The sequence below is a fragment of the Panthera pardus genome, unplaced genomic scaffold, assembly GCF_024362965.1.
Source record: "Panthera pardus isolate Hobbes unplaced genomic scaffold, ASM2436296v1 HiC_scaffold_3, whole genome shotgun sequence".
Lineage (NCBI taxonomy): Eukaryota > Metazoa > Chordata > Mammalia > Carnivora > Felidae > Panthera > Panthera pardus.
The window spans coordinates 56,580,466-56,681,735 of NW_026526876.1; the positions used below are offsets into that span (position 1 = coordinate 56,580,466).

The window sequence follows — 101,270 nt, forward strand, 5'->3', positions numbered from 1 at the left end:
CAGCCTTCTTCTTTTTCAGCTGCCAAATCTAGAAAGTGTATGCTGCTTTTATGTACCTTATCCTTCACCCTCAACCTGTCAAAATCAGCCTTCCAAAGCCACCCTTTCTAGATACGTAAATTATCACAGTCGACCTGTGTCCACATTTTACCAGTTCTAGTGAAATGTACAAGTTACCTCCAGTAAAGGTGTTTAAATGATACCTGTCTGTTTACCCATTCCCAGTTATGACTGTTTTTAAGACTTCCTCTACATTCATCGAGAACCACACCAGATGTTATCATTTTTGCTTTGACTGTCAAACATAATTTATAGAATACAAAAGGAGAAGGAAAGATGACTGTACTTACACTTACTTTACTCTTTCCATTTTTCTTTCTTCATTCCTGATGTTCCAAGTTTCCTTCTTTTATCATTTTTATCATTTCATTTCTGTTTCAAGAATTTCATTTAGTCGTTTTTTTGAGTAAGTGTGCTGTATGTATGTATGTATGTATTTTCTCAAGTTAGTTAACATACAGTGTAATCTTGGCTTCAGGAGTAGATTCCTGTGATTCATCACTTACATACAACACCCAGTGCTCATCCCAACAAGTGCCCTCCTCAAAGCCCATCACCCATTTCCCTCCACTCCCACCCCATCAACCCTCAGTTTGTTCTCTGTATTTAAGAGTCTCTTATGGTTTGCCTCCCTCTCTGTTTTTATCTTATTTTTCATTCCCTTCCCCTATGGTCATCTGTTAAGTTTCTCAAATTCCACATATGATTGAAATCATATATCTTTCTCTGACTGACTTATTTTGTTTAGCATAATGCCCTCTAGTTCCATCCACGTTGTTGCAAATGGCAAGATTTCATTCTTTTTCATTGCCGAGTAGTATTCCATTGTGTATATATATACCACATCTTCTTTATCCACTCATCAGTTAATAGACATTTAGGCTCTTTCCATAATTTGGCTATTGTTGATAGCACTGCTATAAACATCAGGGTGCCTGTGCCCCTTCTAATCAGCATTCCTGTATCCTTTGGATAAATTCCTAGTAGTGCAATTGCTGGGTTGTAGGGTAATTCCATTTTTAATTGTTTGAGGAACCTCCACACTGTTTTCCAGAGTGGCAGCATAAGTTTGCATTTCCACCAACAGTGCAGGAGGGTTCACCTTTCTCCACATCCTCACCAACATCTGTTGTTTCCTGAGTTGTTCATTTTAGCCACTCTGACTAGTGTGAGGTAGTATCTCAATGTGTTTTTGATTTGCATTTATTTCCCTGATGATGAGTGATGTTGAGCATCTTTTCATGTGTTGGTTGGCCATCTGGATGTCCTATTTGAAAAAGTGTCTATTCATGTCTTTTGCCCATTTCTTCATTGGATTATTTGTTTTTCAGGTGTTGAGTTTGGTAAGTTCTTTATAGATTTTGGATTAACCCTTTATCCAATATGTCATTTGCAAATATCTTCTCCCATTCTGTCAGTTGCCTTTTTTTTATTAAATTTTTTTTAATTTATTTTAAAAATAAAATTTATTGTCAAATTGGCTAACATAACAGTGTATAAAGTGTGTTCTTGGTTTTTGGGGTAGATCCCCATGGTTCATCGCTTACGTGTAACACCCAATGCTCATCCCAACAAGTGCCCTTCTCAATGACCAGCACCCATTTTCCCTCTCCCCCACCTCCCCATCTACCCTCAGTTTGTTCTCTGTATTTAAGAGTCTCTTATGGTTTGCCCTCCTCCCTTTCTGTTTGTAACTATTTTTTCCCTTCCATTCCCCCATGGTCTGCTGTTGAGTTTCTCAAGATCCACATAAAAATATGGAAGCTTCATGAATTTGTGTGTCATCCTTGCACAGGGGCTGTGCTAATCTTCTCTGTATCCTTCCAATTTTAGTATATGTGCTGCCAGAGCAAGCCCTGTCAGTTGCCTTTTAGTTTTGTTGATTGTTTCCTTTGCAGTGCAGAAACTTTTATCTTGATGAGGTCCCAATAGCTCATTTTTGCTTTTATTTCCCTTGCCTTTGGAGACATGTCAAGTAAGAAGTTGCTGTGGCTGAGATAAAAGAGGTTGCTGCCTGTTTCTCCTGTAGGATTTTGATGGTTTCCTGTCTCACATTTAGGTCTTTCAGCCATTTTGAATTTATTTTTGTGTATGGTGTAAGAAAGGGGTCCAGTTTCATTCTTCTGCGTGTTGCTGTTCAGTCTTCCCAGCACCATTTGCTAAAGAGACTGTCTTTTTTTCCAGTGGATATTCTTTCCTGCTTTGTCAAAGATTAGTTGGCCATATATTTGTGGGTCCATTTCTGGGTTCTCTATTGTATTCCATTGGTGTATGGTCTGTTTTTGTGTCAATATCATACTGTCTTGATGATTACGGCTTTGTAAAATGGCATTTAGCCATTTTTTTAAAGAGTAGGTCAGCTGGAGACAAATTCTACTTGTTTTTCTTCATCTGATAACATCTTGATTTCCCCTTCATTCCTGAAAGATATTGTTGCCAGATATAGAAGCTAAGGTTCATATTTTTTTTTTTCCTTTGGCACTTGAAAAATGTACCAATTTCTTCTGGCTTCCACGTTTCTGATGAGAAACTGGCTGTTCTTTGAATGGTTTTTCCTCTATAGCTAAGGTGTCTTTTCTCTATCACTGCTTTCAAAATTTTTCTTTTGGTTTCAGAAAGGTAATTACAATGCATCTTAAGGTGGTTTTCTTTGGTTTTATCCTCTTTAGCTTCTTGAATCCTAGGTTCATGCCAGTTGGCAAAGTTGGGAAATTTTCAGCCATTGTTTCTTCTACTACTTTTTCTTCCCCATACTGTTTCTCCTCTTCCTCTGGGACTCTGATGAGATGAATGCTAGATCTTTTGTTAGTGTCCTACATATACCTGAGGCTCTACTAATTTCTTTCTGTTTTCTGTTTTTTATATTGGGTAATTTCCATGTTCTATCTTCAAGTTCACTGACAAGCATATCTTTCCTCTCTTCCCTCCATTCTGATAGCGAGCCCATTCACTGAGTTTTTCATTTCATTTTTTGTATTTTTCAGAACTAAAATTTCCATTTGGTTCCTCATATATTCTATTTCCTTTTTTTCTTAAAAAAAAAAACTTTAGAGAGAACATGCAAGTTAGGTAGAAGAGCAGAAAGAGAGGGAGAGAGATAGAAGCTTAAGCAGGCTCCACGCTCAGCATGGAGCTTGACGTATGGGTCAATTTCATGACCCTGGGATCATGACCTGGGCTGAAATCAAGAGTCAGATGCTTAACCAACTGAGGCACCTAGACAAACCTTCTATTTCTTTGCTGAGACTCTTTTTATCATTTGTTCTAAGTTTATTTATAATTGCTCATTACAATATATTTATTATGTCCTTATCAGATAATTCCAACATCTGTGTCATCTTGATATTCACATCTGTTGATTATCTTTTTTTTCATTCAAGTTGAAATTCTTTGGGTTCTGGGTATAATTAATGATTTTTAAGTTGTAATCCTTGATATTTTAAGACCCTGAATCTTATTTAAAGCTTCTGTTTAAGCAGAACTCCTCTGACATTGTGCTGGTGGGGGTGGTGGGGAACTGCCTTGTTACTACCAGGTTGAAGTAAAGAAATTCAGACTCTCCCCTGGCCTCTGTTGATAGCCCAGGTGGTGGGTGGGGGTGCCTTGTTACTCTTCCACAGATGGCCCTCAGTGACACCATGACGGGGGCCTCATTACCACTGTGCTGTGTGGAGGTCCTGGCTCTCCCCCTGGGCCTTCTTTGACACTACCCACCCATCCTGGCTTTATTACAGCCAGGTGAGGGTGGAGTCTAGGCTTCCTGCTCAGCCATTGCTGTAAGGGGTAGAAATGGGCCTTGTTTTTTGTTTGTTTGTTTGTTTGTTTGTTTGTTTGTTTGTTTTTGGTAGCATTTGGCTGGAGCGGTGCAATTATTGTCTAAAATTATTGCACCTTCGTAGGCTGCCCCTTCCGGTGTCCTTTGGCTACAGAAGCATTTTCTTTTGGGGTTTTTCTGTCTGCACCCTTTGGCATCTCTGGATTGCCAGCTTCTCCATTATGGGATATATAATGCAACACCCACTATGGGATATATGAGGCAGAAAGAAAACCCAAGGAATTCACCACATGTCGTTTCTTGGGTACAGAGGTCCCTAACTGGTTTGCCTCCGTCTCTCCACCCTTTCTGTGCTTAGTGGGAGGAATTGAAGAGAAATACATCTACTCCATTTTGTCCAGAATCGAAAAACTTCCATTTAATTTTTAATACATATTAATTGTTTGCTAAAATTCATCTTTTCTTTCTGCATTTATTCATTACCATTATTTTTAAGTTTCTGATAAATGAAAAATCTGTAACTCCTATGGAACTGTTTCTATTTTTTTCTCTTGATCTTTCATCTTTTGATAGTGTCTTTTGACAATAAAAATAACTTTCAATTGGATGCTATATATTCTAAATTAAAATTTGTAGTAATCATTTGAGGCCCCAGATGATATCTTCTTCCAGAGACAGTTTACTGCACTTCACACAGGCAGTTCAGGTAGTGGCACACCAGCTTACTCAAGTATGGGCTGGGACTTTTACCAAGTAGGATTCTGGGTTTGTAAAAATTGGTCCGTTTCTAATTTGCCCTTACTTCTAATGTGCCACCCAAGTGTCCTAACTGAAAGCCTGTTGACCAGTGCCCCCTTTCTTGATAAGTGCTGAATTCATATTTTCCCCCGACCCAGTGATACTGGCTACAGCTTCTTTTTGGGTTCTCTGCCTCTTGCCTGCCCTCTCTGCTACTACGTACCTGTAACTCTCAGTTAGTTATGACTCTCAGATTCAGTTATGAATCAACAAATCCCTCAAGGTGAAACTTGACTGTCATGTTCACCTCTAAATTCCCTTTGCTCGGGGCGCCTGGGTGGCGCAGTCGGTTAAGCGTCCGACTTCAGCCAGGTCACGATCTCGCGGTCCGTGAGTTCGAGCCCCGCGTCAGGCTCTGGGCTGATGGCTCGGAGCCTGGAGCCTGTTTCCGATTCTGTGTCTCCCTCTCTCTCTGCCCCTCCCCCGTTCATGCTCTGTCTCTCTCTGTCCCAAAAATAAATAAAAAATGTTGAAAAAAAAAATTAAAAAAAAAAAATAAATTCCCTTTGCTCTAGGATCTTGACCCCATAAGTCCTTGTTACCTTAGTAGTTCTTCACTCTTTCAAACAAGTGTTTTGTTTTGTTTTTAAATCCAGATTTTCTAATTGTTCCTGAAGGGAGGGTCTTTTTGTTTCAAGCCAATTCATCTACAGCTGGAAGTAGAACTAAATTATCTTATTATTTCTAATTTACTTGTAGATTATTTTGTATTTTTCACATGCATAATCAAATCTGCGAGTGGTGACAAGTTTGTTTTTTCTTTGTCAATATCCAGATCTGTCATTCGTATTTTCATGCTTCATGGCTGAGGTCTCTTCCATCAATCTAGCAAAATCCAGGTACTTTAGATTTTTTTATGGATTTATTTTGGTGATAGGGAGAGGTTGTAAGTTGCAGGACTCTTAAACATTCCTCTTTGCTTCTTTTCTTTCTCATCACTTGTTAAATTTTCCTTCACCAGAAGCTCTGTGTTTCAAAGCTGTCCCTTTAAATCATGCCTGCCCCCTTTGAATTGTGCTCACTTTGAAGCCTCTTCTCTATAGTTTGTACTCTGATCTACTTGGACATGTTTTTAGACCATTCAGACTGAAGGTGGACTTGGTCTTTCTGGCAGTAGTTTGAGACTAACATTAGGCCCTTCTTTTCTTTCTTGCTGTTCATCTCCATCTGCTTTCTCTCCACAAAGCCTTGCACAGGTGTGGTGTTGGGGCAGGCATATGGAAGTACGTGCCGAGATTTGATGATTTTTCTCATTTTATTCAGGTAGTTTGGCATTTCGAAATTCTCTGACTTCAGGTTATGCTGAGAGTGTGGCTCTTGTGTAGGTTTAATTTTTCCTTCCTGTTTTTTTGCATTACTTTGCAATGAAATATTGGAAGACAGGTAGCTTGGGCTTCACCAATGTCTTCAGCTACCTGGTTGTTCACCTTTATTCTTGAATGACTTGCTCAATATAGAATTCTATGTTGGAAGCTATTTAGTGTTTTACCCAGCACCTTCAAAGTATAATTTTACTGTACTCTGGTTTCCACTGTTGGGAGTGAGTCTCTAATCTTTTAGTCTAACTGCTTATTTTTTGAAGTTAACTTTTCTCTCTGACCACTTCTCTTTGTCTTTGGTGCTTAGCGGCTTCACTGAGGTGCCTAGTTGTTGGCGCTTACCTTTTTTGCTTAGATTGAGTGCCTTAAATCTACAGATGTCATTTATCAATTTTGGAAAATTCTGCATCATTGTACCAAAATAGTTTATGTTCTATTCTTTCTCCCCTTTTCTTCTAGAACGCTGATGATCAAACATGTATTAGTCTTATGTTCAGTCCACACTTTGACCCTGTCTTTCATATTTTCTACCTTTTTGTCTCTGTGCTGCATAAAAGAGAGTTTCTATGGATCTATTTTCAAGTTCATTGCTTCTCTGTGTCCAATCTGCCATTATAACTGTGCATTTTAACTTCCGTACTTTCACTTCTGGAAGTTTTATTATTTTATAGTTTCCTGTTATAGTCTCAGGCTTATTTTTTATTCTTTGAAAATAGTAAGTATATTTGTTTTACAGTGTTTTCAGATGTCAGCATCTGAAACCAGCATAGAACTTTTTCTGCTTTCTTACTGGAGGTGTCTTATTTCCCTACGTGCTTGGTTATCTTTGCCCGTGTTTGGTCATTGCCCTTGAAAAATCAAGAGGTCTCCTCCAAATCTAGGATGGAAATGCCTTCCTCTAGAGAAGAACTGAGTTTAACTCAGTTACCTAGAGGTAGTACCACATGGCGTGACGCCAGGACCACACAGGCTGTGCCTGCCTGGCTAGATTCTAGACACCTTATTTGCTGTGATCAGTCCCTTTGTTCCATTCAAGTTCTGCTGAATACAAGACTATATATACAACCCTTCCCCTGTTGCCCTCTGGACATCCACATCTTCCAAGTAAAAACCCAGTAGTCAATTCTACATTATCTTTGCAACTCTTCTGTAAACCTAAAACTATTCTAAAATTATTTTCTAAAAAATCCACGACTTGTCCAATTCACCCATTACCATAATCAGCCCACTCTCCACCTATCCCATTCTCTATCTTTAGGATCAATTATTATGGGCACCTCACATCTTTCAAACTCTTGGAAAAAAAAGCCTGTTTGATCTTAAACAACCCTACTGGAATAATACCTAATAGACAATAATAATTATATACATTGGAATAACTTCAAAAACTCAAAAATAGTAGTGGTTCAGATCTAGCAATCTAGATCTTTCCCCATGACCCCTTTGCTTTTGGTCAATCTCGATGACAGTCACAGAATATAACCCATGTTATAACAATTTCTACTTCAGCTGCAATCTCTTTCTACATATTCCATCTTAAATTTCTCCATCGGCTACTATTTTCCACCTACATTTTGATTGCAACACAACCTTTTCCTATTGCTTCTAACTGAATCCATAAATTGTCTTTGCTGACATGGAGGTAATCATCTCGATATACTCCCAATTCCAATTACCACACTTTCAATCTTCTCACCCTTCTGTATTCAGTCTTGTCCAGCCTGGCCTCTAAACTTGAACAACTTTCTGCTCCTTGCTTGCCTTGTGTACATTTGTCTATGCAGTTAATAGGGAATAGGATTCCATCTGACTCCAGACAAAGTGCAAAAGAAATAACATGCTTGTTTTTAACATTCTACTGATGAATGTAGGTGGAAACTGTAATATTGAAGTTAAAATTGGGCTTTGTATGCTGATTTCATTGCTTTTAAGTGTGGGTAATAATTAATGATGCATGTATCTGAGGTTTGCAATAAACAGCATACAATCAGTTGGTGTTCTAGCTGCAAGTGAGAATTAGAGGTGAAGGCCTAACACAATGGCATTTATTCATAACTGAGTGCTCATTTAGCACTGAGCATCATGCTTAATTGCTGAGGACAATTAGCTTCTAGAAACCTGAAAAATGAAACATCACTGATAGATTACCATTTATGGTAGAAACCAAAAGGTTCTTGATCAGTTATGAGAAAACTCCTGACAAAAAATTCAGGAAAACATTTCAAACACTGAGGGGAAAAGAACCATTATCACTATTCGGATTTCCTGTAGCAGATTAAGTAAGGCTCTTTTCACTGAATAGGCATAAATACAATCTAATTTCATTTAAAAACAAATCTGAAGCATTTGGCATAATTTTCAAAACTTTACTGCCATGCTATAGACAATCTATGGAACTACATAATGGAAAATTTCATAGCTCTTTTTTTTTGTTTTGTTTTTTAGTATTCATGTGTAGGGATTTCTTCTAAGTTAAAATGACCACCTGTAAACAGATCTCTGTTCATATATTTGATAAAACACCTTTCTTTCAAAAGATCAGACAAATGAAGAAAAATGATGCTGGTTACCATGGGCATTCAGTTCTGAGTTAAATACTACGTCAATACAATCCTATCAGGTATTACTCCTTAACAGGCAGAGATATTAAGACTTAGAGAATGTGGAGAAACTTGTACAATGCAAGGTCACGTAGGGAGCAAGTGGTAGAGCAAAGAATCAATCACAGATCGGTCCGGTTCCAAAGTCCACGTTCGAATCTCCATGTTATACTTCCCCTGCCACAGAGATTTTCTTTTTTAGAGGAACCAATCACTGTGGAAGTAAAGCATATTTTCATTTCTATTTCTCTGGTCTGGACTAGGAGTTCCTTGTCAGTAGAACCCATATTTTTATATAACTTTGCTTTCCCTATTCCTATTAGACCAGCAGTATCAACGAATCATTGCTAAATTTAAAGGGGACAGTGAATTCATCACCACTGTGCCTAAGGTGGCAGGACACATTATAGAATGTGGCTTATTTGGAAAAAGGATAAACTTTTTAACAAACAAGTTTGAAATGCATACATAAACTTTTCAGTGGCCAGCTTTGTGGTGTTTGTTGTGAAATGATTGGACATATAGCAATCTAGCTGAGCCACAAACAGAAAGGAGAACTGTGGCTACTACTGTAAGATGGGATTATTTCGGAAACAGCTTTCTTTCAAGTCAATTTGTGAAGACAAAAACATTCTACAGGTAACACTCTGTATTCCTAGCCTGGTACTATTTTTTCCCCTTAGCACAGGTAGAAAAACTAAATACATAGCTTTCAAATTGGGACAATAATTTTTTTTGGTCTGTTGCCTTTGAAAAAAGATTATGAGACAAAACACAAAGAAAGACAAACATCATAAAATAACCTTTATACAGGATTAGTAGATCTGTTTACATATAAAAAACAGAAAGGACCTCATTACAATTAGATTTCACATAAATTACACAGATTGACTTTTTTAAAACTACTATTCAACTTCATTTAAAGTCCCTTTTAAAAATTTCATTTTGAAGGCACAGTGCATGAGATAAACCAAGACTGAAGCACTTGAGATGAATGAGTGTTGGGCACCTCACATGAATAGCTATAGAATTGTTCTGGAGCCTGGGAATGTCACTCTGGAAAAACAAAGAGGCGAAAAGTTGATTTTTACTCTGAGCATAAAAAAAATACCATTATGTCCTACCTCCGGAAAATCTGCAGCATGGCCAGCATAGAGCGTAGCCAGTACACTCATGTTACGCCATTTATAAAAGTCATAATCATACATATTTGCATAATTTATATCCAATTGCCTTAAGATGGTAGCCTAGTTTCAATTTCATAATATGTTCTGTCTAATCAAAATCAACTAGGACAATATTCTGAAAATCAAATGGAATATTAATTAATCAGTGCTAAAAATTGGAGAAATGGGTGTTGGGAGATATTTCTTCATGAACGGTAAATCCAAGTTTAGTTGACATTAATCAAGGGCCCTAACCACCCCCAAAGAGTCTGCTTTAGTTAAAACAAATCAGAAACTCAAAGAGCTACCAAAAAGTTTCTAGATAGAAAATCACTGAACATCAACCACGGTCGAATTTTTTGTAGTAACAATAAAGTTGCTATTGTTGAAAACAATTCTATCAGAGAACCATAAGGCAGGGCACCATTACAGCATTCATAGCCAAGAAGCTTTTAATACAGCAGGGACAAAACCTAGCACAAGTGCATTTCTGGCAACAAGACGAGAAAACTATTTACTATTGAGAATAAATGGATATAGGGGAGCAAGTCATGGTTACTGAGTAACCTGGTATTAGCTCAGAAACACAATAAGCTGAGGCATACGACTACCTTTTATTTATTTGTCAACTCATAATTAGTTTTAAGTTCAATATTCATTAATTCAGCAAATGCCGTCCAGGTGAAAGTTACCAAAGATTAACCAATCAATCATACTGGGCCGAATATACATTATGTTTGCTTTCTGGAGGATGACAAAGTCCCAAAGCAAATTCCCTCCAATGAAAATTGCAAGCATTCCTCAACTGGATGGAATCCCAAACACTATGCAAGTGTTCAGTGAAATACAGCAAAACCAAAAGGTCTCTCCTTCTGAAATTATCTTGAGTTCATCTTATGGAACTGCATTAACCGTACATTAACAAGTACATTTACACAGGCAGACACTTTGAACATTACCTACTCAATCACTTTGCCTTTATTAAGGAGCTGGGAGGGAAGAAGGCTTACAAACTGATCACCAGGACAAAAAACATGCCTTGTGAGGAAAGAAAGGCACAACTCAGATTTGGGCAAATTCCTTAATACTGTGATACTTACTTGCCTCCATGACTCCAGGGAAATGGAAAGTCTCTAGGAGAAACACTGAAGAAATGCATTCCCTATCCCCTATGGCTTCAATGCCTTAAGCAGTTAATGTGGTCTAAGATTAGATCCACAAATAAAAAACAAAGCAGGGCCGAGAACACAATCTTAGTAGTCATGATCCTATACATTCATGTTCATAGGTAACACAGGCTGAGAAGGTCTTATTTTACAGAGCAATGCATTATTTAGAAATTCATTAAAGATTCAAGATTTATAGCAGAATTTGGTTTTACTTTCAGGAAAAATTACTAAAAGAACTATTTGTATGTTCATTTCTAAAAAAAATTTTATAGATGCTTAAAAGGCATGGACTCCAGCCACTGTGATGTACAGTTAAAGATATGTTTAACTCAAAAGAGAAATGAATTTAAAAGGCACCCTCTACTGAAGACCAATGCTAAAAAAGTAAAGGCTGTCATATCAACTTCGTTTCATTTCCACCTGCTATGTCCCAACCAGGGCCAGCCACTCTGGCCTTGTTGGTTTTCTGACTTTGCGCTCTTAAGAGTAAAGCTCAAAACAGCAATGCCACCACATCATCCCCTTAAAGAAAATGTAAAGTATTATTAGAAGAAGTTAAACCACATATATTTCATGAAGCATTAGCTGTTCTGCGTATGTGGTCAGGTGAGAATGGGGTGGCAAGGGCTCAAAATTTAGAGTTGTTAATGATAGGATTAATACCAGAATGGCTTAACCTTGAACCACCCAAATTTATCGCAGATACTAACAAATATCGTGACCTCATTATTCCTGCTTAGCCAAATCTCTTTTTATAAAGCCACTTCGGGTGCATTCCTCACAAAACGTGGAATGACCTACATGGGTGGTAAACCACTCCAGAGGAAGGCTTTGGGATGACTGATACATTAATGGATATAGAATACAATTTGAAAAGATGAGAGCAAGTTTTTTGATCCCCTGATTCAGTACAAACTCAGCAGCAAGTTGGCCACTAAAAACATTCAAAGGTATTAAACCATTAGATCATTGGTAAGACTCATACTTAAAAAAAGCATCAATTCCATTGAATAGCATGATATGACAGACACAATAAAATGCAAATCTTTCAGGTCTTTGCAATAACCTGACTGGCAGTGAAGATGATACTTTCTCACCACAGTGTTAGAGCACACGGCAATCCACAGTTTACATTTTCTTTTAATGGAGGGAGCCATATTTAAATGCTTTCAATTGAACTTTTAACAAAATTGGTTGATCAAAAAGAGACTGCCAAATGAAACATTAGGACAAAGAACCCAATCACTTGCAGAGACCTATATGAATAAGACTGGCCAAGCTATTTCAGTAACAGTAGGATATCCGTAGGCTTGAACTGGAGCATGAACTGTAGTTATTTTGTGTTCAAATGTAGGTTAAGGACGTGCAAGTAGGTCTCTTCCACACTTCCAGATATTTTCAGTAGAATTCAGATCTTGTACATTGCCGGGTCATCTGAAAGCCATAAGTGTACAACACAGAAAAAGTTTCAAATTTAGGAAATATTAAAGAATTAGGCATTCCTAGAATAAACTAGTGCTTCACAGATAAAAAGCAGCAGCACCTGTGGGATTTTACCAAGTTAAAAGATATGCCGCACGAGTTTTAGCTTTTGGTAGATCTCCCTCTCAGTTCTATTCAAATGGACATTTAGATCTTTTACAACAGAGTCAACAAGTTCTCCCGTAAAATGGGGGTATTAGAACTTTGCCAAACCTTGTAAGAGAGGTAGTGAAGTCCCGCTTAGAGCACTGCCCACCAGTTCTGATCTAACCTTGGAACAAGTAGAAAGCCAAATGCGGAAGCCCATGTATTCATTTCCTAATGTTATATATTTAAAAATCAATTCAGCCTCCATTAAACCTGAATAATAAGAGAAACTCCAGCTGCTTAATAACTAGAGAAAAGTACTTCTCAGTAGGTTGAGAAACCTTGAGTTTTTAAAGCTTTATGTCAGATTCTGACTGCTGTCCCTGCCTAAATGTTTCTGGATTCTTTTGGCCATTTAAAATAAAAAAGCTAAAGCCACTAGTAAACACCTGATGTGCAAAATATAAGATCCAAGTGGCTTTATGCAGTTATAACATAAGCTCCAAACAGCTCATCTTAAATTAAAAAGAAAAACAAAGTGGCTGTCCCATCTCTGCTGCATAAATAGAAAGCAGATTTTTTTTTTTTTAAGGTAACAGTACTTAAAGGAGGGGAAGTTCAAAACCGCCAGCCAAATTCACAGAGGATACAAATTTAGCAAGTTAACTTCCCAAAGCTCTTTGAAGAAGCAAGAGAGTCTTTCTTCTGAATGCAGTGTCTCCCAAAAGGAACTGTAATTTTGCTGGGTACTTATGCTGGGAGATGTGCGAGGTCTGTTTCAATGTTTGCTAGAATATAAGGTTTCCTCTTCAGTGTCTGTTTCATCCTGGAACTCGTGGCTTAAGAGGGACTTCTTGGAGCCTGTTGACATCATGCGAATTTCATCTTCATACTCATCATGATGCTGCCTAAGCCGATGAAAGCCATCCTTATGTCTGTTAGACTTGATTGAGCAGATGCACCAAATAATGCAAGCTGTTAGGATCAACGCTGACATGGTGGCACCTATCAAACAAAATTGCCACTTGAGTGGTGTTCCACTTTAAGGATATGAATAAGCTGCTTACAGTGATGCTTTTCATAATATGCCCTTTACTTCTTTTATTTTTATTTCACGCACTCAAAAACAACCGTTTATTATTACACAGACAGTACGTGTAGAAAAATACAGATAAACGGGGCGCCTGGGTGGCTCAGTCAGTTAAGCGTCCGACTTCGGCTCAGGTCATGATCTCACAGTTTGTGGGTTTGAGCCCTGCATCGGGCTCTGAGCTGTCAGCACAGAGCCCGGAGTCTCCTTTGGATTCTGTGACTCCCTCTCTCTCTCTGCCCCTCCCCCACTCACGCTCTGTCTCTCTCTGTCTCTCAAAAAGCAAAAACATTACAAAAATTTTTAAAAAAAGAAAAAAGAGAAAAAATACAGGTAAGGAAAAATACCAAAACCCCAAGTCAAAACTCCACATCACATCTCCATTAACCAGAGATGATTTTTAATACGCTCATGAATATTTTTCCACAGCTTTCCATGTGCATGTAGGTATGTGTGTGTGTGTATGTATATGTATATGTATATATATATATATATATATATAAACCACAATGAAGCCAAACTATTGCTCTACAACTGGCTCTATATCAATCAGTGACTTCTGTTCCTTTCCAACAAATTTTATCTCATCCCAAACCCCCATTTATTTAAAATATTTGTACATAAGTTATCAAAATAAGAGTCTTAGTAACAGAAATAATAACAAAATCATAAAAAAAAATTAAGTTCATGACAGTAAATGGGTGGCAAAGCCAGATTTAAACCATTGCTGACTCAGAGCTCCCATGTCTGTCTAACCACTAAGTTATTCACACTTTATCTGGTTCAAGCTAATAGCTGTTTACTTTAAATATTCCACACTAGTATCTATGATTTGACCATATTTCCAATATACCATTCTCTATTAACTAAGACTCTTTCTGCCACACACCCTGTAATAAAACTTGGTTATTTTGTGTCAAGTCCAAATTGCACTTAGAAATGAGCCAAGGTTCTCTGTATCAAAAGGATACAATACAGAGTATTTATTATTGTACTATACTTTTTTTTTTTAACTTTTTAACCTTTCAGTAATTCAAGCTATGGCACATATTAATCTTGGAGAAAACAGGATCCACGATGTACTGTATTGTATTTTAGAGAGAGAGCACGAGTTGGGGAGAGGGGCAAAGGGAGAGACGGAGAGAATTTTAAGCAGGCTCCATACTCAGCACAGACCCTGATGCAGGGCTCGATCCCATGACCCCGGGATCATGATCTGAGCTGAAATCAAGAGTCGGATGCTCAACCAACTGAGCCACTCAGGTGCTCCTCTTCCTTCTATGATCTTGAAAAAAATAGAATACAAGTCAAAGTCCAAGGGACTTATGATCTTAATATAAAGCAAATCATTCATTCAGTCAATAACTCTTCATTAAGACCCACTATGTGCCAGCCATGGTTCTAGGAGCAGGAGATGTAGATAAACTCCCTCTTCTCTCTGAGGCTTTTATGTTTTAGTGGGAAAGATCGAATATAGACAAGTAAATGACTAAATATATAATATAATGTCAAATGGTGATAAGTCCTATAATAAAAAAAGTGGGGTAGAGAGAGTGACAGGGGTGCTGTCTTAGCTAGGGTGATCAGGGAAGGTGTCTCTCTGGAGGTGACATTTGCGTATAGACCTGAACACGTGAAAGAGCAAGCCATAAGAACATATGGGAGAACAGTGTTCCAGAAAAATCCAAAAAAATGTTTAGATAAGGAGGTATTAGAAGAAAAGTGATTAGCTTCAGGTGATTGGGAGGCAATCCACTCTCAAGTTGAAATGTCAGAACCGGTTTTAACTTCAACTACTAAAAATTTAAATTTCTTTACCTGATACAGTTACCACAAGCTCCCTTGGCAAACCAAATATCCGGTTATCTGTGTCAAAGACTATTACCACAGAGCTAGCTGCATCATGATGCACAAAGACCTAGAGGGACAAAGTGCAAGAATTACAAAAAAAGTTCCCTTAAGGTATACTGTATCCTGGGAATATTCCTAAGGCCTTTATACCAAACCAAGGAGATGAGTCATTGTCATCACAAGTATACAAAATGCTATAAAAATTTCCCTTGTGTTGCCAAAGCCTAGAAAGATAACAAGATATCATAAGCAAGCGTTGGTTATACGTTGTGTTTCTTTATTCCTCACAAGAGTTGCAAAGAAAAATAGAAGTACTATTAAGAATAAGAATTTACATGATACTACTTAGTTTGAGTTTCTCACCTGTGAATGTTGTTGCTGATACCCATCAGCGATGGCGTTGATATTATGGACGCCTGGGGCTAACAGTACATGGAAATAGCCCCCTTCTTTTGTGTGTACCTTTATTCCTTCATTGAGTACAATGACTGCTTTAGAAATTGGTTTTCCAGTCTTATCTTTAACAAAACCATGAACTCCCTTGTGGACCTGAAAAAATATTCAACATAGAAATTTGTGTTTCCAGATATTTCCAGAGGCAACAGCCTGAGGCATGATAAAAAACAATAAACAAATGAACAAAGCAACAGCAAAAAACCCCCATAAACCTGGCTTGTTGGTCCTTCCCCAACTGCTTCTGACCTCATTTGCTACTCATAAACTGCTTCAGAACATAAAGATGAAATATGTGAAAAAAGAACTCTGATAACAGTCAAAGCTTAAAGTGTCGGAACACAAATCTTCTGATATCTTGAATGATTTACTTTCCAGCACAGTATACTTGCTCAAAGTAACTAATGCATGAGATTCAAATGAAAAAAATGTGCAACATCACACAGGGTTAAATTATCTAAATTACAGCAGATTCCAGATATGTGAAGTCACGGCACTGACCTAGGTGATATAAATTCAACAAAACTCTTTCCATACATATTTTTAAAATAAATAATAAAATTTTTAGTAAAAAATTAAGAACATGTTTTGATGAAGATTTTCATTGAACATATTCCTGGGAGCTTGCTTCTAGTTAAAAAGGGAAAGGCTCACCTCCACCAACATGCTAAGAAGAGATTTTTTATTTTCTGCCCACAAGGAAGGGAGTTGTGCTGCACTGGGAAAGTAGCAGCAGCTCGTGTACACTGTGATTTCCGGACAGTGGCCATAGGTGACACTATAATCCTGGAATATAAAATTCAAAAACGAATGTAGAAAAATGAACACATGAAAGTAGGAGTGAGGCTTTGTAATGCAACAATGAATAGAAAGAAAACCTGGGTGATGTAAGCAAAGAATCTGTAAAGCATTTTCTAGCAAATAAACTGCTCGGTATTATAATCAGTCACAAACATGGCTGTTGCTAAGAGAGTCCTTGAGACTAGGGACTAGGTCTAATTCACTTTTGTATCTCCAGTGCTTGCCATGGTGCCTGGCAGGTAGAGGAGGTTGACTAGGGTTTGCTGAATACAACCCTATAAATAATTGCATGCAGATGGCCAGCTTTCCTCTCAACTCTGGAACGTCAGCCGTTCTCAGAGCTCTGGAGGTAGAAGTACAAGCACTCACCCTCTGGTACCTTCCACTGCTGGTGACGGCAGCCACTGTTTACAGAATAGCAATTATCCAGGCACAGGAACTGCTGCTGTGGACAGGTTCCCAAACCTGTTTTTTTTCCTTATTCAGTTAATGGTATGAACTCATGTCCTCATGCAGACATGAAATCTCTTGTCTTTGACTTCGGTTTCTTGCCATCATCCATAATTTGCCAAATCCTGTCAATTCCACCTCTGCAATATCTCTGAGACTTCATCCTGTGGCTCCATTCCCATCGTCACCACCCTAACCCAGACCCTCATTTTTGTTTGTCTAGGAAATTCTACACTAGTCTCCCCACGCCATTCTCTCCTTCCTCCAAACTATCTCAACCCACTACAGAGAGACTAATTGTTCCATAGCACAGTTCCAATCATGTTACTATATACCTGCTCAAAACCTTCAGTGGCTTCCCATTCCTTACTAAAACAAAGTGTTCAAAGCCCCAAACTCTCTTTCCATTCTTGTCTTCTGCTGCTCTCTGTTACGGCTCTTGTTCTAACTAAACTAGACTGTTTATTGACCTCTGCCCATATTGCTTTCTCTTTCTAGAATGTTCTGCTGCACCATCTCTGCATCCCAAATGCCATTTTCTCTAAGAGAAGACTACATCTCTGATTAGGTGTAATCTTTTCTGTCTTTAATTTCTTATGGCACATTGAGAGTTGCTCTCTTCTAGATCAAATCAATTAATTATGTAAAATAGTTATTTGTACAATGGGACAGGAAATATATTTCATTTATCACTAGTATAGCAAAGTACCTCATACATAGTAAGTTCTTAGTAAATAAAGGAGGGAAGGCAGGCAGAGATGAGAATGAAGTCAAATTTCTAGTTGCACATGTTAATGAAATGATGAGCTAATCACCCATCTAACAACTCCTTACTAATCTGAAGTGGATGGACAACCAATTAAAATGCTATCAAAAAGAAATTAAAGAAGACCTAAGTAAATGGAAAGACATAACTGCATTCACGAATAGAAAGACAATACTACTGAGATGTTAATATAACCCAAAGTGATCTACAGATTCAACACAACCCTTAACAAAATTCCAACAGCATTTTTTGATAAGAAAGAAGGAAAGAAGGAAAGAAGGAAGGAAGGAAGGAAGGAAGGAAGGAAAGAAAAAGAAAGAAAGAAAGAAAGAAAGAAAGAAAGAAAGAAAGAAAGAAAGAAACGAAAAGCAAAGCCAATCTTCAATTCAATTCAAATATAATTGCAAGGCACCTTGAATAGCCAAAAACAATCTTGAAAAAGGAAAAAGTTGGAGTACACACACTTCTTAATTTCTTTTTTTTTTTTTTAATTTTTTTTTTTTGTTAACGTTTATTCTATTTTTGAGACAGAGAGAGACAGAGCATGAACAGGGGAGGGCTGGAGAGAGAGGGAGACACAGAATCTGAAACAGGCTCCAGGCTCTGAGCTGTCAGCACAGAGCCCGACGCGGGGCTCGAACTCACGGACCACGAGATCATGACCTGAGCTGAAGTCGGATGCTTAACCGACTGAGCCACCCAGGCGCCCCTCTTAATTTCAAAACTTACTACAAAGCTACAGCACTCAAAACAGTGATACTGGGGGAATAGACATAAAGACCAGTGAAACAGAATTCAGAGTCCAGAAATAAACACATACATCTATGGTCAACTGATTTTTGACAAGGGTGCCAAGACCATTCAAAGGGAAAGAACAATCTCTAAAACAAATGGTGCTTGGACAATTAGATTTCCACATGCAAAAAAATGAAGTTGAAATCCTACTTCCTATCATATACAAAAATCAACTTAAGATGTATCAATGACCTGGGGCACCTGGGGGGCTCAGTCAGTTAAGTTGGAGCCTGCTTTGGATTCTGTGTTTCCCTCTCTCTCTGCCCCTCCCCAACTCGCACTCTGTTCTCTCTCTCTCTGAAAAATAAACATTAAAAAATGTAAAAAAAAATATATATACATATATATACACACACACATACACACACACACATATATATATACATACACACACACACACACACACACACACACACACACACACACACACACACACACACATATATATATCAATGACCTAAATACAAGAGCTAAATCCATAAAACTCATAGAAGAAAACATGGAGGTAAATCATGACCTTGGATTTGGCTATGAATTCTTAGATATGACAAGAGCAACAAAAAGACAGATAAGTTTGACTTCATCAAAATTAAAAAATTTTGTGCATCAAAAGGCATTATCAAGAAAATGAAATGACAACCAACATAATAGAAGAAACTACTCAAAATCAAACATATGATAAGGGTTTAGCATCCAAAATATATAAAGAATTCTTATAACCTAACAACAAAAAGACAACCTAATTTTAAAATAGGCAATGGAATTTTAAAAATAACAAAATAAGGGGTGCCTGGGTGGCTCAGTTGGTTAAGCATTCGACTTTGGCTCTGGTCATGATCTTGCAGTTTGTGGGTTCGAGCCCCAACGTGGGCTCTGTGCAGACAGCTCAGAGCCTAGAGCCTGCTTTGGAGCCTCTCTCTCTGCCCCTCCCCCACTCATGCTCTGTCTGTCTCTCAAAGGTAAATAGATATTAAAAATTTTTAAATAATAAATAAAAACAAAACAAAATAAAATTGGCAATAGAAAAACAGACATTTCTCCAAAGAAGATGTACAAATGGTCAATAAGCACATGAAAAGATGCTCAACATCATTAGTGTTTGAAGAAATGCAAATCAAAACTACAATGAAGTTCCATTTCATACCTGCTAGGATGGCTATAATTAAAAAAAAAAAAAAGAAAAATAATAAGTTTTGATAAGAATGTAGAGAAATTGGAACTCCTATACATTGTTGGTGGGAATGTACCAAATAGTTCAGTGGTCCCTTAAAACGTTAAACATAGAATTAGAACATGGGTAGCAATTCCACATCTAGATATATACCCCAAAGAATTGAAAATGAGGGCTCAAACTTACAGTTGTATGCTGTACAACTTGTTCATTATTCTATAGCCAAAAGGTAGAAACAACTCAAGTGTTAAACTGATAAACAAAATGTGGTATATACACACAATAGAACATTATTCTGCCATAAAAAGCAATAGAGGACTGATACAGGCTAAGAAAATGGTTGAACCCTGAAACCATTACGCTAAGTGAAAGAAGACAGGCACAAAGGACAAATATTGTATGATTGCACTTATAAGAAATATTTAGAATAGGCAAAAACATAGAGACAGAAAGTAGAGAGGCTACCAGGAGTTGGGGGGTTACCAGCGGAATCAGGAGTTATTGCTTAGCAGATGCAGAGTTTCTTTCTGGGGTGATAAAAAAGCTTTGGAAACAGATGGTTTAGAATGGTGATTAGTTTAATTATATTAAATGTAATTAATGTCACTGAACTGTACAATTAAAAATGATTCAAATGGTGAAAAAAAATGCTGCCAGAGGTTAAGTTGAGGGCTGTCTTATCAAGAAAGCCATGAAGCAGCTGCCATTCACTTTGCTTATATCAGAAAAGTCACCTATTCTGTCATTCAATGGCCAACAATTATACGCTACTTTGACTGCATTCTATAAAGCATACCTTCATGCTGCCCAGGTGACTGTGCCATTCTGCTCCACGCATTACGCCTCCTGGGATGTTCTCATCTATAAAAGCATTGAGAGACAGAGGCTCAACAAGACCTTAAGGTAAGACACCCTCAGTCCCTGAAAGCACCAACAAGAACAAAGGGTATGGAAAATACTTACCTGATTTATTTGGGCAACTGGGCTGACCCATGTGCATGGATGGATGATTATTTGCATAAAGAGATGCCAAATGCTTCAGAGTCTCTTTGTTTTCCACTATAAAAAGAAAAATTCAGAAGTTGGAGAAATCCAAAAAATCTTACTCCAAGTTCAACTTCATGGATATAAAAGTCCTCTTTCTCTCCTTCTAGTTAATCTTAAACCCCACTGAAGTGCATTAAGGAATTATTAAAATTAATCACATAGTTCTGTTGAGCCCAGGACAATCAGACTAAGAAGATACACATCTTTCTTGTATTAGAAGGTACTAATGGTTAGTTTACACAACAGGACACCACACTAAAATACAAACTTGCTTGGTATGTTTTCTTACATTTAGGGCAATGAAGGCCTAATAACAATATTCCTTATAAGCTGCATTTAAACAACACAAACTGCCTCCATATACGATGGCCCCAGAGAGATTCAAGAAGCAATTGTTAAACTCATCTAAGTGCAACCAAGTCACGGGGTGCCTGCATGGCTCAGTAGGTTAAGCATCTGACTTCAGCTCAGGTCATGATCTCACGGTTTGTAAGTTTGAGCCCCGTGTCAGGTTCTGTGCTGACAGCTCAGAGCCTGGAGCCTGCTTTGGATTCTGTCTCTCTCTCTCTCTCTCTCTCTGCCCCTCCCCCACCCACGCTCTGTCTCTCTCTCAAGAATAAATAAACATTAAAAAAATTTTTTGTTTTAAATGCAAGCAAGTCAGTCAAGGTTTAAAGCAGGGAAGGGCGATTCTGTATTGCTAAATTTTTTTATTAATTTGTTTTATTTTTTATTTTTTTAAATTTACATCCAAATTAGTTAGCATATAATGCAACAATGATTTCAGGAGTAGATTCCTTAGTGCCCCTTACCCATTTAGCCCATCCCCCCTCCCACACTCCCTCCAGTAACCCTCTGTTTGTTCTCCATATTGAAGAGTCTCTTACGCTTTGTCCCCCTCCCCATTTTTATATTATTTTTGTTTCCCTTCCCTTATGTTCATCTGTTTTGTCTCTTAAAGTCCTCATATGAATGAAGTCATATGATTTTTGTCTTTCTCTGACTAATTTCACTTAGCATAATACCCTCCAGTTCCATCCACATAGTTGCAAATGGCAAGATTTCATTCTTTTTGATTGCCAAGTAATACTCCATTGTATATATATATATATATACCACATCTTCTTTATCCATTCATCCATCGATGGACATTTGGGCTCTTTCCATACTTTGGCTATTGTTGATAGTGCTGCTATAAACATGGGGGTGCACGTGTCCCTTCGAAACAGCACACCTATATCCCGTGGATAAATGCCTACTAGTGCAATTGCTGGGTCATAGGGTAGTTCTATTTTTATTTTTTTGAGGAACCTCCATACTGTTTTCCAGAGTGGCTGCACCAGCTTGCATTCCCATGTATTGCTAATATTTGCTTAAACACAGTATGAGTTTCTTGAGGCAGACATTGTGTTTTATTCACTTTTGTATTCCCAATATCCACAGACATAATAATTATTCAATAAATGTTTGTGAACTAGATTGAACAAATGTGACAAGATGGCTGCACTGGATAAAGCTGGCCCATCATTAAATCTGACCTCTCTCCTCCAAGTAACTGAGCTGTTGATATAAGCACAATCTTCCCAAGTTGGTTGTTGCTCATGGAGTATGCTCAAATGCTCACAATTTTAAAAAAAAATTTAGAAGGGACATTACCTAATTGGAATTTCCTATCTAAGCTTAGAAAATATATACATAAATTGATATTCTACGTACCTGTTTGTACTGGTTTGTCATACGGGTATGTGACCAGCACTGAACCACCATCTAATGCAACAGAAAGACTGAAGTCCTGTTTTTGAATCAAATTTTCAATGATTGCTTTAGTCTCAGGCTGGGAAGCATTATCTAAAAAAAATGCAAAAGTCAAATATGAAGTACCATTTCAAAATTTTAGTATGAATAGCTAAGAAAATATTCTCTAATGAGCACAATCAGAGGCTAACTTTAAAAATCTGTATATTGGGGCGCCTGGGTGGCGCAGTCGGTTAAGCGTCCGACTTCAGCCAGGTCACGATCTCGTGGTCCGTGAGTTCGAGCCCCGCGTCAGGCTCTGGGCTGATGGCTCGGAGCCTGGAGCCTGTTTCCGATTCTGTGTCTCCCTCTCTCTCTGCCCCTCCCCTGTTCATGCTCTGTCTCTCTCTGTCCCAAAAATAAATAAAAAACGTTGAAAAAAAAATTAAAAAAAAAAAAATCTGTATATAAACACTGTATGACTCAATACTATCTCAATAGTGTGAAAGATATACTCTAGAAGGTAGATTACTTTGAGTTTTATATAATTCAGGATAGTGTGTAAAGGTTAATGACTCTAAGCAAGATTAAGAAAATTCTTACTGGAAACAAAAAGGGATGAACATATCCTCTATTTTTTTTAAGTTTATTTATTTATTTTTGAGAGAGAGAGAGAGAGAGAGGTGCAGAGAGAGGGGGGAGAGAGAATTCCAAGCAGGCTTTGCACTATCAGTGTGGAGCCTGACATGGGGCTTGATCTCACAAACTGTGAGATCATGAACTGAGCTGAGATCAAGAACCAACTAAACCACCCAGGCGCCCCGAACGTGTCCTCTTAAAAAAAAATAATATTGAGGGGCTCCTAGGTGGCTCAGTTGGTTAAGCATCCGACTCTTGATCTCGGCTCAGGTCATGATCTCACAGTTCATGAATTCGAGCCCCACATGGGGCTCTGAGCCGATGGTACGGTGCCTACTTGGGATTCTGTCTCTCCTTCTCTCTGTCCTTCACTGATTGTGCTCTCTCGCTCTCAAAATAAATAACTTAAACTTAAAAAAAATAATTTTGAGAACATATAACCTATCCTTGAAAGAAAATAAGATTTTCAGAAATCAGGATGTTTTCTGTAGCACTGTTTGCAAGAGCAAAAAATTAGAAAGAAAGCAAATGTCCATTAGTAAGAAAATTGTTCAACAAACTAGAGTATTGGCATACAGTAACAGTGTACTAAGATGTCATTAATAAGAATGTTAGAGATCTGTAAGTACTGAAGTGGAAAGATACCAGTGATATACTCAATGAAAAAAGTTGAAGAACATATGTATAGTTACGATTCTGTTTAAGTAAATAAGAAAGAGGCTCCTTTACATCAACATACACATTAATTGTGTGTGCATGTGCACACACACGCATGTGTGTATGTGTATACGCACATACATGGGGGGATAGAGAGAGAAAAAATATATATCTGTATGACTAGTAATGGAACCCTTCCAATATTATTGATTGAATTTATAAGAAAACACTTGAATTCATTTGCAAATAATAAAGGAGAAAAATTTGACAAGTTTCTAGTTTGTCATTTATACCTTACCTGTACAACCTGGAAGGAAGTTCCCCATTATTCATCTACACAATCTACCAGTTTCCTGGCTAAGAGAAATCAAACTATGTGCAAAGCAGTTTAATGGCTCCAAAATTAGTCTTACTTGTGAAGTCTGTATCCAAGTCTTTGCCATGAGCATTTGTCTGTCCTCTTTTTGAAGTACAGTCTTTCTCTTGTGCCCTCTCTCGCCCATCTGGATTTAGAGATGGGACAATCACAATTCTAGTCCTGTCAACCAGCTAAAAGAGAAACAGAAACCAGTGAAGTTTATTAGCAATATGTGGAATCATAACTTCCCATGCCTCAGAGTCTTTATTGTTTTATTTTATTTTTTATTATTATTATTTTTATTTTAGAGAGAGAGTGCAAGCAGGGGAAAGGGGCAGACAGAGAGAGAGGCAGCAGAGAGAGAGAGAGAGAGACAGAAAGAGAGAGAGAGAGAGAGAGAGAGAGAGAGAATGAATCTCAAGAAAGCTCCAGGCTCAGTGCAGAGCCCAACGTGGGGCTCGATCCCAAGATCCTGGGATCATGACTTGAGCTGAAATCAAGAGTCAGATGCTCAACCGACTGAACCACCGAGGTGCCCCAAGTCTTTACTGTTTTACATAGACTTAAAAGGCAGGACTAATATAAATAAAAATAAAATTCTCTCTTGCTTCAAATAAATTTAAAAAGAAATGAAAAACTACTGCACTATTTCCAGACTTCCTAATGACTTACAAAGGGGTCAGAAACCACTGCCTGCAGGCTAAATCCAGCCCGCTGCTTGCTATTGTAAATAAAGTTTTATTGGCACACAGCCATGCCCATTCATATGACTGTTTTTGTGCTGTAATTCAGAGTTGAATAGTTCCAACACAGAACAGCTGTCTCACCAAGCCTGAAATATATACTATATGTCCCTTTATAGAAAATGTTTGCCAAACACTGGCTAAAACCAATAATAATGCTTAAGACTGTATTTTCCAGGTTAAAAACTGGAATGCATATTGTAACAAATATCAGTGTATGTCTGGAAACAATGAGACAGAAGAGTTGAAATCAGCATGACAAAAAAAATGAAGTAAAATATTTGCCTTACCCATAATAATTTCTCCTCCAAATGATCCATATGCATCAATACCTACATATGTGGCATGAACTAATTTCTGATATACTTCATCTTATCTTATATATTTCTGATAGTAATTCAGAATAAATAATCCCTGGTTTATTTATTCTGCTAAAACAGTCCAAAGATTGAAAATATTGGAGACCCTAAATTCATTAGTTCTTAACTTTCTCCACTGGGAGAGAGTTTTTTCTAAAGTGTACATGCTTGAGCTTTGCTACAGGTCTCGGGGTATGTGTATATTTTCTTGACCTTGCCAGATAATTCTGGCCCTTATCTCAAAACAAATGGCAATCTAAAGTAACATTACGAGGGGCACCTGGGTGGCTCAGTTGGTTAAGTATCTGACTCTTGATTTCAGATCAGATCATGATCTTGAGGTTCATGAGATCAAGTCCTGCATTGGGCTCGGGGTTGGCAGCGTGGAGCCTGCTTGGGATTCCCTCTTCCCCCCCCCCCCCCTCTCTGCTGCTCCCCTGCTGGCACGCTCTCTCTCAAAATAAATTAAAAAAATATTTAAAGTACAATTATTGGGGTGCCTGGGTGGCTCAGTCGGTTAAGCATCATGATCAGGTCATGATCTTGCGGTTCACAAGTCCGAGCCCCACGTGGGGCTCTGTGCTGATAGCTCAGAACCTGGAGCCTGCTTTGGATTCTGTGTTTCCCTCTCTCTCTGCCCCTTCCCTGCTCACACTCTGTCTCTCTCTCTCTCTCTCTCTCTCTCTCTCAAGAATAAATAAACGTTAAAAAAATAATAAAGTATGATTACTAGTTCTAGTCTAATTGGGCCAGTGAGGCAAATTCTCACAAGCTAGAAGTTTTGAAATTGCTGGTAGGTATTTTACGTAGGTCATACAGTCTCTTATAACCATAATATCAGTAGGCAGCCATCTGGCCAAACATTGGAATAACCTAAAAGGCTTTTAAAGGAATACTAATATTTTTAGGGATGGGGCCCAGGCACCGGTATTTTTAAAAACTTCCCAGATGTTTCTAATGTGTAGCCAGGCTTGAGAAACACTAACCTAGACACTCTCCCATTTTTTAAGAACAGAACAAAACATGTCCTTGGAGTACTCTTTACAACTCACATTAAGAAATCAATACAATTTGCTTCACTGAAAATGGTAAAATAATTTCTGGTCAAGTCTGATTTAAGTTCATCTCACTTAATCCCGTAGGTACTTTCTGGTCCTAATCATGATCTCAATTCTCCCCAAATTTCTTTTAGGGGAGGCAGTATCATGTAACAAAACAGCACAGACTTGAGAGTGAGACACGCTTGGGTTTAAACCCCAGTGTTACCACATACTAGCTGTGTGACCTCCTGTAAGTTATCAAATATCTCTGCCTCGATTTTCATATCTATACAATGGAGATAACAAATTGAGAATTAAATTATGATGTATGCAAAGTACTCGGTGTAAGTACCTGACACATAGGGGAGGGCAGAGAGAGAAAGGGAGACACAGAATCCGAAGCAGGCTCCATTTCTCTGAGCTGTCAGCACAGAGCCCGACGTGGGGCTCGAAGTCACGAACCATGAGATCATGACCTGAGCTGAAGTCAGACGCTTAACCGTCTGAGCCACCCAAATGCCCCACCTCATTTTCAATATAGTGTCCCAATTATAAGTCACTAGCAATGGAAGTCCCTCAAGTTAGAACGTACAGAATGGTAAGTAAAGATTGGAAGGGTAATTCGACTAGTAAATAAAGGAGTAAAAGATTGAATGCAAATCTTTAGTATTTTCTTTCTCTATGCCTCTAATTATATACAAAGAAATACAGCAGAACGACACTGTTAACGGCGAGTATATACAAAGGTGGTCCATTTTCAAAGGGTAAAGTTTACAGTAATGCACTAAAAGTGCCTCTGTGTCAAATTTAACAGGAAATTTGAAAAATTTTTAATGGTGCCTTGATATCAAGGTATGATTGAGTTTTTTCCTTCTAATGCATGTCAAAACAGGCTATTCTCTTACTTGAGTAACAGCTGGGTTCTTTTTGTAGTTTAGGCAAAGAAATTCCGCCAGGGCCAAAAGCAGTTCAGTTCCGACTGGAGCATTTCCATGGATACCAGCAACAAAACGGATCTTTGGTTCTTCGGGTTCAGATATGTTGGGCTTATTGGAGATCTCAAGGGACCAGATGTGACGATATTCGGAACTCTGTCCCAAACTTTCAAAAATCAAAAACATCAACTCAGCAAGTAATCAAGCATTATGTTAAAGCCAACATACAGATTTTTTTAAAAATATGTTTCAGACATGAACACAAACATGAAAAGCCTTTCAAAACAGAAAGAATGCATCATTGTGTCAGAAAATCTGAAGAAAATCGCTTTTCCTTGACCAAAGAAAATCAAATACAAGTGAGATATTATCAGATTTAGGGAAGAGTATGGTTTGGTTCAGCATTCCTCCATATTCAGTCATTTTCATACCATCTTCACAATATTTGCCCTTTCTTCTATAACCTATACTATTTACTTAATGTGTGGCTTTTAAATTAACTCGCTTGAAATTTTAATTGTGGAAAAATTTAAATACACATAAATGTACAGAACCTTACTTTTTAAATGTAAATTAATTTATACAGATAAGATACTTTATACTTTACTATAAATGCAATACCAGTATCGCAGCAAACATCCTAAAGCGCTCTGCTCTTGCCCATGAGCTCTGAGCTTAAGGCCTGGTTTCTTTTACACAAAGGGAGATTTACAAGAGTTACATAGAAAAAAAAATTAGCATTAAATTGAGAAGGATTAATAGAATAGAAATTATTGGTTTCCCATGTTTCTAATCAGTGATACTTAGTACCTGTTGGTGGACCACCTAAAACTGTCTTGTGTCCCATCACTGGCAGGTGTTGCATATTTGGGGGAAAATATTTAACTAAAAAGTGCATCTTGATTTGTAAGGTTGAAAAAGCTTAAATAGATGAAGTAATGGATAGCAAAAATAATGTCCAATTTTGTCTTATAAATAAGAAGGTCTATAAGCTCTATACAGCACTAAGATGGACAATATTAAAACCTGAACTGGACAGAAATATTCAAGAACCAGTTGAAGAAGAGAAGAAAGTGGTATTGCCAAAGTACTGGCAAAAACAAAGTAAAAATACAGAAGGCTAGATAATGTTCATAAGGCATGTAGTAGAGGGCCATCAGCTCGGGGCAACTTGTAGAATAAAACCCTCAATAAGCAGACAACAGGAATCAACAAATGAAGAAAATAATTTTCAAGTAACTGTAACAATTTTTTTCTCATCTTATTTTTATTCTATTTTCTTTTTCTTTTTCCTTTTTTTTTTTTAATTCTCAAGTTAGTTAACATACAGTGTAGTCTTGGCATCTGGAGTAGAACCCAGTGATTCATCTCTTACATATGACACCCAGTGCTCGTCCCGAAAAGTGCCCTCCTTAAGTGACTGTAGCAAGATTTAAAGAAGGTTTGTAATGAAACAGTGAAAGTGAGGCAGAGAAGCCCCAGAAAATGAACATAAAGGCTGACTCAGCATCGGTTTTACTTAAGCCAGTACTGGATATTTTCCCAGGACCCTTGATCACAGATGTCCTTAAGGCTTCAGGGAAAAGCAACTGTGAATAGAGACTAGAGTCCGGGGAATGGCAGCAACCAGGCTTCATTTTCGATTTGAAAAGAAAGAATGATCTCTGACAGGTGAACTCACAGTTCCAAATTTGTCCCTTGCCCCCAGAAAAATAAAACAAACTAAAAAACAGACAGGATGTGAATCTGCAGCTGAGAAAGTGGAAAAAGCGTTTTTAATTCAAAGTTATCACTAGGAAGAGTAATTTTATGTTTTCCAGGAGGCACAGACCATCCATTGCTAATCTAACAAGTAATTCTCCTCCAATGTTCCTCATAAAAGTTTTCAGATTCATTGTTAGAAAGAACTGTTTCAAAAGAAGTAAATCCAATTCTCCCCATATGCAGTTCCAAATAAATTACAAGAACCATTCAACATGGCTTATGTTGAATGTAACTTCTTTAAAAAAAGAAAAGGAAAGAAACAAAGAGAAAGAAAAGAAAAAAGAACGAACGAACGAATGAAAAAAGCAGTAAGAGGGTGACACTTACTTGGTGAGATTTGTGATGTGTGGGTAGTTCATCACAAGTCCTCTCAGAAACTCTGATAAGTCTTTGTACGAGTGGTATCGGTAAAGAGCCAGATTTGAGGAGGACCGTAACATGAGGCTTTCCAAACCATTCTCGGCTGAAAGGTCTTTAATTAAAGTTTCAAACTCTTTAGTGGTTGGATCACTGGCATCATCGGTGTTGGCGCTGTCCCCCTTTCCCTTCTTTGATTCATTGTTTGAATCTGCTGACGATCGAACAAGTGTGAAGTTGACCTGAATAGCACCTTCACTCTTTACAGTCACATTCTTGGTAACTGGATTATACCTGTAATAAAGGGGAGATTAGAGCCATGCTTCCACAGGTGGAGTACCTATGCTTTGCAGAAACAGAAGGCTGCAGAGGATATGTGAATCCTTGAGATAAATCCTATGAGAGTCAAATTTTTAACTTTGTGATAATTTATTATTTGTTTTAAACATAAATTAACAAAGAACAGACATGGGTAAACTGTAAAATATGAGTGGGTTTTTAAGATAAAATATATGACCTCAAAAGAAAGTTAGTATTTGCAGTAAACTCCACGTCTCCTGGAATCTGAGTTCAGTTGTCTGTCATCAGGGTATACGGTTGGAAAAATTTGAGAGGTACTAACTTAGGACATTAACTACCAAACACATCATTCTTGCCCTATTTTTCAGATATTTTGCTGCTTTCGTTTTTCTAATACTATGACAAAATGGAAGAAAAACAGAAAAGACCTCATTTCTCATTAGTGTGAAGTTCTAATCCATACATTTTATGGACCAATAGATATTTGAAATCTTTTTTAAAAAAGGTAGCAGTAACTAGAAATATTTTCATGTTCTTACCCTTACTTCAATATAATGTCCAAGCTAACTCTTCAGAAATAAGATAACTAGTAAGGGAGGGGAATAATATCCATTTGTAACATCTACACTTGTTAAAACACAAAAAAGAAAACTACAACATGGTAAAAATGATGCATTTTGGATTAAACAGGTGGTTCTGATTCTAAGCTGTTTGTAAAGGGTAGAGAAGATAAAGAAAATTAAGTTTTATCCAAGGAAAAAAGTCCTAAGTTCATTGTCTCTTTTATTTTTTTTTAATGTTTATTTATTTTTGAAGGAGAGAGAGAGACAGAGTGTGAGTGGGGGAGGGGCAGAGAGAGAGGGAGACACAGAATCGGAAGCAGGCTCCGGGCTCTGAGCTGTCAGCACAGAGCCCGATGTGGTGCTCGAACCCACCAACTGTGAGATCATGACCTGAGCTGAAGTCAGACGCTCAACCAACTGAGCTACCCAGGCGCCCCGTCTCTTTTTTTTTTTTAAAGTAAATATATCTTTGTAGAAGTAAAACCTGTAAAAAAATATGAAAATGTCCTTTCTTAGAGAATTAGAAATAAGAAAGAAAATTTCACCAAAGCAATACCTCAACATAATAAAGGCCATATATGAAAAACCCACAGCTAACATCATACTCAATGGTGAAAACCTGAGAACTCTTCCTCTAAGATCAGGAACAAGACAAAGATGTCCACTCTTGCCACTTTTACTTAACAGAATACTGGAAGTCGTAGCCATAGCAACCCCGCCCCCCCCCCCCCAAAAAAAAGAGAAAAGAAAAGAAAGAAAAGAAATAAGATGCATCCATATTGGTAAAGAGGTTAAACTGTCACTATTTGCAGGTGACATGATATCATACACAGTAAATCCTGAAGGCTACCCAAAAATCTACTAGTAGTAATCAATGAATTCAGTAAAGTTGCAGGATACAAAGTACCCAGAAAGTTGCAGGATACAAATACTACCCAGTAGCATTTCTACACATTAATAACAAAGTAGCAGAAAGAGAAATTAAGAAAACAATCTATTTACAATTGCATCAAAAAGAATAAAATACCTAGGAATAAAACTAAACAAAGAGGTGAAAACCTGTACTCTGAAAACTATAAAACACTGAAAAAAGATATTGAAGATGACACAAACAAATGGAAAGATATTCCATGTTCGTGGATTGGAAGAATCGATATTTTTAAGATGTCCATACTACCTAAAGCAATTACAGATTCAATGCAATCCCTATCAAAATATCAATAGCATTTATTTTTACTTTTTTTTTTATTTTGAGAGAGAGAGAGCATGTGAGCAGGGGAGAGGCAGAGAGACAGGGAGATAGGGAGAGAGAGAGAATCCCAAGCAGCTTCATACTGTCAATGCAGAGCCCAACATGGTACTTGATCTCACAAACCATTAGATCATGACCTGAACTGAGATCAAGAATTGGATGTTTAACCTACTGAGCCATGCAGGTGCCCCCCCAACAGCATTTTTCATAAAACTAGAACAAATAATATTAAAATTTGTATGGAAACACAAAAGACCCCAAATAGCCAAAGCAATCTTGAGAAAGAAAAACAAAGCTGGAGGTATCACAATTCCAGATTTCAAGATATACTGCAAAGTTGTAGTAATCAAAACAGCATGGTATTGGCACAAAAATAGACAAATATAGATCACTGGAATAGAATAGAGAGCCCAAAAATAAACCCACACATACATGGTCAATTAATCTATGATAAAAAAAAAAAGGCAAGAGGGGCGCCTGGGTGGCGCAGTCGGTTAAGCGTCCGACTTCAGCCAGGTCACGATCTCGCGGTCCGTGAGTTCGAGCCCCGCGTCAGGCTCTGGGCTGATGGCTCGGAGCCTGGAGCCTGTTTCCGATTCTGTGTCTCCCTCTCTCTCTGCCCCTCCCCCCTTCATGCTCTGTCTCTCTCTGTCCCAAAAATAAATAAAAAATGTTGAAAAAAATAAAAAAAAAATAAAAAAAATAAAAAAGGCAAGAATATACAATAGGGATAAGGTAGTCTCTTCAATAAATGGTGCTGGGAAAACTGGACAGCCACATGTAAAAGAATGAAACTGGACCACTTTCTAACACCATACACATAAATAAATTCAAAATGGATTAAAGACCTAAATGTGAGACCTGAAACCATAAAAAATCCTAGAAGAGAACAGAGGTAGTAATTTTTCTAATCTTGGCCAAAGAAACATTTTTCTAGATATGTCTCCTAAGGCAAGGGAAACAAAAACAAAAATGAACTATTGGGACTACACCAAAATAAAATGTTTTTGCACAGTGAAGGAAATCATCAACAAAACAAAAAGGCAACCTACTGAACAAGAGAAGACATTTGCAAATGATATATTCAGTAAGGGATTAATATACCAAATATATAAAGAACTTATACAACTCAGCAGCCAAAAAACCCCCAAATAATCCTATTAAAAATTGGGCATAGGACCTGAATAGACATTTTTCCAGAGAAGATATATAAATGGTCAATAGGCACATGAAAAGATGCTCAACATTACTAACCATCAGGGAAATGCAAATCAAAACCACAACAAGATATTACCTTACACCTGTCAGAATGGCTAAAATAAAAAAGATAAGAAATAACAAGTGTTGGTAAGGACGAGGAGAAAAAGAACACTTTTACACTACTGGTGGGAATGTAAACTGGTATAGCCACTGTGGAAAACACTATAGAGGTTTCTCAAAAAATTAAAAATAGAAATACCATATAAGCCAATAATGCCACTATTGACTATTTGCCCAAGGAAAACAAAAACAGTAAATTGAAAAGATGCATGCAACCCTATGTTTATCGCAGCATTATTTATAATAGCCAAGAGATGGAAACAACCTAAGTGTCCATCAATAAACCAATGAATAAGGAAGATGTGGTGTATATACACAGTGGAATATAATGTAGCCATTAAAAAAAGATGAGATCGTGCCATTTGCAACAGCATGGATGGACCTATAGGGTATTATGCTGAGTGAAATCAGTCAGACTGAGAAAGCAAATACTGTATGATTTCACTCAGATATGGAATCTCATAAAGCAAACTAATAAACAAACAAAAAGCAGAAACAGATGCATAAATACAGAGAAAAATCTGATAGTTGTGGGGGGCAGGTAAGCAAAATGGGGGAAGAGGAGTAGGAGTTATGGAATGAATAAGTCATAGAAATAACTTATTTCTATGTTATGGACTTCCAGTTATGGAATGAATAAGTCATAGAAATAAATGGTACAGTACAGGAAATACAGTCAATGGTATTGTAATAGCATTGTATAATGACCAACAGTAGCTACACTTACAGTGAGCATAGCATTATGTAAAGACTTGTTGAATCACTGTTGTATACCTGAAACTAATGTAACATTGTGTGTGAACTATACTCAAATTAAAAATACTTTTTTTAAATAGAAAAAAAAAGAGAATGGTTTAAGTGTGGATAGAAAAAAGTGTGAAAGAGCTTTAAAAGGGAACAAATGTACGGGTGGCTCACTAGGTTGAGTGTCCGACTCTTGGTTTTGGCTCAGGTGATGATTCCAGGGCTGTGGGATTGAGCTCTGCATTGGGCTCTGTGCTGACTGTGGAGGCTGCTTGAGATATTCTCTCCCTCCCTCTGCCCCTCTCCCCTAATCTCTCTCTCTCTCTCTCTCTCTCTCTCTCTCAATAAATAAATGAAAATAAAAGGCAACAAATGTAACTTCTAGTCATTGGACATGACTAGAAGTATACAGGAGAGCAGGCGTCCTTTTTTCCCAACTAACAGGTGCTTCCCAGAATTGTTACCGATAGTGAAGGAAATTGCTCACATCTAGACAGGGAGCAGTGGACCTGAGAGGAGGAGGATAAAAGAGGCCACTGTCCAAAGTGCATAATTTCACAGATTTCTTAAATGTGATAATTCATGTACTCACTTTATCACTAGAGGAGATTCAAATGGGTAACCAGCTCTAAACTTCCCAGCATGAAACTCAGGGTTGCTTGGCTTCTCTGGGGCTTTCTGGCAATAATCTTCTAGGATACAACCATGTTTGTCTTTCCTTAAGCACTCAATTTCTTTTCTTTTTTTTTTTTATTATATGAAATTTATTGTCAAATTAGTTTCCATACAACACCCAGTGCTCATCCCAAAAGATGCCCTCTTCAATGCCCATCACTTACCCTCCTCTCCCTCCCACCCCCCATCAACCCTCAGTTTGTTCTCAGTTTTTAAGAGTCTCTTAAAGCACTCAATTTCAAAGTATTCATTCACTCACCCTCGAGCAGATGCTGTGATCTTATAAGTTCCTGGAACCAAGAGACGCCAGTAATCTCCAGTTTTGTAAGTAGTCACTGGGTGATTAATTTCAGCAACACTAATGGTGGCATTTAATATACCCCGGCCGTCCGTGGCATCTAGGACAAATCCTTTGACACCTTGATGAACCTGGATAAAGTACAAGGACACCCATATGTCAATGGTAAAGATCATCATCTAATTATTTTGGGAGCTTACATCCCAAATAACAGATTGGTAATAAAATAAACATGTGGAGCAAAGAGGAATTTAGGAGTTAACAGTAAAGGTAAACACCCATTAAACAAAGTATTTTAGTTGCTGAAAGGCTAATTTTTCATAGGTTATGTTTGTCTTTATCATGAAGAATACAAATAAGATGGTTTAAACTTTAGCACTTCTGACAATTTCAGTATATAGGGCATTCTACAAGAAAACTGTCCTGGCCTCTTTAAAAGGGAAATGTCATTTTTAAAAAATGGAAGGACTATTATAGATTAAAGTGAATAAAGAGATGTAATAATCAAATGCAATGCATAAACCTTGACTAGATCCTGGTTCTGAAATATAGCTATGAAAAGACATTTTGGGGGAAAAGAAGGAAATCTGAATGTGGGCTAGGTATTAGGTAATATTAGAGAATTACTGTTAATTTTCTTCAGTGAGATAATGGCACTTGAAGATGTCATATAGAAGAATATCCTTATTCTAAAAGATGCATTCTGAAATATTTAGGGGTGAAATGCCATAATAGCTGCAGTTTATATTGAAATAGTTCAGGAATATGTGTGTATGTGGGTAAGTTTATATAAATAAAACAAATTCAGCAAAATGTTAAAAACTATTAAATCTAGGTATTTATTAGTAACGACTTTTCTATGTGTTTAAAATTTTTCATAATAAAGTGTTTTAAAAAATTAGTACGCAAACTCACAGCCTTTATGCCAGTCAATGCAGCAAAAAGAATAAAGCAGAAAAGTACCGGCACAAAGTATGAGATTACCCTACTAATTAACTAATATTAGCATATTTCTTACAGTCTTTACCTATTGGTCACCAAGCATATTCAAACAAAAGGAAATTAACCATTTCAACAGTGAACCACTGGCAAAAAGAAAAAGAATAAAAACACTTACCCCCTAGCCCATCTTTCTATCACTTGACAAATGCTTAGGGGTGTATCCAATTTATGTCAGTCTTTTATAAAGACAGAATAAAAAGTCATTATCCATTAAAAGCAAAACATCACTACCCTGTTTAATCATTTTCAACTCTTGCCTGCATGAGCTCTTCAACTCATTTTCATCCGTGAATTTTCCAGATAAAAATACTTAAAACATGAATAGTCCAAACTGGAATTCAGAAGAGCATATTTGAAAATCACCGTGTGAAAACTACATGTACACACAATACACACATGTATTTTTGCTCTTGGGAGAAATTTCATACTTCACTCCTTAATAGTTACCTGTTTCATAAACTGGATTAGAGATCTTCGATTCTGTTCCCAAAATTTCGGCAGATCTTTCTCGAATGGGTATTTCACACAACCTAGCTCAATAGTCACTTCAAAGCAATTTGTTTGTAAATAGTTCCAGTCCTGCATACCACCTGGAGGATAAAAAATTAAAATCAGTCACTCTGAAGAAGTAGAACTAGATCCCATCCCAAAAGGTAAACAACATTCCTAGTAAAAAGCTAAATCCATCTTTTCTTAGCATTGGTTGAAAAACAATAATATGTTCATTTGAGAGCTCTTTGATGCTTGTAGTACAGGTAAGACACCTGTACCTTCATGTTCAAGAAAAATTCAAGTGTAGGGGCGCCTGGTGGCTCAGTCGGTTAAGCATCTGACTTCAGCTCAGGTCACGATCTCAGGGGTTGTGAGTTCAAGTTCCACATGAGGCTCTGTGCTGACAGAGCCTGGAGCATGCTTCAGTTTCTATGTTTCCCTCTCTCTCTGCCCCTTCCCTGCTTGTGCTCTGTCTCTCTCTCTCTCAAAAATAAATAAACATTAAAAAAATTAAAAAAAAAAAAAGAATTCAAATGTGGCTTACACTCTTCATATCAGCACATCTAAGGTTTTTTGTCATAGCCAGAGATAAAATATAACACTTTCATGAAGTTTTAGTACACTATCTTTACTCAAAATTTTTAAAAAATGTTTTTATTTTATTTTTGAGAGAGAGAGAGACAGAGTGCAAGCAGGGGAAGAGCAGAGAGACAGGGAGACACAGAATTGGAAGCAGGCTCCAGGCTCTGAGCTGTCAGCACAGAGCCCTATGTGGGGCTTGAACCCATGAACTATGAGATCATGACCTGAGCCAAAGTCGGACACTTAACCAATTGAGCCACTCAGGTACCCCAACATGTTTCAAATTTAAAAACAGTTGAAAAGGTTATTTGAATGTTTTAAATTACTTAAACAATATTTTTAAAGGAATGATATTTTCTTAAAATTAAAAAATCAGTAAGAAGTAGCACCATCCAGGGTGACAGAAAATCCAAGTTATATGGCCTTGGTATTAAAGAATGTTTACCTGGGACATTATACCAACTAGCTCCATTTGTTATCCCATGAGGAAAGTATTCATTAGGGTACATATTCTTGCAGGGTCTACCTTGAAACATCTGGGCATTTTCCTGAAAAAAAAAAAAATTAAGAATCTTTACTTATACTTGTTTCCATCTACATCAAAAACTACAGGAAGGATAAGGAAAAACAATAAAAGTGGTTACCAATAGGGTGTATGTGGGGGTGGGAATGGGGTGGATGGAAGCATGGGAAGCAGTCAGACTTTTCAATGTATATCTTTCTATGCCATATATAAACAACGCACCTGGATTAAAATACACACACACATACAAATATATATATACACATGTGTATATATATATACACATGTGTATATATATATACATACATTTGTATGTATATACATTTGTATGTATATATATACATTTGTATGTACATACATTTGTATGTGTGTATATATATATATACATTTGTATATATATATATTTGTGTGTGTGTGTGTATATATATGTGTATATATATATATATATGAACAATCCCCCCTTTCATAAATTTAACATACCAATTATAAGCTTATGATTCCATTGCTTTCTTTTTTTAATCCCATTGCTTTTTTAAAAAATGTTTATTTATTTTGAGAGAGAGAGAGAGAGATAGGCAGAGAGAATCCCAAGCAGACTTCGTGCTGTTAGCACAGATCCCAACACAGGGCTCAATCTCACAAACTGTGAGATCTTGACCTGAGCCAAAATCAAGAGTCAGACACTTACCCAAATGAGCCACTGAGATGTCCCCCACTGCTTTCTTATTGAATAAAAATTATTATTTTAGATTACCTTAATAATTGTGCCATGCTCTTTTGCTTTCTGGTTTTTCCACTAAAGGCTTACATACATCTATGTCTTTATCTCCATTTCCATCAATATCTATCCATTTAATTATAAATTATATAGATATACTACTATATTAATATAACATATATAATATAAACCTACATAAAAAAACATTTAAAGGATAAATTTAAAACTACAAATAGGATTTTTAATATATTTTTCCTACATCTTAGTGGATCATCTAGTATAAATCTGACTCTAGACAACATAGTTCTAGGAAGTAGCTATTAACATTTTGACTTTATTCTCAGAGTAATAAAGAGCCACTAAAAATCTCTGAAGAAAGGATGATATGTGAAGTATTCATGGCTCTAGGAAATTTATCCTAATAATAATGTAAAAAACAAACCAAAGCCAGGGAGATCCATCAGAGTACTACTGAAACAATCCAAGTGTGAGATCATGAGCCCCTGGATTTGATTTTACCAGTGCATTTTACCATCTCCTTTAATTCTCGTTACTCTGATAATTGTTTTTAAACCTAAATTAATTTTTTTCAAGCAAACAGTTTGACAAGTTAAAGAAGACTGGGGGTGAGGATCTAACTGTCCAGTCTCAGACCACACAGTCTAAAAGTAATATACCAAGATACTAAATGATGGATAGTCTTTAGGTTTCTCTTCTTCTTGTTGCTTGCCTGTATCTTCTAATCTTTTTACAATAACTTCCATTCTATGAAACAGTTTTTCAAAGAGGCATTTACAGAGTGGTGACAGGTAAAGCAATTGGATAAAATTGCCAAGACCGTAAAACGGCTGAGGACAGAAGATGGAGGGGGAAAAAAAAGGAAAAGAGACAATGTCCAGCCAACAAAAGAGAAAAAACAACTTTCTATTATACAATGGGACAGAGATCAAGGGAAGAAGACAATAGTGTCAGACTTCAGAGGTCAAGAAAGGAAAGAAAGAAAGAAAGAGAAAGAAAGAAAGAAAGAAAGAAAGAAAGAAAGAAAGAAAGAAAGAAAGAAAGAAAGAACAGATTTCTGGTAAGCCTCGATGGGGCACCTCCAGGTAAAACAATGTAGGCAGAAGACAGATGACAAGAAACTGAGAGGAGAGAACAATAAGGGAGTGGAGATAAGAGACTACTTCCTTTTCTTCTTTTCTTTTGATTTCTCTTGAACTAATTTTAGACTTGCAGAAAAGTTACAAAAATAGTAGAGTTTTATATACCCTTGATACAGCTTTTCCTAATGTTAGTATCTTGTATATCCATAGTACAGTTACCAAGATAAGGAAATTAATACTGGAATACTACTATTAACTAAAGTAAACTAATTTTTATTAAAAATCAGTAGTTTTTTCCACTAATGCCTCCTTGAAATTTTCTTGTCACTTGATATCTGTCACACTGTACAATAGAAAGCTCTGTTTCTTTCACTTAATTGAATTCATTGAATTTCACTGTACTTAAAATATAATAAAAGTTATTGTAGAAAGATTAGAAAATTTAGGAGCACAAAAGGAGAAAAATATAAGCCTAGAGATCATCAATCAGTTAATATTTTGGTATATAACTTTTAGACTTTTTTTTGGCTTACATATAAACTGGGATGGTTGGGAATGGATGCCCCATCCCTTAGTCTTACGGTTCTCAAAATCTGCTTTATTCAAATATAATTCACGTACAACTCAACTCACCCACTTAAAGTGTGCAACTCAATGGTTTTTGGTATATTCACTGAATTGTGTGACAATCTCCATGGTAAATTTTAGGACATTTTTATCACCCCAAAGAAATCCATACTCATCAGCACTCCTCATTTTCCTCCAACCTCTTCCCTGCCCCTCCCTGCCTCCCAAGCCCTAGGCAACCACCAATCTATTTTCTGTCTCTATGGATTTGCCTGTTCCAGAAATTTCATATAAATGAATCATACAATATGTAGTCTCTTGTGACTTATTCTTTCACTTAGCATAATGTTTTCAAGAGTCATTCAAGTTGTAATTCATATCAGTACTCAATTCCCTGAGTACTCTTCCACTGCATGAATATACCATATTTTGTTTATCCATTTATCAGTTGATGGACATTTGGGTTGTTTCCATTTTTGCCTATTATGGAATGCTGCTACGACGTTCATGTATAGTTGACCCTTGAATAACATGAGGGTTAGCGGTGCCAATGCCCCCACACAAAAATCCAGGTATAATTTCTGACTCCCCCAAAACTTAACTAGTAAAAGCCAGAAGTCTTACTGATAACGTAACCAGTGAATTAACATATATTTTATATGTTATATGTATTATATACTATATTCTTACAATAAAGTTAGAGAAAATGTTATTAAGAAAATCATAAAAAAGAGAAAATACATTTGCAGTACTGTGCTGTATTTACAGAAGAAAGTCCACATACAAGTGGACCCATGCAGTTAAAACCCCTATTGTTCAAGGGTCAACTGTACAAGTTTTTGTGTGGACATATGTTTTCACTTCTCTTGGGCATATACCTAGAAGTGGAACTGTCAGGTCATGTGATAATTCTATATTCAACACTCTTAAGAACTGCAATACTGTTTTCTAAAGCAGTTGTGTGCCATTTCACATTTCCACCAGCAATATACAAGGGTTCTAATTTCTCCACATTTTTACCAATACTTGTTATTTTCCATTTTTTAAATTATAAGCAATCCTAGTGGGTACAAAATAGTATCTTATTGTGGTTTTGATTTGCATTTCCTTGACAGCTAACGATATTGAGTATCTTTTTGTGTGCTTCTTGATAATTTGTATATCTTCTTTAGAGAAATGTATATTCAAATCCTTTGCCCATTTTTCAATTAAGTTGTCAATCAGTTCAATTAGTTATAAGAGTTCTTCACATTCTAGATATGATTCTTATCAGATACATAATTTTCTCCTATTTTGTTGGTTGTTTTTATAGTTCCTTGATATTCTGTTATGTGTTGAATTCTGGCCCCCTAAAAAAGATATGTTGGAAGTCCTAACCCCAAAGACTTCAGAATGTGACTATATTTGATTACAGAGGTATTCAGGTTAAAATGAGGTAATTAGAATGGGCTCTAATCCAATATGACAGATATCTTTATAAAAAGAGAAAACTTGGACACAGACACAGGGAGAATGCCATGTGAAGACAGAGGAGTGGAGTAATCCATCTAGAAGCCAATGAATGCCAAAGATTGCAAGCAAAACAACAGAAGATATGAAAAGACAAGGAAGAATTCCCCTACAGGTTTCAGAGACAGCTTGACTTTGCCAACACCTTCATTTTGGACTTCTAGACTCTAGGACTAAAAGACAATAAATATCTGTTGTTTTAGGGCACCCGGTTGGTAGACCTTTGTCACAGCACCCTTAGGAAACTAGTACAGTATTGTAGCAAAAATGTTTTTAACTTTTGATGATATTCAATGTATATATATTTTTGGTCACTTGTGCTTTTGATGTCATATTGAGGAAACCATTGTCTAACCCAATGTCACAAAGATTTATTACTATATTTCTTCCAAAAGTTTTTTAAAAAGTTTTAATTAATTAATTAATTTATCTATCTACCTATCTATCTATCTATCTAGAAAGAGAGAGAGAGAATACAAGCAGGGAAGGGGCAGAGAGAGAGAATTCCCAGGAGGCTCTGTGCTGTCAGCACGGAGCCCAATGTGGGCCCGATATCATGAACCATGAGATCATGACCTGAGCCAAAATCAAGAGTCAGGTGCTCAAGCTACTGAGCCACCCAGGCACCTTCTAAAAGTTTTTTTTTTTTTTAAGTTTATTTATTTATTTTGAGAGAAAGTGCGAGCATGAGCGAGGGAGTAGCAAAGAGATGCGAGAGAGAGAATCTCAAGTAGGCTCCATGTCAGCCAGTGTGGAGCCTGATCTGGGGCTCAATCCCATGAACTGTGAGATCGTGACCTGAGCCTAAACCAAGAGTCAGATGCTTAACTGACTGAGCCACTCAGGCACCCCTATTTTTTCTATAACTTTTATGGTTTTAGCTCCTATATTTAGGAATATAATACATTTTGAGTTAATTTTTGGGTGTGGTGTGAGGAAGGGGCCCAAATTCATGCTTTTGCCTGTTCATATCCAGTTTTCCCATCACTATTTGGTGGAAAGATTATTATTTCTCCATTGAATTGTCTTGGTGCTCTTGTCAAAAAATCCATTGACCATACATGTAAGAGTTTATATCTGGACTCAATTCTATTTCATTGATTCCTGTGTCCATCCTTATGTCAGTATCTCAGTACTTAATTACTATAGTTTTATAATAAGTTTCAAATTGGGAAGTATGAGGCCTTTAACTCTTGTTATTTTTAATTTAATTTTATTTTTTTAATGTTTTATTTTTTTATTTTAGAGAGGGGGGGCGGGGCAGAGAGAGAGGGGGACAGAGGACCCAAAGCAGGCTCTGTGCTGACGGCAGAGAGCCTGATGCAGGCTTGAACTCACAAACCATGAGATCGTGACCTTGAGCCAAAGTCAGATGCTTTGACCAAGAGAGCCACCCAGGTGCCCCTATTTTTCATTTTAGAGATAATTTTGTCTTTTTCTTCTATTTCCTTCCTGAGTTTTATCAACTGTTCTTCATTTGTTCCTATCTTTTTTTTTTTTTCCATTTCTGTTTTCATCTCTTAAATATCTGAGTCTACATGGTTTTTCATATTCTCAATGGGTGTTTGGGTATATTTCATCTGTTTGGAGTGCTGACTTACAGTTTTCTTCTGCTTCTTGATTGTTTTTTGGTCCTAGTAAGGTTTCCTCAGGCAATATGTGTGAAATTTCATTTCCTGATTTTCTGAAATGCTTCTCCATGGATTTTACTTACCTCTTGTTCATTTTTATGATACTGGGCTGTTATACATGATTCTTAGTTAATGGTGCCTTTTTCTGTCAGTCTAGCAGTCAAGGCACTTTAGTGTATTTCTGTTTTTTTGTTTATTTGTCTTGATGTAGGATGGAACTGTAGGTCCTCTGATTTTATGGTTCTCTTCTATCTTGGACAACCCTGTATTTCCCCTTTTTCCTTCTTTTACTCTTCACATTCCAATGGTCAAAGAGCACTTCTTCATTTCTTTTCACCTTTTTTCTGCTCCAGAAGTTAAGAGTTTGGAAGATTTCCCTTTGAACCTATTCTTTTAAATTGTGCCTGTCCCTTTAAATTGCATCAGACCATGTAAGTTGTATGTTCTTTGAAATCTCTTCCCAATATTCCCATGTTCTCATCTGCCCAGTTACTATTTTATTTAGGTTTCAGATTTCGGGGGTACTTAAAGTTTGGTGGTCATTTCATCACCTTCAGGGTTGCCCTTCACTAGTCCCCCTCTTCTATCTTCACAGAGTGTCTCAGTCTGCTTTTCCTCATCATGAAGCTATGGCAGGGCACAGGGGGGGTTGGGTGCATCCCAACATGGGATCATGTGATCATGTGATCATGACACATCACAGCTAAGAGAAAGGAAGCTGTGAGTAAAGACTGAGGATTTTAATTATCACCTTTCCCATTTACAACAGAAAAAACAAAGGCACAAGATTCCAGAGGAGGCAGGATGTGGTAGGATCAAGAAATGGAGGAGAATATGGGAAAGACATCAATCGATAATACCTGAGAAGACAGAATCTGAATGAACTCACATCAGATTATTCAGAGTTCTATCTATTTAGTTCAAGGTACAGTGATCTACTGAGAATAAGGGGAGTAAAGCTGGGTTTAGGAGGCTCAGGTAGAGGATAAAGGCTGAGAATCGCCAAAGTGTCTAGCAGCAAAACATGAAATACTGTCAAGTAGAACTGAGGGTCCAGCTGAGGCTAGAAAGCATACATATGTATGCAGTGTTGTCAATTTCCATGACTGTGTGACTTTTCTGGGATGTAGAAGAGAGACAGTGGCAATTACTGAGGACCGGACATTGGCAAGGCAGGTATGTCAAAGGGTATTCCAAAGTGTAAGTGAGGGCATCACTAAAGTGGATGTCCATGGGTTTAGCTGGGTAGAGAGTAAAATCAAAACAATTCAAGGTCAAAGAAAACAAAAAGAGGCTAAGGAACTAGAGATCACAATAAGGATAAAAAGCAGAACTATAAGATTGGGCACCAAATGTGCAAAATCTGACCACTTAGATTTTATTTTGCTATTTAGAGGGTATCCCACTCTTCTCTTATGCCATGAACATCCCTCTAAAAGTGGTGTGCCCAAACAGAAGACAACTATTCCTTAAAGTGTAATAATAGACATATTCCCCTGTTAGAAACTCTCAACAAGGTCCACTTGTGCAGAATGAAGGTGTGGAAAATGTAAAACAACAGAAAGCTGTGATTAGAGACCACAGAGTTACAGTATTAATATCCTTTACCTTATAACCAATGGAGTCACAGACTGAGTCTGTAATAAGACCAAAAATTGAAACTAACAAGTCTAGTTTCCAAGCCCCAACTTTTAACACAGTATCTAAGAACAAGTTTTAAATTAAAATTTCACACAAACACACAAATATGACATTTCTGATTGTAAAAGTAGTGTATGTTTATTACAGAAAGTTTAGAAAATATGGTAATTTCTACCTGCTTTCCCTTTCTACGTTAGTATAGTCTTTTCAATAGCTTAGACTAGTGGTTGGCAGTTTTTTTCTGTAAAGGGCCAGAGAGTAAAAATTCTAGGCTTTACAGGCTTGAAAGTGTCTGTTTCAACTACTCAACTCTACCCTCTGCACCTATCGAGATGAATGCTGTGTTTTTATTCTTTAGTCTACTAATATGGTTCATTACACTGACTTATTTTCAAATGTGAAAGAGGAAGAAGCCACAGACAGTACGTAAAAAATAAAATATGGATGTGGCTGCATGTCAATAAAATTTTATTTACAAAACCATTAGTGGGCTGGATTTGGCCCTAGAGCTGTAGCTTGTCAACCCCTACCTTAGACACTTTACTAGATTTATAACTTAAGTACCAGTCAAATGAAATAAACTAGCATGCTAATTTATAATTTTTAGTTTATGAGGATTCAGGTACTATGCTAAAAACTGTAGATGAAAAGACATTACTTGAACTTAAAGGTTAATGGGGAAACACATAGTACATTCACAGTGAGGTGGAAAACAGGAGAAAAAGTGGTAATACTGCCTGAAAGGAATCATGGAAAGACTTAACCGAGGAGAAAGCACTTGGCCTGTGTCTTACAGGACTTTGTTTTAATGCATTTTTTTAATTAAAAAAATTTATAGCATTTTATGTTTAAATATGACCCTACCTTTGAATAAGAAAGTGCTATTTGTTGAAACACAGCATCATCTGGTGATTTACTGTATGTGGCAAGCCCTTGTTCATCATCATCAAAAGGGTAGTTCACTACCAAAGAACCTGCAAGGGAACAAAGGAAAATGTTCTATGATATCTCCTTCAAGATGGATCTTCAACATAAATAAAGTACACTTTCACAATACTGCCAGAGACAGGAAACCAATACACTTTTCCAAGGCTAATTTCCTCATTAGAAATAAAAAAGCTGCTAATTTCCTCAACAGAAAATCAACTGGATAAGTAAAATACTAAACAGCTATGCATGACACTTAGAATTTACCTGAACTTCTAGGTATAATTTACATGTCAGAGCTGAACCAAAAGTATACAGGGTGAATTTAAACAATTTTACTCTTATAATAATTAGGATCAGAAAAGATGAGCAAAATTTGATACTTTTTCAGTAAAATTCAGATATTTATAATGGCATGGAATTTTAAGATAAAAAATGATCCTTGAAGTCCAATTAATCCATCCTCTTCATTTTGCAGATGTGGAGTCTAAAACAGAGAGGTTAAATGACTTATGTATGGACAGCAGAGCCATCCCTGATCTACACTCAGAAAAAACTGCTAAAAATTTCCCATATGCTCACATTAGAAATTAGTCCATTAGAGTTATAGCATATGATATTTCATGACTTAAGGTAAAGAAAGTGATGCTTTAAGAAAGCAAGCAAGCAAGCAAGCAAGCTTTAAAACATATGTAAAGGGTGCCTGGCTGGCTCAGGTGGAAGAGCATGTGACTCTTGATCTCAGGGTCATGAGTTCAAGCCCCACATTGGGTTTAGGGATTACTTAAAAGTAAATAAATAAATAAGTTTTTAAAAAATAGATAAAAAAATAAAACATACATAAAGAATATAAAGCCCCTTCATGCTCCCCATAAAGCATAAACAAGTTAGGGTGCTTCTCAGATGAGAGCCCTGATGGAATCTCTTATTTTCCTATTAGTCACACTGTTTTCCTTTATTCATCTGTCCATTTATCCTTCCTTTACTAAAGCCACTCATCTTTGCCTTTGTTATCACACCACTTCGTGGAATGGAAATGAAAGAACATATTCAACTTGAATTCAGATGAAGTAATCCTGTGGTAACAAATACCAGCAAACATTTATATAGAGAAAAAATTATTTAAGAAGCAAGTATGAAGAACTATGCTCACTCTATTCCCCAAAATAGTTCTAACGAGAACAAGTGTACTTCAATACCTCTTCTACAAATTTAATGTACCCCCCAAATTTAATTTCATCCCAGAACTATGACCCATATCTAAAAATTTGAACAGAGAAAAGTCAACATCAACTTCTACTCAATTCTTTCAAATGGCTAATTTTCTAAGGACAGAAAAAAAAAGTCATAAAACATCTATTTCTATGAAACAGTCTACTTTTAGAAAATAATTAGTATCAACTCAAAAAGCAGGGACAACAACAACAAAAGATAAATCTGTCTTCATCAAAATTAAAAACTTCTGTGTGTCAAATGACATTATTAAGAAAGTTAAAATACAACGTATATAGAATGGCAGAAAATATTTCCAAATCAGCAATCTGATAAAGAACTCTTAGAGCTATATAAAGAACCCTTAGAGCTCAACAAAAAGACAAAAAATAAATAAATAAATTGGCAAAAGACTTGAACAGATATTTCTCCAAAGCAGATATACAAATGGCCAACAAGTACACGAAAAGATGCTTATTATTAGTCATCAGCAAAATGCAAATCAAAACTACAAAATGGGGGTGCCTGGATGGCTCAGTTGGTTAAATGACTGACTCTGGATTTCAGCTTAGGTCATGATCTCACAGTTCATGGGATTGAGCCCCGCGCACAGATGCTGATAGCAAGGAACCTACCTGCTTGGGATTTTCTCTCTCCCTCTTTCTCTGCCCCTCCCCTGCTTGCACACTCTCTTTCTCTCTCTATCTCTCTCTCCCTCTCTCTCAAAATAAATAAATAAACTTAAAAAATAAAACTACAATGAAAAACCACCTTTTACTCACCAAAATGGCTAGAACATAAAAAACAGAAAATAACAAGTGTTGATGAGGATGTAGAAAAACTGGAACCCCCGTACATTGCTAGTAATGTAAAATGGTTCGGCTACTGTGGAAAATGGTTTGGCAGTTCCTTAAAAAGCTAAACATGTAATTATCATATGGTATTTCCATCAAAAAGCTAAACATGGCTAAATGAAATCAGTCAGAGAAAGACAAATACCATATTATTTCACTCTTATGTGGAATTGAAGAAACAAAACAAAGAAAAAAAGAGACAAGTCAAAAAGCAGACACTTAACTACAGAGAACAAACTGATGATTCTTGGGGTGGGAGGGGAGAGGGGATGAAATGGATAAAAGGGATTAAGAGCACACTTATGATAAGCACTGAGTAATGTATAGATTGACGAATCACTACATTGTACATCTGAAACTATAATAACACTGTATTTTAGCTACACTGCAATTAAAATTTAAAAGAAAAAGCACTAAATATGGAATTACCCAAATTAATTGAAAACAGGGATTCAGCTATCACATGCCATTGCTCAAAGCAATATTATTCACGATACTGAACAAGTGGAAACAACCCAAATGTCCTTCAGTGGAAAAATGGATAAACAAATTGTAGTATATACATACAATAAAATATTATTTATCCATAAAAGGGGATGAAGTACTAATAAATGCTACAATATTAATGAACTGAAAAACAGTATGCTAGGTGAAAGAAGACAGACACCAAAGATCACATATTGTATGATTCCATTTCTATGAAATATCCAAAATAGGCAAATCCACAGAGACAGAACATAGACTAGTTGTTCCCAGGGCTTGAGGGTAGGGGAAAATAGGGAGCAACTCCTTAGTTTCCTTTTGGTGAGATGAAAATGTTTTAGAGCTAAAGATGATAGTTGCACAACATTGTGAATGCACTAATGTTACTGAATTGTTCACTTAAAAATTTTTTTAATGTTTATTTTTATTTTTGAAAGAGAGAGAGTGTGTGAGCACGGGATAGGCAGAGAGAGGGGGGACACAGAATCCGAAGCAGGCTCCAGGCTCCAAGCTGTCAGCATAGAGCCTGACATGGGGCTCGAACTCACAAACTGGAGATCATGACCTGAGCCAAGCTGGATGCTCAACTGACTTAACCACACAGGCGCCCCTGAATTGTTTGCCATAACATGATTAATTTTGTTATGTGAATTTCACCTCAATAAAAAAATAAGTATCAAAATTTACAAAAAGGAATCTTACTTTTCTCTATATTCTCTCAAAATCCTTCTAAATTGTTGACAGTAAAGAAATCCTCTTTGAAATTTCTTTGCTAAGATTTCAAAACCCATTTAAGATTTTATGATGAGTAAACAAAATATGTCATGGACAAAGAGGGGAAGATGGTGGCAGAGTAAGAGACCCTAGGCTTGCCTTGTCCCACAAATACAGCTAGAAAACTATCAAATCATCCTAAACACCCCAGAAATTGATCTGAAGATTGGAGGAACAAATTCCACAACTAAAGGTAGAGAAAAGCCACATCAGAGAAGACATAAAGTGCAGAGATATGGTTTAGGAGAGAAATGGATCATGTCTACTGTGGTGGGGAGGGAGCCACAGTTTGGAGAAGGGTGAAAGACAGACCAACACACAGGGGATGTACAGGGAAAATGAATCCCCATAGCAATTGGCTTGGAAAGCAAGAAGGCCTGAATTTCATGAGTTCTTGCAAACAGTGGGGTGTAAAGCCTAAAGTTGTAAAGGTCAGCATGTTTGGTTCTGGGGGAGCTCAGCGAACACTGGGGTTGTTCTTAGAGAGAAGGCAGGGTAAACAGCCTGTGAACATAGTGTGGAAACAGTGATCTGAAGAGCACCTGGGCACACAGTAGGGAGGTTATTTGTTCATCTTGGAGTGTGTCCCAGAGAAGCAGCATTCATGTCTCCATGAAGTCTCTCAACTTCTCTAGAAACAAAGAAACTGGCCAGACCCATCTCCCTCCCCTGTCCTTCAGCATAAACACAGAATCATCTTCAGGAACCAGTGCAGCACTAACACATGCTACCTTACACCAAGCCCCACTCTCTACTCCCTGCCCTCCAACCCCCACCCTTCACCTCCTCTCCTCACCCCACCCCCGTGTTCTGGAAGAACCATCCTTCCCAGTCTTACTTGCTTGAGTCCCACTATGGTGGGCCCCCACCCCCAGATGACCAGCTCAAGCCCCTGCCCATATGACAGCTCTCAAACCTTGAGTTTTGTGGGGTCTTTGTTCTGGTGGTGGCAGCAACAGGTCTCACTTCACAGGCAAACCAGAGCACACCTAGTTAAAACTCACCACATTCAAGGCAAGTACAAAACACTGGCCACAACTGGCAAAGATAGTCTCTGCAGACAACTGGCCTGAAGGATAAAGCAGACAGGACAAAACAGCAGAGCACACACAGCACACACTGAAGACACTCCCGGAAGTGCCAAGCCCTGCATAACAGGAAACACTACACTACATGGCAGGGCACTACGGGACCTCTTCATGACGCCATTACCCTCAAGAACAGGAGACGTAGCTAACTCCCCTAACGCGGAGAAACGGCACAGAGACTTAGACAAAATGAGAAGACAGAAATTTGTCCCAAATGAAAGAACAGGACAAGGTTGGCTGAGGAACTAAGTGAAACAGATATAAGTAACATACCTGAGAGAATTGAAAGCAATGATCATAAGGATAGATATGGAATAACATAGAGACAAAGGGCTTAATAAATGAAATAAGAAGCATACTTGATGGAATAAACAGGACAGAAGAAGCATAGGAATGAATTAAGGACTCTGAAGACAGAGTAATGGAAAGTAATCAACCTGAACAAAAGAGAGAAAAAAGAATTATGCAAAATAAGAATAGACTTAGGGAACTCAGTGACTCCATCAAATGGAACAACATTTGTATTATAGGAGTACCAGAAGAAGAAGAATGAGGAAAGCAGACAGAGAATTTATTTGACGAAATGATAGCTGAAAACTTCCCTGATCTGGGGAAGGAAACAGATACCCAGATCCAGGAGGCAGAGAACCCCCAACAAAATTAACAAAAGCAGATCCACACCAAGATATATTGCAATTAAAATGGAAAAATACACTGATAAAGAAAAATATTAAAAGCAGCAAGACAAAAGAAGACAGTTGCATACAAAGGAAACCTCATAAGGCTATCAGCAGATTTTTTAGCAGAAACTTTCCAAGACAGAAACGAGTGGCATGATATAGTCAAAGCGCTAAATGGGAAAAACCTGTAGCCAAGAATATTCCATTCAGCAAGGCTATTATTCAGAATAAAAGAAGAGATAGAATTTCTCAGACAAACAAAAACTAAAGGAGCTCATGACCAGTAAAGCAGCCCTACAAAAAACATTAAAGAGGACTCTTTGAGTTAAAAGGAAAGACTAAAAGTGACAGTATAAAGGTAGGAAACATAAAAGCAGTAAAAATGAATATTCCTGTAAAAAATCAGTCAAGGAACTTATAAAATAAAAGGATGTAAAATATGACACTATAAACCTAAAACATAGGGAGGAGAGGAGTAAAGAATGGGTTCAAACTTAAACAACCATCAACTTAATATAGACTGTTATATGTAGAAGATGTTATATACAAACCTAATGATAATCACAAATCAAAAAGCACTAATAAATATGTAAAGAATAAAGAGAAAGAAATCCAAATATATCACTAAAGATATATGGAAACCATGGAAGAGAGAAAGACAAGAAAGGATCAGAGAAAATCGTCAGAAACAATCATAAAACAAGTAATAAAATGGCAATAAATACATAGCTATCAATAATTTGAATGTAAATGGACTAAACGGTCCAATCAGAAGACACAGAGTGACAGAATGGATTAAAAACAAGATCCATCTACATGCTGCCTACAAGAGACTCATTTTAGACCTAAAGATAGCTGCAGATTGAAATTGAGGGAATAGAGAAACATCTATCATGTGATGGATGTCAAAGGAAATATGGAGTAGCAATACTTATATCACACAGAATAGACTTTAAAACAAAGACTAAAACAAGAGACAAATGACACTATATAATAATAAAGGGGACACTCTAACAAGAATGTATCACAACTGTAAATACTCATGCACCCAACTTGGAAGCACCCAAGTACACAAAAAGGTTAATAACAAACATAAAGGAACTAATTGATAATAATACAATAATAGTAGGGGACTTTAATACCCCACCTACATCAATGGACAGATCATCTAAATAGAAAATCATCAAGGAAACAATGGCTTTGAATAACACACTGGACCAGATGGATTTAAAAGATATATTCATCCTAAAACAGCAGAATACACATTCTTTTCAAGTCTGCATGAACTATTCCCCAGAACAGGTCACATATTAGGCCACAAAATAAACCTCAACAAATTTTAAAAGATTGAAGTCATACTATGCACCTTTTCTGACCACAGTGTTATGAAACTAGAAGTCAGCTGCAAGAAAAAAATCTAGAAAGACTGCAAATACACGGAGGTTAAATAACATGCTACTACATAATGAATGGGTCAACCAAGAGATAAAATAAGAAATTAAAAAGTACATGGAAACAAATTAAAATGAAAACACAACAGTTCAAACCTTCAGGATGCAGCAAAAATGGTTCTAAGAGGCAAGTTTATAGCAAGATATATAATGGAAAGAAACACGTCCACATGATTGAAGATGTATTTCCCCCCACGCCGATGACAAGATCTTGATACCACATGTTGAAATCTCTAAATTATTTTCACTGGAATGTAACTAGTATTAAGTTTTCAGATTTAGCCAACATGATATGTGACATATACTGAGAATATTCTTTGAAACTCAAATAAAAAATATTTTCTGTCAAATATGGTACGAAATATATTAAAAAATTATTTGCCAACCAGGCTATAACTTCATAATTCCTATTTGGGTATTTGAGAATTGTTCATGATTACCAATTGTAAAGATATTTTTTCCTATTACTGGGAAGCTTTCAAAGCAGTTTTTGGAGAATTTCAATTTACTTCTTAAATACAAATATCATAACTGTGTACTGTCATTCTAAAATGTCAGGTTAAAAAATAAATAGAATAAAAAATAAAATAAAATGGCAGGTTAATCTATATGCCATCAAATTTCAACTGTAATACTTCATTGGATATTCCAACATATGTTGACACTAAATTGCTTCCCCATTACCCCTGGTGCTAATACCTTCACTCTTTTTTTTTTTTTTTTTAACAGCTTTATTGAGATGAACAGTTGACCTGTGAACAATAGAGGTTCGAATTACACAAATCCATTTACATGGGGATTTTTATTGATAAAGACAGTACAGTACTACAAATGTATTTCTCTTCTTTACTATTTTCCTAATAACATAACGTTTTCTTTTCTCAAGCTTACTTTATTGTAAGAATACGGTATACAATACATACAACATACAAAATATGTGTTAACCAACTATTATTGTTATCGGTAAGGTTTCTGGCCAACAGTAGGCTGCTATTTAAGTTTTAGGGGAGTCAAAAGTTAAAACGTGAATTTTCAACTGCACAGGGGGCCTATTCCCCTCATGTTGTTCGGAGGTCAACTGTGATTCACATAACATACAATCCATCCACTTAAAGTATATAATTCAATGTTGTTTACTATATTCACAGGGTTGTACAACCATCATTACTTTCTAATTACAGATAATTTCATCATGCCAAAAAAACCCCTGTACCCATTAGCAGTCACTCCCATTTCCTCCCACCACTATCCACTATAGCCTGAGGCAACCATTAATCTATGACCTATCTCCATGGATTTACCTGTTCTGAACATTTCATAAAATGTAGTCATATACCATATGGTTTCTAGTGACTGGCTTTTATCACTTAGCATATTTTCAAGGTTCATTTAAGTTATAAAATGCACCAGGACTTCCTTGCTTTTCATGGTCAAATAATATTCAATTGTATGGGTATACTACATTTTATCTATCCAATCATCAGTCCATGGATATCTGAGTTGTTTATACTTTTGGGTTAAAATGAATAATGCTACTATGAATATTCATGTACAAGTTTACATGTAGACATATGTTTTCTGTTCACTTTGGCATTGACACTTTCATTCTTACTTACAAGCCCTAGTTGGACATTGTGATGATTTTTAATCTTGACCTCTCATTCTATTCATCTAATCAATCTTTGCTGAATTATATGAAGGTGTGTAAGCCCAAACACTACATGAGAATAAGGCCAATGTGTTGTAGTTAAATACATAGCAAGGAAAAAATAAAAGCATGTCTTATAAACCTACATAAAAGGGTTTATTAAATTTTAGGGAAAAAAGCACTAAAGATTTCCAATTTGTTAGTGTTTAATTTTTCTGAATCACAAAGAGTATGCTACTAAATTCCCAGTGAGAGAGACAAATATAAAACACATGTGAGGGATAAATATAAAACATTTGAAGAACAAAGCAAGGGCAGGGAGAGAGGCAGGGAAGAGAGGAGGGTGAGAAGGACAAGGGGAGAGAGAGATAGGGAGGAGGATAGGAGGGAGAAGAAAATAGGGAAGGAGTATGTGGGAGGGGAAGGGAGAAAACAGCCAGAAAACTAGCTTAAAAAGCAATGAGAAAAGATCTTTATTACTGTCTGCTGCAAAAGCAGTAACAGGATACCAGTTTTGAGACAGCCTAAGACTATAAACAGATAAAATTCCACCAGGATTTTCAAATGCTCTCAACAAGAATTAATTACTGGAATATCAAGTTGCTATTACCTCCATGCAGGTTTGCTGACAGTACAAATGGATAGGACTTCATCCAGCTCATTACAGCAATAGTTTCTGGTTGGGTAGGATCTGTGATCTGAAAGAACTGGTCTGGGAAATTTCGGTTCAGGTCAAAGTTGTTGCTGTTGTTTCTGCCAATTACACTCACGGAATCTCCTGTATGATAAAGAGCTCAAATTTAAGCCATGTTTCACTTACATTTTAATCCAACACATACTACTTCAGCTAATCTTAACTCAAAGGTAAATGTGAACACATCAGGCTTCACTCCGAATAAGCACACTATGATTAAAAGACACATCTTTTTTGTATTGTACATTAATAAGGTGTTATCTCTTCCAGATCTTTTGAACAGAGAAGTAAAACCATTATCCTTTCATTTCTGCCCTCTGTTCATACTTTGAGAGGAAAAAAATCCAACTATATAAACTATATTGTTAGTACTACTCAACTGTCAATAATCCATATACAATGACATAATCACAATGTTGAGTGGACACGACTGATCAGAAGGAAGTTCTATTTTACCAGTACAGAGGTCACTAAAACATTGTAAAGAAACAGACCAAATGGAAGTAGAAAATTGTGGTATGCTTACACTAACATATCATGAAAAGCTAATCAAGAACATAGTTGGAAGTTTAACCAGATGGAGAAAAAAGGGTTGAACTTAAGTTTATGTCCCTTTAAAAAGGAGTGGAACCCTATTATTATCATTATGATGAGAAAAATCTGAAAGTGAGTGAAAAAAACATACATTATTTTTTAGTAAATAAGAGCCATTACCAAAGTGGAAAACTCCATTAAATATAAACTTGATAGGGGCACCTGGGTGACTCAGTCGGTTTAGCGTCCAACTTCAGCTCAGGTCATGATCTTGTGGTTCATGAGTTCAAGCCCACATCTGGCTCACTGCTGTCAACTTATCAGCACAGAGCCCACTTAGGATCCTCTGTCCCCCTCTCTCTGCCCCTTCCCTGCTTGCGCTCTCCCAAAAATAAATAAATTTTTAAATTATATATATTTATACATATTTATGTATATATATTTACATATATATGTATAAACTTGATATCATAATTGTTGACTGAACTAGCCTATCTTTTAAGAATACAAAAGCTGCAACAATTATATATTATAAGAACAAAATAAGAAGAAATTCTGAGGAAACAACCAATTCAAATTCTCTTCTACTTCCAAATAATCATAACATATGATGATCGAAAAGGTCTGCATTAATAGACGCCTCTTCTTTACCTTCCTGGGCCTTTTCATACCCATCAGGATTCATGGATGGCATAAGGTGAATTCGAGTGCTGAGAACTAGATCCGTCACTTCAGGGTCTGTTCCAAAGTTCTTACAAAGGTATTCAATGAGGTTCAACAGCAGTTCTCGTCCAACCACTTCATTTCCATGCATATTTCCAATGTACTTAAATTCCGGTTCACCTGAAAACAAAAAGATTACATGGAAAAGTCTTTTTACCTTTTTATTTGTCATGGACTCTATTTTTTCCCCAACACATACAAAGACCCTGAACTAAAAATTTTTTAAAAGATATATTTTGGCAAAAGAAGCAGTGAAAAGTATGTTATAAAGCAGCTTCCTTACTAACATATATGTCTAAGCAGGCTCAAAGCATACACAAACAGACACAGACACACACACACCCATATAATATGAAAATAAAAATACCATTAGGAAAAGACATGAATAGACACTTTTCCAAAGAAGACATCCAGATGCCTAACAGACACATGAAAAGATGTTCAACTCATCATCAGGGAAATACAAATCAAAACCACAATGAGATACCACCTCACACCTGTCAGAATGGCTAAAATTAACAATTCAGGCAATAACAGATGTTGGCAAGGATGTGGAGAAAGGGGAACACTTTTGCCCTGCTGGTGGGAATGCAAACTGGTGCAGCCACTCTGGAAAACAGTGTGGAGGTTCCTCAAAAAATTAAAAATACAACTACCATATGACCTAGCAATTGCACTACTAGGAATTTATCCAAAAGATACAATTTACACAAAAGATGCACAAATGCTGATTCAAAGGGGCACATACACCCCAATGTTTTTAGCAGTACTATCAACAAGAGCCAAATTATGTAAAGAGCCCAAATGTCCATTGACTGACAAATGCATAAAGAAGATGTGGTATGTATACACACACACACACACACACACACACACACACACACACACACACACTGGAATGTTACTCTGCAATCAAAAAGAATGAAATCTTGCCATTTGTGACAACGTGGATGGAACTGCAGTGTATTATGCTAAGTGAAATAAGTCAGTCAGAGAAAGTTAAATAGTATATGATTTCACTCATATGTGGAAATTAAGAAAGAGAAGAGATGAACATAGGGGAAGGGAAGCAAAAAGAAGATAAAAACAGAGAGGGAGGCAAACCATAAAAGACTCCTAAATACAGAGAACAAACTGAGTGTTGTTGGAGGGGTGTTGGGTAGGGGGATGGACTAAATGAGTGAGGGCATTACGGAGGGCACTTGTTGGAATGAACATGGGTGTTGTGTGTAAGTGATGAACCACTAAATTCTACTCCTGAAACCATTATTACACTATATGTTAACTAACTTGGATTTAAACAAAATTTAAAAAATTTAAAAAGTACTATTAGCAGAAAAAATCTAATCTATACAGTTTATTAAATACATGGATTTTCTTCTTTTCTCGCCAAAGATTGGTTATTTTCTTTATTCCACTCATACATTCTAAAGGTGACATTTCTAGATGAAACATAGAAATATGGTACATAGTTCTGAAAGGCACTACTGAGATTATGTATAAGACCACACAAATTACCTGGTTCATGGACACCTGGGTTATCAGATATCTCCATTACATAAAGTTCTCTTGACTCTACTGATTTTCCCAAAGAATAAAGCCGGGTGATGTTAGGATATTCATTGGCAAACCTTCTCAGGAAGATTTCCATATCAGGGAAATGGTGGTGATGAAAGTCCTTTGGCTGAATTGGCTGGTGTAAGGATTGGGTTCCAGGAAGATTATTAAGCAGAGCAACTGTGCTAGCGGTTACTACCATCTCAGTTGTGTCAGGGATTATTGAAGCCACAGTTGGCCGAAGGGAAAAATTCACCTTTGTGGCTGGTCCTTCTTTCACTATTATGTTATTAATAGTCAGTGGCATATACCTGCAAAAAAATTTTTTTTAAAAAGTGGGTGGCTTGCAGTTAAATTCAAACACACGATGCTTTTACATTGTAAAAGCACAATAGCCCTTTCAGACTTTTACACTTAGTGATCTATCAAAATTCGAACGAAATACAGATAAGTGGGTAAATTCAAGACTTTTAGGATACGATCTCAGAGAATCCCTGATGACATCTTTAAAGAGCTATTTCTCTTACCATCTTCTCAGTACCACACATTAGAATGCTTACCAAAAATTGCCTGCCAAGGAGAAAATAATATGAAACACAGAGGTCATTCACCCACTGCATCTCATTCCTTGCTGTGCCTTGTCAAACTGACTTTCCAACTACCTTTCTAAATAGGGGAATTCAGAATTAAATGAAAGGTTTTCAATTAAATCCTTAGCAAGCCAAGCTTGCAGAAAGGTGCTCAGGGGAGGTCAGAAACCACTCATTTCATATATTAGAAAGCAGATGATAAGACAGCTCTTTAAAATGTCTTTTTCAGAGCTCTGAGTTTGTTCTACTCTGTTATTCATTAGCTTTGAGGCAACGTTTTACACAGCTGACCATCTTTTGAATCAACCTTTTAAACTGGTCCTTCCTCACAATTTTACAACCATACTTCATATCCAGTTGTACTGTTAGACTATGTGACAAAAGCCTCCACAATACTATATTCTCATTATACAAGGAAAAACAAAGGCCAGATAGAGCAAACATTTCCTAGACTATATTTCTGTCTTAGCTATAAACAGAGGCTTGATATTTTTAGAGTCTAGTTTAAAATGTTTTCTTAATGTTTTTATTTATTTTTGAGACAGAGCATGAGCAGAGGAGGGGCAGAGAAAGAGGGAGACACAGAATCCGAAGCAGGCTCCAGGCTCTGAGCTGTCAGCACAGAGCCTGACACGGGGCTCGAACTCATGGACTGTGAGATCATGACCTGAGCCGAAGTCAGACGCTCAACCAACTGAGCCACCGAGGCACCCCTAGAGTCTAGTTTAAATTCTTACCCAGTTAAAACTGCTGTAATGTTGTAAGTTCCAGGAACAAGTAATCTGTGGAAATCACCAAATCTGCCTGTTGTGATATTATGATTAATACCAGCCACTGAGATGGTTGCGTTCTCTAAGCCAGATCCCGTTACTGAATCTTTAACAAATCCTTTAACTCCAATGTGGACCTAAAAAAACAAGAATCAAAGTAGACTGCTCAAAAATAATTCAGAAGGCAAGAGAGCATAACCCCTCTGCATTGATGATAGAATTTCTTTTTTTTTAAGTTTATTTATTTTATTTTGAGAGAAAGAGAGCGTGCATGAGTGGGGGAGGGGCAAAAAGAGAGAGGGAGAGAGAAAATCCGAAGCAGTCTCTGTGTTGTCAGAACAGAGGCTGATCCCACAAACCATGAGATCATGACCTAAACCAAAGCCAAGAGTTGGACGCTTAACTGACTGAGTAACCCAGGTGCCTCTGATGCTAGAATTCCTAAAAAAGTATGTTACTACTATTTCCCTGAAATATTTTTCAATGCCTCCAAGTTAAAATAAAATATAAACAAAAATATTAAATCCTTAAACTTAAGTCATATGTGTCTGACATCTAGACTAGTAATAGACTTTTGAAATTCCCTTTCCTCTAAACCAGACTTCTAATTTTCTCGACAAGCGATAATTTCTCATTAAGTAATAATTGCTGGTATATCCAATAGTATATTATCCTGCCTGATGTTTAAATTAAACTTGCGTCCATTGTTCATACAGCGGTAAAGCCTCTCTAGCTCATATGATCACATGACATTGTAAGAACCTGACAGTACAAACCTGATTATTTCAGTTTATAAAAGTGTTCTAGGACAATCAGAGAAAGCCCTCTGGAGGAAATGAATGGTTAAAGATTGCTACTTATATGCAATTGAATTTCTCCCTTATATCATCCATTATTTCTGTATCCCACCCTTCCAGTCAGCTACTTTTACCTTTTCAATCAATGTGATCAAAGACTCACGATTGTTCTCCCATTCTTGTCGAAGCTGTGAAGCAGGGGGGTACTTGCAACAAGACAGTTCTAATGTGATCTCAAAACAGTTGGCCCATACATAATTGTAATCTTGCATGCCACCTGTAACATAAAGGAAAAAAAGTAAGTTTACTCTTGGAATTTTACTCTCAGAAAGACCAAAGAAATTAAATCAGTCATCTCTGCATGTATAAATTTTCTTTTCATAAAATTGTTTGAAATTGCAGAAAGTTCTTGGATTATAGAGGAGACTAAGAAGGAAGGATAAAGGAATATACACCAAAAAGGAATATGCATACGTAAAGCAAATGTATTTGACTGGTGGGATGAACAGTTAGGAAGAGCATAAACATATGGGTTAATAACAATAGCAATAATGCTAACAGCTCTACAATTTGAGTGTTTACTACATGCCAGACCTATTCTATGAGCTCTATGAGTATTAACATTTAATCTTTACAACAAGTGTATGAAGCAGGTGTTACTATCTCACCCATTTTACAAATGTAAGAAGTAGGATACAAAGAGAGAGGTTAAGATTTTTGATAGCATGAGCATGAAAGATACACATGATCTTAAAGTTGTGAAGGATGTTCATGCCAAGCATTAAGTGCCTACTATTCTAACTGTACTCCCTTTTATGAAGAAGGTGGCAAGAGAAAAAAAGAAAGGCCAAATCCAGGGTGGTGCAGTGACACAAATCGGGGGCGTGGGGGAGAAGACACAACAAACCCTTTCAAAATGTGTTCAATGGGAGAGGGAAGTAAAAAGGGGAAGAGGCATCCATAGCCAACTACTTTCACCACTTCTACACCCATATAAGCCCACTCACTCATTCCGTAGAAAGCTTATTACCTTATCATTCCTGTCACTCGATTTTTAAAAATAGACTTTATTTTTTAGGGCAATTTTAGGTTTACAACAAAACTGAGCAGAAGGTACAGGGATCTGCCATATACCCCCTGCCCATTCACAAGAATGGAGTCTCTCCTTATCAACATCTGCACCAGAGTGGTACATTTGTTACAACTGATAAACCTACATTGTTGACACTTCCTTACCACTCAAAGTCCATAAATTACATTAGGGTTCACTCTTGGTATTGTATATTCTAAGGGTTTTGACAAATGTATAATGACATGTTTCCATCATTCCAGTATCATATAGTGTAGTTTCACTGCCCTAAAAATTCACTGTGCTCCGGGGCACCTGGGTGGCTTAGTCGGTTGAGCGTCTGACTTTGGCTCAGGTCATGATCTCATGTTTTGTGAGTTTGAGCCCCATGTTGGGCTCTGTGCTGACAGCTCAGAGCCTGGAGCCTGCTTCGGATTCTGTGTCTCCCTCTCTCTCTCTGCCCCTTCCTCACTCATGCTCTCTCAAAATAAACAAACATTAAAAAAAAAAAATTCATTGTGCTCCATGTATTTATCCCTTCCTCTTCCTTAACCTCTGGCAACTACTAATCTTTTTACTATTTCTGTATGGTTTTGCCTATTCCAGAATGTCATATAGTTGGAGTCATACAGTATGTAGCCTTTTCAGATTGGTTCCTTCCATTTAGCAGTAGGTATTTAAGGCCTCTTCATGTCTTTTCATGACTTGATAGTTTTCTTTTTAGTACTGAATAATATGCCATTGTATGAACGTACCACAGTTTATTTTACCTGATCACCTACTGAAGCGTGTGTTGGTCGCTTCCAACATTTTTGGAAACTTTTTTAGATGTTTATTTTGAGAGAGGGAGATGGAGAGATGGAGAGAGAGAGAGAGAGAGAGAGAGAGAGAGAGAGTAAGTGCAAGCGGAGGAGGGACAGAGAGAGAGAGAAGAAGAGAGAGAATCCCAAGCAGGTTCCATGCCCAGCATAGAGCCTGGCGCGGGCTCAACCTCACAACCATGAGATAGTGACCTGAGCCGAAATCAAGAGTTGGATGCTCAATCGACTGAGCCACCCAGCTGCCCCATTGCTTCCAAGTTCTGGCAATTATGACTAAAGCTACTGTAAACATCTGTGTGCAGACTTTTGTGTGGACGTAAGTTTTCAACTCCTTTGGGTAAATACCAAGGAGCATGGTTGCTGGATCATATAGTAAGTATGTTTTGTTTTTCAGAAACAACCACACTATCTTCCGAAGTGGTTGTACCATTTTGCATCCCCCTACCAACAATGAAAGAGAATTCCTGTTGCTCTACATCTTCGTCAGCATTAGCTGTTGTCAGTGTTCTGGATTTTGGCCATTCTGCTAGGTGCGTAGTGGTAACCTATTGCTTTCATTTGCATTTCCCTGATGACATACAATATGGAGCATCTTTGCATGTTTGCCACCCGTTTAACTTCTTTGTTGAGGTATCTGTTAAGGTCTTTGGCCCATTTTTCAATCAGGTTGTTATTTTCTTATTGTGGAGTTTTAAGATTTCTTCATATATTTTGGGTAACAGTCCTTTATCAGATGTGGTTTCTTCCTGTTTTGGGGCAGAATAATATTCCATTGTATGTGTATACCACATTTTCTGTATCCATTCAACTGTCAGTGGACATTTAGGTTGTCTCTTGGCAACTGTAAACAATGTTGCAGTGAACATGGGTGTGTAATTATCTTTTCAAGATCCTGCTTTCAATTCTTTTGTATATATACTTAGAAGTAGGATTGCTGAATCATATGGTAATTCTATTTCTAACTTTTTGAGGAAGCTCCATACCATTTCCTATAGCAGCTGCACTATTTTTATATTCCAACCATGCAGGGTTCCAACTCTCCACATCCTCTCCAACATTTGCTATTTTGTCTTTTTTCAATAGTGACCAACCCAAAGAAGTGTAAGGTGATAAGTCATTGTGGTTATGATTTGCTTTTCCTGATGATTAGTGATATTGAGCATCTCTTCATATACTTATTGGCCATTTGTATATTTTCTTTGAAGAACTGTCTATTCAAGTCCTTTGCCCATTTACTAATCTGTAGGTTGCCTCTGTTGATTGCTACCCTTGCTGAAAAGGACATTGAAGGGTTTTGGGCAGAGGTATGATATGATCTGACTTGCCTTTTTAAAAGACCATTTTGACTGCTGGTTGGAAAATGACTAGGGGCAGGGGGACAAAGGGGAAGCAGAGAGATGAATTAAAAGAAAACGATGGCTTGGACTAGGTTGGTAGTGGAGATGAAGTGGACAGATTTGGATGTCCATAGGACTTGTTTATATGAATCAAGGATGACCTCTAGATTTCTGGCTTGAGAAACTAGCAAATAGTATTGCCATTAACTGAAAAGATGAAGAACAAAGGAAACAGACAAGACATGCCTAAGCTCTATCTTTGGTCCTCTTCTCTTATTCCTTTGATGTCTCATGCAGCTCCATGCTTTAAATATTATCTACACGCTGACAATTCTCAAATTTCTAGCTCTAGCCTAGACCTCTTTCCCAGACTCCAGACTCAAACATCTAATTGCCTATTCAACATCTCTACTTGGATAGCACAAACTTAACGTATCTTCATCTTCTCCAAACCTGCTCCACTAGCAGCTCTCTTATCAAGGCTAATGGCACATCTATCCTTCCAGTTGTTCAGGCCAAAAGCCTTTGGAGTCACATTCCAATCTAAAGTATCATAAAATCATGCCAACTCTAACTTCAAAATGCAGAATCCAAAGATTTCTCCTCGCCTCCATGGCTGCTGCCCTGGTACAAGCCACCATCCTTTATCTGCCTGGATTTCTTCAATCACTCTTAACAGGTCTTCCTGTACCTGCCCTTGCCCTTCTATATATATTTTTCCTCATCAGAGATGCCAGATTCATTCTGTTAAAATGTAAGTCAGGTGTTATTCTTTTGTACAATGACTCCCCTTTTCACTCAGACTAAAAGCCAAAGTCTTTACAGCAGCCTAAGGCCCTACATGATTTGTCTTCCACCATTTCCCTTCCCCCTTTAACCTCCTTTCATACTCTCTCCATCACTCTGCATCCACCACAGTGGCCTCCCTGCTGTTCAGTGGACACACTAGGTACCTCCTGAATTTGGGTCTCTGCTCTAACTCTTCCCTTTGCCTGGTATGTTCTCTCCCAGATAGCCGTGCTTGACTAACGCCCTTACCTCCAGCTCTTTGCTCCAATTTCAACTTGACAGTGAGGCTCGCCCTGACTTCCCCATTTAAAGTTGCTACTTACTTTTTCCCCACCACTATCCCCAAGCCCATCCCACCAATGCTTGCAATTCCCCTCACCCTTTTGTACTTTTTTCTTTTTTTTCTACAGTACTTAACAATTTACCTATTAAGTTTATTATTTACTGCCTTTTTCTCCCTGCTAGATTATAAGCAATGTAAGAGCAGAGATAGCTGCTACACTCACTGATGGACAGTCCAAATACTAGAAGAGTATCTGGCAAACAGTAGTCTTTCAGTAAACATGTGTTGAAGGAATGAAACTAAGTAGCTAATTAAGATTACTGTTTTGGGGCGCCTGGGTGGCTTGGTCGGTTAAGCGTCTGACTTCGGCTCAGGTCATGATCTCACGGTCCGTGAGTTCGAGCCCCGCGTCGGGCTCTGTGCTGACAGCTCAGAGCCTGGAGCCTGTTTCGGATTCTGTGTCTCCCTCTCCTTCTCTCTCTGCCCCTCCCCTGTTCATGCTCTGTCTCTCTCTGTCTCAAAAATAAATAAACGTTAAAAAAAAAAATTAAAAAAAAAAAAAAAAAGATTACTGTTTTGAATGTATTAAAATTGAATGCCCATTGAATATCTATGTAGAGATATCAAACAGACTTGTCTTCCTAGAATATAGGCAAGTTCATAACCACCACAAGCCCAGTAACTTGGTCTTTACCTTTTTCTTAGAAGGCAACATATCCATCTTTTGGCTTCTGCTTATTGTCCAACATCTTGGTACTCACTTTGGGTCTGGCATCTATGATTATCTTTGGTTAACTCTCATTTGTATGTACACATGTGGACATACATGTACCATTCATCATACATAATATTTATTAATCTTTTCCAATTCTTTAAAAAAAATTTTTTTAATGTTTATTTATTTTTGAGAGAGAGGAAGAGAGACAGAACACGAGTGGGGGAGGGGCAGAGAGAGAGAGGGAGACACAGAATTCAAAGCAGGCTCCAGGCTCTGAGCTGTCAGCATGGAACCCCATGCAGGGCTCAAACCCATGAACCACGAGATCATGACCTGACCTGAAGTTGGATGCTTAACCGACTGAGCCACCTAGGGGCCCAAATCTTTTCCAATTCTTACTACCATATTGGTCATAGTACAATGGTCATTGTGTGTAAGACATTATACTAAGATTATATGGATTTATAAATAAGAGACATACCTTTTTTCTTAATGTTTATTATTTATTTTTTTATGATTTTTAATGTTTGTTTTTGAGAGAGAGAGTATGAGTGGGGGAAGTACAGAGAGAAGGGGGCACAGAGGATCCGAAGCAGGATCTGTGCTGACATCAGCGAGCCCAATTTGGGGCTGGAATTCACAAACCGAACTCATACACCGTGAGATCATGATCCCATGCGAAGTCTGATGCTCAACCAACTAAGCAACCCAGGCATCCTAAGAGACATACCTTCATTCAGAGTTTAAAGTCTTGGTGAGGAAGCAGAACACAGAACACATAAAAATAACAATTTCAGAAGAATGCAAGTACGACTAATACAAGTTTTTTTTGCATATGTAAAACTTACTGTGTTAAATTGCAAACATGGCCAACTCACACTTGAATTATGCCAGAAGGCAGTGAAGTAGACTGCTTACAACACTATAATCACCAGGCTTGAGTTCTGGCATTCTTTTGTCTGTCCCTTAATTGTCTTACTTCAGTAGCAATTTAAGAAATACTAGCTAAGAGCAACAACAAGACCATGTTTACAGCAATATTTTGGAGTATTATCTAATCAGCTTTTTACACTTAACTTTAATAGTACTGTAATTAGCCAGTGCCAATCAATGACACATATAAATATATTCCTGGAGTGGGGGGTGGAGGGTAAGGACAGAAGTCTTTAAGAAATAAGACTTCGGAGCACCCGAGTGGCTCAGTCGTTGAGTGTCCAACATTGGCTCAGGTCATGATCTCGTGGCTCATGAGTTTAAGCCCCATATTGGGCTTGCTGCTATCAGCAGAGAGTCAGCTTCACATCCTCTGTCCCCCTCTCTCTCTGCCCCTCCCCTGCTTACATACATGCGTGCGCTTTCTCTCTCTCTCTCTCTCTCTCTAATGTTTAATAAACATTTAAAAAGTTTATTTTTTTATTTTTATTTTTTTTATTTTTTTTAATGTTTATTTATTTTTGAAAAAGAGACAGAGTGAGAGGCGGAGGGGCAGAGAGAGAAGGAGTCACAGAATCCGAAGCAGGCTCCAGGCTCCGAGCTGTCAGCACAGAGCCCAACACGGGGCTTGAACTCACGGAGTGTAAGATCATGACCTGAGCTGAAGTCAGACGCCCAACCGACTGAGCCACCCAGGTGCTCCAAAAAAGTTTATTTTTTGAGACAGAGAGAGACAGAGCATGAGCAGGGGAGGGGCAGAGAAAGAGAGGGAGACATAGAATCTGAAGCAGGCTCCAGGCTTCGAGCTGTCAGCACAGAGCCCAATGCAGGGCTTGAACCCACGTACCGTGAGATCATGACCTGAGCTGAAGTTGGATGCTTAACCGACTGAGCCACCCAGGTGCCCCCCAAAATAAAATTTTTTAAAAAGTAAATAAAAATTAAAATAAGACTTCAAGAAACTATATCCAGCAGCGTCCAATCCCACAAAGCACACACTATAGCCATTTTTAAAAATCATATAACCCTAAAAACAATCCAAAACTAAAGGTCAGATTCGCGGAGACAAAATTCTTTTTGTAGGTCCCATAGATTTGAGAAAATATTACAGTGAATGTACCTAACTGTAACACATCTTTGTCAAGTTAATGTTAGTTTCACAGCATAGAATCTAGTGGAAACACAAAATATGAATTAAATCTTGGCATACATTCCCCAAATGTTCCTTTGATAAGACACTAACAGAAAGCCATGTAAAATAGTATTGGAAATAAAAGGATGACTATACTACATTAAAAAAATTCAAAAATCAATTCCTTTCCCATATTTTAGCAATAATCAGAAAATATAATGGAAAAAAAGATTTCAGCAACAAAACCCATAATACATATAGGATTAAATGTAATAAAATACATAATCAATAAGTTAATGTAAAATTTTACTGAGGGATGTAGATTTCACACTTCTAGATAGGAGGCTTATACAGATATCAATTTCCCTGAAATTAATTTACAAATATTACTCAGAAAAGTAGATTCTTATTGGGACTGAACAAAATGATTTAGAATCTGGAAAAATAAATGGATGACAACATCCAAAAACCTTAAAAAATAAGAATGATAATAGGGACTTGTATTGCCACATATTAAGATATCATAAAACTATACTTACTAAAGCAGTGCATTAAAATCAAAATAAATGGACCAATAGAACAAATTAGAAAGCCCAGTAACATAAACAAAAGCATTTGCAATGTGATTAAAGACACATTTAAAACCAGTGGGGAATGAATTAGTTGGCAACTGTTACATGAACAACTGATCAACTATGTGACAAAAAATATAGGTGAGTTTACCTCATATCATACCAAATAAACTCTTAAACTCATATGGAATTTGATGTAAAAGTGAAACCACAGACAAAACTAGAAGTTAACATAAATATTTTTATACTTTCAGGATGAGGAAAGTCTTTCTAAGTATGACAGCAAAGTAGTAGGAAAGCATAAAAGGAAAAAAATGATAGATTTAACTAGCTAACAATTGTAAAATATTTGTTGATTCAAAAACTACCTTTAAAACCATTTAAAAAAGAAACTAAGAAAAAAAATCCATAAAAATAAAGGGAGTATAGAACATTCCTGGGTAACAAATGAATAATTATGTGTATAGAATCTTCAAAATAGGCACAACCTTAACACAGAAATGTCTTTTCCAGGAATTTATTCCAAGATAATTGCTATGGGGAATGAGGACTGTAGTGTTTAAACTGAAGGAGAGGGGCATCCGGGTGGCTCCGTCAGTTAAGCATCCAACTCTTGATTTTGGCTCAGGTCACAATCTCACACTTTGTGAGTTCAAGCCCTGTGTTGGGCTCTGTGCTGACAGAGCAGAGCTTGCTTGAGATTCTCTCCTTCTCTCTCTCTGCCCCTCCCCTGCTTATGCTCTATTTCTCTGTCTCAAAATAAATAAACTGAAAAAAAAATAAAAATAAATTGAAGGAGAATAACACTGGAAACAATGTGAATACTCAAAAGTGGTGGATCAGTTTATAAATTATCATATAAAATGGGCTACTATGCTACTAGTTAAGGTGTGGCAGACACACATTTATGGGAATGGTATTTACCATGTAATAACAAAAAAAAGGCTATAAAACAGCATATGGAGACAAATCTTTTTGCATGATACTTTAAATTCTACTCTTTGAAACATACAGAGTTTCTCAGTTCCTCTATACTCAAGTACAAGTCAACTGATTCAAAACAATTTTGACGGTCTCTCTAATCAACAAGCTCCTTTACAGTTTTTTTTTTTTTAAGTTAGGTTTATTGAGGTATGGTTTATATACTGGAAAATTCATCCCTTTTAAGTATACAGTTATATGAATGAATTCATATACTTAATGAATGTACACATTCATTAAGTATTTTAAAGTAATTCATTAAGTAAAGTAAGTAATTACTTAATTCATAAAGTAATTCATTAAGTATTTTTTAAAATACTAATGAATGTACATTCATTAAGTATATGAATGTACACATTCATGTAACTATATACTCCACCACAATTAAGATACAGAACATTTGTATCATCCCAGAAAGTTCCCTTCTCTCAGCACCAATCTAATTTCTTTGCCTATATTTTTGTCTTCTCCAGAATGTCATATAAATGAAATCATATAGTGTAAAGCCTTTTGTATCAGACTTCTTTCACTCAGCACAATGCCTTTGAGAATCATTTATATTGTTGCATATGTAAATTCTCCTTTTTATTATACTATGTATTCCACTGCAAGGATGTAGTACAATTTGTTTATCCATTCACATGATGGGTATTTGAGTTGTTTTCAGTTTTTGCTTATTATGAAGAGTTGTGTATAGACCTTACTGTGGGCATATAATTGCATGTTTTTTGGATAAATATCTAGGAGTGGCATCGCTGAGTCATACAGCAAATATAAGTTTAACTTTATGAGAAACTATCAAACTGTTTTCCAAAGTGGCTCACCATTTCACATTCCTACCAGCAATGCGTAAATGTTCCAGTTGTTCTTCATTCTCACCTAACAAACTGCTCAAGCAACTGGTCAGACTTTTCACTTTAAGTATTCTAGTAGGTGTGCTGTGGGATCTCATTGTGGTTTTAATTTGTAATTTCCCTGGCAATGAATGATACTGCATATCCTTTCATGTCTTTATTTATCATCTATACTGGGAGACCTTAGAAACTAGGGGCTGTTGGTAGTACTGTATAGAGGAGGGACCTTAAGAAAGGGATCCCATAAAGTTGTCTATGAATCCCTGGGCTCAATCCTGAACAGCACATGAGTGGGCATGCCCCTAAAAAGCATACCAAAGGCACTGAGAACTGAATTACAAAACAGACCACTTCCCTGGTCCCACACTGGTCCATGGGAGGTAAGTACACAGAATAGATCTGAACAGAACCACAAAGGCTTTGAAAATTGACATTCAATCACAGCCCACAGGAGGCAAGTCAAAACTTACAACTGAATGCAACTGGGTCACTCACTGCTAAAACAAACAAAGAAATCATCATTTTTTAAAATAAAATTTAAACAAGGTTCAGATTTCATAATGTAAGATCCAAAACGTCGAGCCTACACCCCAACATTATTTGACATTCAGAGAACCAGGAAAATGCATGGGGGGGCCTGGGTGGTTCAGTCGGTTAAGCCTCCGACCTTGGCTCAGGTCATGATCTCACAGTTTGTGACTTCAAGCCGGGCATCGGGTTCTGTGCCAACAGCTCAGAGCCTGGAGCCTGCTTCGGATTCTGTGTCTCCCTCTCTCTCTGCCCCTCCCTGTTCACACTCTGTATCTTTCTCTCTCTCTCTCTCAAAAATAAATAAACATTTAAATAAAAGAAAAAAGAAAAAAAGAAACGTTAAAGGAAGTTCTTCAGGCTAAAAAGAAATGATACCAGAGAGAAACTTGGGATTTCCAGAATGAAAGAACAACACAAATGGTAAATATCTGGGTAAATATAATAAACTATTTTTTTCTCTTAAGTTCTTTATGTACAACAGTTGAAAGAAAAAATCATAACATTGTCTGGTGGCGTTTTCAATGTATATACACATAATACATATGACAACTACAATATAAAGTGGGGGAGGGTAAAGGTGTGGTGGTAAGATCTATGCATTCCTCCTGAAGTGGCAAAATACCAATTCTAGGTAGAACTGTGAAAAGTTAAGCTGTAAATTGTAATCCTAGAGCAACTACCAAAACAAACAATACAAAGGAGCTATAGTAAAAAAACAAAACAAAAACCACACAATAGATAAAATACTAAACACTCAAAGAATCCCACAGAAGGCAGGAAAGAGGAAGCAGTAGAATTAAAAAATAAAAAAGGGATAAACAGAAAAATAATTTTAAAACTAGGCTTAAATCCAAACATATCAACAATTATATCCAATGTAAATGGTATAAACACACTAGCTTAAAAGACAAATTGTCAAATGATTAAACAAGAGCCAATTAACATGCTGTCCATAAGAAACTCACTTTAAATATAATAGTATAAGCAAGTTAAAAGTAAAAGAATGGAAAAAGATATACTACGCAAACACAAATCAGATGGGAAAATGGAAGGGCTTTATTAATATCAGATAAAGTAGACTTTAGAACAAGAAAAAGTGCCAGGGATAAAGAGGGATATCACATAATGATAAAAGGGTCACTTGACCAAGACAACATTACAATTCAACTCCATCACCAACAAAATCTAAATGATATTTATAGCATATCCCACCCAACAACAGCAGCATAAACACTCTTTTCAAGTAGAAATGGAACATTCATCAAGACAGACAATATCCTGGGTTGTAAAACAAACTTAACAAATGTAAAAGAACTGAAATCATACCAGGTGTATTCTTTGACATGATGGAATTACATAGAAATCAGTAATAGAAAGCTATATACAGAGTATCCTTTTCTTGACGAAATCTTATAAAAGCACATTTTCTTTGAGTCTATAATAAACTATTCTCAGAAAACAACTTATGAGTTGTGATATCTACTGAATCTACCTATTTCTAAACTCATAGGAGCCCTCCAATGTGAATAGTAGCAAAGTAACTTTTACTTGCAAGACAAAAAAAAGATAAATCTCTCCCATCTTTAGAATATCAGAAAGTTTTTATTCACCAATTTCAAATTTCAGTTTAGAAATTATTTCTTTAAGGGTGACCGGGTGGCTCAGTCGACTAAGTGTCCAACTTTGGCTCAGGGCATGATCTCACGGCTAGTGAGTTTCAGTCCCATGCTGGGCTCTGTGCTGACAGCTCAGAACCTGGAGCCTACTTCAGATTCTGTCTCTGGCTCTCTCTGCTCCTCCCCCACTTGCGCTCACGTTCTCTCTCTCTCTCTCAAATATAAATAAACATTAAAAAAATTTTTTTAATCATCAAAAAACTGGAAGCAAATTAAGATATCAACTGAATTATGAATTAAGAATTTTTTTGCAAGATGCCACAAATAAGCATTATTTGTTATCTGTGTTAAACTTAACATTTATTTTTCCAACACTAAATGTCAAAGACTCTCTATAATGAGTAATCTTTACTGAGTAGCTGGTTCAGATCCTGTCATCTTGATCTTTTCCTCAACAAAAACCTACCTATACAAAGCTAGAGTTCCCTGTAATAGAGAACAGCCATTCATCTGGAGATAAGCCTGATGTTACTGACAGCTGCAGCTACTTCCAGATTCAGTAATACATGTGCTTTTTTTTTTTTTTAAGTGGATGTCATGTGGCTCAACATAGACTAAAGGATTAAATATCAGACTTCAGAACAACATCTTTATCCAGTCAAAAAAAATTTTAATTTGGGGAGTAGAACATTCATTATTGGCATGCCTCAAAGCAATAAAGCACCATACTAATAGTATAAAGGATCTGTTATTTGTCCAACTTATTAACAATCATAAATAAGCAAGCCTCTATTATCCATTCGTCTCTCAGGGGGCTATCTAAACCCTTCAAACTTGTTTATTCAAAACAAAATAATTTGGAAAAATCATGCAACACTTCACATATTTTTAAAACATTTTTTAAAGTTTATTTTTAATTTCGAGAGAGAGAGAGAAAGCGCAAGTGGGGGGAGGGCACAGAGAGGACACTGTCAGCGCAGAGCCTGATGCAGGGCTTGAACCCATGAACCGTGAGATCATGACCTGTGCCAAAGTCACCTGTTCAACCATTTGAGTCACCCAGGTACCCCACACTTCACATATTTTTAAGTTGATATCTAAAAGTTTTCATCTTGGGGCGCACTGGGTGGCTCAATTGGTTAAGCATCCAACTTCAGTTCAGGTCATGATCTCACAGTTCATGAGTTCCAGCTCTGCATGGGGCTCTGTGCTGACAGCTCAGAGCCTGGAGCCTGCTTTGGAGTCTGTGTCTCCCTCTCTCTGCCCCTCCTCCACCTCTTAAGAATAAACATTTAAAAAAATTTTTAAAAAAATAAAAGTTTTCATCATAAGTTCAAATAGTTGCAAACAATGTAATTTCAGGGATAGCATAAATTTTTATATTTTTTAAAGTATTTTTTAATGCTTATTTATTTTTGAGAGAAACAGAGAGAGAGAGAGAGAGAGAGAGAGAGACAGAGAGACAGAGAGAGAGAGAGAGAGAGAGAGTATGAGCACGGGAGGGGTAGAGAGAGCGGGAGACACAGAATCCAAAGCAGGTTCCAGGCTCTGTGCTGACAGCACAGAGCCCGATGTGGGGCTCAAACTCACAAACTGCGAGATCGTGACCTGAGCTGAAGTCAGATACTTAATCGACTGAGCTACCCAGGTGCCCCTAAATTTTTATATTTTTAAATAAAACTTTTACACTGTATCCAAATAAATAAAAATATAGATTTAATTCCTGGAATCACCTTTTAAAAAATTGTGTGAACATTTCTTTAACATTGGGAATTTTACATCTTCCCTTTTTCTATTTGAGCTTTTATTTCCATTCCATTTCATCCATAGATTATTTGAGCGTGATATACTTGCATGGTTCAAAGTCTTTCACTGATCATCCTATAACACTTCAGTCTATAAATATGTATGTATGTGTATTAAAATTTTCCTTAACATTTTTTTAATGTTTATTTATTTTTGAGAGAGAGACAGACAGAGCTGGAGCAGGTTAGGGGCAAAGAGAGAGGAAGACACAGAATCTGAAGCAGGCTCCAGGCTCTGAGCTGTCAGCACAGAGCCCGACATGGGGCTCGAACCCAAGAGCCGCATAATCGTGACCTGAGCCGAAGTTGGATGCTCAACCAACTGAGCTACCCAGGCTCCCCTCCTTAATTTTCAATGACTTAAATGTCCTAAGTATTAATTTTTGTCTTCTAGATTCAATTATTACAATAACTACTGGCATAAAACTCATCAGAAAGGCAAAATTATAAATTTTGATAAACAATAAATGGAACAGGTAATAATTACTAAAAATATCTTTCAAAAAATTTCTTATTAAAAATAAGATTTTTTAATGTTTATTTATTTTTGAGAGAGAGAGAGATAGAGTGTGAGCAGGGGTGGGTCAGAGAGAGAGGGAGACACAGAATCTGAAGCAGGCTCCAGGCTCTGAACTGTCAGCACAGAACTGGATGCAGGGCTCAGACTCACAAACCGTGAGATCATGACTTGAGCAGAAGTCAGACACTTAACCGACTAAGCCACCCAGGTGCCCCTTAAAATACCTTTTAATAAGAAGTTTGGAGTGATGCTTTATGTATGTATGTATGTATGTATGTATGTATGTACGTACGTACGTACGTACGTATGTATATTTTTGAGAGAAAGAGAGAGAGCGTGAGCAGGGGTGGGGGAGAGAGACAGGGAGACACAGAACCCAAAGCAGGCTCCAGACTCCAAGTTGTTAGCACAGAGCCCCACAGGGGCTCAAACCACGAGCAGCATGATCATGACCTGAGCTGAAGTTGGACGCTCAACCGACTGAGCCACCCAGGCATCCCTGGATTGATGCTTTTATAATACCACTAAAGTAAGCACCAAAAGTCACTTTTGTTTTGGTGCCCTAGAAGTTTGTAAAACTGAGTCAACATACCGTAGTGTGGGGTGCCTGGGTGGCTCAGTTGGTGGAGTGACAGACTTCGGCTCAGGTCATGATCTCACAGCTAATGAGTTTGAGCCCTGCCTTAGGCTCTGTGCTGACAGCTCAGAGCCTGGAACCTGCTTTGGATTCTGTCTCTGTCTCTCTTTGCCCCATCCCAGCTCAGGCACTATCTCTTTCTCAGGTATAGATAAACATTAAAAAACAAAACAAAACAAAACCCAAAACATACCACAGTGTGCTTCACATGGGTAGAAAAGTATGCCTATGTTCAATCAAGAGGAAGAAGAGGATATGTGATTGAACCCCCACAGCAAGCATCTCTTTCAATTTTTCTAGGAAAGAGTAGGTATGGAAGGCCTGGAAAATTTATTTCCTTTAAAGTTATCAAAACAAACAGGTCTCTTCCTTCTCCCCACACATACCTCAGTTTGAAAACCACTGATTTAGATTACTTCCTCTACTCATAAGGAGAAATGGCAAAGAAAGAAAAAAGGTATAAAGTTTGCTTTTAAACCTACCTACCCAGGCATCTGGCTGGCTTAGTCAGAAGAGTGTGTACCTCTTGATCTTGGAGTCATGAGTTCAAGACCAGTGTTGGGTACAGAGATTAAATAAAGTTTTGAAAACTTAAAAAAAAAAAATCCTTACTTACTAATCCAGAGCTTTCTATGCTCAGAAAAAACTGAATGCAATGAACCATAAACCCTATAATGCTCTCATTCCTTTACTTGTATCAAAAAATAAGCCTAAAAGTGTAACCATTAGGAATATGTCCAGTAATACAAATTGTGATCACTACTTATTGTTAACAGGTAGCTAAGTGTTCTGATAGAACGATCAACTCATACCCATTAACCTCCTTCATTTGTCTAACAACAAACTTTCATATGCTTTAAGACCCTCGATTCATCTTTACCAAGGAACCAGTCCCTATTACTGTTCTCACTACAGAGAGATCTAGTTCTGTTGGGGGAGGAGAGGTACTTAAAGACATTCAACTCTTCATTCAAAAATGGGACACTCATGAATGACTCACTCTTACGTCATAAGCAGAAAGTCAATAGAAAAAATACAATCAATGCTTCAGTGTTAAGACTTAAACATACCAAGATTTTTTTTTTAACTTGCCTTAGTAGGCCAAACTACAAACTATCAAACTGTATCATACAAGAACCCTATTAATCATTCACAGAAAACAACTGCAATGTATTTTTTTATTAGGACGAGCATTTTAGAGTGTAGGAATAGAGATAGGCAATTTCTACTCTATTTTTAAATTTGGAGCTTACTGTTATTTCTTTAATAAAACTACTTCAAAGGATAGTGAGAAGTTCTCACAACTTCGACATCTGTGAATAATTTCTTTATAGATAGTGACTTAGTAAGTGATAATCTTGCACTCCCTGAGATATTTTTAAAAGCTAATGAGCACAGGGCTCCTAAAAAATTTTAAGTGGAACATCTGAGTCAAATGAGAGGAAAAAACAGAGGTTGCTCTTGAAAACAATTTCCCTCACTTTGACCAAATCTTAACTGAACTTAGTCTTTGTATTCTCAGCAACTTTATCTTATGAAAATCTATTTCCTTCACCACTCCCACTGAATATATATTTGCTAATGATATGGTTCTACAAAGTTAAACTAAATTACACAGTCCTGCATCTGTTTTCAGTTTTGTTTAAGTTGGTCAACAGGATCTCCCACACAACTTTTGAACTGCATTTTCCTTCTTTTTTAAAGGTATTTTCCCATCCTCTACCACCTGATTTAATTAGAAAAAAGAAGAAAAAGCACATCTAATTTCTAAACATCAGACCTGAAGATTTAGGGACCAAATCCTGAAGTAGTGATTAATGTTTGATTCTCAACCTTCACATAAGTCTATTGCCACATTACAAAATACACAACTGCACAGCTCCTAAAGGTCAGATTTTATATCAGGCTATATTTCAATTTACTAAAGCAAACCCCTGACTCAGGTAGAAGCAAATATTCTGTTGGAGAACAGTTTTACCTTTTGCTTTCCTTTTAAATCAGGCAGCACTCAATGAGAATGAGAAAAAAAGGAAGAGGTCCAATCAACTCCTTAGTGTACAAGATCAGGTAAGATCAAAAGCACATTTACTAATGCACATATGACAATCAATAGTATTCTTAAAGCATGAACGATGGACTGAGAATTAATATCTGAACTTCCAGCATTACTTAAAGAAAATATCTCAGTACAAAACCAGAAGTACATTCACTTTGGAGGTAAAAACAAAAACAAAACAAAACAAAACAAGAAAACAAAAACCCACCCATCTGCTCATTTATATATGCATTCTATTCTATATATATATATGTATATATATATATATGTATATGTATATATATGTATATATGTATATATATATGTATATGTATATATATATATTCTAGTTGAATTTCTGGCTCCAGCTCTAAGCAATTAAATTATGCCAGGAAACAATATCAATTCAATTTTCAAAAATCATATATACCACATATGCTTTCAACATCTCAAAGGTCCTAAATCTCTTTATCATCTTGATTTCTCTCCCAAGCTCCAGAGCCTATTTCCCAACTGCCCATTGGGTACTTGTAACATCAAGTACCATCCCCAATCTACACTCCTCTCCCTACCTAGAGAGAACACACACACACACACACACACACACACACACACACACACACTCCACTCCTCCAATTAGTTTTCCCATTTTCATTATCATTCTTATTTTTCCAGGCTCAAAACCTCCAAGTTATATCTTTGAGTCCTTCTTCTGGACACTCTGTTCTACTGTCTAACTGATGGTCAATCCTGTAATTTTTTTTGTAGTTTCTTATATTCATCCTCCCTTTTCACTCCCACAGAATCCCTCTAGCTAGAGCCCTTATCTCCCAGAAAGACCTTGCTCCAAATAACTGTAAAAACCTCCCTAGTCTCTCTTCCTCTAGCACTGTTTCTGTGCCAATACATTTTGTATAAAGATAACTCCAAATAAATGGTACCACACTGTCCTTATTATCAAATAATTCACACTCTAGCAGAAGACACAAAAACCTATTAACAACATAAATGGATAAACATTATATTGATGGTATTAACAAAAAACCCTGGGAAGGCAAGAGTGACGGTTACTACACTGGAGGTTTCAGGGAACTTACAGGGGAACTGGAGAAAAGCAATCCAGAAAATAGCCAAAAGTTCATATTTTAGGGAAAGGACAAGGAGTACAGGTGTGAAGTAGGAGAGAAGACCAGAAATGTAGGCTTGGGTCAGACTCTGGGACTTGTAGTGTCATAACAGTAAGTTTAGACTTGATGTTAAAATGCGAAATAAGCAAAGGTATAAGAACGCTTTAGGTTTTTGTAGGTTTGCTACTTTGCTTGTAATACATAATTTTAAAAACAAAGTAATACGAGCGCTAATAGAACCAGACACATCTTCCATAAGTGTAACTAGTGGTAAATTACCTATCCTCTACACTTCAGATTAGTAAAGACTCTGCATGAAAATTAGATGTGAGGACAGTATTCTGTACATGTTCATTAGGTCAGGTTGATTTATTTATGTTATTTAAATCCACTGTGTCCTTACTGATATTTTTGTCTCTGTGACCCAACAAATACGGAGAGAAACATGTTTAAAATCTACTATATTTACAAATTTGTCTATTCTTAATATCAGATATTGCATTTTTTTTAGTTTTACACTCTCTATTTGATTCTTTTTTGTTTCAAACAGATTCTGATTTTCTGGTGTCATATGATTAACCCATAATGCCCTGGGTTTTCATTTTTGTTTTGCTTTTTGTGTATTTATTTGAGTATAGTTGACACGAAATGTTACATTAGTTTCAGGTGTACAACACAGTGATTTGGCAAGTTTATACATTATGCTGTGCTCACCACAAGTGCAGCTACCATCTATCCCGATACATCTCCATCATGACATCATTGACCGTATTCCTTATGCTGTGTGTTTTATTCCTATGACTTTTTCATTCTATAACTGGAAGCCTGTATTGCCCATTCACTTCACCCACTTTGCTCAAGTCTCACCCTCCTCCCCTCTGATAACCATCAGTTTGTTCTCTGTATTTATAGATTTGATTCAGCTATTTGTTTAGTTATTCATTCGTTTGTTTAGATTCTACTTATGAGTGAAATCACATGGTATTTGTCTTTCTCAGTCTGCCTTATTTCCCTGAGCGTAATACCCTCTAGGTCCACCCATGTTGTCTCAAATGGCACAAATGCATCCTTTTCTAATGGCTGTGTAATATTCCATTGTGTATATACATACACATACATATATGTATACACATACACACACACACACATCTTTCTTATCCATTTGTCTATTGATGGACACTTAGGTTGCTTCCATCTCTTGGCTATTGTAAATACCACTGCAATAAACATAGGGATGTGTGTATCTTTCCAAACTAGTGTTTTTATTTTCTTTGGGTAAATACCCAATAATGGAATTATTGGATTATATGGTATTTCTATTTTTAACTTTTTGAAGAACCTCCATACTGTTTTCTACAGTGGCTGTACCAATTTACATTCCCACCAACGGTGCACCAGGGTTCCCTTCTCTCCACATTTTTACCATAATGCCCTGTTTAATGACACAGAAAATGCTCCTCAAGAATAAGCTTTTCAGTTCATTTTTGGAGCAAATATAACTTTCATGCTGTTCAAAACAATTTGGTAATTGTTTTTCCCATGTTTTTCCCTTTCCACCAGCAATCTACTTCAAGCCAAATATACCTCAATATTTAGAGTACATCAGTGCTGCTCAGTCTGACCTCCCCTTTATGCAAAGAATACTTGTCCACATGATCAAAGATGTTTATACTCACAAAAAAACTGAATTTCTTACGTTATATGCTATCTGGTCACATTTCATAACTCTCTGCCCATAAAAGGAGAAGGGGAAAAAAGTCTGAAATAAAGTATAAAAGGAGAAAGAAAAAAGTTTGATAAATCCACACAACATTTTCTTCTTCCAGAGCAGAAAAAAATTCATAATTACCAGTTTGAAAAGACTCAGTCCCAAGTTAATAGTGGTTCAAAAAGACGTAAGTATAAAGCCTCTGGCAGCTGGCTTAATTAATCATAGAATGCATAGACTCACATGAACACACGCAGGCCTGACAATATTTCTGACCAATTTCCTATCTCAGCACTCATTCAAATAACACAGAAAACAATCTAAAAGTAAGTCATTTTAGATAAACATGTATGGCTTAGTCCTCACTGGAAATGGCTGACATATAAACAAGACAGGGCAAAATAAAAAGCCTAAATAGTAAGTTACCACATACAATTTATAAGGTGTTTTGTTCCTACTTAGAATTTGAAAATAAATCAACTTTACCATAGAGTGACCAAAAACAATGCATTTTTAAACTATAGGCCATGACCCATTTGTGGATTGTGAAATATAGAAGTAGGTTCAGATAAGCATTTTTTGTTTAATGAGCTGGTAGAGACTGGAAAACAACAATACCAGAATATGCCACAAAGTTAACTATTGTTTCATGAAATGTTTCAATTTTATACATATATGGAATGTATTTAAATGACTGAAAGGTATTTTACATTGTAGGTCACAATAAAAAAAAAAAAAAAAGTCTGAAAAATACACATCTCGGATCTACCAGTAAGACAAGCTTATTTTCTCAGAGTGGGAACGAAACTAGGAGGAACAGTTTTACAAATTTTTGTAAGATTATCTCATCTAAAGATCATCTAAGATTTTAAATAACTGTGTACTCATTTTTCAGGTGCTGAGAATTCACTTATTCAAAATTCAAAAAAGGCTTATTTTTTCCCTTCTATAGACCAGGCATAGTTCTATGAGCTAGAAATAGAAAACTGAAAAAATCAAGTCCTGCCCTCATGAAGTTTAAATTCTACCAGAGAGAAGTTAGCCATTGTGCCAGCTGCTAGGCTCAGTGCTTTACATACATTCTCACTTGGGCCTCATAATACATGAGGTAGATAGTATTTATCCTCATTTTATATATGCGGGAAATGAGGCTTGGAGAAATTACTTAACTTGTCCAAGATCTCTCTTCTTCTCTCTCTCTCTCTCTCTCTCTCTCTCTCTCTCTCTCTCACACACACACACACACACACACACACACGTATGTGGCTAGTCAATAGTAGAGCTGGAATTCAAACTCAAGGCATCAGGATTCCAAAGCTCTACCCTTAGCCACTATACTACTCTGCCTTCTAGAGTTCTTCTATTGGCAAGAAAATGAAATGTAACAGCATTCTGCCCAAGTAAATTTCTAAAAGCTACATCAAAGGGTGGCTTTTGATCATATAATTTCAATTATAGGTGGTCTGGGGTTACATGCCCTCTTAAAAATTTTATAAGTTGAAAGAAGTCAAGTCTTAGAAGTTGACCTAGAACTACAATTCAGTTTCATCAGTTTGCTTTGGAATAAACACATTAAACCATCAGATGATTTGTATGTCTTCTTAACTGTTTAGAAAGAAAATAAGAATGGTAGACAAAAGGCATACAAATCAGCACACTGTGGTTAAAAAAAAAAAAGTAAGCCTGTTCCATGAATTAAGTTCAGCTTAGGCTCTCACAATAACAAGGCTTTAGCAGCAGAGCATGACTATTCATTCAGAGGCCTTATTAGGACAGTCATCCCCTAGAGGGATCCTGCAGGTTTAAGAGACGTGTTGAGAGAAGCAAGGCCCACCCCCTTAGTCAGCTAGACCTGCTGAGTCAAGCCCCGCAACCCAGGTGAAGGTGAAGGTGGTGGGGCCAGATGACCCCATACCTCATACTTCTAATACACTGCCTGATCTTGAGAGCAGAAATTGTTCCTGTTTTGCTCCCATCACCTAATACAGTATATGGGATGTGGCAGAGACTCAGTAAATATTTGCTAAAAGAATAAATGATATCGTACAAGTTATTTCCTCTCTGGGGTCTTGATTTCCTATAAAGCAAAAGGATTGGAATAAATCAATATATTCACTTTTAGCCGTAAAAGCGTATACCTCCTTGGGCTAGAATTTCTAAACACATCATAACGCATCGGTAAAATTACTCCAGGACATCCGGGTCTGAATATATGCCTAGTCACAAGGTTTCACAACATCTTACTCACTGCAGTCCTGTGGAAGATAAACAAAATCTGCCCTGTTGAAACTCCCAAAACTGCTCAGTATTACTGGAGTAGGAAGAAAGATATGCTAGTTGTTGTAGAAATAATAGATAATATGTCTGACCATCCAGCTAGAGAAGGAGGAAAGTTGATATTCATAAAAACAATAATAATGGCAGCAGCAAAGTTTAGCTTCTTCAGATGTTTGAAGAATCAGGAAAATCTCATATCTGGTTTCTCCAAATAATCTTACTTACTGTGAAGGCAGCACCCTTGTTTTTTTAATAGTATAACACAGATTTACCATCCTCAATCATCAACTAGAAATTATTTTCTAATCATTTATGATTTTCTCCAAAAAAGAAAAGTACATTATTTTTAGCACATTATTTTAAATAATATCTCAAATTAATGAAGCAACTGGACTACATCTTAATACCCCCAGTTCCTGAACAGGCTTTATTAAATATGTTTGCTGAAGATTGAAATGGGATTAAACATCAAACTATGTCCCTTATCTATAAAAAAATTTAAATGGTTTTCAAATCACCTGTAGTTGTAATGGGCAGAAATGGCTTCTAATTATTTTAAACCTCTTTATGGATGTTTGTTACACACAAGAAACATTGGTAGAAACTGTAGGGGAATCAAAACACTCTAGAAAGTATCAAGTCCTCAAACTTAGGACCCAATTTGGGTAAACAGTGCTTGACATAAAAAGTCAAAGAATAACACAAAGTTTTAAATAAAGGCACATTAAAAGAAATATCATAAGACACTTTATAATGTGACTAATGGCCAATAAAAAAGTAAGGAAGAGCTAACAAGGCATTTTACCATGTGCAGATTCTAAGAGAAGAAAATGTTTTTACCCATGACATTTCCATGAGTTAACTTCTTCCTTCTGTTTAGTCTTAATTAATCTAAGAGTTTATAAAAACAAAAAAAGTTATTATTCAAAGGACACAAAAAGTTTAAAAAGCACAATAGCTGTTTACATAACATTTAAAAGGAAGGTAAACAAGCTTACTTTAACAACTCTTTTAAAAATAATATTCCATGGAAAATAAGAACCCTTGTACATTACTGGTGGGAATGTAAAATGGTACAGCCACTGTGGTAAACAATTTGGTGGTTCCTTAAAGCTAAACAGAAAATTACTATATGACCCAACAATTCCATTCTTGAGTACACATCCAAAAGATTTGAAAACAAGGACTTAAACAGATACTTGTACACCAGCATCCACAGCAGCATTATTCACAATAGCTAAAAGGTGAAAACAATCCAGTGTCCATCAATAGATGAATGGAGGGGCACCTGGGTGGCTCAGTTGGTTAGGGGTCCAACTCTTGGTTTTGGCTCAGGTCATGATCTTACTGTTCATGAGATTGAGCCCCACATCAGGCTCCACGCTGACAGCACAAAGTCTGCTTGGGATTCTCTCTCTGCCCCTGCCCTGCTCACGCTCTCTCCCTCTCTCTCAAAATAAACAAACTTGAAAAAATAGATGAATAGATAAATGAAATGGGGTATATACATACAATGGAATATTTCTCCGTCATAAAAAAAGAATGAAGTTTTGATACATGCTACAAAATGGATGAACCTTGAAATCATCGTATTAAATGAAATAAGCCAGATGCAGGACAACATTATATGATTCCAGTTATATGAAATACCTAGAATAGGCAAATTCACAGAGATAGGAGATTAGAAGGCAATGGAGAATTATGACTTAATAGTTACCAAGTTTGTTTGGGGTGATGAAAAAGTTTTGTAAGTAGGCAGTGGGGACATGGTTGTGCAACACTGTGAATGTAATTAATGCCACTTAATTCTATACTTAAATATGGTTCAACTAACAAATTTTATGTTATATATATGTGTGTGTGTGTTCAACCACAATTAAAAAAACATTCTACGATTGGGGCGCCTAGGTGGCTCAGTCAGTTAGATGTCTGACTTCATCTGAGGTCACGATCTTGTGGTTTGTGACTTTGAGCCCTGCATCAGGCTCTGTGCTGACAGCTCAGAGGCTGGAGCCTGCTTCGGATTCTGTCTCTCTCTCTCTCTCTCTCAAAAATAAACATTAAAAAATTTTTTTGTAAAAAGTTCACGGTCACCTCACAGATTAAAATATAAAAGGAAAATGTGCCCTTATCTAAAAATGGAGAGAACTAAGAACATCCATTAACTAAGATGTCCACTGGCCACATGGCACACACACACTTTATGTGCATCCTGATGTGATATGATCTATATAATAGTCTTGCTGGAAAATTTGACCAGATCTACAATATGGGATGTTCTATAGTACAAGAACCTGAAAAGCCTGAACTCTTCAAAGGATTCACCATCATTAAGAAAAGAGAGTATTGATATAACAGTTCTAAATTGGGGAAACTATAAAAACACAAGAGCCAAATCCAATGCTTGAAACTTGACTGGATCTGATCTGATCTGGAAGCAAAGGAGCTATATAGGATATGTGGGGAATAATAAAGGAAATTTGACTTATGGACAGAATATAGGATGGTAGTACTGAATTACTGTCTTTAAAAAAAAAAAAGTTTTTAATGTTTATTTATTTTTGAGAGAGTATGAGTGGGGGAAGGGCAAAGAGCGAGAGAAACAGAATCTGACGCAGGCTCCAGGCTCTGAGTTGTCAGCGCAGAGCCTGATGTGGGGCTCAAACCCACAAACCATGAGATCATGACCTGAGCCAAAGTCGGACACTCAACCAACTGAGCTACCCAGGCGCCCCCTGAATTACTATTGATCTCTCAGTTACAGTAATGATAATATGGTTGTACACAATACTGTGTCTGTGCTTGGAAAATACATGCTGAGGTACTTACAGGTGAAGTATTAAGGAATCTGCCACCTATTTTTGGATGGTTTGGCAAAAGAGAATGTGTGGGAGGAAAGGACGGGAGAGGTGGAGCATTTAGGGTAAGATAACAGATGGGGAATTTAAATGAAGGATATACAGGCTTTCATTGCAGTGTTTCAACGTTACTGGGGGATTAAAAATTTCAAAATAGAAAAAGGAGATTTTTAAAAATTAGAATTCTTCAAATTTTCCTCTTTTCCACTCAGAGTATACATAAGAAAGCTAAATGAGGGGTACCTGGCTGGCTCAGTTGGTACAGCATGCCACTCTTGATCTCAAGGGGTCATGAGTTCAAGCCCCATGTTGGGCGTAGAGCTTACTTAATTTAAAAACAAAAGAAAAGAAAGAGGAAGGAAGAAAGCTAAATGAACAAGGGGGAAAAGATAGCAAATTCAGGCCTTTCCATACCTTCCACGTCATACCAGTGTGCGCCGTTTGTGATCCCATCTTTGAAAGTTTCGTCTTCATCTCCTGGACAATGAGGTGCACCAGTTTTCATTATGGGATGGTTTGATGCATAGGCTTTTGCCAAGTATTTAAAGACTTCATCATCTGAGGTTTTGCTATAGATTCCAGTGGCCTTATGTTCTGGAGAATCATCAAAAGGATAGCTTGCTACCACAGAGCCACCATGCAGATTTCCAGAAAGCACAAACCTTTGAAAACAACCAAATCATGTATCACCAAAAAAAAAAAAAGGCACAGAAAATGCCATGTATTTAAAAATTCTACATCTTTCATAAATGAACTCAGGTATCTCTCTTAGAGACCCAGAAGACAACTCTATCAGCTATTACAAGCAGAACAACCAAAAAAGAAAATGAAAGAAAGCATCATCAATTTAACAAATTTCAGTCCAATGGTTTTTGTAATTCAACTTAACCTCAATCAACTTTAAAGAATTTTCCCACCATTAAAAAATTAGCTGAATCACAGTATAAATTAACGTTTCAGAAGACATCTTATTCAGGGAATTCAAATTTGGCGTTAGGTTGAACAATATGAACTTCCAAGTATTCAGTCACTTTTTGAGCTACAAAAGTGGCAATTTCATGTAGTTCAACCTAAGACTTGTATTTTGTAACATGTTAACATTGTAGAAAACATGACTTGTATAAATAAATACTTGTTGAATACATGAGTTACGTTAGTGACTTTCATGATTTTTTATATTTACTATCCAAAAATGTTTCAGGTAGGAAGTCTAATTTAAAACAGGATGTGTTTTGCCTCACTCCAGTTTCACAATATACTGAATACTAAATTCACATTTTCAAAAGAGAAGCCACAGTTGAGAAGACTGGGGGTGGGGAGAACCTGATACAGTGAGCTGCTTTCAGAGAAAAACAATATAGCACATAAAAGATTAGTCCTCCATTGCGTCACCATAGAAGCAGCTCTAAGCCCAATGTTTCTGATTGGCCCATTAAAAAATAAACTGACATACAGACAGGGCTGCTCCCATAAAAGAAACATTTTTTTTTATGTTTCTACTTCTAAGCGAACCAATTTATAATTTGGTGAAATTTATAGATACTGAAATACTGAAGAACTCCTTTTATGGTGAAAGCTAGAGGCAAAAACATGCTCAAGTCCTATTTATACATCCATCTCTCATGTAACAGTTTAAACTATTACTGTGAGTACAGATTAAACACTCTCCTCTTGGCCCTCTAAACTGGATTTTCTTGCTTCTGCCTTTTTGTGGCTGAAATGAACTGACCTACAGAAGTTCTATATATAACATTTCATTGCTTCAAAGAAAATCAGATCTATCATATGTCTAATTTGAAAGGTTATTTTAAGTATCATCAATACCATCCCAGAGAATATCAAAAAGTGAAAATTATTGGTAACACAGAATCTGGTCATCAGAAGACAGAACTTAGCCAATGAAAACAGTGATTAAATACTAGAATAGACTATGAAAAGAGACTAGTTAAAAACTAATATAATTATTATTAGCAATCTTCCAGACACCAGAGGATGCCATTTGGAGTAGCAGCAATAGCACAAGGTCTGGAGCCAGGCAAATATGGGGGAGAACATTCAGTCTCCCAGACTTGTCACTAACCAGCAACAAAATACGATCAGAAGTTACTGCCTCTAAACCATTGAACCCCAGTTTCTCTCTCATCTGTAAAATGGGGATTAATGCTACCTGCTTCCCAGGATTGTTACAAGAATTAACACACATACAACACCTTCCAGCACAACAGCTTTATATCCTCTGCTCAACAAATGTTCATTCCTTTGGAGCTATCTAACATCCTAGTGACTAGGGAATCACTGCCTTCAGGCTTTCATTTTATTCCCCACTACCAATGCTAGCCCTTGGGTGACAGAATGATACAGAAACAAAACCTAAGTATATATTCTAACATTCTAATTCCATTCTACCCATCTGGCACCCACTGCTAAGGTATTATCAGTTTACTTTCTGATACGTATGCCTTAAATAATTTAAGTGCTTTTCTCTCCCCCTGTGATTTTGGGAGAGCTACAAGAAGCCTAGCCTAGTTCAGGCATCCATTCAGCAACAAATTTTAAGTGTCAACTATGTGCCAAATGTTCTAGGCCCTAGGGAATACATCAGTGAACAAACATAAAAATGCCCTCATGGCATTCATATTCTAGTAAACTAAAATGGATAACTGCATATTCGAAATAAGTGAAGCATGTTGTTTTAATTGTATATTTTTCAATTAAAACTTTAAAGTCCAAGATTCTTGGGGCACCTGGGTGGTTCAGTCAGTTCGGTGTCCAACTTCGGCTCAGGTCATGATCTCACAGTTTGTGAGTTCAAGCCCTGCGTCGGGCTCTGTGCTGACAGCTCAGAGCCTGGAGCCTGCTTCAGATTCTGTGTCTCCCTCTCTCTCTGTCCCTCCCCTGCTTGTGCTCTGACTCTCTCTCTCTCTCTCTCTCTCTCAAAAATAAATAAACATTAAAAAAAATTTAAAGTCCAAGATTCTCTATTAAATGCAGTTTTCACTGTTTGGCATTTTTTTTTGCAATGCTTTTCAGAAATATTAAAATGGCCTAACCACGGGGCGCCTGGGTGACTCAGTCGGTTAAGCGGCCGACTTTGGCTCAGGTCATGGTCTCATGGTCCGTGAGTTCGAGCCCTGCGTCGGGCTCTGTGCTGACAGCTCAGAGCCTGGAGCCTGTTTCAGATTCTGTGTCTCCCTCTCTCTCTGACCCTCCCCCGTTCATGCTCTGTCTCTCTCTGTCTCTCTCTGTCTCAAAAATAAATAAACGTTAAAAAAAAAAAAAGGCCTAACCAAATACTTGTAGAACAAAATATTTGCAATCTACTTGAGCGATAAAATTCACTTATTAGAGCTTCCTTATTTTACTTATGTAGTCTTAAAAGTATGAATGCTACTCTTATAAGGATTTCAAGACAAAGTGATACCTATTACAGTAGCTAGAAATTTACCGCTTTTAGTCTTTATCAAACCAACTTTGCATGTCAATCCAATTTATTTGAAAGGTATTTTATGGCTCCATTCAAATCATTTAAGTGTTTTTCATACTTGACTTTAGTATCATATATTATTTCTTGCATAAGATTTAAAGTAGCTGCTAAATATAAATATTATAAACAAGAATCTATAGATATTTAAAAGTTAATCTCTAAGTTAACTGTGTTATGCTTTCCGGATAACCCTATAACTTTTAAAAATTAAGAGGACTTGAGTATGATAAACTAAATTCTCAAGATTCAGGAAACTGTACATATAATACAAGCTCCTCAAAAGTAAATTGTACCCACCCCCAGCAATAAGATAATGCTTTTCACAAACATACCAAATAATCATTTATATGCTAATCTCCTATATAAGTCTAAGCAGGTATATTTAATTAAAGAAGCCTAGTGTGCTTTCAAAAATGGGGGTGAAGAAAACTATTAAATCTTTATTTTAATAATGGGGTTAAAACCTTGTATATTTTCCTAAGTATATGTGTCAATTACCAATAATACAAAAATACCTATTGGATGAAGTATAAAGTGAAACAAAGAAAATTCACTTTCTTAAGCAGACGGAAATAAGTGTTAAATTCTTACATATCCAAAATAGCAACAAAAATCTATTTCTAATATAGCTAGGTGAGTAGCATATCAAGAAGTTACTCGGGGCGCCTGTGTGGCTCAGTCGGGTGAGCATCTGACTCTTGATTTCAGCTCAGGTCATGATCGCACAGTTCCTGGGATGGAGCCCTGCATCAGGCTCTGCTCTGTGCTGACAGCACAGAACCAGCTTGGGATTCTCTTTCCCTTTCTCTCTGCCCCTCCCGCTGTGCTAGCACTCTCTCTCTCTCTCTCTCAAAATAAATAAACTTTAAAAAAATTACTCAAATGATTTCAGAAAATACACTGAAAAAGGTAATTTTCCCATACAGACTAATGTATTCAGTTCTTAATTTTCCAATTCATAAAGCTAACTCTAAGCATCATCTCAAATTGTGTGTATGCTTGTGTTTTTCATTTTATTCACATATCTGTCCTTTATTATTAATTTACCATTAAAGAGTATGCATTTTGAGTTGATATTTGACAGCTGAAGATGGATGGATGTACTTTTCATGTACACCCTATGTAGGTAGTCACCTACTTTCCCTTCTGATGAGAGTTATGTGTTTGAAACCTGGTTGGGTACGATCAGGATAGTCCATAGCCACAGAACAAAATGACTTTCTGCATAATACCAACAAACACAGATGAACTCAAAATTGTCACAAGCTCCAATCATTGAACTAACTGGCCCAAACCACAACTTATAATTGTTAAATACTGTAATATGAAAAAGTTAACCAGGGAGCAAATTTTTGGCTCCACATTTTAAAGTTTAAAGCTTTTGGTATAGCCTCAAGGTGACTTGCACCAAGGCAAAGCTCATTTTCATTTCTGGTCACCCACCGCAGAACTAACACTGAAGAGAAAAATCTCATCATGGAATTCATATCATATCTGCAAGGGTCATGACGGGGCGTTTTCATTTAAGCAATGCAAACAACGCATTTGATATATCATCTCAGAAAAGCCTCAGCCACCCCAGCTTCTGACAACAAGATATATATATTAAAGTCATGTTTCTTAGGTAAATGTTCAGAGATCATGACATGGCTATCTTTAAAAGAAAAAAAAAATCTTCCCAGAATATATGTGAAGTTAAATATCTACAAGGGAGCTCAAAAGGAGGAGTAAAGTCAAAGGTGGAAGATTAAAAAAAAAAAAAGTAGGATTGTCATAATGCCTATGAATTTTCTAGGTCTGCTATACGTATTGAAATCTTATAGAAGCGAGGATTCCCACAGAGAAACTTCTCTGTTCATTATTACCTTTATTGTATCTGTCACTTAGAAATCTTCAAATCAAGACGGCAAGTAACTGTTTATTCACAAGCCTTATGAAAGACACAAAAATGGGGATGTGCTGGCAAAGCTGATGCTTGAAAAGGGAAGAAGTACATGCTCACTCCAGACATTATTCCATCTGGAGTAAGTTCTCTCTCCTTTTATTCCTCCCCTCCTCCTTTTTGCTGAAAATCCTACTCATCTCTCAAGACGCAGTTCAAGTTCTACCTCTTCCACAGAGGATCCTTATTATTGCAGCCCACACACATTTTGCCAGTAGGAACAATTCCTGTAAAGTTTAACTGGGTATATAAACACACCTCATATGTATTTATAATATTCTCTTGTTACACACTATTTTCTTGAGGTCCTCATGCTTTTAATTTTTTACATCCCACATAGTGCTTAATAACACTTATGGTATGTATTAAATGTGACAATTAGCCATTCAGCCCTGGCCCACTAATAGTGTGCGAAGAGCATCAGAAACCTTCCAGAGAGTCTAAAATGAAGCAGCTCACAGATGAAGATACCAGCTCTGTGCAAGTTCTCCAGCCATAGCCATATGCTCCCTAGCTGAGTCAGAGGTAAAGACTGGAAGAGGACCAGTTTCTGTCAAATAACCAAGAAGACCCAGGGAGTGTCATTTATCATTATTGGGCTACAGTCTCCCTCTATAGCTGTTAAAAGCACTGACAAAGAGTCAAAGAATCTAAGTCCCAGCTACACTTCCCACCATAGAAATTACTTAACCAATCTGACCCTCAATTTCCTCTATATGCAAAACAGGGATTTTAATGATGTCTATTGCATGAGGTTGTGGCCAACATAAAGTGAGATCATGCAGCCCAGGGAAAGAGCTTACTTAGCAGGGTACCCACAGCAGTAACAGCAATAGCGACAGCTTATCTATAAAATGAGTGAGCTGACCTAAGTTATCCTTAAGTTCTCTTCTATTGCTCATATTCTATGGTCTTGTGACAACACGGACCAGAATGTCAGAAAGGAGTCTCTCTTCCAGCCAAAGAGCTCTTTGCGTTGAACAAATGACAGCCTCTAGACAGCGCTTCTTGGACTATTAGCGAGATAAGAGGCTAAGCGGCCTGGGCCCTGTCCAGGTTACGGCGTGTCGCTCTCCACCTTCACTACCCCGGTCCCTTAGGCCTGCAAGCACTGTTTGAGTGTCTACTGAGTGCCCGCCCCAGCCCCTGCCCGTGGAGGCCCACGTGGATGGGGGTGGGAGGAGAAGGTTCACGACACTCACTTGTTCCTGCGGATCCAGTCCATGAGGGCGCGCACCTCTGGCACTTCATCCAGGGCAGGGGGCTCGCCGGTGCTGAACTGGTCGGGAAAGCTGCGGTTGAGGTCACGACCGCGACTGTTGTCGCGACCGCTGGCCCCGGGGGGGCCACTGTCGCTGAGACCGCAGTCGCCCTCGTGGGCGCGCTCAAAGCCGTCGGGGTTGAGGCTGGGCAGCACGTACACGTCGGTGGTGTTGAGCAGGCGGACGATGCGCGGGTCTCCGCGGCGGTACCCAGCCGCCAGCTCGCGGGCTAGGTAGATCAGCACCTGGCGCGACACGGTCTCGTCGCCGTGCATATTGCCCACCAGCTTCACCTGCGGCCGGCCCGGCAGGAGCGGCCCCGCCGCGTCGGGCCCTGCTTCGCCGTCAGGAGGCGGCGGCCCCAGGCCGGCGGTGAGGCGCAGCACCCACAGAGGCCGGCCCTCCACCGAGTTGCCGATGCTGAAGAGGCGCGCCAGGCCCGGGGGCCCCGCGGCCGCCGCCTCCCTCAGCGCCGAGCCCAGCTCCTCTTCGTGGTAGTAGCGGTCGAACTGGCCCTCGTCCGCCTCGGCGCCAGCGCTGGTCGTCGTTGTCGTCGCCTCCGCCTTCTTGATGTGCGCTGCCCGGGCCGGGTTCCGCAGCAGCAGCAGGAGCAGGCACAGCAGAAGCGGGAGGCGCCCCGGCCGCCAGGGCGGCCGCGCGTCCCAGCCGCTCGCCATCTTCCAGCAGCGCCGCTAACCCCGGCTCCGCTCCCGCAGCTCCGGGCTCCGGGAGGCGGGGGCCCGCCGGATCCCCTCCGCGCCTAGCAACCCCCTCCCGCCCTCCGGCCGCAGCCAATCGTGGACGGGCCTTCTGCGGCGTCACGCAGCGGGCGGGGTTTTCCTTAAAGCCCCAGATCCCCCTCTGGGCGTGCCTTCCTCTCGTCCCGGACGAGTTTGGTCGCTCTCTTCCTTCCCTAAGATTCCTCTCGCTCGCTTTCCCTCCTCCGCGTTTCCTCTTCTGCGTTTACTCCGCTTTTCCTCTATTCGTCCGATCTCTCCTTTATGGCTTACCCCTTAAATTCTCACCCGCTTTTCTCTGAGTACTCTTATTAGTTCCTTTCCCATCTTTGTTGCAGCTATCTCCCGCTGCGCTTTAACGCTTAGAACCGAGAATCGAAAGAATCAAAAGGTTCCAAAGAATCAAAGGACTCAAAAAAAAAAAAAAAAAAAATCAAAAGGTTCGAAAGAATCAACCTTTTAAGAGCCGAAGGACGCCTTAGCTCTTTCCACCCTGCACGCTTTCCAACGGAGCCGCCCTGCCTTGGCTTGAGCCCGGTGCCCTGTAAGCTGTTGAAGACAGTGGGACACTTGAAGCTCACCTCACAAAGCAGTCCGTTCCAGTTTTTAGTTTCTGTGTTGACAGGAGGTGTCTCCTTTATGTTTAATGGAAATCTGCTAGGTAGTAGGCTCTCTTTGTGTTAATGTGTAATAATGCATAATGTATATTTTGTCTTTTGGTGTCACTCCAGGCTATTTCGCTGCCACTAATTCTTGTGTGTGTTGGTGTCAGCCCTCAGTACGCAGATTTCATTTCATAGTTCACTTTCTCACCTCTCACACTTATTCCTGAACAAGTTATTTGTTTAACCGTGGCCTTAGAATGACATTTTCAAAGCAGCAGGTATGACATTTCTGGAAACGCTTGGTGAGTATAATTCCTGAACTCCTTAAGGTTTTGTCAAAGCTGGCAAATAATACGGTTTTTATCGTTTAGAGAAAGGGCCTTTTAAACTGGTCTTTAAAATAAGCTTCAGGGGCGCCTGGGTGGCTCAGTCGGTTGAGCGTCTGACTTCAGCTCAGGTCACGATCTCACGTTCGTGAGTTCGAGCCTCGCGTCAGGCTCTGGGCTGATGGCTCAGAGCCTGGAGCCTGCTTCCGATTCTGTATCTCCCTCTCTCTCTGCCCCTCCCCCATTCATGCTCTGTCTCTCTCTGTCTCAAAAATAAATAAACATTTAAAAAAAACATTTTTTTTAAATAAGCTTCAGTCACTTTAGCTTGAAGAAACATAAAACCTCACAATTCTTTTATCAAGTGTGAAATTCTACTCATCTAACAACATAATTGCAATAAGTGTTGTATTTCTTGAACTCTGATTGAACACTAATATGACCAGTGAAGAATTAGTTCATTCCTTTGTCAAATATTTATTGAGTAACTACTGTATGGCAGAGCTAGGTCCTGGTAAGATAGAGATCGGATACAGTTTGTGATAGTGCTACAATAGAGATATTCAGGTGAGGGAAATCTCATTCAACCTGAGGAGGAGAAAAGGAGAAGAGAAGCTGGAAGGGAGAGGAGGAATTCTGGACAGCAGGAGGAGCAAGCCCAGAAAGCTGCAAGGCTTGAGAGCAAATACTGCATGTTCTGAGGACTGCATGCAGATCAAGATTACTGATCTGAAGGCACTCACAGGTGTGGAGGTGACCTGACAGGATGTAGGCCAGAGAAGCAGGACCAGAACCCGAATAGCCTCACAAGCTAGGCTCTGGGGAGCATTTAATCCAGAAGACCATGGTGAGCCACTGATGGATTTTAAACTAGATGGATTTTAATTTGGAAAAATCGCCTTCACAGTAACACAGAGAATGGAGTGGGAGGCCTAAGACTCTGAGACCGAGAAACCTGTAAGAAAGATATAATCCAAGAAGATGTGATGAAGCTCTTAACCTTTCAAGGGCAGTGCCAGTGGAGGTGGAGAGAAGGAAATGGATTCGAAAGACCTTCAGGAGAGAAAGTATACAGGATCTGGGGACAGAGAGAGAGGATTGTAGGCTGACTTCAAGTTACAGCCTAAGCAACCTGGCAGGTGTTCGCCGAGATACAGGACAGGAGAAAGTGCAGGCTTAGGTGAAGATGATGAGTTTAGCACAGTCGCTGTGACCAGTCCTGTGAATGCCTCTTTCTCCTCCACGCCCCATTTGGTTTAGTCCACATCACGCACAGCAGCTGCGACTCATCAGGAACATAAGCCCCAACTGTGTACAAAGACCACTTCCCCCTGGGGAGTGCTTAATCATTACACTATGCACTTTTACAATAATCCAAATCAAAGAAGCCCCAGGGGACATGTTAACCTCTAATCAAATATTTCCTTTTCTACTATTTTCACTCTCCTTTGAAACCTCTTCCTGCCACCTCACTCTGGTAGCCTCACCTAGTGTGGCAGACTTGAAATGTAAATAAACAAGCCTGAGTGCAAGACAATGTGATGTAACTTGAGTCAGCGCCCTTCCAGGAATCCCCAGGCCTCTTTCAGGTCTGGGGGCTCCATTCTAATCAGGTACCCTATGCCAGAAGTTAGAAGTGAAACTCAAAGCTCCTAACCCTGGTCACTGCTCACTGGAGAGGAAACCTCCAGCTAGATACCTCCAGCTGTCCCAGAGAAGTCTTGAACCTTGTGACAGGTATCCCTTTCCTCCTCCCCGACAAGGAGAGTCTTGGCCTCACAAATGAGGAAACTGAGGAAAAGCTTGAAGGTGAAAAGGCTTCCTGTTCACAGAAGCAGAGCAGTAATGACCTGGATTTTTAAAAACAAGGCAGAGCCATTGGATAGCCTTGTTGACTTTGGTAACTACTTTCTTGAAAAGACTTAAAAGTAACTGAAGCACAGCATAGACCATGAATTTGTAAATGTCACATTATTTGGCACAAACATCCATATACGTACAAATTCAGCTTGATAAATATTTATGGAACACCCATTCTAGTGAAAGGTCTGCTTTGCTGGGTGCAGGAGGACTGGAAGCTGAATAAGAGATTCTCCTCCCCCTGGAGGTCAGAGTCTAGTGAGGGAGATAGAGCATAGCCAGGACAGGATATGTCCACAGGGCCAGAGCTAAAGGCACTGTGCTTAGCCCTTTTCATTTGTTGACACATTTAATCCTCACAGCCATCCTGAGGTAGGTGCTATCATCATTCCCATTTCAAAGATAAAAAGACTGAGGCACAAGGTCTTACAGCTGGCAAGTCACAGATCCAGGACTCGAACCCAGGGAGTCTGGCCTCAGAGTCTCTCTGTTTAATCTCTATAATAAAACTGCTTTTATGTAGTGAACTAAAAAAACAAAACAAAACAAAACAAACAAACAAACAACAAAAAAAAAACCCTGCTATTGGAACACAGGAAAAGACAACTAATTGTGATGAATCAGAGAAATTTTTACCGATACCACCAGATCATGAGCTTTGGCATCAGAACCGAGTTCAAATCCTAAGTCAACCATTTTCTAGCTGTTTTAACTTAAGGAAATTTATTTCATTTTTCTAATAATTAAATGAGATAATACATGTATAATATTTATGTCATATTTGCATATTACAAGCTTTCAGAAATCATTATTTTTGTTTATTTTTTTAATAATAAGAAGAATTCTTGGGGCGCCTGGGTGTCTCAGTCGGTTAAGCGTCCGACTTCAGCTCAGGTCACGATCTCGCAGTCCGCGAGTTCGAGCCCCACGTCGGGCTCTGGGCTGATGGCTCAGAGCCTGGAGCCTGCTTCCGATTCTGTGTCTCCCTCTCTCTCTGCCCCTCCCCCGTTCATGCTCTGTCTCTCTCTGTCTCAAAAATAAATAAACGTTAAAAAAAAATTTTTTTTAAAATAATAAGAAGAATTCTCAAATAGGAAAAAAAAAGTGGAGAAAAGGTCACTCCAGGCAAAATGACCAGCAAGGGTAGAGGGATAGAGGCAGGTGGTGAATGGTGGGAGGAGGACTACGATGACAACAATTTCACAAGCTAGTGAGAGTGACCAGGTAGATGGCCTTGCTATTATCTAAGACAAGAAAGGCAGAAGAAAATCTCCTTGAGATGAGGACTAAATTGGATTGACCATTGTTTAGCAATGCACAGGTTCCTCGTGATGTTTATAAGAGCAGTCATGGCGCAATGGTTCAGGAAAAACCAGAATGGAGTGGCATCAAGAAAGACTAGAAGATGATGAGGTAGAGCTGGTGAAGTAATTCTTTTGAGGAGTCCTGTTATAAAAGAAAGTAGAAAATTGGGACTAAGCTGGAAGGGGGCACAAGGCCAACAGAGTTTTTTGGGTTTGGGTTTGTTTTTTTGTTTTTAAGATGGGAGAAATCATAGTTTGTTTGTGTACTGATGGGAATGATCTCGTAAAGAGGGAAGATTTGATGATGCGTTAGAGAAGGTGGAGAATTGCTGGAGCCATGGGATCTAATCCACCAGTGGAAGGGCTGGCCTTAAGTAGGAGCACAGACACTTCATCCGTAGACACGAATGGAAAGGCAGAATATATGGGCATAGGTACAATTAAGTGGGTAGGCGAGGTGTTGGGAGCTGGTGGATGTTCTCTGATTGCTTCTATTTTCTAATGAAATGGGAAATAAGACCATTAGCCAAGAGTAAGGATGTTATAGTAGGTGTCAGAAGTTTGAGAAAAGAGAGAAAGGTATGAAATAATCCTCTCAAAGAGTGGGAGAGAGAAATGGAGAGTAATAATAGTTTTCAGTCATTGACACTTAATAGGAACTGACTGTTTTTAAACACATCCTCTTGACCTGAAAGCTAATGGGACATGGAACAGAAGGGTTTGTTCGTTTGTTTGTTTGTTTGGTTGGTTGGTTGGTTGGTTTTTTGATAAGGAGATTGTCTGGGAGCCTGAAAGGTATAATTAGAGCCCAAAGAATTGGGTTCTGAAAAGCCAGCTTGAGGGGATGTGAGATTCCTGAGAAGATAAACAGAGATGAGGGCAAGACTGGATCACAGTTAAATTCTCCATTTCATTTGAATTTTGCTCCATGCCCAGGTCCCCCCTAGTGTTAACTTACCCAGACAAGTGACCACTTGCTCTTCGTCATCTCTGCAAAAGAAAGTCAAATCCAAGAAACTTGCAGTCCAAGAACCACTAGTAAGAGATCAAGTCATCTCATTCTGACCAAAAGCAACCATCTGAAAGCAAATTGGGGATTTGAAAGATACGGTGTCAGTCACAGTTTGCATAATAATACCTCCTTACATGTGATTTCTCACGTACATATGTTATCTTGCTCACAACTCTTGAGGGGTACCAAGGTTGCCTACAAAGATTCTAGCTTTAAGCTGTCACTAACCAGCTCAGACAAGTCACACAGCTAGACACAGGGCAGAGCTGGGAACTCCAGCCCTACCTGCAAAATCTTTCCAGAGCTCCTGCCGTCACACCCCGGGACTCATTGCACTTAACTCACTCTGAGCTGTATGTGTATGCTGTGTGCACATCTAACTTATAATGAGAAAGACTGAAAGAAATAAGCAACCAAGCCTAAAACAGAAGTAGAAATGTACGTTGGTGAAAACTCTTTAAAGAATGTGGAAATAATCTTAAGGTGTTAGTGATCAATAACAAAGAAATGAATGCTTTATTCAGGTGACCAGACACATGGTTAGTGCCTATGGGAGAAGAAACTGAAGAATTAACTGAGGCCCACAGAGACAACATTCATTTAGAGAAGAATTAGAGAAACCGACAAAAAGTTGTCTATAGGTGACAGGGATGATAAAGACATGAAGCAATATCCAATTAGAATTTTCACAAATTTGCTGACATGTTCTAAGTAGCAAAACACAAGAATGGCTTAATTTCTGAAGAGCAATTTTTAAAAATGGAATGAAGTCTCAAGGTGGGTGAATCAAAGGAATTTTCAAGGGATTTGACCACATCAGTTCTTGCAGGTGCTGTTGGTTCCCTGCCCAGATTCTCTGTACCAAGCCAGCATACCCCTTCCCTAGCTGCTGTTACACCTGCACCCTTTTCTGGAAGATTTCCCTTAGCTGACAGGAGATGCTTTGCCCAGAAATCCCTGCCAAGTTACACACACTGCCTGTATGCACGCCCCCTCCTCGCTCCGCTCTCCCACTAGACTCGTCCTACTGTTTCACAGATGCAGGGTGCCTTGTCTCTGGATGGGAGAAACTTTGGAGCAATTTATGCTCCAGAGCTCTCTGTGGAATCAGGCTGAGGTAAGAGTTCTTTCATCTCTACTTAGCTTCTTCCCCTATCATGCTTCCTTTAATCCCTTGTAGGTTTCTCCTGAGGGCACTTCCTCAATAAATCATTCATCCAAGAACCCTGTCTCAGACTGTGCTTCTAGAAAACCTGCCTTAAGCCAGTCGGATCGGATGTAACTCCACAGTATGTCTCTCTATGGATTAGATAGAACACATTTTGCTTTATGTTTTTGTTGTTGTTTGCTGTTTGTTTTTGTTTTCATAAAGTTTGCTGTTGCTTTCTTGGGGTCTGTATCTTTCCAGGCCAAAGAGAAATGAAAGATGTTTATTGAAATCTCTTCTAAAATTTGCCCTTGGCTAGGTAAGCCTCTTCTTAAAATTTTAGTTAGGCCTGTTTCTAGGGCAGAGATAAGCTGTTGTTCAATCACGAGGCTATGACAGTGATTTTGATCTGTATTGCCAAAAAATTCACTACCAGCCAGCACCAAATGGACAGCAGTTCTAGTCTCATGAGGCAGAGAGGGAGGGAAGCAAGTATCAAACACTTTCAGTTATACATATCAGAAAACCTGACTCATTCTAACTTGAATAATAAATGGAATTTATTGGCTCGGATAACTGAGAAGTCCAAAGGAGAAGTTTGGAGTCAGTCATTGCTTTTAACCCTGTGACTAAACAGTCGCCACGCACCTGCCTTCTACAGTGTTCACTTTAGTCTAAGTTTGACTCCACTTGTGGTCCCAAGAGAGCTCCCTGAAGCTCCCCAAAGCACACGCTTTCTCATTCATACTCAGCAAGAAACAGAGGATTCCCTTGTCCTATTAATATTGCTGAGTTTCACTTGGATTGGCTCAGCTTAGGTCACATGCCTACCCGTGAACCAATCACTACAGGGAAGATGGCGTATAATGATTGGCTTAGTTTAGGATACGAACGCCAGGGATGGAATCTGATCCCCAAGAATTGCATGGATCTTCACTGGGAAATCAGGGCCTATGGCAAAAGGTAAGTGGAGAATGGGAGCTGGGAAGACAACCAATCTATACCCACCTGCTTCACCAGACTAGCAGCAGAATATTTTATTCACTCTACATTTATGACATGTATCTGTGTGCCCTGTTCTGGCACGAGGGGTGGGGTGTGGGGCCATGTTACTGTGCATGAGAGGAAAGGAAGAAGGAAGAGAAAGTGCTGCAATGAAGTGAAATAAGCAACATGGTGAAATAAGTAAGAAATAGTGAATAAGTAACTATGTATGCACACGGTGATGATAACTAATACCTACCTGGGCCTTAGAGCTTCCAGTATGCTTATCATACAGTTTGTTTGCTATTCCTCACAATTTGAAGAGGGACATTTGTCCTTATTTCTGGCTGCCCTGTATCTGAACCTCCTCCCTTATTTTAGGGAATACTCCACCTTATGAGTCTTAGTGGGAGGCAGGACCTTCTCTCACTACACAGGGTGAAAATGCCAGGATGTGGGCACACACCCTAGGTTTGGCCAAACAGGTGAACCCATGACCAGCTTTGAATTGTGACACAAGGAGGCGGAGACTATGGGAAACTCATTTTGGTTGTACTGGAGCAAGGGTGGCAGCAACCTGTAGTTTCTATGCAACAGAGCAAACAGGTCCCTCCCCCACCCCGCCACTCTGAGCGCCAGCAGTAGTGGCCACGGTGACAATGGTATGGGTGATGGTAGCAGCAATCCCCTAAATTTGACTGTTTGCTTTGGGGTATTGTTCCCTGCTGGGTCTAATCTCTGGTTTTCCAACCCTCCTAGCAATTCCATGGACCAACCAATATCCTTTAAATAAATTCACCTTCAACCAGAATCAGTTTTGTGGCTGCAGCTTATTGAAATACAACCTTTTGGGGTCAGGTTTTTTTTTTTTTATTTAAAAAAAAATTTTTAATGCTTTTTTATTTTTGAGAGAGACAGAGACAGAATGCGAGTGGGTTAGGGGCAGAGAGAGAGGGAGACACAGAATCCGAAGCAGGCTCCAGGCTCCGAGCTGTCAGCATAGAGCCGGTGCGGGGCTTGAACTCACAAACTGTGAGATCATGACCTGAGCAGAATTCGGACGCTCAACCGACTGAGCCACCCAGGCACCCCTGGGGTCAGTTTTATCATCCTCATTTTTCAGGTGAGAATATACAGGCTCTGAAAAAGTAAGTAACCAGTGCTGAGGATCACACTATCTTCCAGCTTGTTTTTTCGGTACATGCCTCATTCGTAGGTAATGGAGAAACTGGGAAAGGCCCCTTCAGTTCCCAAACAGTCCTACCCTCTCCCCGTATGTCTAGGGCCTAAAATGTACCATTAGAGATGGGTTCCTCGAAATCTGAAAGGCTTTTCACAGGCATGCATGGCAGGGATCTTGTGATCTTAGCTGAGACCAGGGATGGGGCAGGAAAGGTGGGGATTCTTACCTTAGAGAGGATTGTCTAACAGCTGCTTGAGAGTGGGGCCCATGAGAATGGATATGGGTGGGTGGCACAGGAGAAGGAGAGAAATACTAAAAGAAGAATAAGGTTGCCATGTGACTGGAGCCAAAAACAGAATTTGCCCCCACATTTCTTTATATATATATATATATATATATATATATATATATATATATTTATTTATTTATTTATTTCTGAGAGAGAGAGAGAGTCACAGAGGGGGTGACAGAGGATCCAAACTCTGTGCTGACAGCAGAGAGCCCCATGTGGAGCTTGATCTCACAAACCATAAGATCATGACCCGAGCCAAAGTTGGATGCTTAACTGACTGAGCCACCCAGGCATCCCTGCCCCTGCATTTCTATGGAGGATCTTTGGCTTGTCTGCTTAGTCTGCCTGGGTAAAGCCTGGAGGTGTCTTGGGGCGCCTGGGTGGCTCAGTCAGTTAAGCGTCCAACTTCGGCTCAGGTCATGATCTCACGGTCTGTGAGTTCAAGCCCTGCGTTGGGCTCTGTGCTGACAGCTCAGAGCCTGGAGCCTGCTTTGGATTCTGTCTCCCTCTCTCTCTGCGCCTCTCCCGTTCGTGCTCTGTCTCTCTCTGTCTCAAAAATAAATAAACATTAAAAAAAAAAAAAAAAAGAGTGGCGATGTCAGCAGGGGAAGCCCCAGGGAAGACAGGATTATTTGCTACTGATGGCTCTCAACCCTGAACACCTTTTAAAATCACCCAGGGAGGGGTGCCTGGGCGACTCAGTGGGTTGAGCGTCCGACTTCAGCTCAGGTCATGATCTCACAGCTCGTGAGTTGGAGCCCCGCGTCAGGCTCTGTGCTGACAGCTCAGAGCCTGGAGCCTGCTTTGGAGTCTGTGTCTCCCTGTCTCTCTGCCCTTTTCCCGCTCATGCTCTGTCTCTTTCCCTGTCAAAAATAAACATTTAAAAAAAAAAAGAAATCTTTTAAAATACTACCACCCTGCATCCCCTGAGAGGGGGGAGGGTAATAAAGGGTGGGTATGAGGGTGGAGGAGTCTCAGAGAGAAAAGGAAGATTGGAGGAAGCTCTTAAGAAGTGAGACTTTTAGGGGCAACTGGGTGGTGCAGTTGGTTAAGCATCTGACTCTTGATCTTGGCTCAGGTCATGATCTCATGGTTCATCTCATGTGCTGACATCATGGAGCCTCCTTGAGATTCTCTCTCTTCCTCTCTCTCTGCCCCACTCACATGCTCATGGGTGCACATGCTCTGTCTCTCTCTCTCTCAAAATAAATAAGTTAACTTAAAAAAAATGAAGAAGTGGACTTGAAGAGAGAGAATGTGCTTTGTAATAGTAAGGTAAGTTAACCATACTTTACTTTTCAAGGCTTTTATGGGAGTTGGATTTGGATTTCTTTTGGATGTGATTCTGTGCTGAGACAGGGCTA

The 101,270-nt window shown here is 38.0% G+C and overlaps 1 protein-coding gene and 1 non-coding gene across 4 annotated transcripts; both read right to left on the reverse strand.

Moving 5' to 3' along the window:
- Window positions 1-1,810: 1,810 nt before the first annotated feature.
- LOC128774408 (U6 spliceosomal RNA) lies at window positions 1,811-1,913 on the reverse strand. Its single transcript, XR_008418976.1, has one exon. It is a non-coding gene; the product is annotated as a U6 spliceosomal RNA (small nuclear RNA).
- A 7,430-nt stretch (window positions 1,914-9,343) lies between these two features.
- CPD (carboxypeptidase D) lies at window positions 9,344-91,199 on the reverse strand. 3 transcript variants are annotated; one of them, XR_002075118.2, is made up of 22 exons: window positions 90,397-91,199; window positions 84,183-84,430; window positions 59,300-59,442; window positions 58,336-58,505; window positions 56,970-57,319; window positions 55,380-55,571; window positions 54,111-54,278; window positions 45,248-45,357; window positions 37,140-37,242; window positions 36,068-36,210; window positions 34,580-34,749; window positions 29,437-29,760; window positions 27,316-27,511; window positions 24,324-24,459; window positions 22,597-22,728; window positions 20,797-20,892; window positions 20,630-20,694; window positions 16,505-16,636; window positions 15,761-15,946; window positions 15,365-15,464; window positions 10,819-13,461; window positions 9,344-9,608 (listed from the first exon to the last, which is right to left on the reverse strand). XR_002075118.2 is itself a non-coding variant. In XM_019429674.2 (21 exons), exons 1-21 carry the CDS (start codon window positions 91,131-91,133, stop codon window positions 13,235-13,237), a joined length of 4,128 nt encoding a protein of 1,375 aa, XP_019285219.2. In that variant the 5' UTR covers window positions 91,134-91,199; the 3' UTR covers window positions 9,344-13,234. The 3 variants fall into 3 exon arrangements, 2 of the variants coding, with proteins under 2 accessions (XP_019285219.2, XP_019285220.2); XM_019429674.2 differs by having other exon boundaries at window positions 9,344-13,461; XM_019429675.2 differs by lacking the exons at window positions 9,344-9,608; window positions 10,819-13,461 and adding an exon at window positions 14,791-14,831.
- Between the last annotated feature and the right edge of the window lie 10,071 nt (window positions 91,200-101,270).

Excerpts from the sequence above, each read along its gene's own strand:
- CPD (XM_019429674.2), bottom strand. The coding sequence starts at position 91,133 with ATGGCGAGCGGCTGGGACGCGCGGCCGCCCTGGCGGCCGGGGCGCCTC. Across the intron at positions 24,460-27,315 it reads AGAACCCAGCTGTTACTCAA|CTGGTTGACAGGACTAGAAT; the intron begins GTAAGAGAATAG and ends TTTCTCTTTTAG. Across the intron at positions 15,465-15,760 it reads ATCAGCAACAACATTCACAG|GTCTTTGTGCATCATGATGC; the intron begins GTGAGAAACTCA and ends TTGTCCCTCTAG.